The 144179-nt window shown below is 39.2% G+C and overlaps 1 protein-coding gene across 1 annotated transcript; it reads right to left on the reverse strand.

Annotated features, from left to right (window-relative positions):
- Positions 1-15251: 15251 nt before the first annotated feature.
- Positions 15252-92964, reverse strand: spon1a (spondin 1a). The gene is made up of 16 exons (XM_020655975.3): positions 92308-92964; positions 91289-91395; positions 86522-86655; positions 75894-75967; positions 75328-75450; positions 68472-68620; positions 34612-34676; positions 27166-27367; positions 24938-25078; positions 23152-23227; positions 22820-23002; positions 19570-19740; positions 19298-19465; positions 18763-18927; positions 17212-17478; positions 15252-16131 (listed from the first exon to the last, which is right to left on the reverse strand). Exons 1-16 carry the CDS (start codon positions 92537-92539, stop codon positions 15968-15970), a joined length of 2421 nt encoding a protein of 806 aa, XP_020511631.1. The 5' UTR covers positions 92540-92964; the 3' UTR covers positions 15252-15967.
- Between the last annotated feature and the right edge of the window lie 51215 nt (positions 92965-144179).

Raw genomic sequence — 144179 nt, forward strand, 5'->3', positions numbered from 1 at the left:
AGGAGACTCAGATGGCTTAAGTTAAAGAAGTTTATATAAGACTCCTGAGGAGAAATGACATGAACAGCACAAGTGTGATTCAATGTCTTGCCAAGCCACTTCTGTCAGACTGTCCCATATATAGGCTTTGTATTTATCCTACAGATAATGTCAAAGTCACTGCCATGTTACTCAACCTATTCTCCGTAAAACTTGAATGTGGAGTCTAAGACAATTGGGAGCAGACACTCCGTGACCTTGGTTGGTCTAGTCACAGATCAACCCTATCAGCTCTGACATCTAAAGAGATATAGAAATTCCATCTCACTTCTGATTTGACATAAATCATTCTTTGCATGATTCTATTCCCATGTGAGTCTGACAAAGAGGTAATTCTGGACTTGATTTAAACAGCTTTGGAGCTGAGGTATCTTGCTTAAAACAAGCTGGTCAGTGTGAAGCAATCACTGTCTTTAAGACTCAAGATTTCCTTAGAATAGAAGCCTTGCACCATCACTGTTGAAATATAAAGTTGCACTTCGCCCACAGGTATGGCCTAAGTATACAGTGACTTTGTTGCTGAGCTAAGGTAAAAACTCTGTGCTTTGCTGGTCCATCTTACTGTTCTAGGCCTGCAGAGATAGAAAGACAGAAATATTTTGCTGAGCTCAGCTTCTTCCAGCAGGCAGCCAACTGTTATTTACTAATTATCCAACTATCTTGTAAAGGCAAGAACACAATGTTAGAGGATAATTTTAGCACCCTGTGGCCACCAGGAACATTTTTATTTACAAATGCAATAGCGTCTATATGTCCCAGGGTCCTTTCTCTTACCTTGCTAATCTTAATGGCAAAAATGGGCATTCTTTCAAATTGACAACATCCATCAAATTAGCAGATATCATCTTGTATCCTCTGAAATCAGAAACAGGCCTAGCTTTAACCTCTACTGTTTGCATAGACAAACTACTGTGGGTCAACATTTAAGCATTCGTCCCGTTTATGCCTAATTTTTTATTGAATGTATTGGCTTTGGCTTTTTTAGGTTAACATTTCCTGTTAGTTTAAGTTCTGATAAAGGACTTAAAAGGTCGGCATTCTTTATTAATATTACGCTTAATGCTTTTTGGCAATTTTTTGTAGTTTTCTGCTCCAAAGAGGGAGGGATTGAACTGTCCTCTAGCTGAGCCCATAGAGTTGATTTTTCAGGTGTTAAGATTTATACTGGTACTAGTATAATGAATTAATATGTGGAAACAATTCACAAGTATTTCAAGTACAGTGTTAAGAAATTAAAGGGGAGAAAAGTAAACAGCTATTAGCAGTCAGACTGGTCTGATGTTTTTAGAATATTGTCTCATAGTGCTGCTTGTCAACAGGCAAGGGAGGCAACTGCTTGGGGCCCCCCAAGGCTGACAAACTTAAAACTCAAAATGTGCAAATGTTGCAATGACAGTAGGAAACCTCTCTAACTGGGCCCCATTTGACAGCACTCACTCTTGTTGCCCTGTTTAGAATATCATGTATTATTCCTTCATTACAATTAAACCACTGAAGGAAAATGAAGAGGCATTATCTATCTGTGTGTGAAAAAAGAAAGATGAAAAGCATCAAAACACTGGCAGACATAGTTGTGGTTGGAGGGCCCCCAAATTATTTTGCCTAGGGTACCAATCGACTCTAGAATTGCCACTGCATGCATTCAGTTTTTCTGAATCTGAATCACGACACCAAGGTGTAAATGATAATTATATTGTTAAAAAAAAATAGAAAAGTGTAAGATCATTTAATGTTTTCAGCTATATTAAAAACTTTCACCACAAGACACGAGGGTACAGATTAATGATGCAGACAACATAGTATGACACCCGCTGCTATAGAATCAGCACAGCCCACAGGCCTCTAATGGTACATGGAAAATGCAGAGTTGTCAAACAGGCCAAAAGTTGTCAAAGCAGCAGCTACCACACCAATGAACCATTTTACACAACTTTCACGACTCTTTCCCATTATGCATTCAAATCGCCGACCTATTCCGCAGTGTGCAACAAATTGCAGAAAAAGAAAATCCAATCATCTGATCTGGAGATACTAACAGCACCAAACATCTACTAATTAAAAAATAGCTTATTAAATCAGTCATGAAAGCATCTACTGTAAAAGGTTCAGTTATAAGTAAAATGGAAGCTTGGCCACAATTCTTTCTGCACGCCTGAATGCAAAATAAAGTGTGAAAGAAGCTAAAAATAACCAGAGGCACATGCTATGTTCTCTGTAACCACAGAGAATTGGATTAGATAGAATAAGATATTACTCTCGTCCCATCCTGCTTTTTGAATTCCATTAGCTGCAACTGATGCACAAAATTGATGCCCTCTTATATTTTTATCATGGAGTCCTTTTGACTTCAAGTAGGTTGAGTGTGGCGCATCAGGTCATCTGTGTGGGTCTCTCTTCTGCATGGACATGGAGCCCAAGGAATCATAAATATCTGACTGGATCAACAGAGAAGATATACAGGAAGAGAAGAAAATGAAAATGAACTCCCATGGCAGCTGGACTTCTGTTATTTTCTTACATATTTCACATTTAATAAGTCCGTGAAATGAGATCCAAACCAAATCTGTACGACTGTGCTGTTTTTATTTATTTACAGCATGTAACACACCAGTGGCATCAGATTTTATTTGGAATGAGACGTGATTTCAGGCTCCATCTCATGCTCTCAAGCTCCCAAAGCAAATATCATGCCATTGTTTTATTGTCGTTGTTTTTTCTGCAAGTTCCAAAAATAGGTGTTCTGTGGCCTGAGGTAAGAATTCTCCTCACACAGTCATTAGTTATCGTTACTGCACTTGCCTGAAAAAAAATCAATACGGGTAAAAACATGCGTTTGAAGTTTAAACTATTACAAACAGACATTGTAAAATGGAAAACCAAACAGCATGAGTATTTTCAAAATACCGCACAGCACAGCGCACGTCTTCTGAATAAACCATATCCCAGGAGGAGTACAAAATACCAACAGGAATCATGGGAGAGACCATCGAGGTAAATCAAGCTTTTTGTTTGGATAACAAGATCGATAATATCTACAGCTGCAGCACGGTAACAAGAGACCTCCAAGGAAAGTGTTCCCCCAAGAGCCACAAGGAGGCTTATCTTTTGTAGAAATAGCAATTCCTGTGCAAGTGCAAAATGTGAATGAAACAACATCCTTGAGGCATGATGACAAACAGTATCCTGTTTGAAACTTGGATGGACTACCACTGAGGACTATTCACGTAGTGGTGGTAGAGATTGCAGATGTTTTATTGAACGATTAGCAGAGGTAATCAATCGAGCTGTAGCACCCAAGAAAGACAATAAAAACATAACCAGGAGTTAAACAGATAAAAAGTGGTGAAGGAGCCGCCTTAAGAGTTCAATCAGAAGACAGTGCCGTTTTTCTTTTCTTTTCTTTTTCTTGCTGAAAAGAAGCAGAAAGTAATATTACTTTGAGACAGAGGGAGACTCACCCACCTGTCCATCATCTCCACCTGTGTGTGATTGGCAGAGTGCAAGCTGCTCAGGGAATAAGAAGTGTTGCTCTGCTAGGCTGTGTGTTGCCTCAGGAGGGGGCCTCCCAGAGAGAGGTTAACACCTGCTAAACCTGCCGACGCTCGAGGGAGGCCCGCTCCTATAAAAAGACTTTGGTAAGGCGAAAAAGAAATACACACAGTTTCCAGCGGAGGTTCAAACAATGACTGCAGTGGGCAGTGATGAATTACATTGGCATACTTACGAAATCAGAACACAGTTTGAATTCAAATTGTTGACCTCTGTGCTGATCAGTGTTTTACCCTAAAAGGTCAACGTAATTCAGGGTGTTTGATTTACTCCCCTAATAAGCCCAGAGTACAGAAACATACTGTCCTGTAAGCCTCAGAATACAGAAATAAGACCGGGATTGACGCCAGGCAACTCAGTCTTTTAATAGATCTCTTCCTCCAAGTCTACAATATATCTCTGTAATCACCTGCTGCATACCAACACTGTGTAAGACCTGTACCTTGGGTTTTATGAAACAGCTGCTGGTTATAGAATGTACTTTGCAAAAGTATGCTCATGTAGATTAGCAAACACATTTTTAATTCCTGATGCTCCTTGATAGCTCCAGAGAAATAGAGTTTCTTTATGTGGAGACGTGAAATTCAATTTACATTTGAAATGATAGCACCATTTGGCAACGCTTGGTCGATCCCCGTTTCATCCAACTAGAGGCACTTGGGAATTTTTGTTGCTTTACTAATCGTTATTGCTATCTGAGTCATTCGCAAATAACAAAATTAGTGCAACATAATCTGTTGCAGACTCCCAGGTGCTCCATATTTGTAAAATCAAATTATATCAAAAATAATTAGCAATAACATGAGAAAGATTGAGCGGTTATTAGAAGATTATTCTTTGTTGAATCAATCAAGGAATGATGCAAGCTTCCTTAACAATACTATCCAAGAAAACACATTTTTTGTTGAATGTTATTCTATCTTGTTAACATCCAATAATATTATTATTCTGATTTGTCCGACATAAAACTGCCAAAGCACAAAAACATACATACATAAACACATGATGTGGGTAGCACTGGTTACTCTTGAGAATGGCTACTTGTGAAAAAACATAATCATGTTGAAATGTTTTGCATGCCTCCGATTGATTATCTTTGAGTGATTTCCTCATCCTGGGTGCAGTTCCTCTCTGTGAGTCTGCATTCTGGTGATGGGCTCTGTAAAGAGGCTCATGGGAGCAGAGCAGGTTCACTGTTGTGTGTTTGCGTGTGCACAAGCCTCATTCATCTATTTGTGTTAATGTGTGTATTCTGTGTTCTGCATTATGTATGTTTTCTGGACTCATGTTATATTGAACCTACCTTGGGACAGTCAGCTGTACTAAATCAGTTATGCTTTAATGGATGGAATCTGTACGGCTGATGTGTGTGTGTGTGTGTGTGTGTGTGTGTGTGTGTGTGTGTGTGTGTGTGTGTGTGTGTGTGTGTGTGTGTGTGTGTGTGTGTGTGTGTGTGTGTGTGTGTGTGTGTGTGTGTGTGTGTGTGTGTGTGTGTGTGTGTGTGTGTGTGTGTTGCACGTATGTCCCATGGGGTCAGAATGTTGAGGGCCACAACACAAGCTTTATGGCTGAATTCTCCAGACATGACAGGGATGCAATTAGAAAAACGTACAACTACATGCAAGTTATACATATTTTATTGTCTCATCACCGTGTGGTGGATGCAGTAGTGCCAATATAAATATGTTTTCATACATTAAAGGATACGTTTAATTATAAATGTTGTTGTGGATTGTGTATCGCAAATCTGTTTTTAACGCCTGCCTTCCACCAAATGTGGGAACAACAGGCACCAGATATGTGAAACAAAAATGAATAATATTGCAATGCTATTGAATTAAGATCCGGGTATTATGTGATTGAATCACACATGTTTTTCTTTCTTCAGGCTTCTTCTGATTATCCCAGGCTTCCAGTTGTCAGATCTACAGTCCAGTAAATCTTCCCAGCCTCCACCAGATCGAGGTAGATTGAAAAACCAGAGAACCACTTCCCATGTGTCTCTAAGGAGCTGAACAACCAACTGAGCTGAACCATTGCACCAAACCACCACCAGCCAATCTCAGAGAGATGATGATGCCCCCCCCCCCCCCCCCCTTGCACCGCCTGTTGCCGTGGTAACAGTGTGGCAAGTACCTCTACAGCTCTCATGTCTCTGGTTATGACTGTCTGTTTCCATTCTGAGGTGGAGGGATTGATCACTATTCCGCTCACCAAGTGTTGCATTTTAGTGTCCCTGGTGCAGAACCGCAGGAAATGGCCTGGGCTTAGGTGGACTACCTGGTTTTAACTCAGACAAACCCCAAGAGAGCGTGAAAACCTGATGAATCCACAAATTCCATCAGGGTGCAAATCTACTCCATCCACACAAAAATACTCCATGTGGACCTGAGCGATACAGTAAATTGGTCTCATTGGGACTGTTATCACCACAGTGTTATAAATGGCTTTCCTATTTTAGTCTAAATGTTACAATGCATTTACAGCAATATATTCCCGAGCAGAGAATAAATGTGTTTTCAGCCTGCATGCTTCAGATAACTTGGAGGAAAAGCTGACATCTTCTATAGCAAAAACAAAAAAACATCTATGACTGAGGCGGATTTATCAATTAAATATGATTATTTTGTGGCTTGTATCTGCTGTTACTGTTGAGATTGCTTAGCAACACAGAAGTCAGCTAATTAAGAAATAGCATGTTTGGAGTGTCGCTGGGAAGCACAATGTTATCAGATGATAACAGTGTTAGTCATCAGGGCGGTGAAACCTGTTAAGATGCAAATAGCCATGACAAATGATCCGAACTGTGTCTCTCCTCAGGGAAGAAAAGGCTCCAAGAATCCATCATTTTGACGTCTGGCATCATATAAAGATAATTGAGTCATGTTATTACCTACTTTAATAACATGACTGTAAACACAGTTTGTTTATTATACAGTAAATAAGTATTTCATTCATTCCTCAAATTTCAACAGCTGCAAACCAGAGAGGAAGAATTCTAAATACATTTCATGGCAAAAAAATAATCTTGTTTTATGCTAATGATATACAAAGACGTCTTGTCTCCTTGTTGTTCACAATTCAAAAGGCATCTTTTTCACAGCAACAAAAGATTTCTCATCAGATAGAACAATCTGATGTCTCAGTTGAGGCTCATGCCTTCAGTATGCTTAGAAGATGCTTCATGTCTGAATAATTCATTCCACCATCTCTATTGAAACCTTCTAGATCCGACACCACGGCTTGCCATTCCATTAAGTTCTCCTCATGCTTCATTTACATCTGCACACTCTCATTATCATCATGGAATACTTGTACGGCTTGGATATATTCAACGAAAAGATGATAACACAGGAGTAGGTGCATTCTTTCTGTCCATGTTCAGCTGCATCATCTGAACTCTCCTGTGCAAATCAGTGAAACATTCAGTAGGAATGGCATAATCCTCATGGCACATACCCCTTTATTTCAAGATTATGTCTGTTTAAGAGCCAGATTTATAGAGACTTGTTTATTCATGACTCTTCTTCACCCACTTGTTTTGTCTAATAGATTATTCTGAATATGAAGTAGCCAAAAACACACACTTAAAAATTGATTTGCAGGCCTACTACACTGTCAAATGAAACCAATGACAATAGTCTTGCCTTAAACACCAGTGTGTTAAATTTTGTGCATCATCCATGAGATTGCAGACTGCCACAAAAGTCAGACAAAAACATGAAGAAACTTCTCCAGAGTTTAGTTTTTCCATTCTGGGCAAAATGGAGGAACGTGGCATGCAACATGGTAGACTTTCTGGAGACCTGCAAATTAGAATAAAAGAATAAGAATAAGAATAAAAAAAGTTCATTCTGAGGTTACCAAAAATCGTATGAGCTGATAAAAACAGACTTGTAAATATTCCATTTCCACAAATTACACTGACCCTAGAGCCTAAGATCGTACACACTGAACATTTAAGGCAATAACACCAGGGCCAGTAAACAGGACTTAGAGAAGCAATGGTGATAATGCCTGAGATAAAAGAGATAACGTGTGTGAGAGGCTGCCAAAAGGAGGGAGAAAGGGAGTTTAAACGATGTGAGAAAACATTAGGAGGAACCATTACATGCTTTGCCGCAGCTCAGGGAGTCATTAACTTGTATAAACAGGTCATTCCTCCACTGAGCCCTTCTCATTGATTCACAGATAATCTGTCTTCACTCCTCCTGCTCGCACAAACTGAGCACAGTCTGGTCGGAACCCTAGTACGCCATAGTGCTGCCAAAAACATTGTGGCAGACCTGTAAGCTCTGTCTTCTGCAGAGAATCAATTTAGGCACCAGTATCCCCTGTTGATGGAGATTTGAGAGAAAGTCTCCTCTGCCACTAAACCCATAATGACATCACGTCTCTGGGGGCTGATAATTTTGTGCTGCTAAACCCATTAACAATGATACAATCTGCCAGAGGCCATGCTTTTATCTATCTCTCTCAAACTAATCAGTCCAGACCAACAGAACGGTAAACAGAGGCTTGTTGGCTGCATGAGATGATCTGTGTCATTCTCCTGGCCATAGGGATGGTCGTGATCTCGTTCCCTTCACACTAATAAGCTTGTTCCTATTCCCTACCTTCAATGGCTGACAAGTTCTGAAGCAATATGACGCCCAATTTCCATTAAGAGAAAGAGTTTTTCTTTTTCTTTTGCTTGTGTTTTTGAATTTAGCATTGTTTATGGATTTGCATTGTTTGCTGTAAATGTACAGTATGCGTTTGGATTTTTTTCAGAACGTTTTGTTGTACTTTTCCGGCATTGCTTTTGTTTCTGGACTTTCCATGAGTTTTTCTATTTTCCATGCTTTTTAAATTTGACACTATTTGGGCATTTGCACCTGTAGACCACTGAAGCTAGCTGGCTAAAACTATTATTTTAATTGCAAAATAACTGGGATGCATAGACAGGAACAAGTGTTAGATAGCAACAATTAGATAAATTTCACTTTTATTTTAATGTGTTTGTATACATTATTTTAAGTAGTAGCAAAAGACTCCTAAATATTTCCTTTTAATTTTTGTTTTTATATCTTTAAGAGATACAGGGACTCTCTCTCTCTCTCTCTCCAGTGTGTGGATTAATGCCATTTAGCTGGAGCATGCTTTAACTTGTCCATGTAATCAAGTTAATAGAATGCACACATAGCATGCAAACAGGACGTAAGAAGCAGCTTCACATGTGTTTCAGAATTAGTTTTCAAAGCGTGCAAAGGTTCCTAATAACCAAAAATGGATTGCACAATAAAAGGAACAGATGAATAATGGCATTGCCTCAACTAGCATGGCTTAGATCCATTCTAGCAGCCTATTGGACCTGTGTGTACCATTTAGTGCATAGTCGATGAGGTTGCAGCCTGCCCCTCCAAGCGTGAAGAAGAGCCTATAGTGGCCACAAAGAAAAAAACCCTGACAGAACTGCTTTAGAGTCAGTGTTTGGATTATCCATTCTGGGTTACCGTAGGAACAAGGCTTTCTTACAGGGCAGATGTAAAAGGCTCATAAGGTGACCAACACAGTGATTCTTATTTTAGGTGACTGTATGCTGGGCATCAAACAGACAATTACATGGGTTTATAACGCATCCGTTTTAATTTCAGGAACGATACGTGTTATCCACAGTTAGGCGCGTAGCTGACATGATTGACAGGTGGGCACGTTGTAACTGTTTCTCAAGAGGCTTAAAACCCGCCTCAGCTCCAGCTCTCAGCCTGTCGTTAGGCTGACTGAAAGTTAGGTTGGGACAGGATTTCCATCGGTTGCTGCCGATGAGCCTCCAGAGCTTCCTGGCGTAACAGATTGAAGAGGTCACTCACTTCGACCATTACTGTAATATTTACAATCTATGGTTTAAATCATTGGATGGATTCAGAACTACAGGTTTATTTTCCATGGAGCAAAATAGCCTACAGTCAACTTGACAACTTTTCAAACTGTTTGAAAGACCCACATCACAAAATAACTGAAGGAGGAGGTCAAGTCTAATTTGTTATTTAATAATTAGATTGATAGTCCTCTGGCTGTGTCATAATTGATTCTGTTTTGGTGACGATCTGGATTATCCTGTGATAATGGCCATAGCCAATGGATAGGGGTATCTTTCCAGATTGATAAAACTATGTTACATTTAATGTAATCATGCTTCTGTTGATGCACTTTCAGCTTAGAGACTTGCCTAGTGTCTGCTGATAACCTGATTTTATTTTCTTAAACTCCTCCTTCTAACAGTAAGGACAAAGACAAAAACACATCATGGATCTGTTTGTTTTTGCAACTCCTACAAATTCATTGTGATCAAGACCAATCTAGAGACAGGGAACGGATAAGCAGATCTTGTGAGTGCAATGTGGGTTCAAGTTGTGTCTGGATGTAGCCACAGAAAAATACTGTGTACACACACCCACACATGGACCCACTAACAAGCAACAACCTGATCTCTTTTCTAAAAAACAAAACAAATGAGGTTGGTTTAATGATTAGGGAGGATTATAGAATCAACATTAAAGATAACAATACATACTTAATTACTAATGTGAAACATCCTGGCATTAATTAGAATAAATAAAGGACTATGATATGAGGCTAATAGAATGTCCAATTTAATTACCATAAAACAACTTGCAATATCAGTCAGAGTCTTAAACTTTCAACATTTAAATGCAGTTTGAAGCAAGGTGTAAATACTTAATACTGGAATATTCACTTGAACCTCTAGAGTTGGACTGCAGTTGTTCATTATTTAACAGCTGTCTGACGGTAAGCAAAACCAAACAGTAAACTGCCGTTGGCTTGAAGTTGTCTGTGACCCCACAGACCAAGTTTTAAGGAAGTAGAATTATTGATTAACGGCTGAGCTTCCCCTTTAGAGTTTGTCTGGTAATTAGGGTCCAACTCTTTTCCTTCTCAGTTGTGTTGTGGTTTGTTTTACAGGACATGTTGTATGAACACTTGTGTTGTTGCCACAAATCAACAAGTTGGTCCTGAATTTTTGACATGCATCTAACATTTACTTCACGTTAGCTGTTGTTACCATGGTAAAGTTTGTTGTGCTTCCTGCTTCAGTCAGCTTGCTTCCCTATTGGCCGTTGTTGAAAACGTCCTAATAATGACACAAAACCAGCTGTGGTCTTCAGAAATCAGGTTTATTACTAAAAAATGTCTCAACAAACAAGAGATTTGACTTGGTGTTTGGTGCAAAAAAAATTAACATAGAAGAAGAATAAAGAGGCAAAAGGCTATATAAAAGGCAGTACTCCTACATGTCAAGAGCTTATAGAGAATAAGCTAATGGATATAAAAATCTAAATCAAGACAATATAAAACACAAAAGTTGCAATACAGGAACTGTATAGTTGTTCAGACATGTGCATGTTTGAGGTCTTGCTGTATAAAAGTGGACACACAGTTTGCAGTGTAACAGTAAATCATAAAAACCATCATCGCCTTTGGCAGGTTTTTTCAATTTCTCCAGCTGCTGCAGGATGTACATTCTCTGCTGAGCCTTCTTGATGAGGGAGCTGATGTTATGCTCCCACTTGAAGTCCTGTGCCCTATTGCACCAGCTATGTTTTATCTAGTTCTGTGCTAAATGATGGTGTATAGTTCACACTAAACGTTACAACTAGATTTGTTCTAACTTAAGTTTTGTCATTGTTTGGTTGTACCAGGGAGACGTAATATTCATCTTTACTGGTAGAAACGTCCAAACTAACCAAAATATTATTTACGCTTTATAACATTTTTCACTTCTTGAGATCAGTCAGTGAAAAGTATTTTTTATGCAATGTTTATTACAGTGCTCCACATCCGCCTTAAAATCTCTCAAAATACTGGCTGCAAATATCAGCCGTTAACTGCTGTTTATCCCCAAACAGCAACAAAAATGTAGAAAAAAAGTGACATTGAGTGTTGAAATACAAGGTTATTTAATATTCGGCTACTATATTGTTGGACTAATGGAATTATATTTGCGCATGGAAAATGACGTTTGAACTCACGCATATCTGGAGTCATCCCCACCAGACTTAAGTCCAATATGGATGGCGTCGTCCACAAATTTCAGTTTAAGTTCAGTGACTAAATTAAATGTCTTGCAGAAAGTCAGCAGGATTTAGCTGGCCCCAAATCTTTATGGCTTGTGAGTGATAAAATTAATCTACCATAAAGTTGTCATGGATAAAGAAATGAGCCCCAGAGACCAAACTTCTTTTGGTACCAGCCTGGATTATTTCTACTGTTAAAATATTATTTTAGCATGAGGCCTACTTGGGGTTTTCTGGCACCAGACAAGTGGACACTGGCAGATTTTTTGCACATTTTCAACTCCAGAGTTTACCACTTACTTTACAGTATAGTCAAACCATGTGCATGCACATGTGACATGATAAAGCACAAGCGGCACTTACAATCTATCACAGCCATGAGCTAATAAAGATTCTGTCACGAAGTGGGTGGAAAATCATCCACCTACCTGAGTTTCTAGCCTGTCCCATGAGACATTAAGCTCCTCTTAAATACAATTGCTACAAGAACTTCTTCTTGTTGGGATTGTGTGTCATAAAGATCAGGTTAGATATTAAATATATGAAAAAGATGTAATGAAGGAGGGACAAAAATGTTGCTATTATTTGGTACAACTACATTTCATGCATTTAACATATCTGATGATAATGTTATATCATAGAGTTCTCTTTTTTACATTAGTATTTTACCCACTCAAGTTTTAATTTACAATGACAATCAGGCTGCGCAGAAGCCTTACAGTGTGTCTTTATAGCATTACTGTGGTCACTGTGGATCCCAGTCAATTCAAATAAGTACTCTGTGAACCCGTGCCAAATGCATTTCCTTAGCAACAGGAAGATAACATGACAGGGAAATAATCTTGTGCTGCAGAATAGGTTTCAAAATCTTTGCTAGCACTAGAGAGAAGTGACAGTAGATGGAAAAGAGGGAAAACATGAGGGCAGCAATAAACAGAATAGCCATTTCGGTTTAGAAATGAAACATGCATAACAGTGAAGCCAGATAATGAGCCATGCCCTCAGGGAGGCTCTCTGTAGCCTGGAGCCACAAACTTCACACAGAAATACCCTGGCTCTGCCTGAGATACGCTAATTGTTAATTTAATTAAATATTCGGAGCATGCTCTAATGCTAACTGACATTTCACAGATCCCTTCTGTTCAAAGTCTTTACAGGTTATAAACTCGGGACATTGATTGTTGCTGTGGTCTATAAATTTGTGGAAGGAGCCTTTGCAGGGCGAGCCACCATATTGATTTTCCCTCTGAGGTTTATTAGTTTATGAAATCTTGTATTTCCTCTTGTCTCTCTCTGGGCTGAGGAAAGTGCCTGTCTGGACAATGAAGAGGGGAGCTGTACTGTACCTGTATGTCTTTCTTTGTTTATAGGACTGAAAGACTGCTGTATTTGTTCCAGCCCTTTGTCTTTATGTTCTGTCAATGAATGTGTCGACCCTGTCACATTTCAAAAAGCTCAAAGGCAAATCAAACCAAAGCAGGCTAAAATTGCCGACTCAGACACCCACTGTCCTAGTTCCTTGCAGCTTTTCTCTCTCATGCCACACTGCCTCTACAAAGCAGAGCAAAATGTCTGCTGTCAAAAAAAAGGAAAATAATAATCCACTTTACATAACCAAACTCCATTCAGAATATATTTCTGCTGCCAATCCATAGAATTTAATGGGAGGTCATTGAACTGCTCTGGTTGTCAAATTAAGAGACACATGTCATAGCAGGGTGACACATGAATGAGCTGTCATACATCAGTTTCAATACTGACTTTGTATTTATGTAATGTTATTAATAAGATTGATAAACATGAAAAGATTGCTAATTTTATGTCTTCGTAATCGTATTTATTAACATTTTAATTTCCAGGATGGGAAAGAGGGCGATGTGTGTTATTATTGAGAGCTTAAGTTCTTAAATTGCTTGATGGAGAAATTAGATGAAAGCTGCAGTAATCATGTCTGTAGGTGGACAGCTACATTCTTAAGACTATGGTGCTTACATACAACAACTTTGTTTTGTCAGATTTATTCATGGCGACACACACAATAGCAAATATAGAAGCTTGAGTAATAGGTTTTGTAACAACTTCACCCAAACATTGGAAAAAAATATTGCTATGAAACAATGAGGCTGTTTTGTTGGAAATGTTTCTGTTTAACAGTTTTTTAAATTGATGTACATTGAACTCCATCACTGTCTCTTCTGTCTGTTAGACTCAGATGAGGACTGTGCAGTTGGTTTTATGATGAAGAGCTGTGGTTTGATAAAGATTAAAAAAACCTGAAATGACTTTTTTCCTAAAGAAAAAAAGCCAAAGACTAAATAGGGTGGTTATCCACGTTCAATGAGTTGAATAGACTCTGTAATTCTTATAATGGCACAATTCACGATGAAATGCTTTCACCACACAGTTTTGTGCCTGAGGCAGTTTTAAATCAGGATGCTGCAATAACCTGAAGTACAAGAAACAGGACTTATAAGGATGTTGAACCCTGAAAATACAAAACCTATGCACAGTGAGAAACTGGCCAAACAAAAACGAGGTTTGAGGAGTCTGGTTTGATGTCAGCTGTGTGGCCTGCACCCAAAATACCATATACATATTCATCAAGTATTCAAAGACAGAGCAGACTCATTATAATATCAGAGAGGCATGGCAGGTCTACTGACATAACTGAATCTTTGAGATGATTTCCAGTCTGATCTCTAAACTGCAGCTGGGCTACGTAACAACAAGCTAGCACTACAGACCAGATCACATGCAGATTAAAAAAAAAAAAGACCTTAAGAAAAACCCTTTCCTTTTTTAAGCCCTTGTTCCTCTTGTCAGTCTCTACAGGAGTTCTGTTGTAATTGCTCTATCATGGCTGTAATGATTCCCCTTTCCATGTTTCAATCTTCTCTGAGGTGTGTAGAGTCCCTCCGTGTGATTGTGTTGGCATGGAAACAGGAATGGCATTGTGATGCGTGTGTATTGAATTTTCACCCCTGTTCCCGGAGTTTCACAGCCAAAGGCCTGACACTATCCCCTCCCCCACCCAATACATCAGAGAGCTCAGGGGCAGAATCTTCAAGATATCAGCCTTTATGTATATAAAACTTCAACCTCCATGTTTCTTTAATGAGTGTGCACCCACTCTGTGTAGTCATATAAAGACCTCTGAAGACCATTGATTTCTGTATTGAGGGCTGTATCCCTATAGGTCTTCAGAATCGGACTATTAGATGTGTCATATTTTAGCACATACTAGTAACACAATGTGAACTATGTTCTGCTGTCTATCATCCTTTAAGTTTTAGACATTTTCAAGTGTGAGCTGTATCACAAATGAGAGATGAGTCAAATAAAATGAATAAAATATCCTTCTGTATTTTTTTCAATTAATCTTAAATGGATTTCACTGCCCCCTTGTGGATATTAGGAGTATGGAGAGAAGGAGGACACATTCCAACAAGCAGTCTGAGGAACAACCAATTTGCTTGTTAGATGCAAATGTGCATGGATTGGTATCGCCATCTAGTGGTAGCAGAGTTGAAAACCATTGTCCCGTGTTGAACCCATTGCATCTGAATAAAAAGACAGAGCCAGATGACAAGTTGTCACATTTACTTTTATTGTAAAGGTGATATTATTCCAAAATATTAATATGTTAGAGGGAACAGAGAAACAGAACAGGAGAGGAAAGAGAGCTAGAAAACATCTACACAAGACTTTGGTAAGAATCTTGGGACACATTCTTATCAAAAAATTCAACAGCAAAAAAAATTACAAAATCTTCTAATAATGCTCAAAATCATATCATAGATCTCAATCATGGTGCATCTACATGTACAACAATATAGCTGGGTAAAAAGTCAACTGGGCATTTTGTGTCCTAGAAACAACTGAATAATTGAAGGCATATAAAACACTGGAATGGCTGGGCACCTGTGCTTTAAAGTCTGGAATATACTGTACTACTCAAGGATACAACAAGATATAACAGTTCTTTAACTTATTATTAAATCAATGTATATTTCATAATCATATTTTTAAGATATATTATACCACAACATGTTTACAGTAACCTTGCAAAAGAGTTGTATGTGTATCAGAGCTAGTTTAAAAGCACAGAATCCGGAGTTTTCCAGTGAGATCTTTAAATTCAGCCCTGGATTTAACGAATACAGATTCACGTATGTGCCACTTCAGCCCTAAACAGAGTGCATTGGATCATTGTGCGACAGTGTGCCATGCCCTGCCCTCTCCCAGCCGCACTGTCATCCCTCCCTCCCTTCCCCACATCACCCCCGCTCTCCTACTCCTGCCTAGCAAGGTTGCACATTACAAGCCCTGATCTCCTTCCTGTCTTTGCAGCTGGACAGCTGGGCAGTCTTAAACTTCTGCTTCACTGTCATGAGTCGCTCTTGAATACCTCCTCCGCACAGCTTGGTACACTCTGTCCAACTCGACCACGGCCTCATTTTACACCCTAAAAAATAAAGAAAAAGGAGCTGTCAGATTAATTTTGTAAGTCATGATACTAGATGAGATGTCCATTACCAGGAATGTATAGACAATGTGGAGGACAAATCCCTGGAGTCCATAACTTCCTGATTATGGACCCCTCATAGGGCATTCCCCTGCTAGTCACTTGGTAAAGAGAAAATAATAGGACCATAAGTTCATGTTTTCATGACTCCTATGATTCAAATGCAAGGTCTTTAACAAAACTTTGATCTGTTTCCCTTGTTAATGCCTGCCAAAATCATCACTACTATCCCATTAAGTTATTGCAATGGAAACTTCACTTCTTGAGTAAATACAATAGTTCTTAGGTGTGACATGGCAACAAGAGAAAGCTCTAGTGCTGGCATCTCATGACACTGTACGACACAGGTACAAGGCACAAAGCTAACAGTATGGTAGCAAGATTCAAAGTTAATACAATTTTGCGTTAGACATAAATCAAATATACTTTGACAGTAGTATAATGCACAACGCGCTACCTAACAAGTCATGACACTATACACAGTGGTCTAGTGCAGGGTATATGCAGAGTATACCCACTTACTTTCTCCATAGGGTATACCCACTTCTAAATCCCTCTGATTTACACCATTGATTGATGAACAATATTCAGTAGTATGCTGCATTTTTTAACCCTGATGGTGAAAGGATGACTCTCCCTACTCCATCTCTAATTGGCTAGTACACATGATCTAAATATGTAGTCTTACATGACTCTGTTTATAACAGAAGCTGTTTATCCTCTGCTGGAGAGCTACTTAAAAAAAAAAAAAACATTTTGGGGAAAAATTAAGAGTATACCGACTTTTTTAGGCACCACTACATCACTGACTCTACCCAAATCAACATCAAGACTTTGACAAATGATCAGCCGTGTGTACCGTCTGATAGCCAGAACTACTTAAAATATGTCCATTGTCAGGTATCTATTTATACCTGGCATTGTCAGCCAATCACAATCAACTGTTCACCAACACCATGGTATCATTTCTTGATATTATAGATCTGAATGTGATAAGGATAAGGTGATATGGATACTGACCTGGATGCTCAGAATTGGCCTCAGTTCTGCTCGGTTTGCTCCTCCTCTTGTCGCGCTGCTCCTTGCGTCGTTTCTTCTCATCGCTGTTGGCTTGTCCGCGGTTGCACTTCCTGATCTTACACTTCTTTCTCTGGATGGTTTCAGGACAGGTGTCTCCTCCAAACTGAGGGTCCAGCTTCACCATGCGCGTCCGGATTGTATGACCCTTCCCACAGGACTTGTTGCACTCTGACCACTCTGTCCACTCTGACATGATGCAGTCAATGGCTGAGGACACAGGAGTTTATCATAAAAAAGGGTTTATAAGAAGGTGTAGCTGAGTAAAAAAAATGAAGTATGAGTGGTTACTGATGAGGACACTAGATAGTATAGACAGAGTGAAGTTAACAAATTAAAACAGATAAGACAAAAATTACATATAGCAATTTATGACTTTTTTATTCAATTTTCTATTCAGAATAAGTCCTGAATTATAGATGAAGCAGAGTCCAGGGAATATAACTAGTTTCATCTTGAATTATTCAGTACACTACACGAGGAAATAGCTTTGGGATTTGCTAGCTTGTGTGATTTGTTTAACATAGCTACAGTGAATGGCCCTGATGTAGCATCCTCACCGCTAATGTCAACTAATACCTCTGCAGAGAATAACACACTCAGTCTGGTTCATAGTTAGAATGCCAAGTCCTAAAACAATAGCAACATCGATTAACTGATAAATTACAATCATTTATGAGACAACCTGGCAGGTTATTTCAATTCTTCACTTTTTGGAGCAGTAACATTTCAATTAAATCTATCAACATGGGGCAACAATGCTACCAAATCTTCATTTTTGATTGTGCTCAAATTATACCTGAAACATTCTTTGATTAAAGCAGGAAAATATTTTACATGACTCAATACATATTAAAAAGCACCAGTTCATGTGATAGCTGACTCTTGAGCTAATGCTAATATCTGAGTGTGACTGTGTTTCAAAAGTTACAAAAATACTAGAAACCCAAAATCTTGTATTACTAAAGAACATAATGTGTGTGTTTATGATTACTGATGCCTTGAATTTGATTTTATGGGAAGTTTGACCAAAATTGTACATTTACAGTTCCTTTTTTAGAAAATAACTTTTGACCATAAACACATTTGGAGTCATTTCCCTGACAGGTGTTTATGGTCTTAATGACCTTGAAGGTTGGCTTATTTAAACGTTTTTTTAAACAACATTGTCATGTTAGATCTGTCATGCACTTGACCGTAGTTTTCAAGCTTAAATATGAATACTGCATTTAAAGCCATCCTCTCTTATCTTCCAGGAAGCAGCATGATACTGCTTAAATGTGCATTTTATCTTAACTTATACACAACACAGAGATAGGGTTTTGCTTTTCTCTGCACTGCCACTGTGAAGTCACTCCCCTCAGTGCTTCATCTATCTACATCAAGACACTAGTTTGCATATCAAACATGGCCTCGTCTTTCTTTTCTCATTCATTTCACATGTGCACACATGTGCAGTATGTGGGCGTGCAGATAGAGATTTTCATTACTTACGACACTCTGGCAGCATGCATTTCTCCACCTGTTCCAACTCCTCCGTACACTCTCCCAGCTCCACAGGGGACTTGAGCGTGCGCTGCCGTGTCCTCAAACCCTTTCCACAAGTCACACTGCACTCACTCCAGTCTGACCAGGGTGTCAGCATGCAGGGGATTGTGTCTGCACACAGAAGGAATCAATCAGTAATACATATAGTGTAGTGCTTTAATATGAAATGCATGCATGTTTGGGATATTTAAAGTTGAATGTGACTGATGGAATTATGTCTTTAAAGGAAAACAATTAGGAATAGTCATAGGAGAAACAAACTTTTACTGGCTTCTATTTACTTATTCTTAAAGAAGAAAAAAAGACGAGAGTGCTTCTGCAGGAAAGCTCAACTTAAGATCGTCTCATTAGTGGCGCTTCCATGGATTTACAGTGAGGCCACCAGCCTTTAATTTTGGATGCCTAATGAGACCATTTTCACCAGGTTTTATGAGTAGGAGGTGAAGGGGAAAGTTGTTGTCCTGAAAACTCTGCTACTCACGACATTCTGGCATCATGCACTTCTCCACTTCTAGCACCTCTGCTCCACAAACAGAGCCATCTGCAGGAGGCATCTTCACCATGCGCTCTCTCCTCTTCATGCCCAGGCCACAAGTTGCACTGCAGACATCCCATTCAGCCCACTCTGTAACCAGGCAACTGCTGGAAGCTGAAACAATTAAACAATCCCAAACAAAGTTAGAGTGCAGGGTACAATAGGTCTATGGTTTGAATTGGCAGGTTATGTGTCAGATAAAAAGGGGAAAAACTCACAGCATTCCTCGTTGACCACACAGTTCTCAGTCTCCCCTGTGGGCAGGGTGCAGACTGAGCCATCATCAGGGAACTGCTTCACATAGCGCTCCCGGGAACGAGTGCCCATCCCACAGGTCAAACTGCAGGGAGACCAGGCGATCCACTCTGACATCATGCAGGTGGAAGCATCTGAAGAGTCGAAGGACAGAAAGGAAGATGTCAGCGGGTTTCAAAAGCTGTCAGTGATTGTGACAATGAATTGAAATGCACACAAGCCTACTGTATGTGTTGGTTTGCTGTGTTTACAATGACTCCTGGAACTGTTCCCAATAGAAACTTCTGAATTTAAACCTGATAAACATAATCCCCTGGTAAAGATATTTGGCTCTGTTTCATGACTAAGAAAATCAGTGTAGACAGAATTTAACTGCTGTGAAGATTCGGACAAGTCTAATACAAATGTGTACATTTGGAGGATTTCTCACCATATAAGCTCCAACTAAGCTTATTCTAGGTAAGATAAAAAGAACATGGCTATGCATTGTTTAACTTTTATTTCTGAAGATGTGGTTGTTGAGGCTTTATCACAGCCTGAGACTTCCTATCTGTGTAAAATTTCTCTGCTGCTTTTAAAGCTGGAGCCATTCTCCACAACTCTTGTTGTTCCTTAGGCAGTAATTACTTTTATTATCTTCTAAATTAATCTCCCACCACACTAACCTGGTGTTTAGCCTGCAACTTTAAATGATTTGTAATTGTATCCCTAGTAAGATAAAAAAAAAGTTTCTGGTAACATTTATTTAGCTGAACTGAACTCTAAAGTAATACTAAAGACTTAATTGTTCTGCCACAAAATAAATGTGCCCTTCTAGAGAATGTATGGATTATGGATCAGGCACCTCACTGACAACTGCAACTTGCTTTCCTCTGCTACTAGTTTCATATGTAAATATATGAGCTTCAGTGCATTTTTTTTTTAGCAACAAAGACATTTAAGAATTAAAGTAAGAAGTCAGATAGTGATAACAGTACATCGATGTATTATATGAGTGTTCATTTGTCATCCTACGATTAAAAGTAGTTTAATGATCTTAACCTGACACCTACTAGCAATAAACTCTTCCATATAAGACACGTAAAGCTAATTCTCAAGAAAGCAGTCAAATCAGATTGAGAGTTTCTGCCACCTTGAGCCCTGAGTACAACCCCTAAATGATCTTAGAAAAGCCTATAACAGAGAAATAAAGTCATGTGCTTCTGCTCACTGTATCAACAGGAGAAAAAACAGAGACCTAAAGTGAGGAATCCTTTAGAAACTGTCCCTATCTTTACTGTAAGAGAGAAAATAAAGCTTTAAGTTACTGCATTAACACAACCAATGCTTTATTGTGCATTAAAAGTTGATTAGCAAAGTTGTTTTTTGTTGTTTGACATGTATATGCATTAATCTGTATAATGAGCTGTTTCAATTATCCAAGAACCTCCCAAAGTGGTTATTTAAACATTTCATGTCTTGAACACTTGTTTTCAAATTTAAAACGAGTCATCTCATTTGTTACTTTGAATACTCCTGTCTTTTTTAAGCAGGCAGAGATTTGCTGTTCATGTGGTTCCCTTTAAAATGTTCAGGATCCCATCCACACAAAACAACAGATTTTTCTCTATCAAGATACATTTGGTATCTATTGTCAAAGGAAAGAGAGGGACAGGAAACAGTTTTACATATGGTGGATAATGTTCTCTCTTTTGTGCCTGTCATTTTAGATTAATGAAAACAAAGAACTCTAATAGATTCCACTGACAGCTCTTCGCTTTTCTTATCAGTAAGAAATGTCAAACGTCAGCAGCTCCACCAGCAGAAAGGATGTTTCTTCATGTTGACATCAGAGTCAATATATGCAGGAATTAAAGGTAAAAGGAACCGATAATAGAAGAAGCTGCAGCTGTGTCACCAATAGTTAGGCTCTGAAGTCTCTCTGAACACTATGAATACCTTTTATGTATATAAATAATGAAAGCTTTAGGCAGGTAGGGACAAGTACAATGACAGCTCTCTCCAATGTTTTGAATTTAGACTGCAGTACCCATTTTAACCACTACGTGTCAGAGTTACATATTTCTCCTTTAATTTTATTTTCTCCACTTTTTTGGCCACATATTATTTTACTGTAGAATTTGTGAACAATGCTTCCCCTCCTAGATTACTTTGTATCTGCAAGTTGTCATATTAAGCATAATTGAATGAGAAAGTGAGTTCTGCAAGTAAATGGACTTGAGAGCTTGTTTTTTCACTTTCCTCGTCTTCTGACTACTCAAAACGCTTTTTACACCGAATGTCACATCTACCCATTCACACCACATTCACACACTGATGGCAGAGGTTGCTATGTAAAGTGTCAGTAACTAGACCATTCATACACGTTTACACGCCCAAGGACACATTGGAGATGTTGCTGCAGGTGCTGGGGATCGAACCTGCAAATTCAAATTGAGAGGCGACCGATTCTACCAACTGAGCAACAGTGTGTAAAATATGGCAATAGTAATAAATAAAATGATGAGGTCTGCCATAATACTGACAAATAATGAACAACCAGGTTTCCTCATTTGCATGGAATAGTAAACATAAATCACACTCTGACATGTCATGATTGTGTTGGTGCTAGGGGAAGGTTCAGAAATCATTGGATTAGCCACAAATGCTGAACACAAAGTGACAGACAGACTCATCCGCATATAAAAACCCAATCTGCCACTTCTGAGACACAAAAAAAAGAGAGAACGTGTCATAGATAAAATCTAAAAATCTAAATCAAATAAGAGAGGCTGGAAAAAATAAAATGACACTAAAAGGACTAACATATGTGGCTTGACTGAATTAGTCTTCATCATCTTACAAAAAATATTTAATGGCCTCATTTTATTTGAATTACAATATCGTTTGAAAGGCTGCTGAAAGAACAAAGTGCCCTCTCTGCCTCCTCTCCTGCTCTCGCTTAATTACGCTGGAATATTCCTCTGGGTATTACCAATGCCCTTTAACAATAAAAGCTGCTTTTTCAACATGCCCTCACTTTTTAGAGAGTGTCAAAACATCACAGTTATAAAAGCAATTATAGTTAAATTTCAACAAAAGAGCTCAAAGATGTGGAGGCTTAACCTTTCAAACATAAAAAAACTCTAATTAATTCAGCAGACTTTTAAGTCCTCGTCCACTTTAAATTTGTTCCCAAACACATTAACCTTCAGTCTTTATGGACAAACTCACCCTCATCGCTGCAGCCAGGACCCATGCAGGGCTCAAAATCCTGGGTGTGCGGGCAGGGCACGCTAAGGTCCAACTGGGCCTTCAGCATCCTCTGCCTCATCCGCTTGCCCTTTTCACAAGTGGCTGAGCTGCAAGCGGACCATGGAGACCAGTTGGAGTAGATACACGTCTCAGGAGTATCATCTGCCGGATTGAAAAGGGAGTGCAGATACTTTAATAGCTGACCGCTTTTAACAATGCTTTTAATCTTGTGTAAGAGAGCGAAAAAAAGAGAGAGAGAGAGAGAGAGAGAGAGAGAGAGAGCGAGAGAGAAACGAGAGTAGGGTCCGGACCTTCCTCTTTCTCCTCCTGGGCAATATCTGCTACAATGTCATCCACATTGTCTGGCACAATGTTGCACTGCTCCCCCTATGGACACACACACACACACACACACACACACACACACACACACACACACACACACACACACACACACACACACACACACACAAACACACACAGAGTTATGTTGTAAAGCAGTCCTGCACTCAGTAAGATTCCTGTGGCAGTCTATATAGCCAAACAATCATCCATGTATGTGTTTGGGTGTGTTATTATATATATGTGTGTGTGTGTGTGTGTGTGTGTGTGTGTGTGTGTGTGTGTGTGTGTGTGTGTGTGTGTGTGTGTGTGTGTGTGTGTGTGTGTGTGTGTATAAATGATGATAAATCCCCAGAGCTGCCACTAGATGTCACTTAAGCACTACTAACCTGTAAGGACTGTCTGCTTTGCACCCAGATTTTCTATTTTGTTATATTAATAGGAAGAATTTATATTTCATAGAGAGTAACGTTTATTGGCAGCCATACATACTTTTGAAGCTTTCAGATTATGCTTTCATGCTTTCTGTTATTTCTAACTCTTTGTGAAGCATGCCTATACACGTGAGGTGATGAACGTGATGATTGATCATCATCTGCAGATCAGAGCCAGGCGATGACTTCACCAGAAACAATCATTTGTTTCTATATTGTTGAAGCGTTGCTGGATGTACATTAGCTATTCTTACCAACAACTGAAGTTTTACGGGATAATATATTTTTCTAAACTTATATTTAATTTAGTTACACTTTGTCTTAATGATTTTTTCCCACCTTGTGAAAAAGTGGCTTTAACCTCATGCACAGTAAATACAGAAAATACTTCCAACACCGATCAATCGCTGTGTTGATGAAGAGGATTAAACTCAGCATGCTACCTGCTGAGCAGCGATAAAGCCAAAAGGACAAGTCTCTGTGTCCTCTGTCCCTGCTTTAGAAACTTTTAGGGGCATCTTTTCTTCACAGCTATAGCAAATATTACTAGATGCCAGTTCTACAATGTTAAACTTTGCCTAAATGTACAAGTTTAGCACATAATGAAGAGAGTTTATCAATCAATCAATCAATCAATCGTTATTTGTATAGCGCCAATTCATAACAAGTGTTAGCTCAAGACGCTTTGCAAAAGAGCATAAGGGATAACATGATGGAAGGATTTCTCCTTTGTATTCCTCACGTTCCTGTTGTCCACACTTCCTTGCCGCTGAGGTGGAGGTCGGAGCAGGCCATGCATGAATGAGGACGGCGGTGTTGGTGGGGACGACCGAGTTTAGAGTTAATTGAGTATAAAACTTAAATGTAATGCAAGAGGTCAACTCGAAAATAAAACAGAGCACAAAAACAAATGACCTCCTTTTGCTTGTTAAAACAAAAAAGCTTGTAACTAGGTCACTGTCCAGCCCTGTACAGTAACAAACACATGGCTTCAAGCCTTGTTTGAATTACATTTAATTGTTTGCATTTAATTGTATTTGATTGGGATGATGCAATCTAAAAGAACTACAATACAAAGAATAAACATTTCTCTAGCAAAGAGTTTAGAGCATTTCCATATTTTCTTCTCCCTTTCCACGTTATGCCTTTACATGGAACATCAATATGTCTTTACATTGCAAACACTGAATACATGCATGAATATTTACATTCGCATTTTACAAAAATACTATGGTGATGCAATTTCCTTACTTATGATCAATTTTGTACAGTATCTGAATTTACAGCAGGAGCTGAGTGGTACAGTATAAAACAGACAGACCTTTCTTGCGATGCGCTCCAGTATCATCTTGGCCACAGGAGTGATAGCGCCCCCTTCAGGGTCGTAGAAAGGACTTTGTGGATGATCTAGACTTGTCAGGGGTCTGATCTTGTCTTGGGGAGAAGAGGGCTTGTTGGGAGACTAGAAAAGCACAAAGATGACAACAGAGGAAGAGAAGAGAACACACAAAGCTTTAAATCTTCAAGATTTAAAAGAACACACGCATGCACAGGGCTTGTTTGACAAATCCCCATGCGGAAGTACAATTGAGCACAAAGTCAACCAAAGTTACACAAGTCACAAAGTCAGAGAACAGCTGTGGAGGAGTGCAGTAGTTAATACGGGAGATGCTCTTATTAGTCAGCAGTAGAGGTCTGCCAGCATGGGGTTGATAAAAGCATCACCGCCAGAGGCTGTCTGGAGACAGACGACCAGTTCATCCTTCACCCCCCACTGAGGACACCCAGACGAAAAAAAACAAAAAGGATAGAGCCCCACTGTTTGTGTTTGTGTGTGTGAGAGAGAGGGAGAGGGAAATGAGTGCCCGTAAAAAAGATGTAAGAAAAGTAATGGCACAGAATTTGACCTTTAGCAAATTTGTAACACAAAGAGGCAAAGTGCCACCGAATGCCAAAAGAGCCTGTTAAAGTTAATTATCAGAATGAGGGAAAAAAAATACTCATTTGATGAGATTTTTAACCGGCAGAATGAAAGTTTAGCAAGTTAGAAAGTGAAGGTTAGAAAGCTAAATATTTAAACACCTATTTCAGAGCTAGAGAAAAAACTGTTGGTTTAATTATTTCAATGAAAATCACATTTATATTTATATTTATTGTTATCAAACTGGGTGTCTGAGATCCAAGAATACTTTTGTATGAGAGCTTGAATGATTATCAGGCAGCTACAGGAGGTACACAAAGCATTTACTTACATCCAATCAGACTGATGGATGCTTATCACACATCAGTAATAAATAATAAATTGGAGAAGTATGATGTTTGATGCTAATTGCCACCGGCGTGCCCTGAGGGGTTTCAGAGCAATTAAATTGGCGTCATGAGCTGCAGTGCGTCACAGTAACTCTCGTAGCTGAAAGAATTGATAAGCAAGTGAAATCAAACACTCGTTCTACAATCAACAACTTCATGTTTTTATAAGATAACGTGTCGTTGTGACCTCACGCAGAAGCTTTGCATTATGTCTCAATGTAATTCAAATTCTACACATTTACAGACGTTGTACTGTGCTTTTGGAGTTGTGCAGAAATAAATGCATTAGACTTTATGCAGAAGATGTTAAACTAGCTGAAGCTGAAGCTCCGGCAAATAGAAAAAAACACTTTAGTCCAGGTGACACAGTCAGTCTAGAGTTGTCAAAGTTAAACAAAACACAAACTGAAGGTTCCTGAATGTCCCTGAGTTGCCCCTCTTTATTCCTCAATTGTCTGGTGTGGTGGACAAAGGAGTGCGTGAGTTTGTTTTTTTGAGAGAAACTAAACGACAGAAAGATTCCTGAGGCGGACCGAAGCGGTCGAGAAACCCTAGTTCATGTGCGGTCTGGGGAGGATCAGCCAAAGGTTTTCACACATGTCGTCATAGAGTTTGGACAAACACACACTAATCTGTGAGTCCTGAGTGGAGACAGTGAGCAACACAGCAGACAGCACCTCAGGGTCTTGGGAGAGGGGAGAAGACATTGAAGGCTGTTAAAGGAGAATTGGATGAGTGATGACAGTGAACTGTTGCAGACTGGCAGTATGTGAAGAGGTGAGAGAGGGAGTGATTGGGAATGTGAGCAGACAGGCAGATGAAGAGGAAAAGGTTGGTTTAATGACAAGGTTAAAATGAGAGTGTGAAGGGGAAGACTCAGCTGGTGATGGGAGTGAGGATGAAGGTTATCCAGGGGGGGAGAAGAAGGAGAAAAGTTACAGTTTGCAAAAGTCTGTAATTGGCACTCGACTGTGGGGTTATGACCTGACCTGAGTCACACATTCAGACAGACTCTGCAGTTTCCTTGCAAATTGATGACACAGTGTTTCTTTTACTTGCATATTTTTAATTGAAATGATGATCAACAACAACTTCAATGCAAACATGTTTAATACAACTCATTACATACGGTTCAGTTGATACTAAATAAAACATTTAGTTCATAAGGGGCCTGGAGCACATTTCTGCAAGGAAAACTACAAGTACCTAACATCTAAATGTGTGAGTGTTACCACTGACCTCGTACGTCACCCCACTGTCAGTGCCTGCGTCCCAGGGGATCAGGTCCTGGGCCACCCTCTGGACCCAGCCACACTCCTTAGTACACAAGTCCTCAGCAGAGAGACCCACGTTCCAATCTGGACTTGGGCCCAACATGGTCAGGAAGGACATGAGGTGACGGGTCCGGTCCACTGAGAATTCAGCAGAGGGGGCTGCCCGACTGAGTAAGAGAGAAAGGTCAGAGTGTATCAAAGCAGAGGAGACGGGGAGAGACCGTGTGATGTTAAAAGCATCGTAAAAGACTGAAGGGGTGTTGCTTTGACCGAAATAAACCCAGTGATACATTTAGTTGCTCCTTGTGAACTTTTAAAGATCTAGTTTGTCACCTACAAGTTGCCCTAAAAAGCCCACCCAAGTGTAACACACTTAAGGTACGGGTGCAGGGTTAGGGTAACAACCTGAAGTGAGATAAGGTAGAAACCAGTTACAGCCAAAAAAAAATTCACCCACAATGCTTGTTTGACTTTGTGAAACAAACACAGAACACTGGATACATAGTTTTGTTTCATATAAATATTCATTCTGTCAGAAGTTTAGCTTAAACCGTATCCGGCACACCTTAGCAGGGTTCAAAAGATTCAGGAACTAGTTTTGAATTATGGAGTTCATAAGCTTGAATTATTAAAAAGGATGGCCCTTTAACTTGAAACACATTCAACTAGTATCAGAGATCAGAGAATCTATGCATTTGAGAACTCAGCATCATTTTTATAATTTTAACATTTATGCATTTTAGCTCACATATTCAAACCAACTGCTCACACAAACAGCCCAGCCCAAGTAGAGCACACGTCTACACTTACAGGCTGAGAGTAAATATGCTATCATGAAGAAAATAAATGTGTGTCCCATTGGGACATCTCCACACACCTACACGCCTCATAGATCTAACCAAAATGTAAGGCCTCAGGGGTGCTGCAGTTGTTAAGCATGTCTTATCTTGATAGGACAATCATCAGAAATAAAGCAGAAAGAAGGAAAGATAAATTGTAAAATTGGCTACTGTGACTTAAAATCAAGCTCATCTGGAGACTCTAAATTTCACTAAGTCTTAGAGAAGGAGAAAGGTAAGGTAGTGCCCACAAATCATGTGACAAGAAGGTTTTAATTAGACATGTTCAAGACTCTATCTCTCCACACTAAATTTGCTCTGCTCAGGCATGGGCGAAACACACACACCTTTAGCCATCTGTCTTGACAAATGATTGACAGCTCCACTAATTAGAGAAAGTTTCCTAGCCAATATAAGATTCATTAGGAGGGAGAAGATTCCGGTAGTGACATGGACAATTAGATGGTGATTCCTTCTCTGCCGTAATGATGCCAGTATAAATCTGTCTGACCTCAGCTAACTCAGTCCTGCCCACATTCTCCCCTTACTAATGATTACCAGTGAGGATGAGAACACACAACTTGACCTGAGTCTCCTGGGTCTCTGGCTAAGTCAGTGTTACAAGTCTGAGGGTTACCTGAGACAGCTACCTGGGCTCTAAAGAAGGTAACTGACAGAGACAGTCTGGTCAAAAAATAGAGAAGGGATTCTCATCTGAAACAACTCCTCTGTAATGCTTATGTTTGTGGTTCGTTCATGTGCTAAGCTTTCTGGTTACTGGTGATTATTAGCATCTCCACGTCAATCATTGAGTTGACTGTTTCAACTGCCTTTGACTGTCTGTTTGGTTTTCAGTTGTGTACTGTACCTTTCTATTTTTGGTTCTTTAACCAACTAGTCATTTTTGTGTTGGATAGCTAGTGTGCCAACTCTAACCATTTAGTCTGCTACTCAGTTCATTCCTAGTAGTCACAGCTCAGTCAGAGCTTGAGGAACTATGTTTATGTTTCTACTGAGAAGCTGTCAGTTGCAGAGCAGATGGTAGAACAAAAACTATCCCAAAAGTAAGCCCAGAAGCATTTGTGTAATTCACACTACTACACACAAACTATAACTTTCAACACTTAAAGATAGTTTTAAATGTGACAGAAATAAAAGAGTCAGCCTACTAACAGATGTATTCTCATCTTCAAAAAGTCCTTATGTCGCTCCGTTGACAAGCAGCTCATTTCTTTTGGCTGCTACTGAAAGAAACCCGAACAGGACACCAAAGTAGTTTTTCCTCTATTAGGAAGATGCCTGACAGAGCAGAGAGGAAGGGGACAACAACAAAGAGCTAGACGACTGTCATGGGGGTACTGTGGCTGTCATGAATGCATCCACTATAAAGGGAAAGAAGTGTGTAAACTAATGAAGAGAAACTCAGTGATGAAACTAAAAGAGGAAAACATTATATTGTGAAGTGTGATAGTGGGAGGATACGGTGGAACAAAAGGAGTCATAGGTGGCTTGGTTGTTTAATTTTTTTGTGAGTCTTTGAAAATTATGTATTATTATTTTGCATAGAAACTACTGTAGGGGAAAAGCAAACTACAATACTGATTCCTATGCACTGGCCACCAGAAAATAAATAAATGAGAAACACCAAACAAGTTAACGAGCCAGGTATTGTAAGGGCAGACTAATAGTAATATAGCTAGAGACAAAGTCTTTTTTGTACCAGACTGTAAACGTGTGTTTCTGCTGTAAAGTTGTGTATTTTAATAAGGGGCTTAATTTGGAGTTATATTTAAGAGGTTGCAACTTGATTAAGCAGATGAGACTCTACTTAGAAAGCCTTTTAGACAGGCTGGAAATATTTTAACAGATAATCTCTTAGATATGAGTTGCCATACCAGACAATGCAACAGAACCATAGTTCGTTTAACTGACATAGGTGGCTTATGAGAGGTTAGCATTGTTTCTTTAAAAAAAGACAGGACTTGTCAGCCGGTGGACAGTCCTGTCTCCGTGTTGCCCGCGTTGCGCGTGCCTGTAGTACCCGCAATGTGCGGTCGCTCTATTGCGGACGCCAGCTCGCCCACCACCCTCTGCATCAGGGCACCCCCCCACCCCCCCAACACCATCGGGTGGGCGGGTTGCAGGGGATGGCCATTCGACAGCCATTTCAACTGAAGTAGCAAGAGCTGATACATTGTAAGAGCACACCTACCTTAGTGACACCTTTCTGAAAGACTCCATACAGAAACCAACAGTTAAATGTGAAGTTCTGAATAAAATTCTCATCCCTGCTTTCAGCAAATGCATCTCCATGCTATGTTCTTAAGTGTGCCTCCACTTCCTCTGACTTTAGCAGAAGATGCCGTGAATCACTTCAGCCTCTGCCTCATTTCCATTGGTACACTGTCATTTATTTAGACAGCAATTATATCAAAGTGTGCTTTTTGTCCAAATGAAGGCAGCATGAAGGGATCCCAGGCAGGGTGTCCGCTGTACTTCATAGAAAGTTCCAATTGGCCAAAACTATAATGGAAATGATTTTCAAAGATATTTGAGGTATTCAAGAACATGACTTTTTCCCTTTCCAGGCCATTTCCTACACTGGAAAAAAAGCCATATAGATTGTTTTAATCCCTGCAGTGCTGCTCACTTCCAAGCTGATTTTTGTTTCACTTACATGATAAGCCAGGTTTCTAGTGTGAAGTTTCCCTGACACATAGGTATGAGTGTTGCCAGTCCTTGTTTCTCTCAGCTTGGCTTATATTTTTATTTAATTTGTCTGGGGTGCATGTGGGTTAAAAAAAAAATAAAATTTTGTAGTATCCATCCTTTCCTTTTTTTTTCAGTATTTGTTTATAATTTCATATTTGGTTTCTTTTTAAACCTACTACCTGTTAAGAGTTGTTGGAAGTTTGTTTCTATGTGAGTCTTTAATTCTACGTTTATCTGTTACACTCTTTAAAGGCACTTTGGATCATTTATGTGCATCAAGTATATCCTCTGTAAATGTCTCTCTGAGTCATGACTGTCATCAATGAGTGAGGAGCCTGAGTTCCGCCAGCTGTGTTGTTATCGGAGCTGTGTTCATGGACTAGAGAAAAGAAGAACATCTACGCTTACGTGGATGTCATGTAAGTGTTTTTAGATCTCGTCACTCGGTGACAATTTATGTGTAATACGAAGCTATGAATTAACATTAGCCTGCTAACACAACAATGCAGGCCACTGGCAATCATCCTGAGCAAAGGACCGCTTCTGCTTCATGGTGCTTTCAGTTATGCATTGTAATTCATAACTTTGTGTGAATGCGAATGGAGAGTGGTTGGAGGAGAGCAGAGGCTTCAGAATAGCGGAGGTGTTGTCAAACCGCAGTGTGTTTTGGTTTAATGCTGGTGCTCTAGGGCGACATCTACTGGATCAAAAGGATGCACATTCTTCCTTCAATGTGACTGTGTTAGAGGATGAGGCATAAAGAATAGAAACATTTTTGGACACCTGAGCAGTGAAGAACCATATCATCTTTGGGTTACCAAACTTATTTCAGAATCACTAACTTTGAATTCAACAGTTTCATTTGCGAACTAAAACTTGATGGAAAATTTAACTGACTAAAACATTTAAGAGTATCAAGAGCCTTTGAAAAAGCTGAAGTGTATCTCTGCTAGAAGTTGTTTCTGTATACTTCTATCGCTAAATAATACGGTAAAGAATCAACATACAAAAAAGTATCAGAACTCCAAAACATCTACGCTATTGTCAGTCAGGTGAACTGATCAGATGTAAAGTATGTGTGTGGAGCTGGTATGCTTAGCAAGGAAAGGTTACTTTTACCAGGGCTGCCAATCTTGCTGAGCATCATATTTGGAGGCCTAATATTCCTTGCAATATACACCCTAAGGTAATTGGCCTTTGCATAGATTTCTTACAGACTCTGCATTATTTGGATAAGTTTTCCAACTTGCAGGTGTCATTATATACCAAAAGCTCAATGACACATTTAGACAAGTAATGAAGTTTTAGTCTTGCAGTGTCATTTCTGTTGATTTCTTTTCCTCTGTTATGTGTTGGATCGCAGGAGAGTCAGTGTGGTAGAAATTCTGCTGTAATAAGTGTGATAATGGCAGTCACTTCTTCAGCCTCATTCTTTCCTCCTCTCCCACCTCCTCTCCCTCTCCATCTCAGATGTCTTGCCCTTTGTTCCAGCAATCATTTTGCTCTTCATAGTAAAATTAAATTGAAAGCATGGTTTGAGAGGAGGCACTCTCACAGAATGCAGTGCACACTAGTTATCAAATAAAAAGTAAACTTATAATAAAACATTACCTAGGTAATTAAGTCCTCGTCCTCTCAGAAGCTTCATTTAATCATGTCCTTAATCTTTATGGCTGTTAATTTCCTTTCTTTCGCTTTGTTTCTCGCTCTCTTTCTCTCTCTCTCTCGCTCTCTTGCTGTCTTTTATCCTCCCATTTGTCAAAACAAGAAATGTTGACTACATCAAAACTTTAAATGAAAAACAGCTTTGAAAAAGTGTCAGTTAAAAAGTGGAAGAGAGAACCATTTGTTTTTGAATGCCCCATTAGTCTTGATAATAAAGCTAGTCAATTAATACAATAGATTTCTAGGTGAGTGCTTCTCAGACAAAGAGCAGTTTTCAGCTATGCTGTACCTCCCTACAGTATATGAAACTGGATGCATTGTGAAAAAGCAGCCACATGCCTCGGCCTTGCTGCTGCATTGCTTTGGCTGTTTTATGTTGCTTCAATAAATATGGTTTAACACTTTTCCATTCCAGCAAAGGCTCAAGTAAGAAATCGAATTTGGAGGGTATTTCTTCCAGGCCAACACCTACATTAAAGTATGGCACTGTTGACCAGGAGAATAACAGATTTATCGGCTTAGATTTTTAAAACCCACCCTCACACAACTGTGCCTTAGAAACACACAGACACTGGCCACATCTGCAAATCCTTTACACACTTATAACAGGGACAAAGTAATGAAAGTCGGTGAAATGTACCTTAACATAAAATGCTCATTTACATGCTCATCGATATCCTGGTTTTAGCCTTACAGGTTTGGCTCTTGCTTGGATGGTGTTTTCATAGAACATGAGAAAGTGGTTTATTGATATTACTCATGAATGTGTAATGATGTCAGTTTTTAAGTGTCTGATTAACGGAGGGCTGTTGTGTCTTGATCTTGTCAGTTTAAAAACCTGGATAAGGTATTTACATCTAAATGTTTTCTGGTGTACAGGTACTCAAGGTAACATTGCCAGACTGATTTATAGGACGGCCGATAATATCGACAGATATTAGAGTATCCAGTGACTATCAGAATCGGCTCATTTTATCTCAGATATGCGCCGATATAATTAGATTTAATCACCAGTTAATGAGCATTTCATTTAAGTATCATTGTTTAATACTATTAACTACTAACTGGGATCAACGCAATCAATGTGTATATTTATATCCACCTATCTCTACAGATTGAAGATAGAACCAAGAAAGATATGGCCAATATATCGGTGTCAATTTTTTTTCATCCCTAATATCGGTATTGATATCGGTAACAAAAATCCCATTTCGGTCGGGCCCTGTAGTGCACATGTCAACACATTCAGTTAAGCAATATAATTTACTTTAATAAGCAAAAACAATTAAATAAATAAATAATTGAGAAACACACTGATCCATATTTACTCTGAAGAAAACATACAAACACACACATTAATGAAGCACGCTGACTTCAACATGAATTTATAAAATTTTAATACAGCTATGTGTCAAACTCATGAACATTTCCAGCCGGCTAAGGAAAGAAAAACTTCCATAATGAGGGGACGTCCATGTGTTTATCAATATAAATCCTCTTTCCTTTTCTTGCTCAAAACCAGCATAATAGATTTGACACCCTCCTGCATGTGCTGAACACGATTACTGTGTGAAACAATTAATTGGTTTCCTTTACAGCAGAGAGTAAGGTAATTAGCCCTGGTGGTTATCACTGCTTATATCCCGAGCTGTGTTCTTCCCTTTGGAGACTTCAGTCATACCCCTTGTTTCGGTTTGTGGGTGGGAAAACAACAGTGCACAGGCCTTTACCACTAAAGTTCTTCAGAGTTCGCTGAGCCAACAAGCTCCTTGTTTTTTTCATAAATAAGAGATTAAATGGCTCTCATGAATACAGGAGTAAATGAGCATGCACACTCCGAGCATGATGTAGCTGGCAGTTTCAGGGCACCTTTGAGATGCTTTTTTCACTGATCAGCAAGCTCTGGGTCCAACTTTGGATACAAACTTCTTTATTCGGATATCTGAAGCCCAAGAACATCAGAACTTAATGTACCATATATGTGGTTTTCTTCTTATGGAGAGGGTTAGCAGTGGTTGGGAAGGCTTTGGTCTATTAGCCTCACACTGTGGATGCTGAATGTACATGATGCTTCCATAGGAGAATGATAAAGATCTTTCAAGTGTTGTTACAAACAGATTACAATCTTGCGAACCAGCAGCAGTGTCAGTACAGATGTGTGGAGAGCTCTGTAATAATTATATTATGTTACTTACATATTGAGTGGTTGCCAGGCTGGCCACTGTGCTTTCATTTTGATGACCGTCAGGACGTCATCCCCCTACAAAAGATAAGACAGACAAAGAGACAAAAAAAAGTCAATCTAAGTCTCCTGAATAATCAACACCCTTGAACCACACGCTTCACAGGTGGATAATTAAAAAGGATCAATGGAAGCCTTCCCATTAAATTTAAATTTTTAATCTATTCTAAGTCATAATGGCAGTGGGAAAAGATAGTAGGAGGTCAAAAGAGCCAGAACCGCAGCTTCAAACAGATAACAAAAGCTCTGATGACAATGCAGCTACAGGGCAAAGAAACATTTAACAAGGCAGAAAATGTTGCTTCTAAATGAGAATCATGGCCCAGAAGGTTAAAGTGAAGCTTAAAATAAATGCTGGTAAGATGAGAAGGTGAAAAACAATCTTTCATCGAAATTGCATCTGAACGTTGTCACACATGGAAAGGACAGTTGAAATCAGTTTCGACAAAGTATTCAAAGTTAAAGAACTGTTCTGCTAATGAATTCAACATTATTAAAAGGTCAATATTTAACCTGCATTATAAAAACATCCCCACCTTAACTGAACATAAATCAAACATAACTTCAAAAACTTGAGATGTGCCATGGAGTTGACAAATGTATGACGTACTTTTCTCAATCAAAGTTACACAGTGCGTTACAAAGGCAACAAAACAGCCAGGTCATCAGATCATAAGCACTGCAAGGATTAAGACATGACAAATATAAGCTGGTTTACATCCTTTGAAGAATACCTTCTGTTCAAGTTATTGGTGGATTTAACTTGAATCATTATTTAGGGTTGCAACAACGATTAATAAAAGCTAAATCAATTGATCATTACTCACACGGACTCTGTGCAATAACTCTCCTCTTTTAACCTTATTGCTCTCTTTATATTTTTATTTTTAGAGTATCAATTACATTTCACAATGTTGTACATTTTGCAATCAGTTCATAATTGTTTTCTTACCTGAGCTTTTAAAGGCTCATTTAGAAATTGATCTTTGATCATTTTATTTAGTTAATGAGAGGAAACAGGACTTGTATTTAAGTGTGTGGCTATCACACACTCAAAATCTGTGATGTTTTCCCCCACTGTGGGTGTAATCAATCCATCAAAATATGAGGCGAGAGGAGAGGTGTGTGTGAGCTGCCAGGTAGATGGCAGGAGGGGTGCAAATGTGTGTTTAAGTGAAGCAGAGTGACAGAAAGAGCATGAGTTGACACAGTAAAGAGAGGTATAACTGTTCACACCACAAGGGAAAGTTCTTCTTTCAAAGTATATCAGTAGCTTCTTTTCATCAGTATGATGGTAAATTACTAAAGTCCTTGATATCTCAGTCGAATGTTCCCTCAAACTGTTCTTCTGTGAGTTTTTCGTTGGCCTATGTGAGTTTAGTAAAATAGTCAGGTGTTTTCTTTTATTCTGATAAAGTTGAATGTTTACTTACTGCTGAGGGAGACATGAGACTACAATGCGGCGCTCTTGCATGTAAGTGAGGGGCGTGGCTTTTGAGGGAGCACAGATGGGAGGGGGTGGTCGTAGACGGAGCACTGAGGGAATGCTACTTTAAATGACCAACACTGCCTTTAAGAGGTTATTTAGGGTGAAAATGATCAACAATTTGTTTGCAACAATGTCAGAAATCTTGCATCCTGCATGTGGTCTGAAAATATTTCTTGTTTCAGTAGGCAACATGACAGCATCCCCACCTCTTACTCTGTGTGATTGAATTTCTTAGCAGCAATCCTGACAGGCTGATAATAAGAACAGTAGACTAATCCTCTTTTACATTCAAGGATGGAGCTGATGGCATGTGCCTGTGCTAAGGATTCAACTATTATATACTCAGACTTTTCCTCAACCACCTCACACTACTTTGCATTCTAATAAAAGCCCAACATTTTCCAGCAAACAATTCACTCACTATAACATCCTTTTCGTAAGGATCCTGCAAACTTCACATTAATAGCAAATGACAAGTGTGAAAATTGAGAGAAAAAAGGGAATGGTGCATCTCGTGGTTCCTTTTGTCAGTTGAATTCAAATGGCAATATATTAATACATAAAATATTTTACAATTCAGTCCAGGGCCACATCTTTATCTTGTTTGAAGATTCAGTAAACGTAGGTTATGTTTGTATTATAAGGGCTGGGAAAGCATTGCAGTTGTTCATTTGCTGCAGAGAAATATAGACAAAGAGAGAGAAAAAGAGAAGAAGCTTATTTTCTTTTCCTCAGACCGTCTCTCTCTCTCTTTAATTTGATAGGACAGAGGTTTTCACCGTCCAATTTCCCAGTCTGAGGTTGAGGAGAATGGAGCCTGGATATATGCGTGTGATGAGGAACAGAGTTGGCAAATATTTCTGTGAGACCTTTAGAGAAACAGATATTTCACATCCAAGACGGTGACAAGGATCACCAGCTAGCGAGCCAAAAAAGACCTTCGCCCACAATTTAGTCTTTTGGCAGCCATTTGCAGAACAAATTGAACTGTCAAGATGAGACTCATAAATGCGGAAAAGGACACATTTCATGTTCTGCACCTGCAACCTCAGAAATATCACCACTTATTTTTTTTTCATTCCCTCTTTCCCTCTCTGTCTTTTGACTATCTCTCTCCCTTTTGCCCAACAACATCCAAAAAGAACTAAAGCTGAAAGCAGGTATACAATACATAATTGACCCTTTTGAACCAGCCTAGCCAACATGTGAGCATCATTCTACTTTGCTTGAAGGTAAAAAGCGATAATAAAGGAGGGGTTTCTCCCCCTTGAAGCCATGGTAGATACTAAGATTCACAGCTCTGATAAGATTGTTTCTTCTCTTGAGGCAACAGCTTTGATTCTTTTTCCTTTCCTGAGAGGTTATCAGGATCAGAATCCAGGCCATGCTCACACATACAAGGAATGCGACTTTGAAAAGTAAAACATGAAGTATTATCAAACACAAAGCAAATAAACAGACTGAGACTAAATAAGAAAATAGTGCAGAGGTGAGTAGTGTAAAAGCTGCTGAAATGAGCAAGATAATAGCTGAAGTAGGTAACAGATGGGTTCATTTACATGAGGTATTCTTTTTATAGTATTTACATGAAGGCAGCGTGCATAGATTGATGTCAAGTGAGGAGGATAACGAGATTCACAAGATTAAATGAGCGAACATAAAATGTGGTTAAATAGTCTTATTAGCATCCCCAGTGGGTACTTTGTTACACAGTGACACAGTGCTGTTCAGCGGGGTGGGGGCGAGGGGGGCTTCTCCTGAAGTCCACTGTCATCTCCACAGTCTCAAGCGGGCATTTGCCGGGTAGATGGACGGGTGAGCAGTCTGAAATCCCTGCTGCCTCAGTTTAACAAGCGCTGCTGCTCGCTTCCCCTGTCGGCGGCGTCTCAAGCAAATTCCATAGAGAGCTGCTGCTCCTCCGGCAAGAATCTCCATGAATCTTTCTGGTTCAATGAAATCGGGTAAGGAAAGTTTGGTGGAGGAAAGTCCAAATGTCCAGAAATGAGACCAGAGAAGGGGAGCATGAAACTACACAAATAATAATTTGAGAAATGGAACAAAGGAGCTGATGTGATTAGATAGCTTAAGAAGTTTTCAGCAGTTACAGCGTTTCTCAGGTCAGGAAAGTACCACAGGGGGGCGCCGGTGAACAAACGGTTATTTCTTATGCTCGGTAAACATAGGCTGCGATCGTTGAAGCGTGAGGCCCGGGTTCAAGTCCGACCTGTGGCTCCTTTCCTGCATGTCATTCCCCGCTCTCTCTATCCCTGATTTCTGACTTTATCCACTGCCCTGTCTTAACAAAGGCATAAAAAAATGAAATAAATATAATATATTTAAAAAACACTTAAACAGAAGCTTGTGAGTCGAGGTCAAGCAGGACATTTCCTGTTAAACTGTTAGATTCATGATACCCTGCGCTACAATTCAACTCTTGTTATTAGTATTCTGATTGGCTCTTAATGTTAATTCTTATGTGATCATTATAAGTTACAAAACTTATTTTTTTAGTCACTAACTTTGAAGTTATCCCATTTTTGATTTCACCATATTTTTAATTCCATTATTTTGCAATCCAAAACAATTTTAGTAATGCTTTTTCTTTATTTCTATACAGGCTTTAGCTATGAGTACTTTACGTTCTGTTTTGATACAAATATGCTTTTATTTTGAAATAAAATAAGGAACAGCCAGTAGATTGGAGGTTATATTTACCTAACATTAACTTAACCAATGAAAAGGAACTTTGTGACAGATCGAAGGGTGAGAGAAAACATCTAAAGGGAACTGTAAAAAGTGAAACGTTTGAATCATGAGAATAACGCTCACAAACAGCCTTCCTCATCACGAGGGTCAGGTTGCAAACTTCAGCTAGAATATGAATGTACATGGACCCTCGCTCCATCATGGACTGCTTTTTGACAATGATAGGAATGACTCTCCAAGCTGAACAGATCCTCAGACTTTCTTCCATCGTTTTTTGTCTTCCAATGTTTAACCTCCATTTGTGAAAAACTTTACTTTTTCAAATAACAAAAACAAAAAAAACACATTTCTGAGATGAAATGTTGCATTTCTCTTTCACATAAACAACATCAAGCGCCTGTATTCCCATCTATCTATTTACTGTCTTGTGTATACATAATTTATGAAGGGTCAATCCTGTGACCTGCCTTGAAGGCTTTCAGTACAGCATGTTGAAACTTATCATCCACATTAATGAGGATACTGATTTTCCTCAGATTATCATTTCTGATGACTCCAGTGCCCCAGACCTCTATCTTATAGGAAATTCAAATCTGTTCCATTATGTAGATTTATATACCTTGTAAAAAATGTAATGTTTTCAGATAAAAGAACAGCCTTGTTTTAGCTAGGAAGAGGCTTTGGACACACAGATTCATTTATGCACACTACTGAACTTGTGGAGGGGATAATAACAACACACACATACTACTTGTCAGAGCTGATGATGGAGGAAGCTAACGAGTAAGTCATCTGGCTTCTTTTCAAATCTCTGTTGTGAGTTACACGTATGGTACTAACTGAATAGGATGAACAGATCTGATGATCAGTAGTCAACGGTTGTGCAAAACACAGAAAGGCCAATAAGATAGTTATTTTAATGTACAGAAATGCATGATACATGATAACCTGTCGTCTTACGCCTGACTAATAAAGTAATAAAGTAGTCTATTTTCCTTTATTCTTTGGTAAGCTTCCCATTCTGTCTCTCTCTCTATCCCCTCTTAAGCCCTGAAAAGTTGTGGCAGATGGCTCTTCCACATGAGTCTGGTTCTGAGGTTTCTGTCTGTTAAAGGAAGTTTACTAACCTTGCTAGATGTTGCCAAGTACTGGGCTTATGGAAGATAAATGTTGGGTCTTTATAAATAATATAACAAATATAACACAGTGGTTTAGACCAGCTCTTTTTGTTCAGAGTCTTAAGTCAAGATTTGTTATGAATTAGAGCTATACAAATAAAAGCTGGTAATGGTATATTGCGTGATGGACTTACAATAGATGGTTATACCAGTGGCATTTAGCACAATCATTTGCTAAAATCTGACCTTTTCTGCAAAGGCTTTAATTGGATTCATTTTGAGATATTCACTGCTTATCCCACCTTTATGCATTTGTAAATATGTTTTCTTTAGAGAGTGTGACAGCAGTCATCCTTTGCTGTGCCCATACATTAGAGATAAATATTTAAGATTGCTGCCATACACTTACATTTCTCCGCTTCACACAACTTTGTTGTTAAGTTTTATGACTGCTGGAACAGAGATTTATTGGCTTAACGACCAAATGTGCTACAGATCATTACTTAGGCACGGAATCCCAAGACTCTGAATGCATTTCTCAATTAAAGAGTGTGACTATGTTTGCATCAGTTCATTCAGTTCAATCATTAGTATGCAAGACTGAAATGTCAAACTTATTTGACTCACTTTACTGACTGCAAAGAAAAGAAGAAACTTCGCAAAATAGTGTTTCATCTCCTTACCACATCCACATTCAAAACCACATCCATGTGCTGCACGGTGTTCATTTGGCAGCTTTTTGAGATGTAGTAAAAATGTCTTTTAGTTTTAGTCACATTTAAACACACAGTATGTCAATTCTGCTGCCAGGGGGCTCTCAATCAAAACAATAACAGAAAAATGATGTCGAGGCTGGTGTGGAATCGTGGGAGTTCTCTCTGCTACTACAACTAGTTTGTATCACAGCACACAGCAATAGCAGTTCCCGCTTCCTTAAGCAGCGGTCTTTGACGTGACATCCGGTGTTTTGTTTTTTTTTTAGATTTATTTTTGGGCATTTTGTGCCTTTATTGGAGAGATAGGACAGTGGATAGAGTCTGAAATCAGGGGGAAAGAGAGTAGGGAATGACATGCAGGAAAGGATCCACAGGTCGGATTTGAACCCGGGCCGCCCGCTTGGAGGACTACAGCCTCCATACATGGGACACATCACAATTCAGAAACACAGGCACTGTCCAATAGTCTCAAGTTTTTTATCTTTTAAGATCGAAATAAAAGGCTTCAAGCGAAATGAGATCGGCCATTTTTTTGGAGATTTTTACATTACCTTACCAGGTATTGTAAGTACTTAGCGAAATGACTTAGTTTAGTCAATTTTGTATTAATTTAGATATTTTTACATTCTAATCAAATTCAACATATTACACCTTTTAGTCCATGTTTTACTCTTTCAGGTCACACACACACTAGTCTCATAACAACAAAACATTCATTTATCGTCATGTTTTTTCATTAGTGAAATTGACACTGTTGTGACACGCTATCAATTAAACTCACTGTATTAGAAATTGTAGTAGTGTAGGTCATTATAAAATAACAAACCATAATATAATACGTTGTACCAAAATACCACTGGAAATAAAATCAAAGATCTAAAGAGTTGTTCTTAATTCAGTTACCTCAGAAATATAGAAATTGGTTCAACAGTACCCATATAAACTGAGTTCATTCACCCAGTATGGTGTCTCTGATATATTGACCCTTGGTTGAATGTGAACCCATTTATTCGTAATGTAATCACTTACTGGATTTTCTGCCTGAATATGGGACATGGTTGACAGTATTTATTTTATGGTGAAGACCACCATAACTTTCCCTTTGACAGGCCAGTAACTGAAAATCTCTTGGTTAACTTTAAACTGGACAACATACACCAGCAATGAAAGACTTACCACTGACAGAATGGTTTCTAAATACAGTCCTCGCTTCCCCTCTTGTGGATGAGAGGTAGAATTTGACTACGTCAAAGTTGACCATCTGCTTCTCAAATTTGCACTAATGACAGAGACGTCCAAAGCTGAACCCCATTAACTCACCATGTGCTTCTCCTGCCCATGACAGTATCCAGATAGTTAGAGAGCCTGCCATTACCTTTGAATAAAGACTGAGCAAAACTACATCTATAATTCTCTAACGTCCTGTGGGATGGGAGCTCAAGGACAACTTTCAGAAGCTCATTAGAATGGACTAAAAGGTTATTTTGTATTGTTTATATGCTTGACTGCAGTGTGCTATTAGTGTGTTTCTCCCTGCTTTAAAATGTCAAGGTTCTAATTTCAGTGGATTTAATTTTAATTGAATTGTTGAATGAGCTGAATATGCTTCCAATCACTCTCCTCTCAAACCTGTGCAGCTTCAAACTTTATTGCAGTCTTGAAAAAAGTGATGCAGATTTTTTTTGCCATCTTGAACTGATGAATTGAGGAAATATGATTCAGTTCAATAAAAGCAAAAAAAAAAAAAAAAAGATCATGTCCACTGTCTCACCACTGTTATTTTTTTCACTTTCAGTAGCATCTTTTGTCTATTGGTTTTGACTGCTGTTCAGATGTGGTGGATTGCAATAACTATTAGAATGTTCCCTAAACACGATCAAAGGGAAAGCCAATCTGTTTTTGTAATCAATCATATTACATTGAAGCATCATTTTGTGTCTCTCAATCCCTGTTTCATTCATCACTGTCAGACCAAAGCACCCAGGAACATCTGCCCTACTGGACTCACACCGCGACTTCAATCACAGTACAAAGCACGAGATATTAAAATGTTCTAAACAATCACACAACACCTGCTGCATGTCCATTATCAAACAATAATCCATCAAAGAAGAGCACATCTATCAATGTCACGATTAAAAAAAAAAAAAAAAACTTTTTTTAATCAAGAAGAGCCACTGTGCCTGGTGCTTTCATGATGCCATTCTGAGTAACCACTGAATTTAATCATTGGTAACCCAAACTTTATGTAGCTGAGAATGATGTCACAAGAAACATGCTGCTAAGTGCTAATATCAGAGTTCTTCAGCTCTTGAAAATCAATCCTGAGCTCAGCAGCGTTTTAGACGACGACATACTCTTCGAGCAGACCCAGACTTTTAGTACAGAAAGAGAAACTAATTGTACCTCAGAGGATCTGTTAACTGTGGGTCTGATCAACTAAAGAACCGCTCAGTGAACAACTATCTTCATTTATCAGAAATATATTTTTCTTTTTATGATCTTTCATTTCCTCCTTTAATTGTATCAGGGGCAACATAAGAGGAACGGAGTCTGTTGTCTTCCAGCAATAAACACATTGTAATTGCTTATCCTCATCTCTATTCAGTCACAAGTGAGGCTGAAAACCCCCGTGAGTCGAAAGGAAAATGTACTTTGAGGTGAGATATTAAAATATTCAGATGATGTGCTCTTTAACCCTTTGAACTCTGCAATAGAAATGATTATGTGATTTTGCCTGTGGTGAAATCTTGTAGTATCTGCCAATACTTAAAAAGTGGATACAACTTGGGCCAAAAAGTTATGTAAGTCCTCAAAAACAAAATAAATGATGAATGTATTTAACTCAGTAGAGGGCCTTTCAGATGCGGTGCAAAAAGCAACGGTGCACGTTGCTAGGCGACCAAACAATGGTCGGGAAATTAGCTACTTATGGGATGCACAGTATGTTTGTATCTGTCCACTATTCAGTAGAAAGCCATGATCTTTCTACTAATGGGGAGGAGGAGACGAGCATCACAGAAGGGGAGGATGTGTGTTCATGAAATCCTCAGGGCACAACAGGATGTGAGTTTAGGCTCGTCCAGGAGCTGCAGCTCTATAACGACCGCTTCACAAACACCACACACATTTCTGCTGCTGTTTAAAACACACCTGGTACGCCCAAACAGTGGGGAATTTCTTTTCAAACTAGATATTTCTCTCTGATGTCCCGGTAGGTCTAAACGAGAGCTCAGGAAAATGGGACATCGTTTGTTTGTGATCTGATCTCCCCGCCTATTGAACATGTAGAGGTGACGCCACAAAGAGCTGCGCCCAAGGTTCAGAATGTTTTAACTTCTGCGTAGCGCACAAGAACAGCAAACAAGACTTTGTGAGACCAGGCTGGGCGCAGATACTCTCTTGCGGGGAGCAACACATAGACAATGAATGGGCTTGACAGCAGCATGCGGCCAGTCTGGTTTAAAGAGCCCATATTATGCCCTTTTTGGGGTTCGTTTATTTAATCTATGTACCTACTTTTGTACGTTCACAATAGCTAAAGTCCGAAAAAAGTGTCTGTTTTCATGAACTGCTCTGAGTCCGTCAGCTACACTCTGCTGAGCCCACACTGTTAGACCCCACGTGGGCCAAGTCTGCTCTGATTGGTCTGCTGATCCGCTCTGTCGTTATTGGTCAGTTGCTCAGCACGCTTCTCGGAAATTTCAACATGAGCTGCTGGGCTTGCCACAACGAGCCAATGGGCTTAGATCAGTGATCTCACACTGACAATGACGTTGGACTGACAAATTTTTATGGAGGGGGGCTAGAACCGAGCGTAACATGTGGCTAATGCTACAGTTAACAGGAGGATGTAGGAGAAGCCGTGTTTCCGCAGACAGAAGTTTTGCACATAGATGTGGCTAAACATGCACAGGACACATGGAAAACACACTAAAGAGCATATAAAACCAGAAAAAGAAGAATATGGGACCTTTAACATTTTTGGCATTTTGAAATAAAGTTTTTCCTGGTCACTGGTGCCAACTTCTCATTTTGATATATTACAAAAGGTTTTTCCTACACCTGCTCCTTAACTAAAACTGTTCTTTAACTAACTGTTCTTGTATGGATTCTCTCCAAGTACTCCAGCTTCCTCCCCCAGTCCAAAGACAGAAAGGTTAGGCCAATTGGTGGCTAAAAAGTGCAAATAGGTGTGAATGCAAGTGAGTTGTTTTTGTCTTTATATGTAGGCCTAAACCCTGTGTGTGATTGACACTAGTCCAGGGTGTACCCTGCTGGCTCCTGACCAATGACAGCTGGAATTGGTTCGAACCCCCCGCAACCCTTCAAAAGAAAAAGTATTCTCAATAATAGATGAATGGCTAAATGACTGATTCATTTATAGGGATTCTTTTTTGAAGTTCATTGAGTGAAATGGTGGAGAGGTGCCAAGTCACTTTCCGAGTAATTCCGATGTACCCTTGAGCAAGGCACTTTTTTTAATTAATTTTGAATCTGCTGTAGAAAATTATATAAAATTTGTTTTGGCTGTTATTTACATTTTTTAAGTTCACAATTTTGCCCTTGACCTATTAGTTTTTCTTGGCATGTACTAAGTGAGTCTATTGCATCAGCTTCTGAACCCCGGAGTCTGTGTCTCTACTGCTGGGATGGATTCACCCTGTTGCAGTCACACTGAGGATATCAGCCATGAAATTGGTTAAAGGAAGACAGAGGGTGACGTTTTTATAAACTGCCACACACAGCTAGATAATCACCCAAGTTGTATGTGGTTCTCCCTTAGCAACCCTCACATCCTTTCTTTCTCTTCCATTGCCAGGACAAATGTGCGGTGGGCTTGTTCACCATGCCCACAGGAACCTTTCACTCCCAAGGATACACTTGGCAAAAAAAAAAAAAAAAAAGAGTCATGAGTAAAGAAGGACTCATTCAGACACATTTCAGAGCATTTACTTCTTGGATGTTTCATCTAAAATCTGGTAACATTAAATATGTTCTGCTTCTCAACGTACTTCTGAAACAGTGGTCCAGTTTGTATGATTAGGATGGAAAAGTGCGTTCTATAGAGACAGTTTACCAAAACTTCTATAAACTGTTCTTCCAAATATAAAATTAGCGTAGGTGGCCAAAAAAGATTGGTCCTTTGATGTCATTTTTTGTAAAACTCTGCATGAAATTAAAGTTCAAAGTGTGGCTTCCTAGAAATATCTTTCCAGATGGCACCATAAAATAGCACCCATTGCTCTGATCGCTTGTGAATGCAATGCTGTTTGGCATTCAACCCCTCAGGTGGCAGATTTCAGAGCCAAGACCACCAAAAATAAACTCAACTTGTGAGAGAACACTGACACACGTGTTGTCTTGTCTCTGTCACAGGTGCTGTCTTGGAAAAAAAGCTCTATCGCCGGGGGATAAATTCTCCTGCGTGCTTGTTGATGTTTGTGAGTGTGTATGTGTGTGTGTGTGTGTGTGTTTGTGTTTCTACATATGTCATTCATGTCCGATCTGTGCTGCACCTGCACAAGCCTTTTATTGACAGGCGGCTGTGATTACATACCTGCTCATGCATTAATTAGCTTCCAAATGCCAACATGGCCGTACACTGTAAGTGAATCTAAACATCTGTTCATGTCAGTGTTTGAATGTGTGTGTGTGTGTGTGTGTGTGTGTGTGTGTGTGTGTGTGTGTGTGTGTGTGTGTGTGTTTGTTTGACCAGCACTGACACCAACACAAAGCACTCTGTTTGCAGCGTCAATTATTGCGATGGATCGCAGAGGGCTGATGGCTGCTGTCAGACAAATGGGCTCATCTCAACCACGTTACAGAGGTGAGACAATGTCAACAGATTTCATATGATGCTGCAATCTCTACCTTACTGTTCAGCTCTTTGTGACTATAAAATCATTTCTTAATTTATAGACATTTCATTTGGTAAAGTTTCTGTTTTCATTTCTCTTGAACTTAGGCCCAGCATCACACTAAGTATGAATGTTCGGAACGGTTAATGGATGCTCTATTAAACCTCTCTATCTTTTATATTCTGATGCAACCCAGCATGTTATCCTCTGAATCTATTTATCCAATGCAATACAAAAGCCCTCAGTAAATCTCATGTTTGGGAAGTTCATTATGTTTGCATGTAGTCGACACAGCATCAAAGTGACTGAACTGAACTTCTGTTTTTCAGCTGTAATTAAAGCTGCTGTGAAATTATTACTTTTTCAACCCAGTTGAAACATCAGGGACACAGGAGTAAAACTATATTTTAAAATGTAAGATCTGACGACGAAAACATGAAGTTAACAAACAACATTTAAGCTCTTTAGCCATTCACATTAAGAAATACTAAAACAAACTTAATTTATAGTAAAAAGGATAATCAAGTATTCAACTTCTCTACACCCACTACTTGCACTAAATATAGCTTTTTTAATATGTTTTCTTTTTACTGAGCGAAATCCCTAATGAGACTATCTCCCGCAGATCTATCAGATGAAAACAGTACAGACTGTCAGAAAGCTTTCTTTAATGTTCCACGACTACTGATATAAAAACTGCGACGTTAAAAAAAGGAGTTTGGCCAGCCTTGTATCACAGCATGTGTTTGAAGAAGCATCATTTTCTTTCTGTGGATATGTCTCTCTATGGGGTGATGGATGTTGGAGTTTTGTCTTTCATTACATTTGGGCTAGCTTATTTTAAAATCTTTCCTTTCCAGTATACTTCTAAATTCTGATATGCTTTTTGGTTTGATGCTTATTCAAAGTGGGGAGGCAGGCGAGAAACAAAAACCTTGCATGAGTTCAAATGATGACAGCACTTCTTAAAACATCGGCATTACCTCTATTTAAAAAGACAATAATTGTCACAAGTGACGAACTGAAAGATTCATAGGAAATAATTATCATTGATAAAACTTACAGCCACTGAGTGTAATGTTTTTCCTAGAGTGTTTGATAGCTCTGGCTGATAAGTGATAGCATCCAAAAAGGCCTTAGGAAGAATATATTTGGACAACACGTCTCCACAGCAAAACTACACAGGAAAACTAACATTATCAGGGAAGTAGCCATTTTAAATACATATTCTACCTCACTTCAAAACTGAGTGATGTCACAGTTTATTACATGGCTGTGTTAACTATTTGCTTCTGATTGGCCAATTTCCCATTGCAACATCCCCTTAGCATAACATTGTTGTGAAGAACATGTGGTTTCCATGCAAAATGGATTGTTGCTCGGGATACAGCTTTAATCACAGACACTACTAAACTAACTGATCACATCAATCTGCAGATAGAAGTCTGCATGGTCATTCCATTCAATACAGAGAAATCTACAAAACTGAAGAAGGCATTAGAAGTAAACAGGACACAGCATAGGACCAACGGTGTTCATGTCAGGGTCCTGCTCACCCTGTTTGAGGTCCATTCTGCTAACGACCCACTCAACAGACATTATCCTTTACATTATGTCTGTTTCTCCCTCAAACTCTGGGTCTGTCCATCAACAGTTCAGACTGCTCTGACAGTTCTGATAGGTTAGATAAGTCTGGGTCAGAAACAGAAAAACATTTACTCACTCAAAAGCCAAATATCTGAATGTTTTCTGTAGTCCTGTTGTCCTTTCAGAGAGTCATTAGTAGTCTGTGATGATCACTGACATCACAGAACACAATGTTCTCCCTCTGTACAACAGCTGGGAAATCAGTCTGAATTACTGCATATAGGCCCCATTTTCGACTAACATATCAACTCAGATTTGTTAGCAATGAGTTGTGATGATGATAGAGCCAGCATGTCTGAGGATCAGTATGTTCCTGGTAGAGCACATGATGATTAAAGTGAAGATATCAGTTTCATTTTACCAATTGTAGTTCACAGTGAGAAAAAAAACAGGTCTGAAAAGAGATTGATCCAGCTGAAGCTTCCAGGCAGTAATCAGACACACATGATAAGAAAAAGGTGAGAATAGATACAAGTGTTGAGTAACTATTCAATAATGTACTCATCTACAAACATACTAAATATAGAGTTTGGAAGATGAAAGGTCTTAAATTGATTGTACGTAAGTTTTGTGTTTCGCACACATTAAGAGGTGCAAAGAAGTCTTCACTCTCCAACTTACATCTTATTTTATACCAGAATCTAAGCCGTTTTCACATGTGCACTCCTGTAAATATCTAGATCATTTCAGGTGGACTGCTCCGGAGATTCTTCTTACCTTACTGTTCACATATGATCCTCGCAGCGGGAGACTATCCCTTTTTTTTAATATCTCTTTATTAATTTGACAGGTATCATGATACAATAATCATTGAGGACCGATTTTTTTCTAACATCACATGTCACTTAAACCCCTCCCCTCCATACATATACACACACATACATGCACACACACATAGACACATAAATTACAATAACAAAACCATACCTTTAATTTGGTTATATAATTGAGCACAGGGTCCCAGACAGATACACATTTTTCACATGATCCCCTCAAATTGTATATCATTTTCTCCAAATTTAAGAACATCACGAGGTCCTTTAACCAGTCCAAAGCTTTGGGGGGGAAATGGTGTCTTCCATTCTGATAATATTCTTCTGCGAGCTAAAAGGGATGCAAAAGCAATATAGTCCTTTATTTTTCTACGGATTATTTGATTAACTGGCAATACTCCAAAAATAGCCATTTCTGGACACGGTGTCAGCGACCTGTTTAAAGCCGTGGCAAGGTGTTTAAAAATAGTTGTCCAGAAGCCATGCAAGCGGGGACAGGACCAAAACATGTGACATGTTTGCCGGAGACATGTGGCATCTATTACAAGTATCTGAGATACTGGCGTACATTTTGGAGAGTTTATAGTTCGTAAAATAGGAGTGATGGACAATCTTAAATTGTATCAGATTAAGTCTAGAACAAGACGTGCTGTCATTCACTCGGGATAAAACACTACACCAGTCATTGTCATCTATAGCTTTACCAAGTTCCTCCACCCAGTCTTTTTTAATATTGTCCAGAGAAGTTTCTCTGAGCTGGGATATTAGAGTGTAGATTTTTGAGATGAGGCCTTTCTTGTTCGTGGGCCTATTTAAGATTGAGTAGATTATAGAGGTAGGAGGAGTATTAGGGAAGCAAGAGACTATCCCTGTCAGACGCCAGGGGGGGCAGGGGGCATCCTGAGGTAAGATATGACGTAAAAAAAAAACTATGCGTATGCGTATATAAGTAGCGGATGAAGCAACACGTATACAACACTATAATGAGAATATTTGCTTTTTCAACGGAATATCACTATCACTATCATTTTTGTTGTGTGCTCATATTAACTCAAATATTTCCAAAAGTTGCCAATGCAAGATAAATTGTAACGTGTCTTGTTGGGCAGTCGGCATGACAGAGCCGCCATGACAGACATGACATGTTTATCGTTGCCGTGGAAACACCAGCTGTTACGTCAAAGACCGCTACATAAGAAAGCTCAAATCACAACCAAAAGCTGCCGTACTGTTGCTGCTGTGATAAAAACGTCTCGTAAATTATACTTTGAAACATCATTGGTTTCGCCCGTTCATCTTGACTACGGTCAACTCGGATTTTGTTTTCATCGGGGGAGTAACAGTGAGACAACCACACCTATGAATCCATGCCGGCCTCAACGTCATCTTTTGTTCTTGTTTTGTATGACAGCCACCTGGCGAGGGAATTTTCATTCTGTGGGTTTAAACATGAATTCTGCTTAACATGTCAAACAGTTTCTCCACAGAAACAGTGGCAGTATCTCCCATTAATTACAGCTCCACATGTTGTGTGTGTCACATGATGACACCGTCTTTTAAAAACAACTCCATCTCCTTTCCTACAGTAACATCATTCTTCACAAAGCAGATCTTTTTGGAGGCGTCACAGAGTTAATTAGACTACATAAAAGCAGACAATGAAAAAGAAGACGGAACATGAACAGTAAAACTAAAATTAAGGTGCAATAAAATCTCACACGAGAGAATGAGCTCATAAAAGATGACCTCTTTCAGCATTAAGAACAAAAAAAGTGAATGAAAAAAAGTTTGAGAGAGTTTTGGAGAATTAAAAGAAAAAGTGCAGCAAAAGCTTAATCAATCATCCATCTTAACCTTTAACCTGTCACATTAAAATCTAAATCCTTGTGGCTTATGAGAATTGGTAGTTGAGCAGTGAAGCCAGCAACAATCAGTCATCCGTAAAAAGAGACATACTTTGAGAAGAGCCTGGCTGACTGCAATAATGATGATAAGCTTGAAAAGAGAAAAATCATACCTGACTAATATCAGCATCAAGTGAAAGTGCCAAGTGACTCTATGGGCTGAATAAAAGTCTACTCGTGAATCACTTCATTAACCCTCATGGAACGAATGATCGATGCCTTTGTCACTTCTAGATGTAACTACACTTCAAACTGAGCCATCAAGGAGTCGTGTGTGAAACGTAAATGTTTTGATTTCAGGGCCATGAAAAAAAGGAATTTTGATTCAACAAGTGCACCTTTGGTCAGTGACTTAAGATGAAGATTGCTTGCAAATATATAAAACGTCTCTAGTGTAGAGATCGCTTTAACAAAGGCCCATTTTCTGCTGGTCAATAAGTTGACATTGACCGAGAATATCTCCAGCCCTTGCAGCGTTTACACAGATGGTGCTCATCACTGCTGTGCAGTAAGCTCTTAATGCAGACAAAAACCACAGGGACGTAATGGGAAAAATGAATACATTCTCGTCGTTCATGACTGTTTGGATGTTCAGCTAGTCTCCATTGGATGTGGGCTGTCGAATCAATCAAATGGAGGAAGGAGGTTAAGCTGTGACAGAACGTGAGCGGTTTAAATGACAGTTTAGGAAACAGTGGACTCAAGCTTGCTTTACTCAAGCAATATTTGCTGAGATTTGATGTTGCTTCAGAAAAACTAAGAAGTACAAGTCATAGAGGTTAAATAAAATGAAATCACTCGTTATTGATGTTTTAAACGAATGTAAAAAAAAACGATGTTTATTGTATAGATTTGCTCATGTAAGGAATATCTGGTTAGTGTTGATCCTTGTAACCCCTGGGCTCAAATCCTTCATGTCACTTTGCTGATCTTGTTCTAGACATTTGTAAAAAGTTATTTCCAATCTTGCGTCCTTTTATATTTTAAATTTTCAGTTCACTGTGAATACTTTCTGTATATGATGTAATAAATCCACTTTCAGTTGATGTGCTGTTAATTGCTTCATCTGACAATGACCCGGTAGCAGCTGTTTCAGGCCCTGAAATAAACCCCATAGAGTCAATCTTCTTGGTGAGGGTCTCGTCTGTTTAATTAAACAGTTGAAAAGACATTCCATTCTCCTCAAAACTGTGGACAGACTTTGCATCACTTTCTTTCCTCCTGTAACTTCTGGAAGGATTCTGCGTACTAAGTTCAATATACTGTAAATGTGTGTTTTGTCAAATGTCAACATGTTTCTATTTCTTAACATTCACTCCCCCATTAAAACAAACCAGCTGATGATGTTATGGGGGGGATGTAAAAAGCTCAGTTGAGTTGTTTCCAGAACAGAGAGCTGCTTGTAACCATTAGAGAAGGCACATCATGCAGAGCAGATGACATACTCTCTCATCTTCAAGGGAAAAGATTCATATTGCATGAATAATTTCCATCTAGACCTGACAAGCACAGTGAAGCTTCATTTGCGATGCTTGATTTAGCATTTGTAATTCCCTGTTAGGCAATAAACTGAATTTAAACTGTCATCATGGCGAATAAGAAATGCTTGGGAACAGAGTCAAACTCTTAATAAGGTGTAATATTGCCTGCTTGCTCCACTGACATTTGTAATGGTTGAATATGAGAAAGAAGGCAGCCACACAGTCAGACTGTGTGAGTTCTCCGTGCACCAAGAACAAATCAAAGTCCTGCCAGGGTAAATAAAGCATTTCTGTTCTGATAATGATAATAATCAGCTTACAGAAACATTGCGTCTATTGTTTTTAGAAGAAAGTACACTGACAGCTTTAAGGTGAACAAAACTGATATCACAAAAAAAATGTAAAGTCTACACAGAGCAATGTAAGGAGCAATGCTCCATCCTGCCCTCAGCCTGCATCTACCAGCTTTGACTGAAAAACAAAACTATACCGTTAGCGACTGGTGCACAGTCTGAGCCCTAAATTTGATGCAGGGGTGCAGAGAGTTTGGATTAAGACCCTTGATTATAAAGGTCACTCCACTATTTAATGAAAATCTGCACACATTCTGACCACATCAGGCGCGTCTTATGATAAGTACCATTCTGTGTGCTGTACATTAAATACTAACATTTACTTATTTCTTCTGATGGAACCCTTGGATATTCTCTACTGCTTCTTATTCTACTTTGAAAATCATAATCAATCTAGTTTTACATTAAGTAAGAGTGTGTGTGCTTCTGCATGTGTTTGTGTGTATGTGTTTGTGTGTATCAGTGAGTGCACATAATGGAGAGCTTGGAGTCCGTCTCAAACTGGAGCTTTGGGCTGTGTGCGGCTGGAACAAGAATCTCTCTGAGCTTAAGCCGAGAACTAGCCAATCCATCTTCTTATTGGCCCTCTATATAGCAGGAACACACCCTGGGTCATGGACTTTAGACTTAAGACCAGGTCTAAGAGGTCTAAAGGGCAATCACTTTCTGTGTCCTAAGGACAGGAACACACCAGCAGTGCACCTGACCGCATCTCATTTTAAGACGTCTTGCCCCTGGGCTGTAACAGGGATGCATGTTCCCTTGCTATTTACACAGCATGGGCACTGGGTGTGAAAATGACACTGCAATTGAGTGGGATTAAAATAGGAATAGGAATAGCTGGGTGTATTATGGAGCCCTAAGTCTCATATCAACAACATACAACAAAACTAATCATGATGAGCAGGAGGATTGATCAGCGTGAGGCAAGGCTGCAGAACCTCAGTCTGTCCGCTGCTCTGATGATGAATGACATTTAAGTCGACTTGGCGTCTATCAGGACGTTGGTGATGTTACGTCCAAACCTGCTATGCTGCTGACTGACTGAAACTATCTGTTTTGATTTTAGGATCTGAATATAAACGTCACACACTTTTACATCCTCTGTCTGTGTGGGAATCTGATGTTTGCCCAAGTAAGATAAACTGGAAAAGCACTTAAAATGAACAGGTGAAACGTAACTGAGCACAACAAAAGAAACAGGCCCAGGGTGCTAATAAAACACATTGTTTTCTCTGTTGTCAATTATTCTGTAGCTATCAGCAGTTGACGATGATATCGTTTATTGCCAAGCCTAACTCTATTATAAAACAACAACAACACAACAGTGGAGTTAAACCAATATGTTTCTGCTGAATAATTGCTGATGACGACCAATTATTAAATATTCAGCTGATACTGCAATGGTTTTACAAAACAACAATGAAACATTGATGACGATGGAACACTAAGAGATCTGCAGTCCACATCTTTTTGTTCAAATGTAAGAGTAACTACCTGCTTCTCAACATTAACAAGATCAGAAAACTTCATATAAATACCGACATGATCACAAAGATCAGAAAACACAACAGGACTTCAGAAAACCAATTCATTGTTTGACACTAGAACCACAAATGACCGATTTTCCTGTAGAGATCTCCTGGAATTTTGATACAAATCCAACAACTCAATAAAGCTTTGAAGACCTAAACATACAATATACTAGCTGAGGCGGCCCTCAAAAGAGAAAACAAACAGAACCCCAACTATTGCCGGCAAAAGTGCAAACATTGGTTCTCAGTATCAGAGAACTTTCAGAACACAGCACTTCTTCTCTGTTGAGAGAAATCATTGTTGATCTTTGTCAACCTGTCAGCAGTGAATACTCCATCCTGCCCTCAGCCTGCATCTACCAGCTTTCAAAACTGACAACAATAAGAGCTGTCAAACCATCTATTCCTGCCAGCATCCACCTGCTAAACAGTGAATAATCAATGGGCTGCTGAACAAATGGAAAGTATTGTTCTGACTTCTGGGACTGTGTTTTCATTGTCTCACTGGTTTACAGTGCATCTTTTTCATTTTCACTATGATTACTAAGCAGGGCTATACATTGATTTATTCTGTGACCAAGTGTTGTTGCAAATTGTATCAAATCTGAGTACAAATTTGGATGTAACAGAGACTATAGAGGTTTAAACTTTCATGAAACAGTGAAGATGTTCATCATGCTTATTCAGGGAATAATCTGAAAAACATGGCTAGGTCCCAATGCAAATGATGTATTGTATGAGTCTTCCTGATGCCAACAGTTACTGACACTGATGCAAAACAGAAAGAACCTGGGATGGAAATGGGCTTTATCATTCACATATTTCTTGGGGAAAATTATACCAACGGCTATTCTTAGCTCCTGGTGGCTATGCTAACAGCATGTGGAGGGGGCAACATCAATCCACTTATTGCAATAGTGCTAAAACATCCCCGGGAAGCCATAACAGCTGGGGTTTCTGCTTTTTTAGAACCTTTGAAATATCAACCTTATCATAATCATGCTAAATAGATCATTAGAGCTGATTACCATGCAAGTGCCTTGGTATTTTTTTTAACTTCATTAATATTAATGGGAAAAAGCTAATTTCCTCTGAGTGCAGACCTATGCAGAAATGTTATTCATATACTCTGAGAACATTTTAATTTATTTGTGATTTGGGAATGGATATATCAAATTTGAACTGTTTTTTTTATATGGTTACATAATGCTGGTCTTTAAGTGCGAGAGATACTGAACAAAGTGTTGACACAAATAACAAGAAACCTTAATCTTCAATACTCTACAATGTTTTTTTTTCTATTTTTGCACAACTTTGCCCGTGCTTAAAATGATCCTGTCCTGCCTAAAGATGGCCGATTACTCTATACTGTATTTAAACTGGTTAAAGTATTCCCTAGCACGCCACAATTATCCAAAATTAAGAGTTGTGTGAGCCAAAGCCCCAGTCCTCCGACCAAAGGAGCCTTTTCCCTTGGTGAGGTAGCAGCTCCTCTGATGTTGTAATCAAAGTTCTGCTCAGGAATCTCGGATCTGTCTCTCCTAGCATGTACTCCATCTATTAATAGACATAAAAAAAGAAATTCCAAAGGGATGCAGGCTGGCTGTTATCAGCGCACAGCGTAAAGGCTTACACAGCCTTCAGGTGTTAATTAAATCTCCACTGACATTCCCATATCCTGCCCTGCAGAATCAGCTGCAGCTAAGATACTGCATAGGTGAAGCCACTTCCGTCACACCAATCATGCTCAGAACAGGACAGGAGAGCATCCCACAGGCGAATGAGGGAACACAGTGACAGCTAGGAGAATCGCCCGTGCTTAAGGCAGATGAGTTTGTAAGTGCTGACTTCTTCTCTTGAGGGCTTTGAATTGATTTGCTGACTGTGGTTGTCCTCAGTGGCAATCTCTGAGCCTCGCAGCGCAGTCTGGAAGCCTATAGTGCTTCCTGGCACACTCATTCATCAAGCAGCCCAAGCCATCATACAGGCAGCTGCAGCAGACCTGGGCCCAGGGCGAGGGGATATTATTAGCGATGAATTGAGGTAACTGCCTTTGATGACCCAGTTCAGGCTGTCCGTCGCTCTCCAAGCTTTTTTTCTTTTTTACTAACTTGCATTCTTGCTTCCAGGATCCTTTCTCTGTAAGGAGGTCAGCGGCCATTAAGGCTAGATGTGCTGCACTGCAGAGTGTGTGGGCATTTTATACTGCCCACCACTGGAAACAAAACAGTTCCACCAACTGAGCCCTAAACTTTGAAATAAAAGCCATATATAAACCCAACCCATGTGTTTATTACACTGTACAGCATCATGAAATTATGATCAACTTTATTAAAGCAGTATATCACACGCAGCTATGCACCAGAATGCATTAATTCAGTCCGAAACTCACAAGAGACATTAACTCTGCATTGCCTCTGAGGGGGAAAATAACACAAAAACAAAAAATGCTAAAGGCAAAACATTACTTTGCATAGATATTTTCCAAGACTTCAGAGACTGTCACAGCTATGAGTCCTGTCAGAATATATAATGTGTGTGTCCACTTCCTTTAGCAGATGAAAGATACAGGAACTTTTCTTGCATTTCTGATGTTTGAAGCACCATAACTTCCTAAACCTTATCTTACACTGAGGAAGGAATATCAAGTGGATTCCATTATAGCTCGTGGATTCACATCTTCAATCACATTTTTAGTCAGCAACAAATTGTAATATAGTGTGCACACAGTGTAAAAGGGATTGTGTTTGAGTGCCAACAACACTTTTCCCATTACCTTCCACATGAAGACACAACAAAGTTGAATTTGTAATCAGCTTCAAATCGAGGCCCCTGAGTCGTCTTTTATCCAAGCTATTTGTTGTCGCTTCAGCCAATAGCCCATTAGATGTTGAAAATGTATGATATTAATTCAAAAATATGAATATATATCTGAAAATGGTTTAAGTTCCAGGCCTGACAACAAATGTTTCAACAAATATTGTAAAACCAACAAGGGATGAATGTTAGACGGTGTGCTACAAATACAATTCTTTATTTTCAGGGCAGAAAACCCAAAGTATACACTGCTATACTAGAACCTGTATCTAAACAGCTCAAGAAAAGTGCTTTCTATATGCACTTTTTCATAGCTTACACACAGGAGAGCTTCACCTATACTACATCACATGAATACGTTGCCCAAAAGTCCACCTTTCTGGAATGCTTGGCGGATAACACAACACAACAGGTCTTGTCCGGGCAGCAGAAGCCAGGCTCTCGAGTAGACAGAGTTCCCCAAGCCTTCAGCGAGGTGATCTGCCACTACTACCACCCGACGTCCCTGACGCCCAGTCACCACCATTGGACTGTGCCGTCCCAACCATCATCCGACGCCAAGCCACCACCATCGGACTGTGTCATCCCCTAAACCACCGCCGTCCTCATTCAGGCCCGGCCTGCTCCGACTTTCACCTCAGCTGCAAGGAAGTGTGGACAACCGGAATGTGAGGAATACAAAGGAGAAATCCTTCCTCCATATTATCCCATATGCTCTTTTGTAAAGCGTCTTGAGATAACAGTTGTTATGAATGGGTGCTATACAAATAATCATTGATTGATTGAGAACAGCACAGATAACAGACAAGCTGCAGCTACTGGATGCCTTTTGAGTGTTTTTTTTCCCCTGCAACCACACAACTAATGAAATCTTGGCCCACTGATACTCTCTTCATTGACTAACGTTTAAGCATCTATAAGGGCACAGCCTTCGTCAAAACACATAAGTACTCAGGACTAAGATGGCTCTAATGCTGCTGTCAAACTGCCTTTTCAATACTCCTCTACAAGAGCTGGCCAGTTTCACTCCTCTTAACATCCATCAACGGATATGAAGCCAGCCTGAGCCGATAACACACAATTCTTGTTTTTGTTAGTTCTCTCTACAGGAACAGAGGAATATTATCCAGAGTTACTATTATTGCTGTTTGTGTGCAGAGTGCTACAATTCACACACACACACAAATACACAGAATAATGAGCGTTTTAATGCATTTGAAGCAGAATAATGCCATGTTGGAAATGAAAGATGTTGCACTAAAAGTAATGGAATAAACCGTAACCTGAAATTAGCAAAAGCTGTAGCAGTAGAAAATGAGTTCCTTAATAATAAATCTCTGTGGTCTTTCCAAAGATTAGGAAAAGCTATTTTAGACTTAATAATAATAATGGTGGTGATGGATAATAATACAGGTAACAAAAGAAATAAAAATGTTTGTTGATGAAATATTCTATCATCCATCAGACTACAGCACTATATGTAACTTGTGTTTGATTTGTGTGTGGCCGAGATTGAATGCTCTACTGTGATCTTAGCTGTCAATCACTTTCGGTCTTCTTTATCTGTTTGACCCATTCTAAGGAAATCACACTGCAGGTCCAAAACCCACTAAAACCCACTAAATGATATGGAGATTGCAGTGAATGGGGCTTCAGAGCCATGGTCTCATTTACATCAGGACAACAGAGCAGGTAGGGAGCCATGGCTGAAAACAGATCTGTCAAGGCCACCTTATGAATAAAAGATCACACAGTTTTATAATGAAGTTGATCGTCTTTAGCTGGCCTTGATCTTATGGAGATATTTTCATGGAAAAAAATTAAATAAGTCTCTGAATCCAAATCCCCAAATCTCATTCAGGAGAATCAGCACTTCTTAGCTCTATGTGGGTTTTTGTTTTTTACCTTGACCTTGACTTGCCCTGCCCCTGTACACAATTTTTTTTAGTAGAGTTTTATGTTTTCAAGAAGAGTGGATAAATGTCAACCAATGCTTTAGTGTGGAGTAAATCAATGTGGTGCATTGATGGGATACAAGTGAAGTGTGCTGTCAACTCAAAAAATCTATTAATAGTTCAGCAAGCACTTTAAACATGGCAACACCTTGTATTTTTGTATATCCACTAGAACAGTCTGTCCCCCTTTTCTTATAGACCTATGATTGTTATAGTGTCAGTCAACCATGAAACATTAGGTTTGAAATATCCAGATAACTACACAAAGCACTAGAAATGTATAAACAGGCTTGATTAAATCACAAACTAAAGGGAGAAAAGTTTTCCCTCCGAGGTTACAGACGCAATACTAACTCAAAAACATTCCACTGTTTAGCATAAATTATCATTTTAATTTACATAAACTGTGTCATCTCACACTCACAGGAATTTCCTCACAAATATTCAGACAAGAAGTCGAGGGAAATAAGACAAACGAGGCAAATGTCCAACACTTGATGCTTTGACGCACAAACAATAAGGACAGGAGCAGTGTGTGGTTTTCTCTACTTTGACTGCTTTTGCTACTCCTCTCATATTCTGTTCATTCTCTGGACACTGGGATGACTTTATCAAATCAGCCTCCAGCTAGGATATCTGAGATTCCACAATAATCCAGTTTTCATCCCTGTGACTGTGTATGTAACCCTGAGCCCTGAGCTAGCCGCACTACGGAGTGGTTAAGTCAACAATAAGGGTTGCACACACAGACACACACACACACACAAACATACACACTCCCACAACCCACACTCACACACACACACACACACACACACACACACACACACACACACACACACACACACACGCATGCAATCTGACCTGCATGAATGTGCCGACTAATCATACATATTTACCACAAACATAGCCATTTGCAATTTTAAAAAAAACTGCAATTATAAAATGTCATCCTCTTAGTGTGAAACAACAAATTTTTCTGACTTTTGCATTATGAGAAAAACAAACAACCCACTCTTGTGACCAAACTACGCACATGTGCACACACGCACGCACACACACACGCTTAACAAATCTCATATTGGCTAACTCAACCACACTGCGTTTCAAAATGTGCCCGCCTCTGGCAGTATTTCCTGATTTCAGCAATCATAATAACAGTCCTGGGAACCAAGGCGAGCATTAACTTTTGTTGAGTGCTTTGTTTTTCTGAACATGAACATCTCTGCAGGGCTTATAAAGCTCACTCGACAGGGCAAGAGAAATTAAAGAAATTAAAGAATTATTCCCACCTTACTTGGTTGTTAGAACAAAAAGACGACAGCCAAGAAGATACCAAAACAACAAAAACAGAAGAGTGGTGTAGCAGAAAGAAAAAGCCATGGGGGGGTTAACAGTGAACAGCAAGGGAATTTCTGCAGGCTCTTACACCCACTGAGGTTTGGCACGGTGCACCGTGGTTTGGCATGGTGGGATACAAAGGTGGTTCACCCTCCGAGAGGACCCTTTAAAGCTAATTGCTATCCTACTGTGGTTAACCGGACCCCATGCATGAGCACTAGGACAGAAAGACACGTGAGAAACATACTGTAAGGTTGTGACAAATGGTAGCTGAGAGAGAAGCGTTAAGACAATCAGAGACACAGAAAGTCAATAAAGAGCCCGTAGATGATGAGTGAATTATCATGATATACATCTTATTAATCCAACTCCCATACTTCCAGAGGCCTGAAGCCCAATTTAGATGATAGATAACTTTTGTCATTCTTGCCAGAGACATTGTTCGAAACGCTGTGTTAACTTCTTACACAAGGCAAGGTGACATGTCAGGACAGAGAAACGTAAAAGATTTGATTGTACTGATGTATCTAATTTCAAACTACAAACTTCTTTGGATTCTTTCATCTGTTTTTTCACAATTAACTAAAGAAAATCTAAAGATAAATATTGTTATGAATCACCAGACGAATAATTTATCTACAAATATCTTCACAGAATTTTGGGTACATTTTAAGTGTTCTTGAGCTTGAATAGCACGTTTCTACTCTTCTGACTAATAAAATTGATTTTACTCCGCAGGCCACACCTACCCATTCACACACTGATGGCAAAGGCTGCTATGTAACGTGACCATCAGTATTAAGTAATCCATTCATACACATTCAAACATTGCTGATGAAGCAGCGGGAGCAACTTGGGGTTAAGTGTCTTGCTCCTGGACACATTGGACATGTTGCTGCAGCAGCTGGAGATTGAACCCTAATTCATTTCAATTTGAGAAACAACTGACTCTACCAACTGAGCGACAGCTGCCCATTTACTGAATACACTTAATACTTTATTCTGATTGGTCAATTAACAATTTCCAAAGGTCATTTAAGCCCCTATCGCAGATGCCATGAAGAAACCAGGAAGACCAGTTTTGAGCTAGGGACTGTTATCATATCCCTCCGCAGTCTGATATATTTAGCATCTGTCAGTTAACTGTGAGAAAAAAAGAAGAGATGAAATCGCTGGTGTAAAAGTAAAAGAGGTTATAAAAAGCAAAAAATAATAATTTGACGTAAACAACAACAACTCAGATCTATTAATCGGCCAGGACTCCCTTGAAAAAGAGGTTTTTAATCTCAATGGGACTTTCCTGGATAAATAAAGGTTAAATAAAAAAAAAAAATCTAAGTTGAATGTAAGGGACACAGCAGTGTTTAAAAACTGGTATATGGAAAAGACAATGTCAACAGACTTTGAAAGTGACAACATAAAACAATTCAAAGATTATCAGTTGCTGCAATGATTGGTGCCATCCTGTTTTACTTCGTCCCACTTCAACATTTTGTGTCAGATTACTGATTTGTTTAGCAGACAGAAGGTTCTGTAATAAAAACAGATATCCCAGAAAAGACCCCTTCAGCCTGAGACACAACAGGTCCTCTTCACCCTGTCAAAGTTCCTCTCTGCTATTGTCCCTTACACAATGCACCTTATTTTTTTCCCTGTGTTTTAAATCACTTTATCCACTCTAAATGAAAAGATCATTACTCCTCTGGATACGGACGCAGTGCATGGCCTCCTTTAATAGGGTCTAATGGCTCGGTTTCCCCCTCTCCGTGCTTCATTAGAATGCAACACGGCTGAGGAAAGATTTAGCTCAGGGGCGCTGGAGAAGAAATATCTGAACCACAGTGAATCTGAGCAACATTAAAACTCACTGCGTCTACACAACTTGACCCCTCTCAGAGAGCCATTTATTCTCCTTTGTCAGTGACTTCATGCAATAGAGCATACGATGATAACTGTACGACTACACTGTCTCAAACACAAACACTGATAATCACAGAGAACATTAGAGTTTCATAGGAATAGTTTTGCATGCGTAATTAGGAACTATACACTTCATAGAAGATAAAAGGGTGTGAATTTCATTGATGTATCATACATGGTTGCATGCTGCGCGGACCACCACATATTCAGACATTACGCCCATACATAAGATAATTAGCTGGAGAAAAGAATGAATCAAACGTGGGTGTTGAAAGACCTGAAAGACTTCAAGTAGAAGACCAGTTTCATCTCTTTGTTTGATCAAGGGTTTGAACTCAAGAAGACGTCATAAAACGTAATGATGCAAGAAAACTGCTGAGCTCAAGTCATTCACTCTTCTCTAATCCGTAAGCTTTATGCAGGTCTTAAAGAAGGTATGCACGGACGGAAAAATGACAATCTCTCATTATCAAAAGGTAAGAAGTGAAGTGCCTACTTAAGGGAGTGTGGGCGTTTGAAACGTGTACAAGATGAGGACACTTTAACCACACCAAAAGTGCTGATTTGAGGTAGGCCTTATTTGTATTGACATTATCAACAATGTTCATGTTATTAACAATAACCAGACATGACCCATTGGTTTGTACAAAGCCAGCTTGAAGCATGTTATTTTGCCATGTTATTATTCTTCTTTTTTTTAACAGGAAGTTACCTTATTTGGACACTAGGGTGGATGCATGATGATAAATTACTAGTTTGTTAGAGATTGCCTCACCCTAAAGGAGGGTTATTCAACTTCAAGAGCAAGAGGGCCATGTTGGAAAATCTGGTGCATCTGGCAGGCCACAAAGAATATGTTGTAATGTCTACAAAGCTGTTACAATAACCATATTACGGATTTTAAGAAAAACGAATACATGTTTTTATTTTAATCTGAGTATAAGTAAACTATAAATGTCTTGGTGTCTTGCTTGGTGCAGCTGGCAAAGTCAATATTTTTTTAATTTCAACATATTCCAATTATTTGAATGAATGTGAAACAATATTCAGCAGGTGTAATTTATTCTTTATTTTGTATTTTCTTTCTAAAACCTTTGATCTGCTTACTGTGCTTTTTTTGTAAATAGAACAAATAAACATCATGCCGTATTGAAGAATACTTTATAATTATAGCCACTGACGTCATATTTCATGAGGAAAAAAGCTTGCCGAGTTAATAAATCAAGTGGGAAATAGGGTCATTTTCTCATGTAGCATCATCAATCAAGCTTATTAATTTTTGCAACCAGTGAAGGCTCCCCCTGCTGGCCATTAACAAGAATACAGATTAAATGCTCCTCTGCTTATAAACAGTCTTATGTCTAAAAGCACAACTCAATGATCTCCTGCAAAAAGGACAGAAAAAAACTAATCATAGTGGATTGGTTGACTCTTTAAAATAAAATAAATTCAGGTAATCATTTTTTTTTTTTAAACAGTCTTTGTCAAGAGATCCCAGAATCAAAACGGTACACTTTGGCTTTACTGAATTAATACACATTTTCTGTAAATAAAATAAATGCTGATAGCATTTATTCCTTGTCAAGAAGAGGTATTCACAAAAGACCAAATGAGACAGCTTTCTGTGCGGTGAGTAAGAAACACACATACACACCTGCTCATTGTGAGAGTGAGAGTCAAAAGACCCAAAGGAACCTTGCATATCTATTATTTTCTACCCACGCTCCTGACTGCAGACCTCCCACTTACAGATGGCAGACCTCACTGTTCTCTCGACAACTGAACTACAAAATTATCATATGAATCCTTGCAGGGTGCACAGGGAGAGGAGCAGAGGGAGAAGGATTAACTATTAGCTTTCACACCATAATACCTGTTGTTCATCATCATGCAAACCAAACTTGTGAATAAGCTTCAATGCTCTTTGCACATCCTTAAAGAGCTTTCAGCAACCTGCAAGACTAATTGGGATGAAATACAAGTAAAGCAGTGCAATTTGCAAAACAGAATCAGTAAACATAAAAATACGAACAATTAATCTAGTAGTGCCACAGGACTCACTTTCTTTGCAGCTTTTTGGTATTCTTGGTAAAACTGCAGCATCATGTGAAATGGATCTGTATTTCCTGCGATTTACCTGTAATGTGTCTTTTTTTGCCTTCAGCCTGACTTGTGTTGCCTCTGCTCTTTTGCCTGCTCGGGATAATAGAGGGTTTAGCAAGTATCCGTACTGTGCAATAATGAAAAACTCCCCGTGCTGCGGGAGGAAATGGGAGATTTCATAATCCGTCTGAGGCCTTGGCCCCGGTCGCTGGTCCATGGAGAGAGTCTCATTAAACTTCTCATTAGTGACACACTGAGCTTCTGTAATGACTCAATGCATATACAAATCACCTCCGACATGAAAGGAGGGACAACAACAATGGACCCAGGCTGCATCCGAGTTCTACCGAGTCCTCTGATAAGAGCAATTGTATTTGGTAAATGAAACAGTAATGCACATCTGTTTACAGTCAGGCAAAACGATTTATATTAAAAAAAAGATCCCTGATTACATTCTTTATCTCTACTATGCATTGAACCTCGAGACTTAACAACTTTTTAACATAATGAACTCCCTAACAGAGGGTTACACAAGAAAACATCAACATCTGATCTGCATCTTAGGCGACAAAATCCAATGCAAGCCCCCTTTAATGCTAACAATGCTGCAATTTATGTTGCAATTTATGTTGTTCATTTAAATATATGAATTCTACAAAAGGACATCAATGCTCACACTCTTGTTCTCGGGCTGTTTCAATATGATCAGTGGTGTGAGGTACGATGCCATGATTACATGTGTGCTGTGCAGAGGTGCTGAGACTGTGTGGGTGAAGGCTGTGTTTGAGGAGGCTCTGACATGCAATCATTTTTTATTATCAGCCGGTCACATGGAGGAATACGTCAAAGAGTTTGACCAAACATCATGCTTGTTTTGTAATGACAGGTCAGATTTGGCAAATTCAGTGAGTAACATTCTCATTCCTTTTTTTCTATCTGATAATGGTCTTTTAAAGGGGACAACATCAAAAGGTAGACATTAACCCCTGCTCTCTGTTCCGTCGCAGTTTATTAAGCTCCAATTCAATGTATTCTTTTCCCAAGGACATGCATATATCACATTTCACATACATCGGATGAAAAGTAACAGAAAGACAGATGGTACAGCACCCCCTTGTCCACGCTTCGAAAGGGTGACAAACTAGAAATAAAATAAAGCAATCACTCTCTCAATTGACATGAGCAGGATGCAGAGGGTACTGTGTGTGTGTGTGTGTGTGTGTGTGTGTGTGTGTGTGTGTGTGTGTGTGTGTGTGTGTGTGTGTGTCTGTGTGTCTGTGTGTGTGTGTGTGTGTGTGTGTGTGTGTGTGCAGATGTTTGCATGGTCTGCATGGCTGCTTGACTCTGCAAATGAAACTTTGTATGAACAGTCTGATCAGTGCACCCCCTCAGCTGGAGTGGTGCCTGGCTATGAATATCAATATTGCATTTATCGTTGGTTGCTCCCCCCTGACGGCCCACCTGACTCAAAAGAGAATCAGCTTTTCTGTTTGTGTCAGCGTTTACCAAAGACGCTCTGCTCGGCCTGAAAGAAGGAGTCTTCTTCACCCAGCCCTTACCTCAAGGGCATCGACAGACTGTGTGTTGTCCGAGTAGTTAAAAAGACCGGCCACAGTTATTGTGTGCAGTAGCTGTCTGAGCCTACAAAAGATCTTTTTAACTGCTAGGTTTCACTGCAGCTGTGAAAGGCAACCTCAAAGAAACCACGTTAGATGAAGGCTCAGTGCAATACTACTGTTTGTACACGTGCAAAACACAAATTGGCAAACGCACGTCATATGAAATATTGACATGGCTGATTATTCATTGGCATTTTTTAGGCAGAGAATAATCCCATACAGCTCTCTAGTATCAGACTAATCAGGGTTGATATAGATCACCTGTGTAATCATCACCCTGTGTTCATGTGTCAGCCAATCCTCTAAGTCTCTATTGAGCGGTTATTCACAACTACCGCTACTAGCCTTAAGCCTTGCCAAACCCGGTGCTAATTAAATCTATCTTGTCGGGAAATGTCTCTCATTTCTTCCTGCGCGATCATTTCTCTGTATCTGTTCATTATAATAGAGAAAGAAAACTGGCACAGTAAATCATTCTCTACCTACACATGGAATTTATTTATTTTTTCCTCACATAACTGAGATCTTGGAAAGAAGACATGATCAATTATGTGGGAAATTAAATTATTATTCCAAGTTCACCAGTCATGATTTAAAAGTGTAATTCTCACACACAACATTAAATTAGGAGTTACTTTTAAAATTGATGGCACACTTACTTTAGGGTCTATTAAATATAGGGCATATTCACTCCTAATAAGATAAGAGAAAATCTCATCTAATAATCCAGGCAGAGACGTGAGAGTAATGCGAAAAAAGAGTGTGCTCTAGTAGCAGTGGGAAGGCGGCAATGACACAGAGACCCCATTGCTCACACTATGCTCTCATTATCTGCTGTGACTCCAGGTCTTCAATATTAGCCAACAATAAGCACTCTGCAGGACCATCTGCTCTGCCAGCACGAATGAGGGAGAGACAGCCATGGAGATGACGGAACAGGAAAAGATGTATTGTGCTATTTGTGGAAATAATTGAGAGACGAGACGCCAAGAGAGAGAATTGGTTTCAAAGAAAGTATATGTAAATGACAAATAATAGCAAAAGCAAGCTGAATATGTAAAGGGGGTTAAGAAAAGTAACTTGGAAAAAAAACATTCCACTTAGGCCTTCAAGTAGAGACCATCCATATTATAAACAAGTGCATGTAGCCACAGTGATGTTACCCATTGATTTGTGGGCTCCACATTTGAAGACTTGAATTCTGGAGGTTTTTTTAATTGCCATGTTGGATTCTGAGAACCAGAAGTGACCACTTTTGGATGACAGGGTGGATTTCTTTTGCTATGTATCTTTTCCAGATATCCATGGTAGGGTCTTGCAGCTTCCCAAGCCCTATAGTATACACTGCTTTATCATCGTTTTCACTCTAAATGGGACCATAATTGGGAAAATGAATGTTGTGCAGAAAACACAGATCTAGCCATTGAGCCTGACCGATCAATTGGCCAGCCTATAATACTGACCGATATTAGCATATTCAGTGATTATTGGTATCGGCTAATTTTATCGCATATATGCGCAGATATTACTCGATTTATGGTGAATAAATCAAACAGACAAACAAATTGTTTATAGTCAAACAGCATTTCATTTGAGTAAAATTGTAATACACTAGCAGTTCTTTTACCAGCAGAGTGGGCAATATGGATTACAACAAGCATCATCACCTTCCAGAGTGTCAAGTGGTGATGCACATACGTGAGTTACCATCTTGCCTACGTTATACTGTACATCTTTTCCACGAGAGTTTGATATCTACATTTTAGGGATCAACTCAATAAATGTGCTGTTCTACATCTTTCTGTCTCTACAGATCAAACATAGATCTAAGAAAGAAAATGGTTGACGTGTTGGTATCAGATTTTTTTCTCTCCCCCATATCGATAAATGTATCGGCCCAAAGTATCCCATATCAGTCGGGCCCTAATTGAGACCATTTAAAAAAAAAATGGAGGTATTTGATCAGCCAGAAGTAGTTTTTTTGGGTCTGTTTTTGTAATCGTACTTCTTTTTGCAACCTTTTCACCACAAGTGGCCTCAAGAGAAATTGCAGGATAAAGAAACTCTCTGAGGCCATATCAACTTCTTATACAGGGTCTACGTAGGGGTTTTGCCTCTGGCACAGCGAAGCATTTCTATGGTTCCTCTGGACGTTGACTTTTCGCTTTCAAACCAGTTCAAACAAGTTACTCTGAGATCCTGTGTATTGATAACGAGAAAACTGTAGCACAGCGACAGGCTAGTGTAGCTGCTTCAAAGCACTAATAAATCTTGACAACAATCTCAAAACATCACTGAACACTGTCATATCATACTGAACTCAGGTGTGCCTGTACCGTGGAACAGCCTCCGGAGGCCCCAGCTGTTTTTTGCAACTCCTCTCATCAGTTGGAGGACCTTTTGATCCTTTTTTATTCTACTTTATGTAAGACACAAACGACACATCAGCCAGCTCGTCGTGCTGAAGAATCTTACCTTCTGTCTGATCTCCTCCTCCATTTTGACCGGGGAGCCCAGCTCAGCCACCTGTTTTACTCCATCACTGGCAAGGCCACCATATTCCCACAGCACATAGTTTTTAGAGTGGGAGGCACCAATAATGGCTGACCAGTGATTGGCACGACCTGGTGAAATAAGACAAAAAAAAAAAAAATCCTTAGTTGAACAAAAACCTGTTTTGGAATTATTGAGTTAGCAGAGAGGTACAGCTCTAGACATTTCAATTATGATCCGTGGATTGAGTGGTACATCAGTCTGTTGACCAGTGGTTAATTTGTAAAGTACAGGTGGAGACCAAAATGTCATGGAAAGCATAAAAATGGATAGTGCCTTGGTCACTCCAGAGCAATCTCAATAATTGCTCAAAATCAACTGGAGAGAAGCTTGTAGAATCATGGTGTGCATCTGTCTCCCTCGCTCTGTTTTTAGTTGAGAGAAGTCATCCTACATGATAACATCATACTATGTGCTGCGCAAATTCATATTTTATTAATTAAATATTTAAATCTTGAGGATTATTTATTCTAATTAGTACTAGAGTACTACTTATAATTTATTATGAACAGAGGCGTGAAGGTGACATACACCTGAACTCATGGACTGCATCAGCCAGCTAACAAAGACTACAGTCTGCAGTGTTGTTCACACACTTCAATGATAAACTGAGTATCATTGAAACAATCAAAATGATCAATTGAAGTTTGTGTTTTATGTCTCTCCACCTCTGTGCGCAATGGCACACTCTCACATTCGCTTGTCAGTATGAGCTCGTCTCCCTGTCAGAGGTTGTTCTGTAGCTATTTAAAGAATAATCAACCACAAAATTTTGAGACACATCTACTGATGCTGCTCTGACTGACAGGATGATCACAAGTCTTTCATTATGTTGAAAAGCTCTGAAACACCTCACTTGTGCGCAGTGATAGAAAAGCTCCAACCTGCTGTGAGCTGTATCACTCTGCAGGAACAATTTGAGTTGAAATGTTTTTATAAGCTGATGGTTTTAATTGTGCCTGACTTTAGGTGTGCTGCAACACCTTCAGCACCCCTACTTCTCATGTCCCTGCACAAACAGCAACACTTTCATCATCTCGTCGCTCTCCTTATTCATTATCAACACCAAACAGCAGCACAGCAGAGAATAACAATATACCCTATTTATTTGGCCAAAACAGCCCACAAAACTACCATGGATCCCTCTGCCTTGATCATTGCAGACAGTAACATCAACTTAGCTTTGGTGACATGGACAAAACTCCCGCTTCAGGCATCCCTACATGACCTGACCGCAATCTGACCCCTCGCTCTCTCCCCCCTTTTTTTAAAGATGTATTTTTGGGGCTTTTTGCCTTTATCTGATAGGATAGGAGGTGGATAGAGTAGGAACCTGGGGAAAGAGAGAGTGGGGAATGACATGCAGGAAAGGAGAAAATAAAAGAACGTCAGAACACATAACATTAAACATTACACAAGTTTTATGAAGAGATTTTGATAGCGACAAGGGAGGTGCTGGATCCAATCAATTAGGTGCCAGTCTGGATCTGGGAGGTGATTACTGTCTTTGACAGAACAACAACATACTTTGGTTAAACATATTAATTGACATAAAGTGCATTGGTTAAATCCCAATTTATTGTTTACTAATGCAAACTTCCACCAGTGTATTGTTTAAATCTTCATCCTCATTTTGAGAGAAAAAAGGGGAAAATCGAGCTCAAAAACTGGAAAGATTGGGAGAATGCACCAGTTTTAGTCTTCATGCTGATCTATCAGAAGTTACAGCACAGGCTAAAGCAAACATTTACCTTATACAAATAACCTAGAGACAGTTCATTTCCAGGCAATATTCCAGCTCTGTTTTTTATGTAAAGCATAATCATGTGCAGAGTACAGCAGTTTATCAGGTACTGATAGGTTTCCTGTTAATGTTTGGAAGCCATTTTAGGCAAGTCAGTCTATCTCACCGGAGTCTGTCATATCTAAATCACCAGCACAGATACTGGTTGTCTCATATCCCATCATTATCTCCCCTGCTGTCATATGATTCCCCTTCCTAGTATGTCATTATGCAGCTTGACTGGAATCACATCAAACTACATCACCCTGAGTGCGCAATGATTTTACAGTCCCAACAGGATCCTTCAATCATTTACTATATCAACTTTACCACACATGCAGTCAAGGTGAGGTTCACCCATATTGGTCTAGGTCTGCCTCATATCTTGGTATCCTAAATGGAGCTCTTACTCTGCAGTTCTGTAAGTCACCCTTTCTGCCTTCTGCTGGTTTCCAAGTGTAAGTCTGGCCACAGATTAATCACTCTGATATCCATCTCTGTGTTTGCAGTATTCCTGTTGTACTGTAGTGTAGAAGATAGTGGAGATGGTGTTTTATAGGGCAAAGCAGGCATGGTTAGGACCTTTTTGAATAAGACGTTTTGGTCACAATTTTTTACTTCTCCATTTTTTTTTACTGCAATAATTGTTATGGGGATACCAAACAAGCGTGATATGTGGACTGTTAGTCCCCAATGCAATTTGCAGTTCTTATAGGTACTGTTCTCAGGCTAAAAACCCAAACGAATGATATTTATTTAAGAACGTTCTTCTCTCCCCTCTGAAACTCTTCCATCTTTGTATATGTGTAAATATTGTACTAACTTTATGATAAAGTAAAGACTGCAGAAGCAGATGATGGCATTTCCCAATTTCCCCTTATCCAAATCTCATTTTAACCATACGGTTGAATAGTTTGCTTAGGCCTTTCATGAAATTTTAAAGCCATTAGTGTCTGAAGCCTTCAGAAATGCCTCCCCCTTTACAGGCAGGAGTGATTGCCAAGCTCTAGTAGCTTTGTCATTATGGCTGCTGTTTGCTGATTTATATCCATCATTTGGATGTTTTGGCCTGAGGTATTATATTTACTACAAAGGTGGGCACAACCTGGAGTCAGTCTTCCACTTTATAATGCAGTTTGGCAGGGATAAGAGCCTGAGGTCGTAGCTATGGCAGGTTCCCATCTTGAACTTTTTGATAAGGTTTGGAGGGATCTCTGGCAGTGAGATGATATGCTGACATGTTTGTATGTTTTAGGAGTTTGTGTTTGATCTGTGATCATTTATGAGCTTTGTAAAGAATACAGAGCCTGATAAGGGTATACCTGCCCCTTTTTACAAACCCTAATAGATAATAGGACTCCAATCCAATTATCCAACTAGGTGGAATTTAAAACAACCCCTAAAACTGACCAGAGATATTTAACTTACAACATTTACATAACATTTTATTACATTGCAACATAACATTTCAAAAGAGATTGTTGAGCAGGTAATGCAGACAGGTAAACTATGGTTTCCAGCAGCAGCAATTTGACTTAAACAATGTTTTACTTAAATTAGGGATTACATTGTTTCCATGACAGAGATGAGATGTTGACGAGGTAGAAATAGATCTTTGATAATAAAAACTCTGACGACATGTATGTTTTGTTTAAAGGAATAATATGCAACTTTTTGATCCAGTAGGTGTCGCCCTTGAGCACCAGCATGAAACCAAAACAACTTGCATTGTTGTGTTAGCATGCTAATGCTAGCGATTTTTATTATGCTCGTATTTTTTCACTGCATGTAAATTTACCCGAAATGACCGTGATCTAGAAACGCTTACGTGACATTCAAATAAGAAGTGAGTACAGTATGTCGTTCTTCATTTCTCTAGTCCCTCAATTAAACAACTTTTATACGCAAGGGGAGGAGCTGGTGATGTAAACAAAGTGTAGATACGGCTTGGAAAGCTCAGAAATCATCACAGACAGTGGGACTCAGGTGTTACCCTCATTGTAGACAGTCACGACTCACAGATTTATTTTCAGAGGATATACTTGATTTCTATTACATTTAAGTGTGAAAAAATGCATATTCCTCCTTTAATAACAAGATGAAAAAGGATGAAAATGTTAGTCGTGGTCTATCAGACATTCAACTTCCATGATATTTTCCCTCACTGTGGTTAATCCGTCCGTCAAAACACAAGCAGGTGTGGCATTAAGAGGCAGAAAAGAGGAAGAAATACTGTGTGTGTGTGTGTGTGTGTGTGTGTGTGTGTGTGTGTGTGTGTGTGTGTGTGTGTGTGTGTGTTCATTAAAGTGAAAGTGCAGTAATAGACTCCCTGTGATTGTTTACAATTATACATTTTACAGATGCTTTAACATATAGTGAAATGCATTTATTTAAGTGTTTCAAATATCTGTAAGGCTATAAAACTGCTTATTCAACCTGCCACATTGATACAAATGTCTGATAACTGTCAGTCAAACTGAATCAATTTAAATAGTGAAAAAGTTTTTGACATTTCAAACGTTTTTTAAGATTAATGACTGAACTTTTATGACTTTTGACTTAATCTAGACTTAAATGTTTTGAGTTGTCATCGACTAAAGCTATAAAGGGTCAAAATGACACAGTTTGTACAAGGCCAGCAAGCATTTCTGTCCTAAGACCAAGGCAATGAATAAATCTAAAATAGCTGCAAAGATTAACTTTATTAGACATCGCTTTGCCACTAACATATAGCATTGTTTTGTGTCAATGCAAGTAAATACACTTTGTAGTGCTAAAACAAAAAGCTGGATAACTGCTGATGTACGTTTACTGTTATTTAGAAGTTGAAGTTCTCAAAAATAATAGCTGTATGGACTAAAGTTTTCAGACTCTGCTTGAAAAACAAGGCCATTTTTTCCAGCAACAAAGTCTATGTTCGACTGTAATTGCACGGGTTCAACAGACATGAAGGTTGCATGACTAACAAAAGTGGTAAAAGGGAGAAAGAAAATAGAACTGTCAAGTTTATTATGTTAGGAATAATTGAAAAAAAGGCTTGGGGCCTGTTTTACATTGATTTTTTGTCTCAGTATGTTTGCCATCACAAAGGTCTACTACTCATACTCTCAAGAAGTTTTGTTAAAAAAAAAGAGGAAAAAGTGTCAATTCAGTGGCAGCAAAAACAAGTTGTGAGACGTTTACTATTTCACCTGGAAACCTTGATTGGAAATTATTATAAAGGTCATATGAGTGAATATAAATAATATAACAAATTAGATAATTTCCTGCTTATTGTATTGTATTCATTGATTAATATTGTTTGGTGTAATAGTCAAAGTATTATAACAAATGGTTGCCTAGGAAATGACTTTGTGCATGAAGAAAGCCAAATATAGCGTCATGGGAGACAGATGGGAACCAAAATGTACAGCTTGCCCCATCCTCGTTAAAGTTGATTTATCTGGACGTGTGTGTGTTTGTGAACCTGTGTGTAAGAATGAGTCACGAACCAACTACTCCCTCTGTAAGACAGTAAATTAGGGTTCCTTTCGATTTCAGGGTTTATCTTATTCCAGTCCTATCAGTGTATTGATCTGACTGCCGAGGGCCTGATTTAGACAAGAGAGGCAGTGTAATCCTTAAGTCCATTCGCATCCTGATAGTGTTGCTCAAGGTTATACACACATCACTACCAACATTAGTAACATTCTGCAACACCCACACCACTATTTAGAGTCTTGTATGGGGGCTAAACCACCCACATATTGGGAACATATCCTTTTTGGGGCTGAGGTACAACAATCTAGATTAAAGGATGAGGCTTCAGATTATCTGTATTTTTGCTATTGGCAACAAATCCTATTAAAAGATCAAAATCAACGTTGTCCTCCATTTCTCCATACTTTCTATCATATCATCAAAACCAAAATCTTTTCAAAAGTTTCCTTAGTGCAAACTTTGTTGTTATAAAAGGCTTAACTGTATCCTATAAGGTGGTGCTGACTATTTACCAGACAAAATTAAGAAAAGCTTTGGAACTTATCAAACCTGCAACTTGCTCGCCTCCATTTCCTGAGGGAGAGTGAGTCGTGTAAATTACAAGAAACGGTCAAATATGAATGGTTTATCAGTATACACCAATTATGCTTCACTTCAGTGAAAAGCAAACAACATGTATCCCATATGTCTTCTAAACAAATACATCATTATAGGATGTCACTGAAATAACTAATGTTAACCAGCTATGGTGACAGCTGTCACCTGATATCTGCTAGTTGGTGGTTAATTAAAAATAATACTAGATTTTTACCTACCAATAAAGAATGTGGCACAGATATTGGATATCGATTTCAATACCTCATACATGTATGACAAAAGTCTTCGAAAGACTCAAACAACACAAACATGGCCAAGAGATTAAGCAGAGTGAGAGAAAAATCCCCTATCCCATGTACAGTTGTCATTAGCTCCACTGGCGATGCCCACAACTTGTATGTTAGAGTGCTTTTCCCCTGCGCTTAATCGTACTTGGTCGCAAAAGTTGTCTTGTAGCACTGCTGCCTCTCTTTGAATTAGCGTTAAGCCTGTTTTAAATAGCTGTGTGGCTAAAATTGCTTTTATTTAAAGAAATTTCCATTAGCAACAGCTTTTGATTTGTGTTCCAAAAGTTGTACTTTTACAAATTGCAGAACTGTAAGCAAAGCCAAAAAAAAACACACACATCTAATGCAGAGAGCATTTTATTCTGCTGAGAAACGAGGATCTGCACTGGTTTTGTATAGAAAATAGAAAAACATTATGTTAGATGTTTTATTTCTGCTTTTTAATTGGAGACTTTAACCAGAGGCTTTAACCAGCCTGAAGATGTTAATCATGGATTTGTAGTTTTTGGCAGATCTGCATTGGCTTCATTTCCTTAACACTCTGAGGTTGCCACTTGGTCTATTAAGGCCGTAAATCGACAGAATATCCCAAACCCTGTGTGGTGTCAGAGGGCAGCGATTTTGTACTTACGTGGATAGTCTTTGGGATGAATCTTTTCTGACCAGTTTCCATAGAAGGTGACTCTGTATTTTGCCGTTCCACAGGCACAACAGTCAAGCAGAGGTTTATCTGTAGTGTCCCCATACATCGATTCTGTACAGAAATGATGAGAAGGGAGAGGAAGTAAATGTCAGAAGATAGCGATACAAAAGAGAGGTTTCTCATTGATATATTTATCTTTATATATCACAATCAGATGAGGGTGGTCCCCAAGTGGTGGTGTTATGTGTGTGTGTGTGTGTGTGTGTGTGTGTGTGTGTGTGTGTGTGTGTGTGAGCAATGGGAAGTATGTGCAGCTCGGTTTGTTTGATCTATTGCTCAGTGCGGCTCCAATGTCATGCACAGCCAGGGGTTGCACTCATTTACAATTATTCACATGCCAAAGTAGAAGAGGGGACAGGAATGTCCCTGCATCAAAATCAAGAAATGAAAAAATCCACTACCAGTAGGGAGTGAAATTGAGTAACAGCAGGGAGATCGAAGGAATAAGAAACTCATGGCAAATGATTTATTCCATGTCAATAAAAGAAACCCACCTTTCTCACACATCCGCTTGGTGAGTGAGCCTTCATCCTGGAAATAGATTATCCTCTTCTGCACAATGCTCGCCCTACACACAGAGAACGAGAAGAGAGGGAGGCAATGAGGATTGAAGTTTGTTGGGGGCAGCCCCAAGTTCAAATGTATATTTATAACATGCAGAACTAAGCATGAATATCACAATCGGAGATGGCTGAAGAAGATGAGAAACACCTGGAGAATATGAGACGTTTCAAACTGAAAGAGCAGAAAGCAGGAAATGTTAAAAAATCCTGGCTTTTTAAGATCTAATAGAGTCTGAACAGTGAATTGTGGCAGATGGAGCAGGTGCAGGTATTCATCACGATCATCATCCTGTTTTTCTGAAGACTCCTACAAGCAGGTATCAGAGCCCACAGGGAAATTGCTGTTTTTCAGATGGAGGCATTCAGTGTCTCATACAAAGACCGAAAAAAGCAAGCATCAGCACTAAGAAAGTCGCGTACAAAGAAATGAGAGGTTGGAAAGCTGAAGAAAAGCCTAAAAAAGAGAGGCTGCTACTAAAAAGAGTCATTTTGCACTGAAAAATATCCCTATAGCACTTCAACAGTAAGATATGCAGAAATGCAGACAGACATAGTAGACTATTCACTGTGTTGATAAGAACTGATGGACGGGCAAACAGTAATGTTTCCCAAATCTGGGTCCTGGCTAGATTGAGCTGTCTAAGAGGCTTGTTCCTCTGGGTGGTAGGGAACATAGGTCTGAGAAGGGCCTTGACATGTAAATCAGCCTCCAGACAAACCCTTTCAGGGTCCAACAGAATTGAGAAAACAACAGAAAACAAGCCTCCAGGCCCCTAACTTCCACAAACACCAGGCTTTTACACCAGCCATCGCTGTAGGAAGGTTTCCATGGGGATAAAATAACCGAACAATGAGATGCTGGAGGGACATGTTGGGGTAAGGTCTGATCCAGGTGGGCCATGTCCAGCTGGACTGTTTGGTTGCCATTCATTCTGAAGTATCAAACTAAGTTGAGCTGTTAAGCTGATCTGATCCCAGAACTAGTTTCTCAAAGCAAGAGAATACCAACAGCAACATGGGGAAATAAAATGACAATTCAAGGAGGAAATTATGGTTGTTTTAAACAAAGATAAGACGTTAATCTAACTAAATTCCCATTGTTTTATGGAAATATCAAACTGGTTTGAGCTGTGTAAAAAAAACTAATATTTACATCTCTGAAAGCCTACGTTGAAAAGAAACTATACATTTAACTTGTGTGTTTTTGTACTGCTTTTAAAGTTGAAATGGGCATAATGCAAGAACCAAACACTAAATAAAAAATATATATATTGTATATTGCAAATACTGTATGGCGTCAACTGCAGGTTTGTGGACTGTATTTTTGTTTCTTTTTTCTAAGTCGTGGTTTGCATTATAGCCCTGGCAATATTAGATGTTAGAACCAGAGGTGACATCATTTGGACAATGAGATGGAGTAGGAGAGCATGATTCAGAATCATTAAACCAGTCAACAAGCCAAAGATGCTTTTCAGTGCCACCATACTTTTTAGAAGTCACTTAGTGATAAAACTGGAGCCCAGACTTCTTAAACAGGCTAAATAACCTGCACACAAAACCATATGTCTGATTATGTTTTTTTCAGTCACCATCATTATCAAGTATTTAAAAAAAAAAAGAAAAAGGTGGGTGATTTAAAATTCTAACCTCACATAGAATATGAATGGGGAATTTAGCTACAGACAAAACATTTTGGGATCAAGCTGTTAAAATATTAAGTCTGGCATTTCACTGTTGGGCCTCCACAGGAATTGTCTCATGTTTTATCTCACAAATATTCTTCAAACTACACAAATTTTTTGTGTGTTGGGTTTTCTGACTTATGAATGTACACAAACAAGCAGAGAATGTGATAAAACCAAAAAACGGCGATATAACGAGCATCAAAATCAAACTGCCAAATAGTGTACGTAGGGGGAGTATTGAATTCACACGGACACATCAACGCAAAATGTTTTACTCACAAGGGCGTATGCCACATACGCTGTAGCTACGACGTACATTTGATGCACAAGTATGAACCAGGTTTAAGTCCTTAAATTGCTATTTAAGGCTGCATGTTCATCTGTTTTGGCAGGAAATGTTTATTCACAAAAAATCCCCAAAGAATGAAAAGGAGAAGAAAATAGAAAATTCATCTACTTTGTCACATTATGCTGTGACTAAGTTATAAACTAATGAGCATCTTTTATTGAGCATTTTTCTTTAAGATAAAAAACTAAATTTGCGTTAATAAATCTTGAACCCCTCAGTAGTCAGTAGATACCCCTTAGATTTAGATGAATTCAAGTTAATTCATGTCAATGCATTTTACTTATCTATAACGTGATTTTTACCTTTTCAATAACAGCACAGGTTATGTTTGTGGCACACTGCAGACTTGAACAGCCCGTAAATGATGTCGGTAAGTATATGTAGTGGAAAAACACAATGAGAAAACTGGTGCATGCAATAAATCCTCTTAAATCACTTCAAGAAGCCTCTTATGCACAAATATGCACATTGAAGGGTTTCTTGCAAGGCCCATTATAAATGTTGATCGATATGCTTGAGCATAGCATTAGTACAGTCAGCATCTCCAAGGTAACAGATGACAGTGATAAAGTCTTACTAACATAATACTGTCTGTTCCCTTGGTATTTCTTCGCCTCATATTGGCCTTTCATTTGAGCACTGTGAGGTGGGCAGAAAAAGATAACAACAGATCAGAGAGCTAAAGATCAGTCTGCTACAAAATTGAGAAAACAAGAGGTTATTACTGCCAAAGGGTCATTTCAAACAGAAGTGATCTAAGCATGAACTTCCCTGCAAAGGGAACATGATGGACTGTAAAAGGCAAGTCTGCCTGGGTACACGAGAGGCTGATTAGGCCATATGTTACACAAGTTATCAAACGACTATATCCTGATAACACTCTTTTATACTCACCACACTCTCCTATTACTTGCAGTCTTAATTTTTAGTCACAGATAATTCCCCCGTGATAGTTTACTGAAGTTACTGAGTGACTGAAAATGTTCGAGTCTGTGAAACAGGATAATATAACATATTACACATGAGAGAAAGACAGTGTGAGTCTGAGTTTGAACATGTGTGTGTGTGTGCCTCGAATAATTGTAAGTGAGAGAGTTTGATGGTAAAAATACAAAGGCTTTGATTTCAAGAAGCTACGAGCTACAGCTGCCTTCTTTTTAGTCAAAATATTTTCAAGCTAAACTATCTCTTACACACTTCCGGGGGGGGGGGGGGTATCCTATCCTGCTGTCGGCCTCATTACCCCTCCGAGTGCATGAAGTCATCATGATGGAGTTAATAGCGAAAGACATTACACACTCACATTTATCTTTTCTAAATTGTTAAACAAATAATTGTTCAATTCTTAATAATTCCTGATTGAAATGAACATACAGGCTTACTGCCAGTAAAGAAGCCAGGAGTTGCTTGATAGCTAAAGTATGCTGTCATGAATTAGCTGTGGCTAACTAATAGCTTATACAATTTTGACTTTTACCCAAGCGGCAACCTCCGGTCTTGAAAAATGAAGTACAAAATCCTGCGAGTGTCCGCTTGAGGCTGGCTCCAGGAACACCAGAAGTCATATACACACAACTGGCAAAAAAGCCGTTTTTACAGCATAGATAAACATGTTTACAGCCTGGTACAAAAAACTAAAGGTCTTATTAGTTATTGTTATCACTGGCACACACTGTGGCTCCGTTTTGATTTTGAAAACGATACGTGTTATCCACAGTTAGGCGCGTAGCTGACATGACTGACAGGTGGGTGTGATGTAACGGTTCGTCAAGAGGCTTAAAACCCGCCTCTGCTTCAGCTCAAAGCCTGTCGTTAGGTTGACTAAAAGTTAGGCTGAGACAGAATTTCCAGCATGGCGGCGGCTACCGTTGAGCCCCAAAGCCCCCTGCCATAACAGATGGCTGATGTCACCCAGGCTTGGTCCATTAATATTTACAGTCTGTGGTTTTGCCTTGATATTTGGCCTATTGACCTTCTGAACTTTCCCTATTAATTGAGGGTTTTTCATGACAATGATTCATAGATTTTGAATTTACAAGAGCTCAAACATTTCCGCTTCCCGGCCACAGCATAAAATTAAAGCAATGTGGCTACCGTGTGAAAAGGTTTAAACCTGCTTATAAACTATTATTCAGTCTCATCTACACCTCTACTCAGTCACACATTTACAATATAGAGGTCAATATGGAAAGTGTTTTAGATCAAGAAGGTTTGTGAGAGGGCAAGTGTGAATTATGGCCTCATCAGCCTCTCATAATGTTGATGAAATGATTCAAGGTAAGTGACACAACCAGCATATCTCTTATTGTTCACGCTTTAATTCAATCTCACCCCAATTTCATATATCTGCCTGAGTGAGAGCAGCCCACTCTCCTTCACTGCTTTCCCACTTTCCCAAGTTGGCCAGACAATCAAGCAGAGCAATGCTTATTTAACACCCAATTTAAATTCTATGTCACTTTGCCAGAGCGACACCACTGCCGATCCCAATCACCCAGAGAGTGCACCGATTTGAATGTGTGTGGGTGTGTGTGTGTGCAAGGGAGTTTGTATGCATGAGTGACAGGTTGACAAAAAGACAGAAAGACAGAAGAGTTAAAAAGAAAAGCAGCCAAAAAGATTGTCATTCTATAGCTACATTTCCATTTGTGTTCTTGTAAAAAAAATAGTTTTTCCAAACTCCCTCAACAAGCAAAGATTAAATTACTTCATTGAAGAAAAAGAAAACTGTCCGTTTCCGCTATAAACTGCAAAAAAAACAATACTTTTATCTTCGGCTCTTCAGAGTTCCGTCAAAGCCCTCCTTGATCTGTCCCGTCATTGTGCAGACGGAGATAAACAGTTTCTGACAGCTGCACATGGTTTTGACATTCTTCAGATCACAGATACACTGTCTCTCACAGACAGCCCATCAGAACACATTGCACTATCCACCATATCGCACGCCAGAGGGAGATGACAAATAAATTGCTTCCTACCTACAAATGGAAAGATAGATAGTGGCAACTTCAATGGCGACCGCAATTTATGGATTATATTCTGATATGAGTGACTCTGCTTCTGAGGATCAACCAGCACGTCCCCAGCCAAAACAATTCAACTGTGAAAATCGCTCCTGCTGACAATAGTTTGACTTTTTGTCATCACACAATAGCAAGGTCATGTGTGACTTTATGGTTAAGTTCCCCACTAATGAGCAGAATGGAAGCCAATTATTTTCAATCCAATTCAACTGAAATTAACATTTTATTAAGAACAAAGGTGAGATGGACAAAATCCTCCCCTGCTTCCCAAGCTTTCTTTAAAACTTGCAGTAAGAGTGAAAAAATTAGATCTGATCCTGCTGAAAGACTAGTTTAAATTGAAAATAATGAATCTGATGGTAGCGGCTAGCTCGGCCTTCATCTGATCTGCAAGGTTATTTCAGATGTAAGAAAGGTAGCCCTCGTCAAGTTGTGTACAAATTGTGAAGGCATGGCCGACAAAATTCTGACAAAATTCTAACTAAAGCAGCAACCCATAATGTGCAAATTTTGCAATGACAGTAGTAAATCTCCCTAGGGGGGCCCCATCTGAAAGCATTCACTCTCATTGCCCTGCTGAAGCCTGGTTGGAGGGCCCCCCCCAACTGATTTTTGCCTTGAGCCCCAATGGACTTTAGGATCGCCACTGGGCATTTGTACTTAAAAATGTTTTTCTCTTATTACATGTAAGGCAGATTTATTGTGCATCCCTAACTGACAATCGCAAGTTTAACATTTTAAATGCATGAAGTATTCACACACCAGTAGAAGTAGCCCAGTTAAAACATTGGATACTTGTAACACTGGACTACGACCTAACTCTTTCATTGAGTGGGGTCATTTTTAAAAAAAAATCTTTCAGGCAGGTCATCCACCAACAATCCTGAGGAACCTACGAGACATGAAAGCCAGGCGCTCCCAGGAAAATATGTGGTTAGTAACTAAGATTTAACGATAGTGACTGTTAGAGATAAAAGCTCAAGGTGCCAGTTCCCCCAGTAGTCTAAGTCTATAGCAGCATAACTAGGAGCTGGTCCATACCTGCACCAGCCCTATAAGCTTTATCAAAAAGGAAAGTTTTAAGTCTATTCTTAAAAGTACAGACTGTGTCTGCCTCCAGGACTCTGACTGGTAGATGATTCCAAAGGAGAAGAGCCTGATAACTGAAGGCTCTACCTCCCATAGTACACTTAGAGACTGTAGGTACCATGAGCAGGCCTGCATTCTGGGAGTGTAATGTTCTTGAATTGTAATAAGGCACTATTAGCTCTTTAAGATAAGATGGTTCCTGACCATTAAGAGGTTTGTTAGAGAGAAGAAGGATTTGAAATTATATTCTAGTTCATAGGGAGCCAGTGCAGAGAAGCCAACACTGGAGTAATGTGGAACCCTTCTCCTACTTCTAGTCAGTACACGAGCTGCAGCGTTTTGGACTAAGAGTCTTTAGAGACTAACAGGGCAGCCTGATAAAAGAGAATTACAATAATCTAACCTGGAGGTCACAAATGCATGAACTAGTTGTTTTGCATTGTTTTGCGACAGGATATATCTGATTTTAGAGATATTACGACGGTGAAAATAGGCTGTCCTTGAAATTTGTTTGACATATCTTGATCAAATAGAACTCCTAGATTCCTAACAGTGGTGCTAGATGCAAAGCTGATATAGTTAAGAACAGTTATATCGTAAGAAAAAGTCTCTCTGAGGTTTTAAGGGCCAAGCACAATAACTTCAGTCTTGTCATTCATTTTATACATCTCTTCCAAGTGCTCAAACTACCACTGTGGACTTTGTGTTTTTCTGTGTCATAGTTTCTCCTCTAGAGGAGCTCTGCTTGTGATTGCTTCAATGTGTAGAAAGCATTTGCAACAAAACAAGAGTGTGATACCAGCAATAGAGCGAAAGAAACCTTGGCTTGATATGATTCTGGCATATAATGTAAGAAAGCCCAAAATAAACTGGACTCGATGGTTAAACTTTCAAAGTCGGTGCTTATAGTTCAGCAGTTTGAATGCGCATCCTTGCCTGACCCTATCATCATGCACCAAACCACCAAGCTCAGTCTTTCCATCTAAAAGACGGAGACTGCCTGTCAATTACACTGCAGCAAACCACTCGGGAGGAGCAAGATTCCCGGGACAGCATTTGAGTCACTGGAGCCTTCTTACAGAAACACATGTACATATACTTGAGCCACACACACACACACACTTCTTATTGCATAACCAGATGTCGTTTTTTAAATAACCATCATATTTTACAGGCGGGCGGACCAACAGGCAGCTCTTTTGGGATTTGAAACAAAATTAAAAGCAAACATTATCCCTGCCTGTGGTGGTAATGAAATTTCCTATCTAAGCTAGGCTAATCTATAATGTTATTTCACATTATAATGTTGGTTCTTTGCTGTGCATATTTGTTGACTGGGCAGTTTTTGTGTTACCACCTACCGCTTATGATGAGGCCTGTATGATAGCACAATAGTGTAAAAAAAATGTCTTTGTGTCTGTGCTGTAAAGTTAGATACAGGGGTTGCACCTCTTCAATCAAAGCAGCCTTATAAAGATGTGTGTTGTGTTGCAGTAGTGAGCACACAAAAACCTTGTCATCTTTTTGACTGCCAGAAAGGGGAAGAACAGTGGCAAGTACACACTCCCAGCATGTAATCGTGACTTTCAGAGACATCTCTTTTCAACTGTCTGCTTCTCACACTTCTCCCTCCCTCCCTCCCCTATTGTCTGCAACCTGGTGTTACAACCATATCTCTGCACTTTCAAATTGTCAATTTCTACCCTGTACTCAATGAGAAGGGAAGAACAACATGTACATGTACAGTACAACATGGTCTAATATGAGGAAACTATGACACACAGTGAAGATAAAGACAAAGAAGAGATGGATGAAAAAAGGGAATTGGAGAGAGCAAGGGGCACAATGTCACATCAGTGTGAGAGAGTTAAGGAAAGCTCAGGCAGGTCATGAAGATACTCGAGGAGGATAAACACAAGGGAATTGGAAAGCACAGAGACGCAGAAAAGAGAAACTCGCAACACTCTGGCAGGGTGGAGGTCACATAATAACATGCATTTCTGCAGAAGATATTCAACCTTCTATCACCCCTCAGTAAGAACTACAGAGATGTAGAAGAGGCAGCAGAGTAACAGGTCGTGTACAAAAAAGTGAAATAATGCATTGATCAGAATGCAAGTCGCAGATTCCCCCATCATGTTTCCATCGTATTCCCCCACTGTAGTAACAAATGGATTCCTGTCATACTCTGTCAGGTGAACATGACTGTACCTGACTCCAAGCCAGCCCAGAAGACTCACAGGAGCAGAATTGATTGGTGTCAATCAGCTGCATAACTAATAACGGTAATAAATAGTTTATAAAGCCAGGTGAGGCTCAACATTTTGAAATTCTGCATTGAACTCTTTTTGGGGGAGGGGTTGTATTGAAAGAGTTTCTGTACATATGGACCTGATGTAATATGCAAGTACAATTCACAATCCCAAGGAGTGCTGGATTGTAAATCAAAATATTAACATTTAAATTGAACTCCGTATGAGACAATTAAATCCTTGTCAGACAAATATTACTGAAAACAATAATTTAAACGCAATAACACCAAGATAACCAACCTGCTTTAGTTTGTCAGCTTCTTAAAAACTACAATTGTGAGAGCTATCAAAGAAGACTGAGAAGCTAATTTACAAAATGCAAAAATGTCAACAGCTAAATGAGTGCAAATGAGACAACTAGAAACCATCTTCTATTCAAATAAAATGTGAAAGGGAGAAATGCACCCCTAAGGCCGTGTTCACACTTGACTTATTTTTTCAGAAAAAAACGCTGCCTTCAGCACCTTTTGAGCGCTTCTGCGCGAGTGTTCAGTAACCTCAACAAAGGGATCAAGCCTTCGGCGCAACCGTGCCGGAGCAGACACACAAATTTAGCACAGAAAAGAACAAGCAGGATGGGGAAGTGGGTGTTGACGGACAAGGGTGCACGGACTCGTAACGGACCAGAGCAGATGCGCAATGCATACATATCTGGTGGAAGTTTGGGTCGTCTACCAGAAAGCTTTCTACCGTGTGTTGGCTGGTAAAATGGCAAATACAGTGCAACCATTTGCATTGGCTTTGGCGTTTGAGGAGGAGGATGCTCCTGAACAACCAATGCGCCGTTTATGGGTGCATTCATCTTTTTGGGCACCGGTAACTAGGGAAGTAGGTTACTAGGGAAGGTACACGCGCACCTACTCGACTCGTCCTGATTGGTTAGCTGTCAGAAAGGCGCTTGACGTCACACAGTGCTTTTCTGAAAAGTTAAAACAATTCAACGGAAAAAAGGGTTGTATGTAAAAAACAAAGGCGCTAGCAGTTGAAAAAAGAAGTCAAGTGTGAACACGGCCTAACTATACTGCAGAGCTCTGCTCCTGTGCTGTTTTCAAACAGCCGTTTTTCATGCATTTTAGAAAAAGATTGCCCCCCTCTCAAGCAAATGAGCATTAATGCAACAAATTCCAATTCATCAAAACACAAGCCATAACAGCTGCATGCAGGTGGAGAGAAATGTACAGTATCCTAATGGTGGCAACTGAAGTACCTAATAGTATTTAATGGCAACTGTTCCACCTTTGTTTGACCCAAGAAATAAACATAGCTGTCAATACAGTTTGTCAGTGATATTCAATATTATATTTTTATATAATTGTCAAAGATTTTTATTTTAGCCGTTGGGCCTAAATCCTGGCATATACAGGCACACTTTATCCAGATATGTGGAGGTGTGTGAGATCTGGAGCCTTCAGAAAGAGAATGTGATTCTGTCTGAATGAGCTGAAAGCTATACGTGATAGAGGATGAAACAGGTATCACATCTGTCAGGTCGAAGCTGCTCCCAACAAGCTTCCAAGTCACCCTCTATATATGTGGATAGAATTGAACTCAGTCTATATGAGAAGGTTGAAGGTCCTGACAGCTGTTCTCTACAAACAGATGCTTGACAGGAGCAAAATGCACTGAGCTGCAAAACTAGATGGAAGTGTTTTAGGCTGGAATATATCACAAGTGAATCAGACGTCAAGATGAAGTAGATCTTGGAGGTAAGTGATATGAAATTGTGATCATTTATTACAATCCCTTCATTTTGAATTCCCTCCTTAGTTTATAACATAGCTTAATATTTTGCTGCTCGCTTACAAACCAGCGACAATTACGAGGTCCTCCTTACCTAAACTCTCTCATCCAGGGCTACACTCCCTCCAGCCCAAAACGCTCTGCCAATGAAAAGTCTGATCCAACCTTCACAACAGGTCAACTTCCATGATAAATGTAGCTTCCATGGATCTACAGTTCTCCGATGATAACAAATAAGCAACTAGAAGAAACTTTCTTATCAAAAATTAAACATGTATCCTCCACCTTTAGTTCCCAAATGTAGTGTAAAATATATGAAATGAGTGCTGCTGTCTACTCTGTAGGTGTTGTGTGAACATACTTCAGGAGGACGCAGCCAGAGCCACTGGGGGGCGCAGTCCAAAACACCTGGATGCTGTTGCGTCTGCGAGGAGTGCTCTCTGTCACAGCAGGTGGGCAGTTGGTCATATACTGTGTTTCTTCCTCATCAATTATCTGTAAAGCAAAAGCAAATTCACACAAACATTACAAATAAATATAAATGTCCATACAAAATATGTATTCTTTTGTTCTATGAGAAAGCACTTTTAAACATAATTAGCTGCTGAAATGGGCATGGATTTAATATTTGAGGCACATAAAGGAATTTTAGGAAAGTCAAAAATTGCAATGACAGTTTCCCCTTGCAAACAGTAAAACATTTAATACTTTTGTATTGAAGGTGGACAATCTGATGTGTGGTGCTTTGTATTGACAAGCTCAAATCACAACACTCAAAAAACGGCACGTGGTGAGCAGAAATAAAGTTTATCTCCTGTGTTGACACAGAAGAACAACATTTCATTCACGTCTGAGGATATTATTAACACACTGTTATCTCCACATAGTAAAATAAGCTAACAAGCTCTGTTGAGTGAGAAAAGGGCGTGTCAGTGCCGTGTAGTGCCCCCTCGTACCTCGTTCCTTGTCTGCTAAGTGAGCGACAGAACGGAAAATAGAACCAGGACGTCGGACAATAGGACACTCCATTAGGAAGCAATAGAATTAAGATGATTTTGTCGCTAAAGCTAGCTTGCCCTGCATGCAGTTAGGGCAGGCTGTTAGTTTTGGATCATTTTTGGTTTTCTTTTGAAAAGCTTTTTAATTGATGCTGAAATAAGAAGCCTTACTGTTGGCTAGATGCTGGTAATTGAGATTTTCCAAATTCCAATCTTGGTGAAAAGAACTGCTTCTGTCCATGTATTAAAGTACAAAAAAGCTAATTGAGGCATTTGACACCAAATAGCAAAGCAATTAATCCAAACGAGTGAATACTGTATGTGACACATAGTGCTGTTCTTTCACTTTGAACAATGTGTATCAGCCTTGTTGGTTCAAGGTCGCTTCTACCTGGAGCTACAAAGTTAGCCATCTCGGTAGAAAGTAGTAAAACTTTTTAAAATGAAATCAGTTCAATTAAATTCATAAATATTCAGGTTAAGCATATACGCATCACAGCGATGTTCAATCATGATGCCAGTATGCAATATTGTAATAAATCAAATACAAGCACAACAGCATGCAGCACTCTATACTCAGATACACGCCTGAGACATTAAGCATCTCATTGATTTCAGCTGTATGGGAAAAGAGTGGAGCTGGTTGCATGAGGGAGCACAGCCGGCAGGCTAATATTCACTGCCCTGAGACCAAGGATCTGTTTGATAGGAAGTGACATCAGGGCAGTAAAGTCGGAGAACTTTCTCACTCCATAAAGCTGTCAGCAGAGAATTTCCTTTGTCATGCCATGTTATGAATGAGCTCCCTCAGAAAGTGGATTGTGTGTGGATGTGTATGTGTGTGTGTGGATGTGTGTGTGTGTGTGTGTGTGTGTGTGTGTGTGTGTGTGTGTGTGTGTGTGTGTGTGTGTTTGGAATTATTGAGAGAGGGAGAAAGAGAGCCTAGGACCTGTGTGTTTGTGGAAGTGCTATGCATGTGTGTGCGGCCCATCTTGGACTGGCAGATTACAACTCCCCCCTCCCGAATGTTCCCATGGTTTCTAACAGGCATCCTGTAGCCAGCCTGACTTGACTGCAACACGTGTTAACCAGCAAAGCGAAGTCTCCTGGAGATGCATTTAACACCATCTGCAAAACGAAGCAACCAATTTGCTGCAAAGTGACCTTAAGACCCGTTGTCAATAAACGTGTCTATTCCAGGTTTTTTAAATTTTCAACCGAAAGCAGCCAAAATGTGTGAAGGGAAGAGAAAACTGTGAGTCTATATTGGAAAGACAGTGTTTAGTCTATGCAAGAATTTGTTGTATCTGAGTCAGAGCTTGTCTCTACCGCAGCTGCTCAGTCCTGAATAAAATGGGGACTCTGGAATGATGAATACAAATAGCATGATTTGCAAAGAGGTTACTTGTCAGAACCGTTTTGTTGCTGTAATATCAATTCATCCTTGAGAAATGATAGTATGTAGACCTGCTTGTTATACTGACAATCATGTCATATGCGACACTCCTAAAGGCACGGATTTCAATCCTCACACAAAATAATTTGCCTGTTCTTGTTCTATCACTTTTCCCTGCTAAGACGTGATGTCTTGTCAGACAATACTACCATTGCCCACTGTTTTACTCTCCAACCAACAACTAGACACACACACACACACACACACACACACACACACACACACACACCCACATACACATGGAAATGCACACAGTGGCAGCTGACCTCCCCAAGAAAAGCTCAATAAAAGTGCTTTTCATCAAGAGCAGAGCTGTCCTGAGACAGCTTGGATGGGGCACACCAGCAGATTTCAAATGAGCTGTATGTTAAATAAAGCCTGACGTCTTCTGTTGCGGCTTATTTTCTCTTTCTTTCCTCTCAATGCCTGGAAGCCCGCCCACCCAGAGCTCTTTCAGAAATGGAGAATTGGTGTGTTTGGGTGTGTTTTTGTCTGTGTGTTGGTGTGCTTTTTATCACATACAAGATAAAAATCATGAAAAACTAACTGCGCAGGTGATGGTAGAGGGATATCTCTTTGGACAGCAGTTTATTTTTACTGCACTGTCACATGGTGCTTTCAACAAGACAGGTGATCATCTGCAGCTGTGAAAGAGACCTTATCTGGCTGGAGACGAATCAAAGGCAGGTTTCACTAATGACACACTCATTCTTCTTACTTCTGATGCTAACATCTAAGGGCTGCGATCACAAATCTATCAAACACATCTATGATTCTCTGTGTACGACAAACTCCGCCTCGTCCATGTGTGGAAGGAAGTGACTGAACATGACTAAATGATGTAGTGCTTACGCTCTTTGCTCCTGACATTTAGCAAACCGTCGCACCATGCAAAACACTGCCACATGGCTGAGGTGCAAGCTCAAGGCTGGCGCTAAACAACAACAGTTTGAAATCAATTGCAAGGATAAATAAAATTCAGAAAAACCTTGTCGTTTATTCCGGGAAACTAGGTGTGAGATGCACACAGGACTAAAAATGTTGTCCCATATACAAGGTTCAGGTTCACTGAGAGTGCCACAGCAGGACAGGGGCCATGATCAAAACAGTTGCAGTGAAAGCCTCCCCATGTATTGTACTTCTGGTTCAATCAAATAATAAGGTTTAATGTGGGAAAGAACTGAAACTGACAAGTTCTCAAAGTCTCAAAAGGCGATCTCTACGCACACTGTTAAAAGCATTAAGTAACTTCTTCCTTACAAGGTCTGCCTCTATACAAGAATATAACTTTAAAGGCTTTATATTCGATTTTTTGATCCAGCAGATGTCGCCCTTGAGCACCAGCATGAAACCGAAACAACTCGTGCCGCATTGTTGTGTTAGCATGCTAATGCTAGCAATCTTTATTATGCTCGTATCTTCAAACTGCATGTAAATTTACCTGAAAATAGCGTGATCTAGAAACACAGTTAAGCAGTGAGTACAGTATGTTATTCTTCTTTTCTCTAGTCCCTCAATTAAACAACTTTTATTCATGAGGGGAGGAGTCATCCGTCGGGCCGGCGATGTAAACAAACTGAAGATAGTTCAAATGTTGTCATGCTGATCACTGTTTTCTAGTAGAGCAAATTTCAATCAAACAGTTGCCATTCCATCGGCTACCGTTGAAAAGCTAAGGGCCTACAACTGAAAAGACAATGGTTAGAGAAAATCTTAAAGGCTATCAGGCCATATCTATAGAAGGTAAAACAACATTTTATCACTTTTAGGTACTAGACAGCTTAAGCTAACATAACTGTTAGAAAGCTATCATTCCATTTGTTAGCTAAAATCTCTGCTTCAGGGAGTCAAGCCTTCCCTGTTATATCCACTACAAAGAGGCATTCCAACACTATCAAATGGCATTCAAGAAATGTTTGCTGGCTTGCTAATGTCGTAAGATAGCAAGCAAACATTTCTTCAGCAAGGAGTTTACACCTTTCCTATATCATCATGTAACACTATCAAAGGTAACGTAAGCTAGAAAGTGGCTGAACGCTAATGTTAGCGCAGCAGTACAAGATTTTAACTAGGCCTATATTTATCCTTTCAACCCTTACTGTGACATCACAGTAAAACAGCCGCCTGGAAATATGATGAATAACATCTACATATACTGTGTATGTATGCTGTTAAGAAGCATATTTATAATAATTATATATTCTATGTAGGCTACTTCCTACATTAGTCCTACTGCAGGTGGAACTTCCCTGTAATTCTGAATGGCATCCACTCCCTACATACATGAACACATACGTATAACTCCTCAAATTCCACACATGTATGTTCACAGGCTTACAAAGCCCGGCTGTGGGAGCTGTAATTCTTTGAACGCTATCAAGCCTATTAGAGGAGGAGAGGTGAGAATACTCATGCTCTGACATGTGAAGACGGCAAGGCTGTGCAAAAGAAAATGTGTGAAGACCCCCAACCTGCCCATCTACTGTATGATCTGATTATTTTTTCACTCTCTTCTTCACACAAGTCATGCAACAGTGCTCGTGCTCGGGTCCAAGGGAAAGATGGGGTGATATAACAGTTATACACGTGTGGCTAGATTAGGATGAGTTCATTCACTGGAGAAAAAAAAGAACATACAAATGTGTAGGGTTTTTTTTTGTAGCTGCTACATTACCTGGAAATTTCCAATGTAGTCCTCATCCTTGTCTCCTTCTGCACCTTCCTTTAGGGCAATAAGAGTAAACCCTCTGAAGTAGGAGGGACTGGATGCAAACAGAGTCACTAGATGGAAGCAAATAAGAGTGAGAACAGGCATCCAGTGAAAGAGTAATTGGAAGAATTTTCACTCCTTAACAAAACACATGTTCTATAAGGGGTAATACATTCTCAAGTTTAATTATTTTTTCTTTTGCTAAAGTATTTCCCATTTTCTTAGAGATGGAGATGATTAAAAGGTTCCCTCTCAGCCTGGTAGTTTTTCTTTGAGATGTTTAATATATTTTGCAATCTAACAGACTATAGTTTAACTTTCATTCAAGTTCAAATCAAAATGTATTTCCCTGCAATTTTAATCCTAATCAGCATCTTGAAAAATAGAAGTTTGGACTGAAAAATGACTCATTTTTAGAAAGGATAAAAGCTTTTATTAAACACAATTGGATTTCCAAATCCTTATTACTTTGCCTACGCAGTTGTTCGACTTTGGATGCTTGAGACTTTTAATGCTTATCTGGAGGGATGTGACCAACCACAGCGCAACATATTGTCGAGAAGAGAACATGAACATTTGATCATCACAGAGCAGATGGCGCATGTTCATCAACAGAATCCATTAACTTTAATTTTGAACGAACGTAAGTCGGGGACTTCTGACTTTGAACATTATATTTTACCAATAAAAGAGAATTACGATAAGATCGAAGAGTTTAAAGATGATTAATGTTAACTGTCATCTGCTAAAAGGGAATTGTTCCCACATTTTGCTAAAAACTTTAAATGTGCATTTCCCCATATGGATGAAGGATCGTCTTTTTCTAACCAACTTTAGTTCACTCTCAGGACATTTTAATAACGAATAATAAAGCTGATTAACTAGTGTTAAGTTTGAATCGCCCACCTTTAAGCGTTTTAAGGAAATTGCAAGTGCAGTGCCAACAAATGCAGTGTGCGTAAATCTCGCGCACAAAGACCAACCTCTGTATGTGCTCCCCGGCTGGTAGCTCTCCGGGTCTCCCTCAACGCGCAGTCGAAACTCGTTGTTGACCTCCTTCCGATTGCTCTGAGCCCTTAATATCCGACTACAATACCCGTCTGCCTTCCCGGCTCTCTCGGAGGGCTCCTCGGTGAAGGCAAACATATTGCACGCTGCAGAGGAGATGAAACAAAGCAGGAGCAGAACGCGTGAATGTAGCCAGGTTGCTGTCATCGCGAAGGTTTCTGACAGCCAAGTTGATGCGCCGGGACGAGGGGATGTCGTCTGGGGGGGAAAAGGCGTCCCGCTTTTGTTTCGCTCTTCAACGAGAGCCAAACTTGCAAACTGCTGAAGTAGACTTGTGTTCTGCTAAGAGGGTAGATCCATTCTTGTGTGACTGACACAGAGAGAGAGAGAGAGAGGAGGACGGACTGGGATCTGATGTGTTCTCTCGCTCTTTGAGAACTGAACACTGCGCACAGCTTCTGAGACTGGGGCAGAGAGGGGTCCGAGTGAGGAAATGTCCATGCGAGGACCGAGTGAGCGGTGTGTGTCTGTCTCCAGGGCAGCAGGAGCGCAGCTATTTACAAACAGACGAGGAGGAGAATCCACTGAACCAACAGACTGATAACAAAGACAAACGCTTCCACCAATGAGTGCAGAGAGGAAAAAACGCGTTTGACAATCTTGGACTGAACTCTCAGAGCGTGTGTAGTGTGTGTAGTGTGTGTGTGTGTGTGTGTGTGTAGTGTGTGTGTAGTGTGTGTGTGTGTGTGTGTGTGTGCGTGTGTGTGTGCGTCCGTGCGTGTGTGTGTGTGTGTGTGTGTGTCATCACTCAAGAAGACATGAACACACACAGACACACACAAAAGAATTAATAAGCATGGTAAACGGTTGTCTCGGTGACTAATTAAACAATAAGAGTGAAATCCATTGGCTGGTTGAACATAATCTATGCTTGTAGTCGACTTTTCATCTGATTTAACATATTTGTAAGATGAGGCAACGTAACAATCGATATGCGAAAAAAGAAAGGAATAAGTATACTGATCCCTCTCATGACTATTTCAGAGAAAGTCATAGATTGCATCCAGACACACACGCAGCTCCTCCTTACGATCCCTTGCAAGCAAGTGTTGTCTACAAATTTACTTTACATACTTTAGTTATAAAGCATCCTATGCCATGTTTAGTGGCTCAAAACACAAACAGAACATTCACTCTGTTACATATATTCCTCAATAGTAATACACAACATGATGTCACTTAAAGATGCATAGGACTTAATGTTTCTATTTTCCCCATCACCATCCATGATTTCTTTGTTCACATTTTTTTAACTCTACTATTTCAAAGATTTGTTTGCATTTAGTGAGAGGCTGGATAATCACGTTCTTCATGTCACCAGTTTCGTAATGAACTCTGGAGAAGAGTCACAGCTACACAGGGAAAGTCTTCAATTAGTATTGCTTCTCTGAGCATTTAATCATGTTAGGAAGCATCACGGTCACCAACCTTTAGCCTTGTTTTAATACACATGGCTACAGAGAAAAAGTACATTTCAGATAAATAACAGAGGTTATATGGTAATTGCAGAAAAACATTACAGTGTTAGTGTGTACTCATTACTTGGAACCAACTGCTTTTGAATACACAAAGTTGTAGCCAAAGTTTATTTTCTACAACTAATTAAGATTATGCGACATATCCAGAGATTACATTCTGGGATAAACCCTCGTGTTACTATATGGTTTCCAAATCCTCGTCTGAGAGATATCTTAATATTTTCTTTTTATGGTGGATATTCGAAAGGAAAGCTTGATCAGTCTTTAAGACCCTTTTGTTGCAATAATAGCTTGTTTTTTTTCAAAAGAAGCAAATTATATCAAATGGTGACTTTAAGAATAGAATAAGTTGAAGAGACTGTTCACTCATTGTGAAGCTGATCAAAGAAACTTGTGCAATGTTCACAAAAAAAACACAACAGATTTGGATTTCAAAAATACAATTCTTAGATAAAGACCCTGGTCGTCTCATTTGTCTTTTTTTCTCAGATTTTTAGTGTCTTCCACCCTGGTTCGTCTCCTTCGCGGTATCACACAGTATGTTCACACACGCTTTACACCTTCAGACTTCAGAACATCAAATGTCATGATCAGAATACGAATTCAGCTTTCTGGCAATAATCATGACCAAGGGTTCTTCAGTAGGGAAAGTGTCCTCCATGTCTAGGTAGGGTGATAAAAAAATGATGAAGAAAACACAAGTGTGTAATATTACATCAACGGTTGTGCATATTTGCTCAAAAGCATGGCTTTAATGTTGGTTTCAAATCCTGCTAATAACCCAACGTCTACCAGGTTCCTGCACATTTAATGATCGTAGAGCTAGCCTCAAAAACGTAATGGGTGTTGGAACCAAACCTTGATAGAAAACAAGAGACTAATCACTTTTTAATTCATTCTGTGGTTCGCTTTGCTTTGACCCTCTGTGTCTCATTAACAGGCTAAGAAATAAATAAAAATACTCTCCTAGTTGCTAATTGCTTCTTTTCTTGTTATCTTCCTCTCTTCTTTTCTGCTTTTTCTTCCATATCTCTGAAGCATATTGGTTTTGACAGCTGTCTTTTTCACAAGGAGTTCTTGAATCAGTGGGGAACAAACATGACATATAGTACAACAACACAACACCAGGTGTGAAGCATTCAAATGAAAAGTATTGATTTAGCCCCCCTGCTTTTCTTCGTCTCTCTAAATCCTGCTCAGGTGCTCGGCCACATTTGATACTTTGTGACATTTTCTTACAACACTCCCAGAGTGTATTTCAGTCTTCAGACTGGTTCAGCAGGCGTGTAATGAGAATGTAACAACTTCTGATGGGCACTGACAAATGTAGAGTGGCTTTGCTCTGAGCATCTACTGCTGGGTTGATGGATGGATGATGGGGGACGGAATGGAACAGAGTCTGGAAAGAACACTACACCAGCAGGTGTCATGAAAGCATTTTGTCTCAGTCCTGCTGAGATGAATCTCTACAACCATGTCAGTCCTCAGGTAGTAACCAGCCTTTTTACAAAGTGTACCATACCTCTGAAGAATATCTGCAAGATCCCTACAGTCCCTGTTACCAGTGGGGAAAAGGGAACAGTTTTTGGTGTTGCTGGTTATTCTCCGCTCTCTGAAAAATAACAGCTAAAGATTTAAAGCTAAAGATAGCTTAGAAAGATAAAAATCCAAATACTGTATGAAATCTCCGCATAAGGTACAAGAAAACAAGGACTGAAAAAAGTCCTTTGGGGCTCCATGCCCACACATTCAGAATAAAAATAAACACATTATGAGCAAAGAAATGAGAGATTAACCTGCTGAATATGGATTACTAAAATGGTCTTTTTGTATAACAGCTCAGCTTTATGTTCCTACCGCTTGAAGAGAAGACTATGTCTCCATGTTCTATTGCTTTATAAAGTAAGAGAAATAGCCTGTGACCAAGGTAATAGGCTTGAATGCCCAATCAGTCAATAAAATTCAAGTTATGAACTGTCATTCCCTCAACAACTATTCAGAGCCGTGGCTGCCCTTGTTGCTGTGGCTGCCCGGGGCTCTCAGGCACCCAAAATCTCCAGTGAAGCCACTGAGAGGCAACAGAAGGAGATTGTGAATGCTGTGCTTCACTAACAGGTACATGTGGGGAGGGGGGGATGTGGAAACAGAAACACTTAAAATAGACTTCACTTTTAGCTGACCTTTTCTGGACAAACAAGCGTTTTCTTAAAGTTTTTAAAGGGGACATATTATGAAAAATCCACTTTCACAGTGCTTGTGAACATACTATATTTGGGTAACCTGAGTGTCTACTGACCCACAAAATGTGAAATAAACCCATCCAGTCCTTTGTTTGTGGTCTGCATAAGTCTTACAATACATAGAAAAATGCTCTGATTCAAATTTGTTCAACTTCTGGTGTCACAAGTTGGATTCTGGTAAAAGAAAACCCCCTCTCCTCCCCTGATATCTCCACCCATGGACTCCACCCCTGGTCTAGAGCAAAACTTTTGCACAGGTCTACCTTTATTCTCGCTACAGAGGAGTGATGTCTACCGGCTAAACTCAGGGGGGTCATTGCATTTAAAGAGACACACAAACCAAGCTGCTTTATACAGGGTCACAAACCTCCTCTGGTGCTTGATTCATGTTATATTTTGACCAAAGCACAGCACAGATGTTTCATTTAGACCACAGGGGACTGTTTGAAAAGGTGGAAAATGGGTATAATATGCCCTCTTTAAAGATTACTAAAACTGATTTTGATTCTGCTCTGTGCCACAGAGTTAGGTACAATATGTAAAAAGTTTGAGTCTGGTAAAAGAGATATCTATAGAGCTATGACAATGTCACCAGCTTTGGCCTCCCTCACTAGACTTTTCACATTTCATATCCTAACTTACTTCTTTCCTCCCTCACCACCGACATTAGTTTGACAGAACACATGTGGCCTATGATTGTGGTGGTATCAGTGAATGAAGTTGTTACTGTTAGTCCAGACAGCCATTGTGTGTGTTTTTCCTCTGTGGTACTACCGCCTGCTGGTATCCTCTGAAGTGGTCTTGGCTGCGGCCACATCTAAGGGAACAAACCACAAACAGGAGTTCCCGCAAAGCCAGGCGCCGATACAGATTTTAAACCCCATCCACCCGCTATACTTAAAAAACCTGAACTTTCTTTTGGTTTTCAGTTCAAGTAAAATTGAGCTTAACTCATTTGGTTTTTTTGTATTGCTGGGCACAATATGAAATATTAGAAATGCTTTAAGCTAACGTTTTACATTTTGAGAAATAAGCACATGATTTTGTGCTAATAGTTATTTAAAATATAAGTTATAACCCAGATGTGTGTCTTTTAAATACAAGGCTACAGCAAGTATTATATCAACATCGCTTATCATAAAGACTGAAAAAATATGCAAAAAGTCAGCCCTGCAAAGATAACAAATTATCCTACCAGCAGCCCATATTTCAATTGTTTAATCCTTACAAAAAACACTAGGAATATGTTAGAATGTACAATTTCAGCAGGGTGGTGTGATGGTCTAAACAGTTGGCAGGCAACAAGAAAGTTAAGAGAGCTATTTACATTAGACTATTTGTGAACACACATGTTTCAAGTCTTTGTGCTAAGCTATGCTAACCTACTGCTGGTGTTGGATTTATAGTCACTGGACTACCATCAGGGAAGCACAAATCTTATTCCGGTAAAGCAATTGTGAGCAAGAAAGTTCTCAAGCTCTTTTCAACAATTGTCATAGAAATATGTGTGAATGAAAGAATCGTTCAGGTATAATATGAGTCAATGTCATAGACCTAGACCTCCCCCTGACTTTTACTTTACAATAGGTAAATGCAGAATTCTGATTACAGATAATTGTTACTTTTGCCAATGGCACTTTCTGTCTATGCAGCTATTTGCATTATATACTACATTTGTCAGAACATATTGTACTTTCTATCCCCATACAATATCTCCGATTATCCACTCTTCTCGTAGCATCCCTGAATGTCTCTGCTCCTTCAAAAGCATTTTGATAAAATCCCCGGTGCTTTGTTGTTTCCGAGAGGAAAAGAGGTCAAGAGGGAAAATCAAATTAGACTCTCATTTGATCGTGGTGGAGAAGGAGAGCCTGCTCATTAAACAGTCGAGTCCCCCACTGCTGATCCATTAAGGCCATATTTACCATGCAATGGCACTAAATGTACAACGTGAGTGTGTCTTTCATGTAGTTTCCACATAATTGAAGGAGAATAAGTTAAAGGACACAGACAGGAGAGAAGGATGAAAACATATCCGAGTCCTGTCACAAAGTAATCCCAAAGCATTTAATGCAGTAATCTATAGCCTACATCATTTCAGAACTGCACAATGAAATGTGTGAATAGCTATATATCCTGAACTTCGGTGGATTTACAGTGCTTAGTATTTCTGTATAATAGGCACTGCTGCCACACAGAACAGCTCAGCATTCTTGGTCTGCTTACAGAGTTAATGTCTTTATTTTCACCCTGGCTTCACGCATCTAGGCCGGTAGGCCCCCATCTACTGCTGTGGAGGTAATGCATTCTGATGCCCGTCTAAAAGCCTGAGTGAAACATGTGCTGTTGGGAGGCCAGCTATCGTACGGGGGCCATCACAAATGATTACAGTCAGCCAGAGGGTGACGGGGATCGCCAGGTGCTGGGACCTGCTGAGGCATTACTTATTGAATCCTGTCTTTAGCTCTTAGGAGACCTGGGCCATATCTAAATGTCTTTGAGGAAATCACACACCCTGTCAGAAACTATTATGTTCCTGTCTCAGGAACAGAGCGTCTCAGCCAAAGTTTGCCACTAGCCTGAAGGAAACAAAATGTAGTGTTAAGCTGCTGAAGGCTGGCTATCGGAGACTAAGGTGTTCGGACAATGATGTCTAAAATCAGGACATACAACAGAGTTTATTATAAAAGTTTTCTAATTCATAAAACTATCAGTGACAGATACTCTTTAGGTTTGTGTCCTCAGACAATACCTTTTTTACAAGCCATTTCAAAAAGGTGCTGCCAAGGCAAGAGAGACACAAGAGTGAAACATATACAGCAAGTGTCAGACCTGATAGCATACACCATTACAGGCCATCGCACTGCACTGACACCAGCATAAAAAAACACTAGAAGGGACAAATTTTCAAGCAATATCTTCAGCCATCATTGACTGAAGAACCAGGATTGTGTGTGAGCACTTTATAGGTTTAGTGTATGTAGCAAGTGGCAATAAAAATTCAGTATATCAATTTGTGAGCAAGGTTATATAAAGTATTGTACGTGCAGCCTCTTGGGTGTCCTTGGAACAAGCAAAAATACATTACAGAGCCTTTCTTGTATTTTGATACAGATTTTATTCTACTTTTTACTCGAATAACAAAATCCAGTTTAATGAAGAGTTCAACTGAGATCCAAGAAGTAGCCCTATAAAACAAAGTAATGCAAATACTAGATGAAGAACTGAACTCTATGATTCCATAGACATGCTTATAACAGCAGAAATTTACTTAATGTCTCTAAGAGGACTGTGGGACATATTGTCCGTATATAGTGAAGGTCAGGACATCCAACTGTGTGTTCTGGTTTAAATGTCACATTAACATCTATGCTGTCTGTGCCATAAGTGCTGTGACATTCTCCAACATGGTTCTGGGCAACAGACTCTGACCAGCCCTTCATTCAAAATCTCTGTCCTATTTCACAATTGGTCTGAATAATTTACCTCAATTCAGTTCATTCTTTTTTCCTCATCAAACTTGTGGTTGTACTTGTACAGTCATGTCAGCGTCCTGGTCTGGTTCACTTGTTTGTGATACTTACGATTTTTGTTACCAACATTTTCAAAGGGGCTTTGACCTTTCGTCGATCCAAGCACTCCACTTGCTGCTGACCTTTAGCCTAAAACCCATCTGCGTTAGCTGAAGACACTCTTGTGTTCTTTCCTCCCCAACGTCAAGCCTGGAAGCACTTCAGGTCTTGTATCTACCATAACAAGCCTGACATGCACATGACAAGCAGTGCATGTTGTGATACAAAAACAAGAGAGCAACTTGGTCATGAAGACTTTCATGTTCTGAATATCATTTCCATTAACCATAAAACTGCACCAAAACAATATCTCCATGGTGCACACACACCTTGTACAGCATTATGTAAGAAACCATGATACAATAGGATGATAAACAAAACCACAAAACTCAAAAGGGTGACTATTTTCACCTGTTCAAGAAAATGGTGATGTCTGAAAGGACTTTCTAAGCTTAATTCCACTGAAAGAATTGTAAACTGTTATAAATGAGTGAAACTTTAGCTTCACTCGGTACAGTGGTACAGGACTTCTCTAAAGAAGAAGATTGGTGCGTAGAAAATAGTGTAATCCCCTTTTTGACTAAGCAGTCATAATATGTGTTTCAGTTACTATCACATTTGGTGTGACCTTTCAAATAATGACTTGAACAAACATCACAAACGGATGTGAGGCATTATGAGGCAGCACAATGGATCACACTTCATACTGTTGAGAGCGTAGACACATTTGAATGTGTCTAATGTACAATACAACACAATAACCTTGCATAAATGTCACTCTTTTCTGAAGCTCATAAAGACACTGTGAGAAAGGTGATGATTCAAAGCTTTGAGGTCATACTTATTGGTAGTGTAGGCATAAAATAACAGACACAACAATTCTAAAGTGGTCTTAAAAATTACCACTGGAGTCTAATCCTGCCTGACATTTATGAGCATTAAACACAACATTTATTGCAAAGTATTTATTATATGTGACGGCAATATACTTTGTGTGTTATGTTCTTTAGGTGGCCTTTAAAAAACACAATCCATTTAGACTCAAAATACAATGCTTTTGGAAGGGGGTCCACCGAAGCAAATAGAGACACTATAACTTTCACAGTTGTTTCACAGAACAACTGAACAGAAGACCCTCTTTCATTAACTTATGAAAGATCTGATGAAGATTAATTTTGCATATGAATGAACTCAATCTCCCAGGCCCTGTTTACTCCTTGTATTCACATGTGTCTTTGGTGATCAGATGACAAGTGAACCGCTGAAAGGCACAAGTACGCACATGTTAAAATGCATCTATACATGCATTTTAAGTGAGCATTTGTGATTGGTTTAATACTTCTTTGCTCTGTATGCAGGCAAACATGATTTTTATCTTAAAAACATTGCTTGGTAAAATGATGCAGACTTGCAGAGACAAAGAACGCAAGAGCTAATAGAGAACAGCAAGAGAGAAGAGATAAATATGTACAAAGATTTATTCGTGACCTGAAACCCTTGTGATTTTCTTAAATATTGTGGTTTATCGTGAGTGTATGAATTACACTGCTGACTGGAGTCTATACTGACAAATAGATGAGAGATTTCTCCTCTCCATCTCTTTTCTGTAAATTGGAGATTGTCAAATCGCTCAGTGTGAAGGTCCTCCCCTACATTCCTTGTCCATACAGAGGCTCTTGAAAGCCCTATGGAAAAAAGGTCCCTCACTGAATGAATGCAGGACAAGGTTTTTATACCATACTTACATTGCACAAACCTTAAGTGCATGAGAAAGTTTTAAAAGACATCATTGAAAAAATAAAAATGCCTTGCATAATCTATTTTTATAGAATCTGCACACAGAAGCAGAATCTGTAGGCGCTGGACCTTTTGCCATGCCTTTGTACTCCCAGTAGTATTGATCAATCACTTATCAGCAGGCTATGGCTGTACAGAAAAAAAACAGTCCAAGTGGATTGAAGTTTAGTTATCACCTGACAACAATTTAGCTTTAACTAATCTCGGTTAACAGAAATTTTCTTTTGATATACTTTATTATACTTTATTAATCCCCGAGGGGAAATTTGGGTTTACACTCTGTTATTTTAGGGATATGCTTCTCACACACATAGAATAGAATCCCACACATGCACAAACAGGACATGCATTAGTGGAGAGAGAGTGGGGTTGTTACACACTGCTATGCAGAGAGCCCACCAGAGCAGTTGAGGGTTCGGTGCCTTGCTCAGGGGCGCCTCGGCAGTGCTCTGGAAGTGGAAAACTTCCATATTATGGAAGTTTATATTATTATTTTTTCGCCGAATGACAGCCAATGGGTTGAGAGCTTGAATCTGGCAGATAACAGCCAGAGTTCTTTAACTCAACAGTATAACGGATGCAGTTAAGAAGAGCAGGACAGACTTCCTTTTGGCCCTGGGTATATTTGTGTTGACATTGGAAACCTTTTTTTTTTTTTTTATTGCTCCTTTCTTTTTTGATAACACTGCAGAAGGGTCCAGGCCCAGGCCCAATGTAGGCCCACCAATTCAGAGCTCTTCAACAAACTACCTTGGGCCATGAACTCAGCTGAATCCCAAGGAGTGATGGGTGTGCTCTAAGACTGGCTTTCGCAAAGTTATGAAGAGGAAAACCTCTCGGACAAACCGGTACCAGTCTGATGTGTCTACACTTACATTTTTGATATGGCAAAAGTTAGAACTTTAACAAAATCCTGCCAGTGCCAACACGTCTTCAGCACAATGCGTAGGGGTTGCCTGAAGATGTTATCCTTCTTCTGCCAGAGAGAGGGTGAGACAGCCAAGTCTTCATGTGTGTTCGAGAGCACACCTGGTAATACCTGAGCCAAACTGCCATGTGGGAATGAACGCCAAGGAGAAGCCAGATACCTGTCCCATATCCTTATCTTCTACTTCTTCTTCTCCCTCCAGAGTAACTTCTTACCCAGTCTATTTGAACAACCCGTTAGATTAAACCTTTTTTTCCTGTGATATTTGGGTTGATGCTTTAGATTATTAAAGGAAAAGTAGTCTTACTAAATGGAATCACACAATATGCCTCTTGCGCTTCTCAACAACCTCTCAGGTGCTCAAAGGTGAATTAATGTGATTTTATTGACTAATGTAAAAGGTTTTATTTCCTTAATGGCTCCCTTTATGATTATATTTACTGAGACAACAGTTCCACAAGGAAACCCCTTCATTAAAGGAGGCAGAAGCTATCAGTATTACTGGGCTTGTATGGTTGGCCTTGGTCCATAAATGAACATAGCTTGCAAATATGATATATTGTGGTCTTTAGTGTTTTGTTTGCATTTAATCAATCTTAATTTGAATAGCGCCAATTCATAACAAATGTTATCTTACGACACTTTACAAAAAAACAGGTAAATGACCTTATTCTTTGTTATATTCTATGGTATAGGTTTGTTGTGTCATCTTTTTTTCTTCTTTGATAGTAATAACAGGATAGCTTAAATGTTGTGTCTTTGCCATGGTTTATGTAAGGTATTTCCAGTCACTTCACGTATCCGATTCCTTTGGATTTTTCCTATACTGACCTTCCCAAATCTAATTCAGGCAATATCACTCTTGACTGATTACTGGGAGGAAAAATGCTGACGCTGATTATATCTTTGGATGAATAGTTTAAGCATTATGTGAGTGTAATATTTTCTGTGTGCCCCAATTTTCCGAAAAACAGCAGATAGATGTGTCATTAAAGTGATTCTTTATGTGTTAAAGGCTTTCAATTTTGTTTGATGCCCTTGACAGCATTCAGGAGCTCATTTACAAGTCATCCTCAACATCAGTACATCTGGTATTTACAAAGAAATGAGGCCTGTATCATTCCCATTTTAAGAGTTATCATAGCTCTGTCCTGAAAATGAGCATTTCCACAGGAAGGTGAGCAAGAAATAGAGCTAAAAGCCAAATAATTGCACAAATCTTCGTAAAGTGCCTTTGAAATAGGGCTGCTTCTGACAAGACAGTATCCTCTGGGGCCAGAAGATTTCCATTAATCACAACTATATTCATCACATCCTCATCCCATTATGCCCGCTGCACAGAGTAGTAAAGAAAATAGGTGAGCGAGGGGAAAAGATAGAGGAGCTGGAAAGAAATTATTCAAGTTTCAGAGGGTTTTCTGAATGTCACCAACTAACTAGCGTGATTACCACACAAAGGTCAAACTCTCGATGAATCATTGGCTGCTCACATTGTAAGAGCCTGGCACCTCACTAAAAAGTCCACTAACCTGTCGAGTGGGTAAAAGCAGCAGATACATTTTCTTTGTATCTTGTCTCTCATTTTGGAAGTTCTTTTTTCCAATTAAAAGTGCACCTAATATGTTAAACCATTTCCTAAAGTCAGTGCAGTAGATAGTTTACAGATTAATTGGAGAGTGCTATATGCAGTGTCCATTAAAGGATTAATGAGTACCTCATACAACCCCACTACCAATATCTAAGCCATCCCTTTAAGCATGAATGGGACCTATCAAAAGTATTTTCAAGCTACATTTTGATCTATTGTTTATACCTTTAAAGCTCTTTTGAGGAGCTTTTGGTCTGGGTTGATCTTGACGTCCGCTTAAGACACAGCAGTACCTTTTTAACTCATTGCTCATTTTGTCCTCTTCATGCATAAGTCATGTTTTTAATGCAAAAGCTCGTCCCGCTGTCTTCAAATAGTCAAACACATTATTCACTGTAAATCTTTGCTTTGGAAAACTTGGGAACTCGGAAAGATCTTCGGGTGTGCATTTTTATACAGAATCCATTCCAATCCATCTTTCGGTCTGCCTCAAGGAGGTTCTGGAAAACTCTTCGACGTCTCAGGAAGGAAAAGCAGGGCTTGCCCCAGGCTGTTATCGACATCGGATATGCAGGAAAAAAATGCATGCATGGATGAATAATGATTTTTAAATGTCTTCTCTTGTCTATCTTGTGTGACGGACTTTGAATTTCCTTTTTGCTGTAATTTGCTTCATAAATAAACTTGCCTTGCCTTCTCTGGCCTTAATAGTAGCGCAGTGGTACTGCGTACCATCTCTGAAAATATTTTGCTCTCCAAGTACAACCATTATGGTAGATGTTAAAATACACCGTATACACACATTTCATGCAGGAGGCAAATGTATTCATAAAAAGAATATTATTTATTATTGACTGTTTGCAGCCACGCTGTAGGCCTACTAAGGGCTAGCGTGGGACTGGCACTTTAACTCCACACAACTCTGACTTTTGCCCAAATCCAAAAAATTGAGAAAAATTTAAATGACAACTTTATATCAACAACCAGTTTGAAAATATTTAGTCTCCACTGTTCCCACACAGAAACGATACCTGGGCCCAAGTATATTTCCGACCTGTACTTATTAAATTTTTCATTTATGCATAAAATTGCTGCGTGCGCGCGCCAGAGAGTGTAGGCTCCGCTCAGTGCAGCTTCTCCTGGCTCCGTTTTAAAATTGTCAATGTACAACTGCTTGCCGCTGATTGTGTGCTGAACCCCTATAAATAACGGAATATCGAGTGGAACTTTTCAAAACGCGAGGCGTACACCTGTTGTTTGTGTCTGTGCGCGTGCGTCCATAAATTGAGCAGATTAAAGTTGTTTGTTGCATAAACTAAATTAATTTAGAGGGAAAACACATTTCATATAAATACAAACCTAATAGACTCAAGACAGATAAGATAAGAGTACGAAAACAATAAAAAAAAATGTTGTTTTATGCTGAACTTTTTATTTTTCTTTAATTGTGGAAATTCCTTTGCGTACCACCATAGTCAGTCATAGTTTGAAAACCACCGTAGGGACATAATTGGGATTAGGGGTCTCCTCGCTGATCTCTTATCTTTTCATTTTTGTGTTTATTGCAAATTATCATATGCAATTATTTCCTCTGAAACATTCTTGAATTCATCAATTATCAGTTATCCAGCCCACACAAAGTTACTTCATCAGCTGGCTAAATAGCTAGAGACAGTGTTTCTCATAGAATGGATTTTCTACTGTCTTAGTAGCTCATCTGGGTCCTTTTTAAGGAACAAAGAAATTTGTGAGCAAGAACTGCTTATCTCATCTTAGTCTGCATACACATTGGATTATAGAACAACATGTTCTTAATCATCACACTTTTCAGACTAAAAGGCACAGGTTTATCTTGATCCAGTACCAGCGGGGTGTGATTTTTATAACCAAGCGTTCTCATAATTTTTCTCTTATGTTGTTTTTTTTGTGGAACTTGTGCAATATAGGTAATGTCCACTATAATGTGTTGTTTACATTGGTATGTGGATCTCTGTTTACATGTGGGTTATTGTTTGTTTAATGTTTTTATTTTATGTTTCTAAGGCAGAGGCAGACAATCAGTGCAGCACAAAGGGTACTATAAAATTTGTTAAATTATTTATAAAGACCTAACATTAATCCACCATGAAAGATGCATTGATCAGTATAAAAATAGATGGGAACAACATTTAAATATTGGAGCGATCAGGATCATACACAAGATGAGTCCAAGAGAACACACCAAGAAATTATTTCTGAAACCAAAATTGGTTAAACTTGAAGAGCTGATCAATTTAAAAATCGTGTTATTCCTGTTCGAAGTAAAATGTGCTTAATTGATATTTAAGGAGGTTTTTGAGCCACACATCTTGCAATGCTACTCAATAGGTTTTCCAGACTGACATAAATAATAAGAAAAGTGAGTATACTAGATCTCCTTCAACAAACTGTTGTAACCCTTGTGTATCAGAGAACAGATTTTACATCTGTTTCAGCGTCACTATACACACACACACACACACACACACACACACACACACACATATATACAGTGAGCTACATCTTCTTCATCTTTTCATATCACACCCACACTTCAAAATTTCCAATATACATTGTGAAAGACATAAAAACCCAGGACACTAGAATCTCTCTCTGCTGTGAGATGAGAATTCATCCATCCATCCAGCACCCCTACCCACACACATACAACAGACACAGGCTTTTACAAAAACCTCCAGGAAATAAACAGATGTATTCCTCTGTAACATGTTAGTTCTATTGAGTGTTGTAAAGCTTGTAGTCACATGGATCATCACAACAGCTGGGCATTATCTAACTCTGTCTCTCCATCACATCATCCAGTCCAAATCCCAATTCCTTCACATAAAACCATTGTTCCCATCCCTTATATCCCAATATAATCTCTGCTACAGGCATTGCTTTTTCTGACAGGCATGTTGGTAGATTTGCTTTAATACAAAATGAGCCCATGGTGTATGTGTCTGATACTGAACTGCAGCTTGAGTGTAAGTTTCTGCATAGTGCTGACAGCCACATTGCTTTTCAATTTAGATTACCTTCAATTCAGACTGATGATAATCCAGACAGGTTGATTTAATATCAGATTAGGAAATTTAATAAGGCAACATGGGCACATGAAATAATATAAACTTCTTTTTCATCAACCATCAAAAGCTCTAAATTTACAAGTCAGGATAGCAACATTATTTTAAGAGTTTCCCTGAGACGTGAAAAGGAGATTATTATCGATACAAAGTGGCTCTCTGTGAAGGAGGGCCTGGCAGCTACAGTAAATCTGGGCAAAACCAAAGTACATTTACTCATCCTAACACCAAGCATTACAATACAAACTCTTGCAACTCCCGAGACATCTTCCCTGCACATTTGTAAAATAAAAAATAAAGGTTTGTTGCTCACACAGATAACTCTAGAAGTGAGAAAGTAAAGTCCCAATCTTCACTTTTCAACACCCTGAGGAGGACATTTTAAAGCAACATCTTTGTTACAAATGACTGTAGTATTGCAGTTTTAAATGAATATCCTAATCACACTGTTGGTTTTGAGACTGGAGAGGGAATCAGATTGTGTGGGTTGTGAGGAACAAAAGAAAAGTGGTGACAAAGACGATGACATCTTTTAAGATTTGTGTATAAATATGGTAGGTGTATACTGGCTTCACAACACCAAGTTTGACAGGGACACAAGGGAGGGACAAGAAGAACATACTGCATGATTAGGGATGGAATGAAAACCTTTGTTGTCAAGTCTCTGACTTGATAATTAAATAATTACAGATAGTGGAGTGATACATTTCCCGATTTTGGCCTCTTATCTACTTAAGCTTAATTTTATTTTTTTTTTTGCCATGATAACAAAAAATATGTAGACTATTAAAGGCAGGCCGAATGACCCTCAAAAAGTCAGAGTCAACGTCTTAATACACCTTGCCAATGTAAATCATGAGTCATTTGGATTAGTTAGCAATAATTTGAAGTAATTATGAAAATGTGAAAGCATTCTTGAAAAATTATTCCAATGTACCTGTCAGTAAATAAATTATCCTGGCAATCAAATAGCAGCTCTACTATTTACTATAGCAGTCATCTTACCTTTCCTTGAGGTGAAGGTTTTTTAAAGTCTTAAGATAGATTTTCCCAGCTTTGGCATCTGGAACCTTGGTCTGACCATGCTGTCACCTTGCTCCTGCATCTAGAGGTAGGTGCTGACTGATGCCTGACCTCTCTTTTGCTCCTTTCACCGTCCCTGTAGTCAGAGTCTTGGTTGGTGCTGCTGTAAATAATGTGCAAAATAACCTGTCTTTTTTTTTTTTTTTTTACTTTTATCCATACCTGCAAACAGCAACAAATGGAGTTAATGTATTGACTTAAGATCGGGAGCAGGACTACGCCCAAACCACACCTCCGATGGTGGCGCTGCTCTGCGGCTGACACGCACACGAGAGCTCTGTGTTTGTCTGATTGTAAGTGTTTGTTTTAACATTTTCCAGTCTATCTTAATGTTTTTTAATGTGGCATCAGTGTGGTGATTGAGGATGTCTGCCATCATCTGTAAATCAGGACCATTGCTGCTGTTTTTATGGATTATTTTTAAACTTTTAACAAGCGGAGAGTCATTCATTACCTACGGGAGGGAGGAGCTCCTACACCTGGCTCAGCAAGCGCCCTGTCAGCCCTGGATGCCGACACCTGACTTCCCGGTTGAATGCCTGCGGACAGGCATTCCCGGCTCCTCTCAGTTTCACTCAGACCAACGTACTTACCACGGGAATTTGGACAGATTTTCGTGACATTGGTTTATATATATATATACCAGCATGTTCAGAATTTGGAAGGAATCTCTACTGATGCACCAAAAATTATATTGGGTGACTTTAATGGCTGTTCGTTAACATCAGTGCTGCCACATTACCAGCAATATGTTAAGTGCCACACTAGAGGAACAAAAACCATCGATCTCTGCTATGGCAATATTAAAGCAGGCTAAAAGGGAACCAGGAAGTCACCAATAGGTGCATCTGACCACGATACTGTGTTTCTGCTACCATCATATAGACAAAAATTGAAAACTGGAAAACCAAAATCAAGATCTGTGAAAGTGTGGGATGATGACAGTGTACTTGCTTTACAAGGCTGTTTTGAATGTACCGACTGGGAAGTGTTTGAATGCACAGATATAAATGAACATACTGATGTAGTAACATCTTACATTAATTTCTGTGTAGATAATGTGATCCCTACCAAACAAACAAAAACATATGCAAACACTAAACCCTGGATTACCGCTGAGATAAAAAAGCTTTTAATTGAAAAAGAACAAGCTTTTAGAATAAATGACAGACATAAAGGGAAACTAATACAAAGAGATATACAAATGAAAATTAACGAAGCAAAAAGGGACTACAAAGCTAAATTTGAGCAACTACTTACAGACAATAAAGGACGGGAGGCTTGGCGTGGAATTAAAACAATGATTGGCTTGAACTCCCAACAGAATAATATACAGCTTCATATACAGTTGAATTTGCCAATGACATGAACAACTTCTTCGCACGATATGAGACTGATAGTCAATCCCCATTGGAGCCTGAGGCAGACTGGAGAAAATATGGCACTCCTATTCAAATAACAACTGAGGAAGTGCAGTTTGCCTTTTCCAAGATTAATGTGAGGAAATCCATCAGCCCAGATGGGTTAGACGGTAATATACTTAAAAAATGCTGTAAGCAGTTAGGTCCTGTGTTCACACAACTTTTCCAAGCTTCCTTAAATTCACAATTAATCCCAAAATCATGGAAAATATCTAAAATTATCCCATTACCAAAAAAGACAAGCCCCTCTGAATTCAATGATTTTAGACCATTGCCCTGACCTCAGTTGTCATGAAATGTTTTGAGCGCATCGTTTTATCTCACTTAAGGTCTGAAACAAACAGTCAAATGGATCCCCTACAATTTGCATGTCGAGTAAAGAGAGGTGTTGAGGATGCTATGGCAGCATTTCTTCACCAAGTTTATAAACACTTGGAAACACCATCATCCTATATGCGTATACTATTTGCTGATTTCTCATCTGCCTTTAACACTGTCCAGATACAACTATTGGCTGTGAAGCTGTGTAGTATGGGAGTTAACCACACCCTTATTAGGTGGATTCATAACTTCCTTTCTGAAAGGCAGCAGTTTGTTACCATCCATGGGAAAAACTCTTCAGTAATTAGCACTCACAGTGGGGTACCACAAGGGTGTGTCCTCTCACCTTTGTTGTTTACTTTGTACACCAATGACTGTACAAGTCATCATGACAACTGTAAATTAATTAAGTATGCAGATGATGTTGCTCTGATAGGTCTTTTAAATGACAATGAGACCAATTACAGAGCTGAGCTAGACAACTTTTACAACAGGTGCTTTGATAACTCATTGATTTTAAATACAAAGAAAACCAAAGAAATTATTATTGATTTTAGAAGACAGTCATCTCTCTCCCCTGTAAATATGAAGGACACAGAAATTGAAATTGTACCAGAGTATAAGTATCTTGGCACAATAATTGACGACAAACTGACATGGAACACCAACACAAAAGCAAGGTATGCAAAGGCTCAACAGCGCCTCTATTTTTTGAGGAAACTAAGAAATTTTAATGTTGACAGCACTATGCTGAAATTATTTTACAAGACTTTTATTGAAAGTGTGCTGACCTTTTGTAGTCAGTGTTGGGGAGAAGCACTGTCCTTACAAAATAAGAACAAACTGGACAAAGTCGTTAAACTAGGCAGCAAGAAAAACTGGAAAGCAAATGTACAGCATTTCTTTCCTGACAGACACACAGTGAATTTAGCCATCAAGATTACAGCTGACCCTATGCACCCCTTTTGGTCAGAGTATGAAGTCTTGAATTCAGGGCGCAGATACAGAATTCCCAGGATGAGGACTAGAAGAGGCATTACATCCTTTGTACCGCGCAGTATTCAGCTGCTTAATAAGAACTGATTATACAGGACAAACTCGGCTCTCTGCACTTTATTTAACTTGCTGAAATCCCTCAACTGAATCATGTGATGCTTTAGTGTGTTTTTATGTGTTCTTATGTGCTGTCCTGTACATTTTAGTTTGTATTATTTTTTTAGCTCTCTGTGCAAGGCAAATTCCCCTAGGGGCAATAAAGGTTTCATTCATTAATTTCATTCATTCAATCACCTGACAAGCCTACTTATACTGAGCCATCCCACTCCACTCTGTTTGTCTAAATTCTTTGACGACACATAGACAGACGCATCACGCTTAAACAGTGACCGAAGACGATGGGCTTCCATTCCACCGCAACGACATAAAGCCAGGCTTTTCCACCTCTACTCTTCTTCCATAAACAAACTGGCAACAATCCCGCACTACCCGTTTTCTCCACCGGAGCCACACCCGAGATGTCACTGGGCCTTAGCCACTGGGGGCCGCTTTTACGGCCGCTTTTACAGCCACTACCTCCAGCGGTAGCTCCTCCTGGTGGGGGACAGGTCGTCTCACCCCCTGTGCCTGCTCCCTTTGTGTCTGATCCCTCAACTTATCACAGCTTTCATCCCTGTGTTCGCAGGCTTCACAAAATCCCTGTGCACATACATCCTTACATCCCATCATCCTTTCCTCCACCCTCATTTCACTCTTTCACACAAACCCGACTCCAGTTAAGTTCAGTTCTGACCTTTATTGTCACCGAAAGGGATATTTTATTTACAGCAGCGTTCTAGAGCACAGCAGATAAAAAGACTTAGGACAGTGCAACACAACCTGACGGAATAAAACCAAGGTTTTACTGTTCGTTAAAACGATATTAATCAATCAATTAATCATAGCTACATTATAACTGGCCCGGACTCTGTCAATCATTCGTCTGGGCCAGTGGGATGAACTGAATGTGCAATCAGCTGGCCCGCTCGGGCCAGTTAAAATACTGACTGAAAAAAAAAAAGGACTGTAAAACGTTCTCAATTTCACAGCGCTTTCCTGTCATACCAGCGTTTTGTCAGTAATTAATTTAAAAACGTTGCGCTAATAACTGATACAGCATCAACGAATCAAGCGCTCATGCGTGTCACAGTGACAGACAGATGGAGGAGCTGGAACACGCTGCAGCTAAATTTCCCCTTAAAGTTAAAGACTAGATCATGGTAAAGATAAAAAGTTATTCATAAAGCATCTTAGCCCTAAGAGAGCTCCTAAAGTAAAGATCTAAGGATGAAGAGTTTCTCACAGAGAAGATAGGAGAGAAAGGTGATCATAACAATTCTAGCTCTATCACAGCTTCATATTAATATCGGATTAAGTAGACTTAAACATGAGCACATAAATATAAGAAAATATAAAATATTTTTATAACTAGAGCTCAATTAATTAAATAAAAGTTGCAATTTACCTTTGCATCTGAATGGTTCAAGAGAAAATTGGTGACTGTTATTCTTCAAATCTAAAGTAACGTTCCTGGGCCAGTGATTTCAATGGTCGGGCCAGTGATCTTTGAAAACCAGTGGCCCGTAGGGCCAGTGGCAATTTTAACTTGATGTCAACCCCTGCATAGACCTCTAGTGTCATTTCTTGTCCTGACTTATCCATTCAATATGCAACCATCAACCATGCCAGCACTCTCATCCGCTCAGCCAGCCACGGCTTCCGGCTTTCCAAAGCGGAAATAACAAATGCCTTCAAGGTCTACCCATCCATCCAATCTTCCGATGCTACTTGGGTATGCTATGAAGCTGGTATGCTTCAAGGCATTACCTCACAAACCACTCTCCCTCTCTGAGACAGGAAAAGGGCAATCACAAGGTCCTGCACTTCTCAGGCACCAGCTCCGAACACTATTCTTTCCCTTCATCAGCATCAGCGCGCACAGCAGCCAGACTAGGCATCTCGACCAAACCATCCAATCCTTGGATCCTGGTCAGCTCAGGTATATCACCCCTACTCCAACAACCCTAACGATATGCATCAGGCTCACAGTCAGCTCAGCTCCACTTAAATCTGACTCTTTTGGGGCAACCCCCATCCTGAGTCTCTCTTTGCCCTGCAGTCAGTCCAACCTTCCAGACCAGCCCACTGACATCTTCCTCCATCATTTTCATCTGTCTCATCATTCATATGATCTATCATTAAATATCTAAAACGTATATGGTTGTGGTCTGGTCCTTGCTAGTGAAATCTTTCTCTCTTGTCTTTTACATATTCAGATGACAAATTATGTTTTTTATTCCAACTGTCTTTTATTGATTTTTGCATTAATTGTAGACATCTCACATTACACACGTTCATGTAGCAATATTAGCACACAAGCATCCAGCATAAGGTGTAAAAGAAAGTAATGCAATGTGCATGAAGGGGAACATACCACCCTTGATAACAACAGTACAAACACCCCTTGTACAAAATAAATAAATATATAAATAAATAAAAGTTATGATAATAATAATAAGACCAAAAAAAAAATATATATATATATATATATATATATATATATATATGTACATACACCTATATACACATACATACACATGATTCAAGAAACCAATGAGCAAAAATTACATGAGGGACTCAGTCAGTCACATTTGCAATCGACAGATTGTTAAAGTAATCCAGGAAGGGCTGTCATGTTTCATAGTACTTTTTTGCAGAGCCCTGGCTGCGGTATCTTAACTCTTCTAGTTTTAAATGTGCCGTTACATCTCTGACCCACCGAGTGTGTGAGGTCCTTCCACTTAAAGAGATCAGCCACACTCTTCAGGTCTTTAAAAAACCAAAGTTGAAAAGCAGAATCCAGCAGAGCAGGCTTAAAAACTGGGTTGTGGACTATAGGAATAAATGGAATAATTTGTTTCAGTCCAAAGTGTAATCTAAACTGCGACCAAATCCTAAGTAAGCTTCTAACCACCGGGTTGTTTGAGTGATATTTTTTACTAAGTGGCAGGGGAGCACACAGCAGGGAGGCCAGATCCAGTGGTTTACAAGAGGACGCTTCCATGCTGGACCAAATCGGTCCCGACCCCTCCCTAAAGTGGGAAATCCAAAAAACCAACTTGTGAACGTTTGCGGCCCAATAGTAATGCAAAAAGTTGGGGAGCGAAAGGCCCCCCTCTGACTTGCATTTTTCTAAAAATATTTTGCGAAGGCGTGGAATTTTTTTTGTCCCAGATAAATGTAGAAACATGCTTGTCTAATTCTTTGAAAGAAGATTTCGGAAGAAATATAGGGATCTGCTGAAAGTAATACAGCAATCTTGGCATAACAACCATTTTTATGGTATTTACTCTCCCAGCCAGCAACATGGGAAGGGACGCCCAGCGTTTGAGGTCCTCTTTAACCTTTTCAAGTGCAGGTTGGAAATTTTCCTTAAACAGGTCCTTGAAGACAAATTATGTTTTTTGTTGTTGTTTTTTAATTGCAATAAAGGGAACAGATGATCGTAGACATACATGGTGAAAAGCTTTCCAGCATGGGGAAATATCAGGGATCGATAGATCTTAATCTCAGAAGTGGATAGCTTACAACATGAGTAAGTTGGTTGACTTTGATGATAAGGACATTTAGGGGGGGGTTCTAAGAATGAAAAAACATTAATATATATCTTCTGTCTTAACAACCATTGAAAGTTGGACAGGAGTACATTTATTTCCTGTGATTTTTATGTCTCTGAAAACTACAAGAAGTTTTTAAAATATGATATAATATTGCAGACTTGTACGGTGACGCTTCAGTCTTCAGGTTCTCAACAGTGTTTATTTTCAGTTAAGATTTAGCCAAATGTTCTGGCCCTCTCAGCGCTGTAGAGCTCTCCGACACCTGAATACTAATGAAGAGTGTGTGATCTCAACCTGACTTTGGCTTCAGCAAGGAGCAGACAATGTCAAGCAGTCTGCTGTTGTGAGATTGAAAGATGCAGAGGGCTGTCTGAAATGGATCTATTTAGGATCAACAGGAGATATAGTGGAGGGCAGAGTGGGGTGATGTGTACAAGTGGAAAAAGTCAGTAGGAGGAACATTGGTTTTGTGGTCAGTTTGTTAAATCACCATGTAATCATTCTGATGTTTTTCTTCTTCTTTTCTATTTCATTTTTTTAACATTAATGTGCACGTTTGTGATCAAGCTACTACTCTGCATGTTAATTAAACCTGATTTATATTTCAATTACAACAAAAGTAAGTGGGAGAGAGGGGAGTTTGTAGAACACAAGCTCTGAACTGAGAATGTAGTGTTGACTGATCCCCGTGAGACTGGAGGCGTAGGGCTCTGTAGGGAGCATTAGAGATGTTTTGTAGTTAGAAACTGAAACATGGAGGACTATGAGGGATCAGAGAAAACAAAAGTACACCATGAGAAAAAGCATCAAAAAGCATCTCCCACTCCTGGTCGGACCTGTGAGTGTTTGTTAGTGAGTGTTTGTGCATGCTTTGTGTGTTGCTTAGAAACATACCGGCATCTCTTTTTACCATGGTCCTTTGATGAAGCTGTCGATTATTGGCCACACTGACTCCCACTCTTTCCCTACACTCTCTCCCCAGCATATGATTGAGCAGATAATTCTCAATTAAAGTATAATTCTGTTACTTTGCAGCTCAAACAAAAGAAAAGGCAAGGCAGTTATACAATGAGACTGAGGAAGAGTCTGTCATTGCTGTTATTGTTCATCTTTAAGAATGATTACCCACAAACACACACACAAACACACACACACACACACACACACACACACACACACTAGGAATCCAATTTTAAATAATTGAATCATTTCCCTGTGAGAAACAAATTAGCAGGAATTTTAAAGGAGACATTAGAGCTTTAGGTTTAACAAAAGAATAATTCTCGTGATACCACATATAAGGAGTTCATGACCACAGCAAACACTGCATTTTATAAAGGACAATGGCAATTACATTATAATCATTATGACTCTTTTCAAATTGAATGTACTATTGTCTGAGTTCTATGTTAATTTTCACATAATTTTGATCAATTGGTATTGTGTTTCAACAAAAACAAAATGATTGATTCAATTGTAGCGTTTGAATAGAAAAACTGTCCTGCCCAAAACATGGTTATAATGAGGCATGATTAAAGTTAGATAGTAAATGGACTTGAGCTTGTGTACAACTGTGTAACCAACTGAGTAACCATCAGAAGAAACCAATCTTATTTATACACATTTATATCCCACTGACGAATCAATTCCAGGGTAACTGAGCAGCATTGCCGGACAGCTGGAGTCAAGAGACCAAGGAATTCCCATAGTAATTACATAATCAACAGTGCACGACAGCGCAAGTGGGATTAAATCATATGAAACGCTTATAAACCCTACAAAAAAACACATCAAGTCATTGTTTCTAACCATAAAAACAGGTGGTTTTATTCTGAAGATAAACCTGATGTTTCAATGCTGTTTCAGTGTATGACTTCCTGTCCCGCTCAGTCTGCTCTGTAGTAAATTGGATCGCTACAGCTTCCGGCAAGAATAAAAGTCTTGTGTATCTTGACCAAATTGGAATATGTTTTTTTTAAAACATGACTAGCGGTCAAAAATTCACAGGTAATCTTTTTCCCTGTGTAATATCTTGGATGAGCAAAAACTCTAATGTGACGAGAAAGTTGTTGAGTCTTTCTTTAAACTTGAAATAGCTAGCTTGCGTGATATTTAGTAGAAGGCATTCAAATACATTCAACACTCATGGTATGGTTTATTTACAAAAACACATTAACATTAATCATGAAAACAAAGCATTAATCCCATCTTTTAATAAAAAGTGTTTTTGATGAGTACACCTGAAATAAACAGTACTTCATTCAAGGTTCTGCACTTTGTAAGCTGCAAGCATCCACACTTACTGTGACTCTGGTGGTTTAAATCAATACAGCAATTTATTCACTTGAAAACATTGCCTCTAAACATAACTAGGCAGTGATTATGTTGGTGACCACAATAAATTTGGAAAATATTTTCTAATGTATAAAAAGTATATCTAAGAGAAATAGGTATTTCATGAAAAACAAGAAAAATCCATCCAAAAAGATGAAAACTGCATATGTGGTCAGAATAAAAAAAGGAGAACAAAATTGGACTTAGAGTTGACAGAAATTTGGTTAGTTTTTATATGTTTTTTTCCGTCAACCAAAACAGTCAAGAAAATCTAATAAATATTATATAATTGGGAAACACCTAAACCCAAGGTTGCTGATTCAGTGTTGTAGTGAGGGGCTTTATCAGCATAATAAGGCCACCCAGCCAGGAGACGGAAGCTTTCCTATTACATCTACAGTTATCTATTGCAAAAGGGCACCATGCCTAAATTATGCCTTCAACTGCTCTCAATTTCTCCCTTAGGAGTTTTTACAGTATATCACATCCATACAACCACATACATACACCTTTTTGCTATCTATTCATACCTAGTCGTCTTGTCAAACCCCAAGGTTTAAAAAGCCCCAAGTGCCACCAAACAACATTACCTCGAAGGATTGAGAGCTGACTGAGGGATCTTTTTTTTTAAAACCTGAAACTTCAACAAAGACAAAAGTTACACTTTTACAGACTAATGTACACACACGGTTTTAAATTATGGTTTCACACCAAAAACTTTCTATTGCAGTCGACGCTATATTTGAGACAGATAAAATGTCCACAAAGGAGCGCGATAACTGAAATCCCAATTGAATATTTTAATTAAACCAATCTTCTGCATCATGCTGTCTCTCTGACTCCATTGTCTTTCGAATAATGTAGCTCATCAGCACTGACAAAATCACTCTCCATCAAACACAGGTAAGACAGCCTGTTCTCTGATAACAATGATGTTATTCTCTGCCCAGCTGAAAAGTAGTTAATCTCTTCAATCTTCGAAAAGCAGAAACAATGTGTAATGGTGCCACCCAAAGTTATGCTTGCAAGTATGATTGCCATAAATGTAATTAAGGAAAATGAACAGTACTCTGGGACCCATAAAATAATTAAATAAAACATCTCTGATCAACCATGTGAAAGTCCTCGACTTGCAATGAAGTGCAAATACATTATCCATCCATATACATGTAATTATTTGTTAAGCAACAAATTAACTCTCACAGCCAGCCTGTAATTTCTCAGGACCAACTAGGGGTTGCGACTATCACATTGGGAATCATTGAAAGAATGTGAACTTGGCTAAAAGATTAGAAGTTAATATTCCTGGGAAGTAAAGTGGACAATAATATAAGCTTGCATTCTAAGTTTATAGGTTAGCGTATTATATCAGATACTCAATTGCATCTCATATTTGCAAGGATGGAACATAAACATGCATTCATACAATAGTCTTTTGGGACCGCCAAAGATTCTTACAACTTGGCACTAAAGTTGTTGTAAGACCCTGCTTCCTCTGCACCAGTTGAGCAGGTGTTTGGTAGGGTGTTTAGGTCACATAATTTTACAATCTCTCATGTCTTGAATGCAACAAAGCTCCTCTTTCAACTAAATGTCTTGTGGGAGAAAAATAATACTTTTGAGGACATCTATTTTAAGTGTTTAACGTTTTGTGAAAATTCTCAAAAATTCTTCAAGAATGCTAAAAAAACAAAAATATTTGACAATTTGCGTACTTCAGATTGAATCACATAACATGGGGAAATTTGTACTCAAAATAAAACCAATACTATCAAATGTGGAAAACAACTAAGCAAGCCTTACAAACAACTAAAAAACTCTCTGTGAATCACTGCTAGTCCACCTCCTTGGCCTGTTATTCTAGGCTGGTGAAAAAATTAATAATTTGGGAAGGGAGACAGTCCTGAGGATTTAATCAAGGCTCTTAATGATAAAGGCGAGTGCATGCCTGAAGAAGAGGTGAAGCTGATCGGTTTATGGTACTTACGGATCAGGTCCACTTTATATATGGGAATAATGTTAAAAGACAAGAGATTGACAGAGTAATTACTATTTCCATTTTTCTTTACTTAATCTATTATTTCACTAAACTGCTGTGAAGCCTAACACACAAACACTTTGTTGTATAAACAAATAAAAATGCATGCTCTGGCCACTCTCCCATAAGAATGGATGATGAACATATTGTAACGAACCGACTTGCTCACTCTGTGCTGATTTTGACAGCTCGTCCCTCCTCTTGTATTTTATTGGACGGAGTCCGCTCAAGCTGGTTGATTTGAACAGGGGATACTGGCAGGTACCAATGGAGAAAAACAGCAAGGCCAAAACTGCATTAATTTGTCCTTTTGGTTTGTTTCAGTTCGAAGTCATGCCCTTTTGGTTGAAAAATGGTCCAACTACAAGTCCAATGACTTATGCAACTGGTCATGGGGGATCTTCAATGTTAATTAAGTATGGTCTATCTTGATGATATCATCATTCACTCATCTTCACTTGAACAACACTACTGTGATGCACAGGATGTTCTGAACAAACTCAAGCAGGCTGGACTGACAATAAACATGAAAAAATGTCAGTTCTTCAGAACATCCCTGAAGTTTCTAGGGTCATGTTGTTTCTGTTGCTGGCGTTCAAGTAGATGAGCTGTCCAGGCATTCCCAACACCGAGAAACATCAAGGAGTTGCAAAGATTTCTGGAATTAGCTAGTTGGTACCATTGCTTTGTGCTTAACTTTTCAAAAAGTGCAGACACCCTCAATGCTTTAAAAAGAAAAGGTTCAAAATACATCTGGACACCAGACTGCCAAAGTGTGTTTGACACCCTAAAAGAACATCTTGCCTCTCCACCAATACTGGGCCATCCTGATTTCCACCGACCCTTCTTTATATATGCCAGCAATGTTGGGCTTGGAGCTGTGTTGGTTCAGCAAACCGGATTGGGGACGGAAACAGTCATCACTTTTGCTAGCTGTACTCTGAATCCCGCAGAGAGAAATTACTCAACCATGGAGCAGGAATGTCTGGCTGTAGTTCGGGCTCTTGAAAAAATGGCACGATTATCTGGAAGGGAGGCCATTCACTGTAGTCAAAGACCACTCTTCTCTGGTCTGGGTTTTTAATACTCAAAAACCAAGTTTCACATGCGCCACAGCACAGCCTGCAAAAAGGGAAATATTTAAAGATTTTCCAATATCAGATGAGATAATCTGGAAATCTCAGCAGGCAGACCTTGAGATACTGGAAATATATGTATATAAAACCATCATTGAGTCTGGGGAATAACATTCAAATCCCACCACACGATTCACTAATCTCGAAGACAAATTTCATCGAGTTGTCCAACACCCCTACGCCATCAACTGCTCCACCTCTTCAATGATCATCCACTAGCAGGACATCTAGGAAGGTATAACACCTACAAACGACTGCAGACACTGGCATACTGGTCCAAAATGAGTTTGAATGTTAAAATCTATGTGGTGTTGTCAAATTTACCAGGTTCAAAAACCTGAGAATCGAAGATGGCCTGGAAAAATTGCAACAAACCACAGTGAGTCGACCATGGGAAATGCTGGGAGTGGATATTATGGGACCCTTTCCTTTTGAGCCAGTCATTTTCAGCCACCGCTGAATCAGTGTCACTGGTGCTAAACTGAGAAATACTGACCTGGTGGGGAGTGTTGGACTACATTCTTTCAGATCAAGGACCACACAGTTTGCTTAATCTGTGTTTGGAGACACCTGCAAAAAGCGGAATCAAAAAAGAACAAACCTAGCTGAACAGGTTAACCAGAATTTAAAAGCCATGATCTTATCTTTTGTGCAGGTTAATCATAAAACATGGGACAATACTTATCTGAGTTCTCCTTTGCCCTCAACACAGCTGTACATGTGTCCATTGGAATGACCCTGGCAGAGCTCAATGTAAGCCGGACACTCAGGGGACCAGTAGATGCTGAGTTGAGCCCAGAGCTTATCACTGCAGATGAACCAGCATATCAAAAAATGTCCCAACTACCGTATTTTCCGCACTATAAGGCGCACTTAAAAGCCTTTAATTTTCTCAAAAAACGACAGTGCGCCTTATAATCCGGAGCGCCTTATATATGGATCAATTGGTTAATTGGTTGATCCATACTAGTTGTACACGGCGCTCAGCGACACTGACTCGGATAATGACGAGAGGGAGCCAGGCATGTTGGATGCCGTACTCGCCCAACTGTTCAATTCGGACACTGAAGAAGAAGAATTCGAGGGATTCGTGGACGGGGAATGAACTGAAAAAGTGAGCTTTATGTGTTATACGTAACTGAACAATGTTGAGTTATGCACTAACGCAGGGGTGCCCAACCTTTTTTGAACCAAGATCTACTTTTAAAGTTACCAGTCTGCCGAGATCTACCAGTCCACATAGTGAGCCACAGCCTTTACCAACAGCCTACAAACGCATTTAATACTCACACAACAAACAGAAAATAATAAATGAGAGTTCTGTAAAAAATAATGCAGACTACAGACTACAGCAGGCTGCTGTGAGATGATTTTGCTTTTGTTAAATTAGCTGCAGACACGGTGAGAGTGAACGGAGTAAAGTCCAACCGACTGTTTGACCGGGTCACGTGTGTTCCCACCTCGGTCCGTACGGATCACGGATCAACTGTGCGCTGTAGCACTAAAAGTAAAAAGTAAAAAGGTTCGCGTGGTGGCTGGCGCTCCAGTGCAAGTGTGTGTGTGTGTGTGTGTGTGTGTGTGTGTGTGTGTGTGTGTGTGCGTGTGCGTGTGCGTTTGCGCTGTTTGTTGGTGTGTCTCGTCCCCCGCGATGCTCACAGTCATGACAGCAGAGAGGAGCAGAGAAAAGTAGCTGCAGCTTCATCAAATGCGCTTAATACTCGTAGCATAGTTTCTATATTTGACTTTTTGGTAAAACATTTACCCCCCCCCCCGGTTTTACCTGCACGTCATTGCGCATGCCTGCACACTCTCTTGCGTGCGCTTTCTCTCTCTCGCTCGCTCTCTCATGCACGCAGCAATTTCATGAATAAATGAAAAATTAAATACACACAGGTCGGAAGTATACTTGGGCTCCCAACACAGGTATCGTGTGTGGGAAACAGTGCAATGAGATGAAATTGAAATCACTTTTCTATTTTACAATTGTATTTTATATTGACAAAACATCTCGCGATCGACTGAGAATCAGTCAGCGATCTACCTGTCGATCGCGATCGACTGTTTGGGCACCCCTGCACTAACGTTTGAATTAGCGGTATCAGACTGTGTTTCTTTTACGTGTTTACAACTGAACAAGGCTGGGAGATATTGTGAATATGCACATTAACGTTTGAACAACGTTGAGTTATTGTGAATGCACTACGTATAAAACTACGTTTTGAGAGTTAAGAGAAACGTCAAAGAAATAATTTATTATTTGGGGAAATCGTCTTATGTACTTTTGTTTTTGTAGTTTTATACGTTACGTTTTATACGTATTTATATTTATATATTCACAATATCTCCCAGCCTTGTTCAGTTGTAGACACGTTCTATTCTATGCGCCTTATAATCCGGTGCGCCCTATATATGAAAACAGTTCTAAAATAGGCCATTCATTGAAGGTGCGCCTTATAATCCGGTGCGCCTTATAGTGCGGAAAATACGGTAACTGACAAAAAATTTTTTTTATCTGAAAATATACAGAAAGCAAAGACACGCCAAAAAATCAACTATGACTGTTACTGACGGGAAGAAATCTTTAACGAAAAATATAGAGTTTGGCTTAAGACTCACCACAAACTGCAGAAGTTTTTTTCTGCCAAAAGCGCTCCACATTGTAAATAATAGAGTAAGCAGTATTAATATGGAGAGCAGTCACGAGCTGTGCAAATCAATGATACATATGTTAAAGTGCAGGAGTGTAGATGAAACTATTAAATATAATGATGAGTAGACAGACAAATTAAGTGAACTTGAGTGCAGGGATATTTTGTAAACTTTGCATGTGCAGAACAGATTTCAATACGAAGAGACAGAGATGATCATGATGACAGTTCTCTGCTTGCAAGAGGTGAGCTATTGTAGAGGGTTATGGCCTTCAGTAGGAAAGATTTCTTGTATCTGTCCTTGTGACAGCTAACTGGGATAGGCGAGTGGTGCGAAAAATAAGTCCCTTAACCTATAGAAGTTGTCCTGGACGATTCTGGTAAGGATTTGAGAGTGGTCAATGTTGCCCAGCTCAAACCATGCTTCCCGACAGCTGCCGAGTTGGAGGGATAACAGCGCCAAAGAGTCCTTGATATCTTTGAGGCAGAATCTGAGGATAGGAAATTTCATGGATTTGCTGATGTTGAATAAATGTAATAACCAGGTTGTTGCCTAATCTGTGATCAGGCACAAACAAACAATACATACTTCGTGACACCAGGGGTCGCCACAGAGACGTTGGCACTTATAGGGGCTATACAGTTCTTTGAAGTGTACGTAAGTTCAGGGTCTGCATCAGTTACAGTATTTACTGACCATAACCCTCTGACCTTTCTGTTCAGCATGCAGAACAGCAATCAAAGGATGATGAGCTGGTTGTCGTTTTTACAGCCAAACAACTTTAATATCCGTCACATCAAGAGTAGGGATAACATAATGGCAGATGCTCTTTCTCAGACAGTAATTTGATGTTCACGTCGACCCAAGTGGGTTTTTTAGTGTGAAGGCCCTGGCCATGGTTTTTTGCTTGGTACTGTTGTTGTTCTTCTGTGTTTCAGAGTTTTGGCTTCCTCTGGTGGTTGGTGGTGGTATGCCTGCAGGGTGCTTGGGAGACTTCGCCCACCTATCTGTGATTGCAGATGGGCTTCACCTGAGTAAAAGGGCATATAAGCCAGGCTTCCATAGCTTTCTGTCTCTCTTTCCCTCTGGACAGCCAAGACAGCCAACCTTCTGAAATGGTGTTTTTGGTTTGGTACTGAATATATATAATATATCTAAAAAGCAAGTTTACTGTGTGGACAACCCTTGACTGTTATGGCCTAGATGAGCTGGTCATTACACTGTAGTGTTTACCTGCTTTTTGTAAAGTGTCTCAAGATAATGTTTGTAAATAATTACTGCTATACAAAAAAAGATTGATTGATTAATTTACCAGTGCATGTGTTTGAATTCTTGCCATTATAAAAAGAGAGGTGGATGAATAAATTGAACCAACTTCTTAAACCACACAAAAAAATCGCTGGAGACTTTCGGTTTCATCCATCTTTGAGATCCCCGGTTTGTACGCAATACTCAAATGGGAAAGACTGGGCCCAAGTAAATGACAATTTTCTGCTGAAAATGGTTATTATTTCTTTAAGTTGTGTTTCAGACCATTCAGATGTTAAGGAGATCCTCCAAACAAGGTCACTCGTGCTAGTTTTGCTCTCGAGTCCCCTCTGGGTATGTGGAACATTGATGCTGAAGACAAAGGCAAGCACTCCCTTGTGTAGTGTTTGCAGGCCTTGTTTTTTCTTACACATAGGCATGCAGCTTGACTTTGAGGAACTGATGGAAGGAGAACCTTGAATGATGAAATATTACAAACACATACAGACACCCATGTATTTTAAGATGTCCATAATGAAGGTCTTAGTTAATAATTAATGCAAAATATAGATGCAGACTAGCTGAAGTGTTATCGACACATTATGGATTCTACCTCCTATTGCTGGCAACAGGAAGGTCGATCAGGGCAAGGTGGAGCTGTAAAGTTTCACTGGCAGCATTTACATGGACACAAATAATTGGAATAAAAGGCTGATCAGAATAAAAATCCTTCATGTAAACATGTCAATCAGAACAGATTGACCCGATCAGACTCATTCGGAAAGAAATTTCATTCCCATCGAGAGGGATGGTTTATGCCGATCGTTGTTCTGATCAGGATCCATGTACATGCTCAGTCTGATGTTATCTGCCTGACTGGGATAAAATTATCCTTACTGCGCATGTCTACCCGACATGAAGTGACGTCTTTCCATATAGCCTACCTCTCCATCAGAGCGCCTAACTTCATGAATGATTGTCGTGTCATTCAGAAGTTTTGTCTCCACTCTTGATTGGTGAACTCCATGAGGACGACCCTCTCCGACTAGTTTTGTTTGGATCATATTTGTGTTTTATGTAGCCTACAAATGTATTTTATTCATATATTTCATAGTTACAATTTCTTACGGCCCTATTTTATAGAAATATTACACCTTGGAGCGATATTTAGCGCCTTTCCCAGGGAGCTACAATAGACATTGTAAACTGTAAATTCATATGATATCAATGTTGTTGCACTAGCATTAAAACTGACTCCGCAACCTCTGCCTAAAAACTATATTTTTAACATAAGGTGAGACAAATTATAATGTTGGAAGAATAAAAGTGAACTCAGAACTGAGAAGAACTATTACAGTCTCATTTTAAAGTCATGCCGACAAGTGTGGCAGAATCTAATTCTGATTTATTGTTCATCTATAGTTTATCATTAATGTCAGTATAATTTTTTATTCAATAATCTAACCAATAAGATCACTTTTAGACACTAAAAGCCTTTAGAACATTAATAAGCAAGCATATAAACTACGGACCTTCAGGTGGATGGCCTGGAGGCAGGGCACATAGCCCGCAAAGTTAAGGTGGATGACCAGGAGGCCGACCAAACAATGAGATCAGATCGGGGGGCGGCCGGGAAGCCAATCAGACGACTCGGGACCAGTTACAGGCCCGGGCCTCCCACGAAGACACAGCAGTGGGCGGAGTCGACAGAACCTCCGACAAGAGCTCAGGAGTCTGCGGAGCCACAGAAATAGGCAGATTCAGCAGGTCCTCTGACGAGGACACAGGAGTGGGCAGAGTCTGCAGGACCTCCGACGAGGACGCAAGAGTCTGCAGGACGTTCAACAAGGACACAGGAGTGTGCAGGACCTCCGACGAAGGTGCAGGACCTCCGACGAAGGTGCAGGAGTCGGCAGGGCCTCCGACGAGGGGGCAGGAGTCGGCAGGGCCTCCGACGAGGGTGCCGGAATCAGCAGGGCCTCTGACGAGGGTACAGGAGTCAGCAGGACCTCTGACGAGGGCGCAGGAGTCGCCAGGGCCTCTGACGAGAGCGCAGGAGTCAGCAGGACCTCTGACGAGGGTTCAGGAGTGAGCAGGGCTTCTGACGAGGAAGCAGGAGTCAGCAAGGCCTCTGACGAGGGCGCACGAGTCAGCAGGACCTCTGACGAGGGCGCAGGAATTGCCAGGGCCTCAGATGAGAAGGAATGAACACAAGACAAGAAACACTGAGGACAACAACAAAATAAATACATGAAACACTGAAGACACACAGAATAGTGATGTGAAAAGCAGTTCTTTTCAGTGTACTGAATCAGTAGAATCAGTTCAGTAAAGTGATTCGTTCAAAAGATTTGTTCACCGAATCGTTCAGTACTTCTCCGCAGCTCTGTCTGTGAATCAGAATTTAATAAGCTGAAACACGGCCGAATGTTTAGTTCTGCTCGCGTTCGTACTGAGAACAGCCGGTGGTGAATAATAAACTAATGAGCTGAGAATTTAGTTGGATAAAGCTACAGTTTGCAAAGTGAAAGCTGCTAAAACAATCACATTTATTTTCCCCGACCGTTCTGTTCAGTACGTTCAGTACACAAATCACTCACTGACTGTCTGACTGAGAGAAAGAGAGTGACTCGGAGACTCTCGTTCAGTTCCTTCAATGAACGAGAGTTCCGCTCCTCCTCTCAGTTTGTTCAGTAATTCACGTTGGAGCTCTCGTTCAGTTCGTTCAGTGATTCATGTCGGAGCTCTCGTTCAGTTGAACGAGCAAGACTGCGAGTCACCAGCCTCAGTCACACACACACACACACACACACACAATGTACTGACGGAAACACGATCGTTAGTAGATGTTAAAACAGTCAGCTGAGTGAAATTAAGTTGGATATAAAAGCCATTTGTAAACTAACAGCAGCTATAAAAAGCACATACATTTTCGCGACACCTAAATGTTAAATAATATATTTGCTACTTCCTCAATTTTGGAGACATGAGAGGGAGAAGTAGGGGCGGGCTTTAGTGACACAGAGCTCCCGACCGACTCGTCCTGTTGGTTCAGTCAGTACGTATCACTGACATGAAAGGGAGAGGGAGGGCGGGCTTTGAGAGACTCTTACGGTCTAGAGAGAGATACGAGACGGGAGAGAGGAGAGCGCAACTGAAGTTGAGAAATGAACGACTCTTTTCAGTAAGTGATTCAGTTCAGTTCGTTCACCCAGATGATTCGTTCGTTTTGAACGAATTGTTCATGACCGACACATCACTAACACAGAACTCAAGAATGAACAAAACACACTAGAACATAAAGAAACACTAAACACTGAAAAACAAAACTAAAAAAGACCAAATCATGACACAATCAGATTGAAGAAATTGTGCACATGTAAATGTAGCCACTGTCCCAGGTGCAGTTCTAAAGGAGCCCTCGACTATGATTCATGTACAAATTGAGATTATAATCTTCTGTGATTTCATAACTTCCACAAATCGAATTTTAGGTCTAATCAGGCACTCCCTGCTAAGTGCTAAGGCTCGCTCTTTAACTCAGTAGAATGGAGCAGCAAGAATTTCAGCCAGTCTCACAGATGACTGGAGTAGATCCTGAAGTATGTTCTAATTCAAAAATAGACTTTGAATCATGAATAATGAATCCAGAAAAGTTTTGAATCAGAAAAAAAAAGAAAAAAATTAGATCAAATTAAGACCCCAAGAATCGAAATTGAATCTAATCGTGAAACACCCAAAGATTCCCTGCCCTATTGAGTACCATGTGATTTATTGCTGTATCTGCTGTCCACTAAATATGACATTAATGGGCTTCTGCATAAAATATGTTGATAGTAAGCGACATAAACGCACAACTATACGAGGCTACTGTTAGTTTTTACATGCATGCAAACAACTTGCACAGTCTATCCATCTTTATATGCTGCCTGTGTTTTGGTGGCTCTGTGGTAGATCACAGAAGAGGGCACAGTTAGTCAAAAATGTAACTCAGTTAACCATTAACAAAGACGTTTATTTGAATATCAGTTAATCCGTTAATGGCGTTAATATTTAACTGAAGTTAAAATATCTTTAACAGAAACAAAAACCTATTTGTTTTGTCTGTTTTGAAAATCTACAAGTTACAGAAACTTTTTTCAGGTATCATTTCCCCTGACATGCGAGCCAGTGTTTTCTCATTATCACTGTCATTAACGCAACTGCTATGCAGTTGCACTCATGCGTCATCACTAGAATGCTGCCATTCTTGTGATTCGGACCATGTAATCCAAGATTCAACTAATAAAGCAGCCTCAATCTACACATCTGTCAGACCCCAGACCGACAAACAAACTAGTATTTCTAATTTGTTTTTTAACCATCTGAAGGTCTACTATAGGCTACTCCTCCAAACATAACACTCCAACAACAAACAGTCCCACTGCATCAGCACAAATATCCTCATGAGCCAGATCTAGTAAAGATTTAATCCAAACACATTACAACCATAAAAAGATCCACAGACTGATTTCAATTTTCCACCTCTGTTTAGCAGTTTTGTAGTTACTAATTCATGAACTCTGACCAATTTGACTGACACCTCATTTGACCAATCAGGACCTTCCATTCACTGTTCCCTTGCTACTTTAGCCAATGAGAGCTTGAGTATAAACAGGACTGTCTTTCTCTCGCCTCCATAACACCAGCATTACCCAGATGTATCAGTTAAAAAAAACAAAAAACAGGGTTGGCAGTCTCGTCTGTCAGGAACAAATGAGGAAACAGAAACCACATACGGAAGTTAAATAATTAACATCAGTGTTAAAAATTAACAAAAAATGTAACAGCCATAATTTTTTTCTAATGGAATAATGGACGTGTGCCCAGCTCTGATCCTGTCGCTGAAACGACGAGTATTGCTCAAACTGTGACCAAAATAACACTTCCAATATTATCAGCTAATTCACTAAACATTTTGGCAGCAGACAATCACCCTAGCCACCTGTAGAAAAATGTGACTGGATCTCTGGATCTCTTTATTTAAAATTCATATATATATAACCTTTAGAAATAACATTTGATATGAAACATAAAATATATAACATTTAGATATAATATTGAACCTTTAGATATAGTAGTTAACGTTTAGATATAATATTGAACCTTTAGATATTGTAGTTAACATTTACATATATGATTAGAATTTAGGTATATAAACTCTTAAAAAACTCTCACAAAAAATAGAAAGTTCATAAGTATTGCCCTTAATGTGATTAAAAAGTCACTTTAAAAAAATTGAACTTCCTTTTAGAAAATGTTTTAGAGCTATATGTTGAGAAATGTTGCTTTTTTTTAGCATGTGCAACTTTACAATCAGCATCCCATACTCCCTCTCCCAAATTCCTAATCTATCCACTGTCGTATTCACATACTGGCAAAAACTCTGCTCTTGTCTCATCTTGGTTTTAGGACACTTTCATCCATCTGACTCTGGTCTTGACTACAACAATACAGATTCATAGATGTATGTCAACATTTTTCTTGTTCTTATATTTTCTTCCATGCTGTGTTCATACAATATGGGTAATGTGCAACATATGTTGTGGGGTTTTTTTTGGATTGATATGTGCTTTTCTTTGCTTTTATTGTTTTTATGTTTTGTTGCTACTTTGGAGGCAGCTGAATGTTGGCAGCACTTTTAGCCTAAGACACATTTCCAGAAGTGGACAATAAGGTGTATCGTATTGTGGCATACAACTCTGTTCACTAATGCAACTCCTGCAAAGTAAAGGTCATTGAATTCAAGAGTCATTGAACTTTCCTTAAAAATGACTAACTTTTAAACTGATGCAAAGATATGTTCTGCTGTAGACTGTGCCAATCTGAAGAATTTGTGCCATGGTATTGGTAAGTTAAATGTGCTTTGGTTAGTAGAAGAAGTAGAAGTTGAATTCTGCGGCGCCAATCGGCAATCTCTACTGGGCACTTCTTGGCTACAAATGATGGGACTAGTGCAACATGTAAGCGCCCTCATGGGACTATTTTGGTTTCATGTTGATATGAAGGGGAGGAGTCGCAGACCTTTGTCAGTATTTGTCAATACAAATGTGTTCAATTGTCAATGTCCTTAATTTTTAACAGTATGAAATTAACTGTGGTATGAAATTACCGCTTATTTTGACTTTGGTACTGGCCATACGTTAAAAAGCAGCCTACAAGACCTTTAAAAACAGGTGCAGCACAGCACACTTTGCAAAATATAGACACAAATTAAGCAGAATCATATACAGTCAGAAAAGACATGGACACATAATCTTACTTTTCTAGTTTGACAGAAAATATTTATATAAGGCTACAATGAACAGCCAGAGGGTAGGGCTTCTGTATAGTAGCGCATACAAGTCACAGTAAATCACAATCATTAGGAATCTCACAGCACATATAGATCAGGCTATATATAAAAACTACTGAAAGGTGCATGTGCTCATCATAAATGTTCTAGCAGCAAGTATCTTGAAAATGATAAATACTTCACACTCCATAAATCAAATTCTGACACAGGTAATGCAGTTTCGTTAAAAAATAGGTAAGGTCTTAGAAAACGCTTTTAATGACCAAGCTGCAAAAGTCAGAGGACATGCAGATTTTTTATAATCACAGCATGAACTCATTCTTCAACAAAGCTCAACACTCTCAGACTCTTTATAATGCCATATAATTGTATGATTAGTAAATGACAAAGCCAAAACTCAGCCAGTTAATGAGCTAACCCAGTGATGCATTGGACCACATAATCAGTCATTGAATGTTTAATAAAATGACACCTGCTCTTATGGGTCCTGGCTACACATTCCACTAGAATATAAATTATAACGTTTCTGATTCATATGTTGGAAACCTTAGGGGTTTCATTCTATCTGCACTCTCATTTTTATGCAGCTGTAGTCCTTTAACATAGAGAATGAAATAAAAGATTGTCTTTGCCTGAGGTCTCTGGACTTGTCCTGAACATTCTTCATTTATTAAGTCTTAGTCTGGCCACATTACGAGTACAGAATGAGACCAGAATTATATCTGCATGTTGGAATAAGACATATTAGACAAAAGAGCTTGCACAGCAAACCTCGTGTCAGTGTGTGGTACGAAACAGAAATGGAAAAGTTTGGGTCAAACCTTGACAGTATGAATACAAAGAAGAAGGCTTATGTGGCTAATCATTTGCATAAGTGAACATTTTAGTACTGTATATAACTTTTATTTTTAAATCAAACCCTTCCATGGCTTGCCAACATCACGGACTGTTAATGCTATGCAGGCAGTGTGCATTTTCAGTGACTCAAGGCACACTTTCTTCTCTATCAACTATTCTCACTTCTGAGGGTTTCTGGTGAATAATTTAAGGTGAAAGTAATTACTTTAAAGCAAATCAGTGAGGTTAACATGCAACTCATTTAAGGGGACTAATGAGTTTTAAAGCATGCGTTACAGAGACATTCATCAAGACCAAGAAACTCGGCCTCACACAAGTGATCTCCTCTAGCCTCCTTTTGCCGTTGACTGCTACACATTTTCCACCTCTGATTATGGTTGAAGTGTGCAAAACATTTCTGGTGAATTGATTAACATTTAACCCTTGAATATTTTAATGATTCATAATGGAATACATTTGTTTGCCTTTCCATGGGTTTGCCTTTTTTAAAGGGGGGAGGGCTCATATATTCCCTCTGTTTGTGAACCATTATAATTTATCTTGCACCTTCAAGCAATATGTCCAATGCTCCAGCCATCAGTAACCTTTAATGCTCTCATTTAAAAACACTGAAATACATATTTATTATTTCCAGCAGAATTATAATTTTTTTTTAAATACAGCTTTTAGCCGAAGGGCAAAATATTAGCAAAACAGGGCAGCTTTAATTGAAGATCTCTAACCCTCATGCATCATGTAGAAAGAAGTAAAGATTATTATAATAAATTATTTTCCTTTTAAAGAATACATTATTTATGATATATACAAAAATGTACAGTATCACATCTTTGTAATATTTTGTCTAATTTGATCATGTATAAAAATAAATGTAGATGGCGCCATAGAGTCATTGTCCCTACCTTTTACTTCATTCTCATGAAGTAGCAATCAAGAACGAATACAATACAACACAGTACATGCATTTTAAGAGGGAAAATTATATTGGATGGATGTCACTAGGGAGGAAGGGTAATTATATAAACAGCGTGATTATTTGGGTCATTCCTATTGTAGGTGACTGGAAATCATTTGATATATCTCAGTCTCTTATATGCTTCTAATTCTCATCATCATCTTAGACATTAGTGCTAAAAGCAGCTGGAGAGAAAAGAGAACAAGCTGCCGTGTCCAAATGTCTTTTTCATTTCACTGTAGGAAGTACATGTCCTTCGGTTCACCTCAGCTGATTGAATAGCTTCAAAGGCCCATGTTGAACACTTGAGGTGTGTGGTGATGAGAGAAACTACAGGGCTTCTTTTAAGGTGCTTTTTCCCTCTTTAATCTAGCATGTGGAAGCAACCGTGACACTGTGAGGCAATCGATAACCTCTTTGTGGTGGAGGTTAAATCCAATAATGAAATGCAAAAGAACACGCACTCATTGGGTAATGGGCACACTGTTGTGGGAATAATTCTCTAAAACTGTAAGAAATATAGTATTAGTCTGCTTCGTAAACAAAATTCTACCTGGAAGAGCAAGTGAGCACAACGTTATAATCTTACATGTAATTAAATAGACTGATGCATGCATTTCTTGTTTCGAAGTGTTGATCATTCTGACCTTTCTTTTAACAATGTTAGAGGACGAAATCCACTAAAATCTTCAGTGCTTGTTAACTTGCTAGACGTCTGTCAAAGGTAAATCGATCGATCACTAAAGGATGTAAATTGTCATCTCCCAAAGACTAGGATTCTATCATATCAGAAGATATTTTGAATATTCACTCCCAACCTTGAGGGCATTTAGCCTCTATGAGTCAACCAGTGGAGCCTGTGTCCTGTTGGCGAGTCGTTAAATAATCATACTTACACAAAGTCATTTGCATGAATTTTTGAAGGATTTGTCAAATGAGAAATGGTGGATGAATCGTTGATTGATTTCAGTTTGCCATTAACTGTGACAACACAGTGTGCTATTATGCCAGTAATGCTGCTGTTAAAACAGATCTTTTTATAGAGGGCAGAATCTTTCACGGCAATTATCAACACTTATTTGAACATAATCTATTTCAGCAAACTGCAGAGCACTCCCTCAGTTAAGTTGCTAAGAGACATTGTTCCAGCTGAATAAGAAGTAGGGACAAATACAGCAGGGAAGCGTTAGAGGTTATAGCTTTGAACGCATCACAGCTGGATGGTGTGACACCTGTGACTTTTATTGTATGTGCAAAGAGCTACCCTATTAGTTCACTATCTGACTAGTATACCTTCTGTTTTCACACAGATCTGTGTTGCAGAAGAAGTTTACAGCAAGGCCACTTCAGGGAGGAATATGTACGTATGTGGTGTGTGTGTTTGTGTGTGTGTGTGTGTGTGTGTGTGTGTGTGTGTGTGTGTGTGTGTGTGTGTGTGTGTGTGTGTGTGTGTGTGTGTGTGTGTGTGTGTGTGTGTGTGAGATGTCTAAATGCTAATTCATGTGTGGAGAAAAACCTGATCTGACCAGATGATGTCATTTTGGGACGTGATGTAATACAAGTAACCTGAAAATAGACAAGTCCTGTAATTTCTTCAGCATTGCCTCTCTATAATTTAATCCATGCTGTGCATATTGCAACCTCCCAGACTGTAATCTAGAGATTGAGCAAAACATTGTCATGACTGCAGTATTGTATGAGTTATAACCTTGTAAAATAATAATGTACAGTATGTTGCTCTTAGAATAAACACAAACATCGAGGTAGCTTTTGCAGTCATGACTTAGAATTATTCAGCCACTCTGTTGTTATTTGGTTGATTTGACTTTTTGAAGCCTGGCATCTTCTTTAAGAACCGTAAAGTAATGAAAATAATTACACTACAAGGTCATTGAACAAAACAGGACATCAAAACTTATTTCAATTTACCAGGGAAGTTTGTTATGAATGATTTTCTGTAGCAGCAGCAGAGTCACTCAGAGTTTCCTTTGAGTACTAAGTGGTCATTACAGAGGCTCATTTTTATGCAAGATTTTGGGTTCCTGCTGGGTTTGCAGTTGGCAAAACTCATTCAAACATCAGGAGGGCTGCAGCTGCAGAAAGTAAGATGTAATAGGCTGTTTAGTTTGCATGAAACCATGGGAAGAAGCTGGCAAAGGTTTTTTCTTGAAAAATCTTATGGACAACCGTTAGTCAGATGACTTCACAGTAAAAGTTTGTGGTTTTTGCTTAATTTGCATCTTTAAATGATGCCTTCAGAGATTAGGTCAACATAGACAACCTTTCTGAAAAGATTTGACATTATTTTAAATGTAGGATTGTCAGCATTAACTCGGCTATTTTAAAAAAAAGAGATCAATCCCATACTATTATGTCCTTTTAGGCGCACCAAGGATTAGTCTCCGCATTGTTTCCATGTAGTCACAGTGATAGAAAAGAATGACATTGCTGCATCTTTGATTGGCTCATTTCACTTTAACTCTCAGACAGCTCAATTGATGAGGCATCAAACATTTCCACTTTTTTACCTTTCTTTTTAGCTGTTTTGATTTACTTTTTGATCCTTAACAAGTTCTTTTTTCTGTGGTTAAAGTCATATCTTTCCTCCTACCAGAAGTCCTTGCTTCATTTCAAAGAGCAAGTAAAATACTTAAGACTGCAAAAATCCAAAATAAAAGCCTAACAGTTTTTATTTTTAAATGTGAAATAATGATAGTGAATAATTACAAACTTGTGATTACAAATTTAGATTTATCGCAATCACTAATTGAAGTTTAATGATTAATTGCAATTAAAAATTGTAATTGCTTGACAACCCAAAGGTCACATATTATTCTTCTTTTCAACCAGTATAAATAAGTCTCAGAGCTCCCCTAAAAATGTCTGTGAATTTTCTTGCTAAAAATCCCCTCTAATCCTGTATTTGATCAGGACTTTGAACCAGTCTTTTCAGCCCTGCTCAGAACAGGCTTTTTCTGTGTCTATAGCTTTAAATGCAAATGAGCTGTGTCCGACCTCGCCCGTCTAGAAGGGTTTGGGAGGCTTAGCTTTCTTGCATCATGCCCATTTGTTTACGGTGAGAAGGCGGAAAGAACCTATCTGTGTGAGTTTCACCCACCTAGGGGAGGGTTTACTTTATGATGTCACAAATGGCAAAGCGACAGCGGAGCAGGCAAAAGATGGAGAGAGTGGACTTTTCTCATAATTTGGGTATTTTTAGACAGACTAGGGACACATATTAGTGTTCAAAAACATGGTCAAGTGTATTTTGAATAATATATAACCTTTTAATATATAAAAAAAACACTAAAACTGTTAGCATCAAGTATACATTTGATATGTTGTCTTTGGGCTATTTTCAATCAAATATGGCTCATCACTATTTTGCAAATCATGGCATGTTTTATTTTTACATGTTATGCAACGTCCCAAATTTTAAAGCAATGGGGTTGTACTGCATTTAGTAACATCAGAGTTATTCCTATAATGACACATTGAGATTGTGCATTACAAATATATGTGCACAACCACAATACCTAATATTAGCAATGAGGGAATAACAACAAAACAATGTAAAACCAACAGCAGTGAGATGTAGAGATAATGGTTACTCACTGCAACAGTCCGGCCTGGAGCACATTAGTTGTGCACAGCAGTCTTGTTTTCGTTTGCTTCTCCTGTGGACCATGTCTTCAGGGCTCCACACAACGAATGTGCTAGCATTCCCAGTCAGGAGGGATATTTCCAATTAACATCCATACATCATTGTAAACAGAAAAAAGCCACATTAATTATAGATAATCTGGCGGTATTGATAAAATGTTTTATACTTCGTAATAAATAAATTTAAAAAATGAAATATTTCATATTCTTTCATTCAAGAAAGTTTACTCAGGAAAAACAAGGGAGAAAATCACAAAAATAAAACATGTTAGTGTTAAAGGCTATAGATGTAAATAAACATTTGAAATGATATCTCTTCAATAAATCACAATCTTCTCAAGTCTGGTGAATAGCAGACTGAGGTTTTGTAAAGGATTTTATTGAGTGTTATAAATTAGTTTAATGTGTTATTTTATTATTACTTGTAAAAACAGTTTTCTGTGAAATCTGCCTTGTAATAATCTGTCAATCACAGGCCCATTATGTTCTGTAAACGGACAGGTATGCTCTGTCACTGTTACTGGACGCCCTACATTTAACAAATAGAATAAAGTCAATGGACCTTTCTAACTGGCAAAGTAGAACAAGCATTGTTTTTGGTCATTTGGACAATCAACCCAAAAATATGAGCTAAAAATTTGACGAGGCCAGCCAGCAGGATTGACAGCGTTACCACATAAACTTAATGATTTGTTGGCTTAAAAAATATTTTCTACAATGCAAAGGCAGGGAGTTACAGCAAGTGAAACTTTTACACCTAAACACAGATGTGATACTTTCCTCACTGCATGCATTTCACTGCTCATTAAAAGCATATTCACCTCAAAAGAGCTATAACTGAAAAAAAAACGCCTTCTACAGCCTCCTCCTTCTTCTTCACCTCCGAGATACTAAATTAGATTCATGAGAAAATGAGCAGAGAGGACAAAGCAATCAACGACTCCAGCTGTTCCATACTAACCAGGGACTCTATGCTCTGAATGTCTCATTCAGGTAAATTTGTGGATCACGGCGCAGTCATATTGGAAGAACATGACACGTATGCCAATCATTCAATGACCTTGATTCTGGTCGAGAGGGAATTTTAGTATTGAAAGATTTATTTCCAGTGGAGCTGAGCCAGTTTATCAATACTAGAAAATTACAAGGCAATCCACACACAGCTTTCCATTTATATGACCATTGATTTTCAAGATGAAGAAAAACGGACAGATAGTTGCGATAAAGGGAGATATCTTGAAATATGGAACTCAGACCAGAACCAATCCTGTAAGGTTAAACAACAACTCTGAACCAAGAAAGTTGATGAGAATGAACCATCTGACAAGAGGCACTGCAAACCTGCAAGTACGGAAAATACCTCTCTACAGCCTAATTTATGAGTGAACTAAAGGAATTGTTGATCAACAGAAAAATAAATCAACACTCATTTATGCATGATTACCAATTTTCTGCCATTTTCTATATCCAAAAAGTTAATGCAAATATGGAATAGAAACATTTCTGCTTCATGCTTCCGAAAGGAGAGGCTTTGCTGCTTTTCAAATCAATAAAAGGCATGAGACTTTTCCCTTAAATATTTCTGCTTTAAAATGGCTTATACAAGACCCCTTATCCATTAAAGCCGGGGAGAGAAATGTTTCTGCCCAGACATTTTCTGACCCTTAGCCAAGCAATTTTTTTTACTCAGACAGAGAACAGCTTTCATTATAATTTGACAAAGTTTTTTTTTTTATAAAAAAAGGTTATGGGTTATGTTACCACAAATCATAACCTGACAGTCACCTTCCTGCTTTACAAACAAAACAGACGTCAAAATATTAAGAAAATTATATCTATATAGTGGGCAGAATTTAATTTAGATCTCCATTTACTTTAAGTCCATTTAAGAATATTACATTTGTGCAAAGTTAAACAATGGCTCCTATTATACAGACATTATTTCTGTTTGGAAAAGCGATGATGAAAGTTACACAACATCAAGTCACAACATCTATACGACTTTTTCTGTACAGGGTCGCAGTGGGTTTGAGCCGATCCCAACTGTCATTGTGCAAGAGGTGGAAGTACACCCTGGACTGCTCGCCAGACAATCACAGGGCTGACATACTGTTTAGAGACTGACAACCAGCCACACTCACAATCACATACAGGATATTTAGAGTCTCTAATTGACCTAACAAGCATGTCTTTGGGAGGAAGCCAGAGTACCCGGAGAGAAACTATGCATGCACAGGGAGAACATGCAAACTCAACACAAAGAGGCCCTGTCCAAAGGGGACTTGAACCAGGATCCTCGCTACTGTGAGGCAACAGCGCTAACCACTGCACCACTGTGCAGCCCATTTCAAATACATGAAGGTCACATGAATAAAATATTGGAAAAGGATTGGTGCTTCAAGATTCCTAAAATGAGAATGAGAGGTGCACATATTGAACAGAAATGCATCCAACTGACCAGATATGAAATTGCAAAACGTTTGCCAGGATGTTATAATACATACAGAAACAGACCGTGGGTCAGGCTGGCTTGTGTTCTCATTTGTGTGAATTATTGCAGTCACACGTTTGAGTGATCATTGACAAATCTCTTTGGATGGGCAGTGTGATATATGGGACCTCTTCAAGTACTTAAAATGCCCTGTGGAACTTATCACAGGACATGGTCAGAGGGGAAATACAATCACTGACAAAAGAAAGATGCTGTATTGAAAATATTTTTTTTTTACAAACTTTAGATTAATGATCATACCTAACCTTGTAATATAGGCTTAATAATAATTCAGAATATATGCTTAATCAATAACATGAAAGCATGAAAACAGATGGAGTAGAGTCATAACCTATTGGTCCACAATGTACCAAACAAGTAATGTCAAGTGATTTGACTGGAACCTTCCTCACAATAAGTACAGTATGCTAACCTAAATCTACTATTAAGACTGACAGACCACATGCCCAAGGGCCCTTGAGCATAAAAAATCCCTCCTCTTAGGGAAAAAGATGTATTTGTTTTTTCCTATTGCCGCAAAAGTAGAAGAAATTAAAGAAAAAACTAGAAACAAGGCTTGCATTTTACTAGTGTGGCACAGATACAAAAAAGGGGGACGATGATGAAAAAACAAAGAAAGAACTAGGATTGGGATGAACAAAAAGTGGACTGTGTTATAAAGTAAAGGCCTTCTATGCTCTCTCTGATGGCCATCAAGTTGTACGTTGTGAGGAAGCTAGACTTTAAGAAGGTAAATAAAGATTAACTTTTCATAGTTACTTTAAAAGTCGTTAATTATATACAATCGCTGCATTGAATATTATTCTTTGTTTTAATTGAATGTGTTATTTTATGAGAAAGCTGAAATAAAAAGCAATGACCAAAAATACATTTGTTAAGCTCATCATATCTTTCTTTTTCACTTTTTGTGAAGTTGCCTCCATTATATGTCTGCCCACTTTGCTGCATTTTGTAGGGGCCCCAGGGTGGACCTATTCACACATTTCAAACTTGATTGCATGTGTGTTTTTTTAGTTATTACAGTTGGAACAATGTTTAACTTCCCAAAGTGTAGCTTTCTTTAAAGGTTAAATATATATATTTTTTTGATCCAGCAGATGTCGCCCTTGAGCACCAGCATGAAACCAAAACAACTCGCGCTGCACACTGCATGTCAATTTACCCGAAATGACCGTGATCTAGAAACGCAGTTAAGCAGTAAGTACAGTATGTTATTCTTCTTTTCTCTAGTCCCTCAATTAAACAACTTTTATACGCGAGGGGATGAGCCAACCTGCTGTCATGGCGCTGTAAACAAACTGAAGCTACGGCTAGGAAAGTTCGGAAAACATCACAGACAGTGGGACTCGGGTGTTACACCCATTGTAGACAGTCATGACTCACAGAGTTATTTTCAGAGGATATACTTGATTTCTATTATATTTAAGTGTGAAAAATCGCATATAAAGCCTTTAAGCCAATAAACTTTGTATAGCAAATACATATGCTTCACCATGCAGTTTAGCCTTGTATGAAATCTTAACCATTCTTTAGACCAAGAAGTCAAATATGAGCTTCTGTGGTAATGTCTGTGTATTGCATTTGTGATTATAAGTGTGCATCGATATAAACTGTGTCACTGTTTTGGGTTTAAGTAGTGCCTGTGCAGCACTTTAGCCTCAATCTGAAATCTCACTATTTAGGACCATATGCTCACTTAGTGGCTTAAGGGAAATTTAAAACAGTCCATTGTCCCTGGATGGAAAGTGACATAAAGAGGTTTCACCAGGATGCAATGTGTGATTAAGAAGTAACGATGTTTATTATGCAGTCCTTAGGAACTCTACAAGGACACAGCAGCCTCTTCCCACTGCTTTTTTACAACAGTGTACAACAAATCTGTCATATCTACAGCCCTCCCTCTCTGCTCTCCATCAGATTGTCTGAGTGAAAGATATGGGCTTGTCAGTATTCACCAGTGAGCTGGATGGTGTGATAGAACTGCAATTTCCAAGCTTTAGGCTCTCCTGAAATTAGAAATCATGCCTCCCCCTATGGAAAGAGGACACCCATTGTACAAATCACTGCCTCACTGAACCTGGGCTAGTTGAAATGCTATTGTAGTGACAGAGGATATATTTTGGAAGTACTCAGACAGGAACACTGTTAAGCTTGGATTTTTTTTTATAGATGGAAGAATGGGAAAATAAATGAAATAATTTGTGTAAAATAAATGAATGTGCTCATGAGGGATCAGAGCTATCTCTCGTTTTAGTTCACTATAGACGGAAGAAGTGTCTGATAGAGAGAGGGACACAGCCATGCACAGAATTGCCTCTTCAAGGGGAGCACATCTCTTACATTGCAAACTGACATTACATACTAAATGGTAAAATAGACACATTTGTAGTTGCGGTAGTGATCATAGTTCAATCGTATCATTCAGTCATCTCTAGACATTCCCACTTCCAAGATTATGGCAGAGATGTGCAGATTATTGGCTTTATCTGGTTATACTCTCTGCTAGCAGTCCATTATTGTTGATTGCTATCAACAATTCAAATCAGTTCTTTGGTCCAGCTCAACACCAGCAGTTTCCAGTTGGACCCATAATATATAGCATTGCTTTGATGGGGTAAGAAGAATAAGGTTATCACTTATTAATTTCTTGGTGGGGCTGTAGCATCGGTTAAGTAACTACAGCATGCTGGTTGAAACCCAACATTGCATTAAGGGAGTATAGTATTTATTTTTGATACCAGTATCAACATGGTCACAACTTGGATAAGCCTGTTGGTTTGCTTGTTTTACTCATTACTTGAATCTGACCTGTAGTCGATATTTCTAAGTTTGAATACGTTTCACAGAGTGTGAGCAAATAAAAAAGTAATGGCTCTCCTTCAGCTCTTCGCCCTATCACTCCTCAAAACAAAAACTAAACCCTCTTGAAAAGACCTGATAACTCTATATGCTTGAAAAAGCTGAACCAGTCAGCCTCATATATTGGCTTGAAATGTCTTGCTAATATTTTGTGTAAGCTTTTGTGTCTTTATGAATTGAGCAGATTGCAAAAAACAAAGGTGCTTTGAAAGAATAGCAAAATGGGCAAATTGTATTAATTTAGAGCAGGGGCAGATAAGTAATTGTTCATGCAGCTACTTTTCTATCAATCAATTTAGCAGCATAAGAAAGGGATCGTTCATGGGAAGCAAAGGGGTTCAGAGACTTCACGTTAACAATACACATTCACTCATTGTGTGGCTCTCTCCAACAGCACTCAGTGATCCAACCATTAAAATAACGGAAATGAGGAAAATACCTGATGAAATATGAGTTTTCAACAAAATAGTGAGACATTCATGTTAGCACAACCATGTCCTTTTTTTCAGTGCTACAAACAAAATTAACAGAACTAAAGGTGATCATTTTGAATCTACCTTTCTATAACATATTTGCAGTAATCTGGTTCAGATCCGGATACTTTAATGATGCTTTTCACTACCAATAATGTTTTTATGTTGGTTTTTACACCAGGTACAACAAATCAAAGAAGATTCACACACCAAGGAGCTCATGTTTAAATGATTTATTGACAAGTGACACTCCTCAGACTTGAAAGTGTATTTTTTGAGTCCATCCATCCATTTTCTTCCGCTAATCTGAGGTCGGGTCACGGTGGTAGCAAGCAAAGTAAGTCAACCCAGACTTCCCTCTCACCAGCAACATTTTCCAGCTCCTCCCAGGGAATTCTGAGGGGTTCCCAGGCTAGACGGGATATAATCTGTCCAGCAAATTCTGGGTCTACCCTGGGGTCTCCTGCCAGTTGGGCGTGCCCAAAAAACCTCCAAAGGGAGGCGTCCAGGAGGCATCCTGATGCCCAAACCAACTCAACTGGCTCATTTCGATGCAAAGGAGTAGCAGCCCTACTCCGAGCTCCCCCCAAATGTCTGAGCTCCTCACATAATCCCTGGGGCTGAGCCCAGCCACCCTCTGGAGGTAACTAAATTTGGCCGCTTGTATCCAGGATCTTATTCTTACTGTCACTTCCCATAGCTCATGACCACAGGTGAGGGTTGGAAGAAAGATCGACCGGTAAGCTCCCTCTTCACCCCACCGGTCCGGCACAATGCTCACAATACTGCTGATGCATTCTTTTGTGACTCGCCATCTTAAATACATTGACAAACGCATGACCCAACACAGCTGAAATAGCTGAGACACAACGTCATTACTGCTGAATATTGATTATTACCTTATAGAAATAAATAAGTGAGATATTTTATTTCCCCTCCCTGAGTTAGTACATCATCAGTGCATTTGCAGAACAGCTGCCAAAAACTACAAACACTCCTACATCATCCTACATTTGTTTCAGTTTTTGACCCTGAAAGCTTCACCAGCCTTAAAGTCAGTATCAGTGGATGGTTGTGTAGGAGGTTGTACCCATATAAAGTATAGTGCAGAAGTAGCCAACTTTATTAGAAGTCTGAACTAGATTGAAGAGTGTCAGTGTGAGGAAGGACAGAGATACTTGTGTACTCTGTCTGAAGTTTGTATAACACTTTCCAGCTTCGATCACAGCAAGTAGACTCTGGGTCTTATCGACTATGAACTCGACCTCAAACTATTTAATAAACTCATTGCTCAATCCTACAGTGCTTATAAAAAGATACCCCCCAAAAAATCCTCCCAAGTTAATTTTAAGGGTGCTATCATACATCCAGCACAAAGCGCTTTAGCACGCAACGCAAGTGTTATTTCTTTTTTTCATCTGACGCATTTGTCATCTTCATGCCAGGTACCCAAGCTGTGTAAACTTGTGCTCAGACTCTTGGGCCTGTCTTAAAATGAGTTGAGGTCACTTTCCTATCTTGAGGGAGCAGAAAGCGACTGCTTCATAAGCTAACTGAAACATGTTCTAAAGTATATAGTGAACGGCACAGCAACTTTCTATTACTGAGAGGGCACATCAGTAAGACGAGCATAAATAGGTGAGTTTACACACTTCCACTGGAAATGCTCCACATACACAGGAATGCACAACTGTGCCCCTAATGCTCTGTTAAATATCAATGCATTTGCACTTACATTTAAATTGAGTTTTTTGAGAGGACAGTCGGCTGAGACACAACACTTTTGTTTTCCCTTTCTCCCCACTCCTGACTTAATTTTCTTTTGGAATGAGGCAGATCTGGTGATGTCAGAATAAGAGGAAATACTCACTGCTACCTCTTATTTGTCAGCTACACTGCAGGAAGATTCCAGCTTGAGCTGCACACAACAAAAAACTTGTAATGAGGCAGACACTGAGCTCTCCACTACGTGCTCTCACTATATTACGCACTCTAAATACACATGTCCATAACACACAAAGTAGAGAGTACTGTATAGCCATACATGTTTTGCAACAAAAATAATAAATATAAACTTTTCTGTGCTGTAAAGCATTTGGAATACTAGTTAACTTTTAATCCTGTCCGATTGTGACGGCATGTCTGGAAGTTTTAACAGGGTTTGGCAAGTTACTTGTAAAATGTAGTGAGCTAAGCTATAGCTAAACAACATAAAATGGAAATATAGCAAGCTACAGCAACACGGCAAAAGTAAATTGCTACATCAAAGCTAATTTCATTCATAAAGCCAATATTATTTATGATGATGATGATGATTATTATTATTATTATTGAACAATTTAGGTCAAGTTCAATGCCACTTTTGTACGTTTAGTTGGACTGCTTTGTACTAAAAACAATCTTATCTACATATATTTCAAGCAATATTTTTTGCCAGCCACAGAAAATTAATCTCAGCCACAAACTGTTTAGATTTACCGATAATTGGATTTAACATACTAGTCATTCCATATGCTGGGATCACCTGCATGTGTGTTCCCCAGA

This window comes from Labrus bergylta, chromosome 3 (genome assembly GCF_963930695.1).
Source record: "Labrus bergylta chromosome 3, fLabBer1.1, whole genome shotgun sequence".
NCBI classification, from domain to species: domain Eukaryota; kingdom Metazoa; phylum Chordata; class Actinopteri; order Labriformes; family Labridae; genus Labrus; species Labrus bergylta.

Coding starts and splice junctions, on each gene's coding strand:
- spon1a (XM_020655975.3), bottom strand. CDS start 92,539: ATGACAGCAACCTGGCTACATTCACGCGTTCTGCTCCTGCTTTGTTTC. Junction 68,621..75,327: donor TCATCCCAAAGACTATCCAC/GTAAGTACAAAA, acceptor TTATTTCACCAG/GTCGTGCCAATCACTGGTCA. Junction 19,466..19,569: donor TGTGGTCAACGAGGAATGCT/GTGAGTTTTTCC, acceptor TAATTGTTTCAG/CTTCCAGCAGTTGCCTGGTT.